Source organism: Lithobates pipiens, unplaced genomic scaffold (assembly GCF_037356315.1).
Source record: "Lithobates pipiens isolate NorthernLeopardFrog02 unplaced genomic scaffold, aLitPip1_a1.2 Scaffold_6, whole genome shotgun sequence".
Classification (NCBI taxonomy): Eukaryota; Metazoa; Chordata; class Amphibia; order Anura; family Ranidae; genus Lithobates; species Lithobates pipiens.
Window position 1 is genome coordinate 3,976,645 of NW_027507881.1, and position 144,179 is coordinate 4,120,823.

The 144,179-nt window shown below is 43.0% G+C and overlaps 2 protein-coding genes, 1 non-coding gene and 1 pseudogene across 3 annotated transcripts; all 4 read left to right on the plus strand.

Annotated features, from left to right (window-relative positions):
- Window positions 1-23,132: 23,132 nt before the first annotated feature.
- On the plus strand, window positions 23,133-23,254 carry LOC143958267 (small nucleolar RNA SNORA71). The gene has a single exon (XR_013270112.1). It is a non-coding gene; the product is annotated as a small nucleolar RNA SNORA71 (small nucleolar RNA).
- A 7,032-nt stretch (window positions 23,255-30,286) lies between these two features.
- Window positions 30,287-72,965, plus strand: LOC143958194 (vomeronasal type-2 receptor 26-like). The gene is made up of 2 exons (XM_077467662.1): window positions 30,287-30,399; window positions 71,853-72,965. Exon 2 carries the CDS (start codon window positions 71,867-71,869, stop codon window positions 72,743-72,745), a length of 879 nt encoding a protein of 292 aa, XP_077323788.1. The 5' UTR covers window positions 30,287-30,399; window positions 71,853-71,866; the 3' UTR covers window positions 72,746-72,965.
- A 33,394-nt stretch (window positions 72,966-106,359) lies between these two features.
- LOC143958248 (vomeronasal type-2 receptor 26-like) lies at window positions 106,360-107,238 on the plus strand. The gene has a single exon (XM_077467767.1). It carries the CDS (start codon window positions 106,360-106,362, stop codon window positions 107,236-107,238), a length of 879 nt encoding a protein of 292 aa, XP_077323893.1.
- Window positions 107,239-111,675: 4,437 nt separating this feature from the next.
- On the plus strand, window positions 111,676-112,941 carry LOC143958196 (DNA-directed RNA polymerase III subunit RPC6 pseudogene; annotated as a pseudogene).
- Window positions 112,942-144,179: the final 31,238 nt, after the last annotated feature.

A 144,179-nucleotide genomic window follows, 5' to 3' on the forward strand; every position in this document is an offset into this window, starting at 1 on the left:
CCCGCCCGCATACCCCCATGACCACCTGGCAAGGGTTGTGGGGATGAGGCCCTTGTCCCCATCAATATGGGGACAAGGTTCTTTGGGGTCAGACCTCAAAACACCCTCCCCATGTTGAGGGCATGTGGCTGGGTACGGTTCAGGAGGGGGGGGGGCGCTCTCTTGTCCTTTTTCCAGGGCCTGCCAGGTTGCGTGCTTGGATAAGGGTCTGGTATAGATTTTAGGGGACCCCTACAACTTTTTTTTTAATTTTGGTGCAGGGTTCCCCTTAAAATCCATACCAGACCTGAAGGGCCTGGTAATGGACTGGGGGGGGGGGGACCCATGCTCTTTTTTTCAATGAGTTTTATCTATATTGCCGAGACCCGACAATTCATTACAGCGGCAATCAGTTTAAATTACAATTTTAAATGTAATTTTGCTGTGGTAATGCTCTAAACACAGGAAAAATTGCATACAGGTACGTTCCTTTTAAGAAGCGGTGTCATGGGCGCACACCTACCATGGTCTTAGTGATCGTGACTGTGGGTCCCGCGGACTCAATGTCCACCGGGTGCCCACAATCGTGGCACGGAGAGGAACGGGGAGATGCTTTTGTGAACAAAGCATTTCCCCGTTCTGCCTAGTGACAGGACAGAGATCACTGCTCTCTCTCATCAAGAGTTGTGATCACTGTCCTGTGTGTTTAAGCCAAGCCCCCCCACAGTTAGAATCACTCCCTAGGACACACTTAACCCCTTCACCGCCCCTAGTGGTTAACCCCTTCACTGCCAGTGTCATTTTTTGTAGATGCTATAAATTTTGCGCAAACCAATCTATATACGCTTATTATGATTTTATTACCAAAAATATGTAGAAGAATACATATCGGCCTAAACCAGTGATGGTCAGCCTTGGCACCCCAGATGTTTTTGAACTACATTTCCCATTATGCTCCACTACACTGCAGAGTGCATGTACATCATGGGAAATGTAGTTCCAAAACATCTGGACTGCCAAGGTTTGCCATCACTTGCCTAAACTGAGGAAAAAAATATTTTTTCTATTTTTTACTTTCCATCTTACTTTTTCACTTTTACTATGATTTTCTCCTCCTTTCTTCTTTCCCTTCTTTTTCTTCTCCTTTTTTTTTTTTTTCCCACCACAATCGTCCACCTCTCTGGCTTCCCCACTAGCGCTGTTCGCATGGACGCCCGGGGGCATAGGCGCCTTGTGTGCCGCTGCCCCTTTTCAGCGCTGCGACGCTCCCCTTCCGGTCGGTCGGAAGGACTGGCCACGTCTTTGGTCATTCCTCTCCGACCTACTCTTTCCATCGTTCGGTCGGAAGGACTGACCATGTTTTGGCCATTCCTTTCCGACCTGCTTCTTCCATCGCTTCTGCCTCTCTATGTCCGATTGGGCGGCTGGATTAGTGGTTACGTTCGTGTATGCCGTCGCCCCTCACGAAGGGTTGCGATTAAGGCATCGTTCGTTCCCTTCTTTCCCCCACCTACCGGCCCGAGGCATTATGGGAATTGTAGGCCTACTCAGCCTCGTCCCACTGGTGAGCATGCGCAATAGCGCTCTCTCTGTCCGCATCACGCCGACTACGTAAGACGCCGGCTTGATGGCGGGGCTTATAGAAAGCCAGCGTGACACTGTCATTCCTTGCTAGCTGCAGCGAAGGGTGACGCTTGATCTCTCAGACTCTGTATTTTTCAGTAAGTTGATTGTTATATTGCTCTACACGTACTTTAGCCGATTTTTTTCATTTTCTGAATTTGCTCCCTCCTTTTATTTTGATTTTCAATCCTTTATACTTGGGCCATTGCCATGTTTTTTATTATTTCCGCACTGATTCTTGAGCCTAGAACTCTATGTCTTGGGATGTTATTTATTTTCTAACTCCCAGTGCGTGTCCATATGCCTGACTGTATGTGTGTTTATAACACCTAGATGTTTATGCATGTACCCCCATGTAGTTATATCCGTACTTTATTTATTCATTTATTCTAATTTCCATTTTTGCTCTTTTTTTGATCGGCCGCCCAGCTGGTACTCTCGTGTAGGTGTGTCTCCTTGAGTGCTCAATTTTCAATACGTGCGCCCTTATTTTTTACAACTATCTAATTCATGTAAGTAATACATTTGAAATTAATATTTTTTTACCATTTTCTCAATTTTTGTACCTTTGAGGGTATTTACCCCTTCCGGTTGATTTATTTTGTCAACCTCCATGCTGAGTTATCTATCAGGGAGTTTTCAATTACCCCAAAGTCCAAACAAAATTCTTTTTTTTTTTTTTTTTCAAAAACATTTTATTGAAGATGCAAATCACAATACAGAAAGTACAAACAGTGTAAAATCAATGGCATTTGTTACAACTTATAGGCGAACATAGGCGCCTTGAATGAAAGACAAGATATAATAGTAGACAACAGTATGCTATGCGTGACTATAAAGGGGTGCACTAGCAAATGAAAATATATCGTGTGACATTTATAAGGTATCTAACTTGCTACCTGTGGATCATAGGTGTTTAATCGAGTCTCTGAGGATGTTTTGTGTGATTTGGGCATCCCTGCCAAGGCACATTAATCATTAAAAGTATAGACAGAGGAATAAAGCGATTTATGTGAATAACTATTGGAAAGTGTGTGTATAATCTATCAACATGAGTATGTAGCAAGATATATAAGGGGTTTTGTAGACTTCTGAATCCTGGGAGTCTAAGAGGTTATATGCTGTGATACAATAAATGATTTCATTTCAAGGGGTTAAATTCCTATGAAAGAGGTCCATGCCTCATTCCTGGCTCTCAGGTCTGCATAAGACTTTTGTACTTATCAGAGGTCTGAAAGTGAATCCAACAGGCCCATGTAGTTGTGAACTTTGCAGGGGTATCATTGGCCTGGTGTATTAGGTCCTCCATAGTCATTACATTGTTAATGCATTGAAGCCAATCCCTGAGTAGGGGGGTGTCATGGGAGCGCCACTTCCGTGGAATGCAAGCTCTGGCAGCATTGACCATGTGCATGGCTAGAGACTTAAGGTAGGAACTATGTGAGTGGTCTGAGTGATGTAGTAAGAATTGGGCCGGAGTGTACTCTAAATGGTAAGTCGTGACTTCTTCTATTGTTTTATGTATTTCCGACCAATATGTTTGTATGGCCGGGCATGACCACCAAATATGCAAAAAAGTTCCAGTATCCGTGTTGCATCTCCAACACTTCTGGGAGATGGAGGAGTTAATTATGTGAAGTTTGTGTGGCGTAAGGTACCACCTGGAAACTATTTTAAAGGCAGTCTCTTGCGTGTTGGCATTAACCGAACCCTTATGGACACATCTATATATACGATCCCAATCACTTTCAGAAACTTCCATTTGAAGGTCAGTAGACCATTTTTGCTGTATATGGAGGTTGTGCTTAGCGCTGTCCTGAAACAGCAGTGAATATGTGTGCGAGATTAAGTGGCGTTGGGGTTCTTCCTTATTGCATAATTCTTCAAAAGTAGTCAAAGCTCTGGACCATTGTGGTCTGATTGTGTGATTAAGTAGAAAATGGTGGATCTGTAGGTATGCCCATAATGGAAAGGTTTCTTGCTCTACGAGAGATGCCAAATCCTCCCTTGAGAGGATAACATTATCGCGGAAGAAATGTGTTGCTCTGACCGTCTTATATGGCCACCTTAGTGTAGGGAAGGATGGGAGGTTACCAGGTGGGAAATCTGGATTGCCGCGAAGGGGGGTCATTGGACCTTTTGTGGAAGAGATGTGGTGGTGAGTGTTCGCCCAATGGAAAGAGTGTAGTGTTGGAGCTATCAGAGGGTGGGACTTATATGTTCGCTTTTGATAGGTATGATCTAGCCACGGGAGAGAAGTTAATGGGTTAGGGGACATAGCCTGTTCAAGACGAACCCAATCCTTGAACGGGGCATGTATATGCCAATCGATAATCCTGGTAAGGTGGCAAGCCACCTGGTATTTGTAAATATCTGGGAGGCCTGTACCCCCCTTCAATTTAGGTAAAGTAAGTTTGGAGAAATTTAGGCGTGAACGACGTTTGTTCCAGACAAATTGTGTACATATTTTGCGATATGTGGAGAAGAATGTAGGAGGAAGTTTTATAGGGATAGTCTGCAGTAGGTATAAAATTCGTGGGAGAATGTTCATTTTGATTATTGCTATTCTACCGAACCAAGAAAATTTTTCCGGGGACCACTTCTGAAGATCGGCCCCAATCTTTTGTATCAACGGGGCATAATTTAAGGAGTATAAGTTTGATAGAGAGGCTGGGAGTTGGATTCCCAAGTAAGTAATTGCAGTTTCTTTCCATTTGAACGAAAAGTTAGTACGGCATACCGAACACAACGAGTCAGGCAATGATATATTCAAGGCGCTAGATTTGTCAAAGTTGATCTGTAAGTTAGAAAGCATCTTAAAGTCCGAGAAGTCTTGTAACAAGTTGGGGATGGACGTCAGTGGGGCGGAGAGGAAGAGGAGAATATCGTCCGCAAACGCTGCGACCTTGTATGTGTGATTTTTAATGTCGATTCCTCTAATGTCTGGGTTAGCTCTGAGCCGTCTTAATAGGGGTTCTAGCGTTAAAACAAACATCAAGGGGGATAGAGGGCATCCCTGACGTGTACCATTCGATATGGAGAAGGCGTCCGACAGATGGCCATTTACCCTAACCTTTGCTGTGGGGACAGAGTAAAGAGCTAGAATTGAATTCAACAAGCGAGGCGGGATATGTATAGCTTTCAGTACCTCAGACATATAGTCCCAGGCCACTCTGTCGAACGCCTTCTCCGCATCCAGTGATAGCATGAACCCAGGTGTCTTTGAAATTGATAACCAGTGGCCTACATTTATGGCTTTAAGGGTGTTATCCCTAGCTTCTCTTCCCGGAATAAATCCGACTTGATCTGGACTAATGAGTTGGGGTAGAAGTGGTAAAAGTCTATTAGCTAAGGCTTTGGCGTACCATTTAAGGTCTACATTCAGTAGAGAGATTGGTCTATAGTTCGTTACTGTCAGGGGATCCTTTCCCGGTTTCGGTATAACCGCTATATGTGCTTGTAAAAATTCAGCAGGGGGATGGGTAGGCTCAGCAAGTGAGCGGAAAGCCTTCAGAAAATGTGGTAAAAGGATGTCTGTAAACGTTTTATAATAGGCTACTGTCAGCCCGTCAGGGCCTGGGCTCTTCCCTGGTTTAAGCTGCTTGAGAGCTACAATGATTTCTTCTGACGTTAAGGGAGAGTCTAAATCTCTAGCTGTGTCATCTGAGACGGGATCGGGACTGTAGCGAAGCAAAAATTCTTTAATTTTTTCTTGTCGTATTGCCGATTGATCTACCGTCTGTGTCGAGGGGGTTAGATTATAAAGTTTTGTATAGTACTTAACGAACTGATTAGCTATATCTTCAGATTTGTGTATTTTTCTGCCAGTGACATCGGTCAGAGAGTGAATGGTAGTGGCGGCTCTTCTAATTTGAAGTGCTCTGGCCAATAACTTGCTAGTTTTGTTACCATATTCGTAAAAAGATTTCTTGTAAAGAATATATTTGCGTTTGGTTTGTGTATCTAATAATTCTAGGAGTTTTGCTCGAGCTTCCGTAAGTTCCGTAAGTGTAGCTACTGCTTGGGAATGTTTGTGGGCCGCTTCTAGTCTCTTAATTTGAGTGGTAAGATCTAAATATAGCTTCTTTCTTTCGCGGTTGCGTTTGGCCGTAAGAGCAATCATTATTCCCCTAATTACACTCTTATGTGCCGCCCAATTATTTAAAGGGGAAGTGTCTTCAGCTTTATTTTCAGTAAAGAAATGTTTCAAATGGGTATTGAGTTCTGCCTGAATGGAAGTGTCGGTGAGTAGGGATGAGTCAAGTCTCCAAATTGGAGTCAGCGATTTGGCTATCGGGAATTGTAGGGTGATCGAAATTGGGTGGTGGTCAGATATGACCATTGGGTCTATGGAAGCTTTTCGTAGTAGCGGTAAGTCTTTTTGTGTTAGGAATAGAAAGTCAATACGTGAGTATCTGTCGTGGGGGGCTGAATAATAGGTATAGTCTCTACAGTCGGGGTTTAAAGTACGCCAAGTATCATGGAGCAACATCGTAGTTAGGGATGAGTTAATAGCCTTCAAGGCTCTATATGGAAGAGAGGACGTGCCGGTGGATGTGTCAAGGATGGGTACGAGGGGGGCGTTAAAGTCTCCTCCCAGGATCACAATTCCTTCCTGGAAGGAGATTAGTAAGTTCGTTATCTTTTTGAAAAAAGCCACCTGTTGAGTGTTTGGGGCATATATGTTGACTAGGGTAACTGTTGTGCCAGCATATTGACCTTTAAGGAAGATAAACCTGCCGTTTTCATCTATCAATTGATCAGTGAGTTGAAAGGGGCTATTTTTGTGAAACAATATTGAGACTCCTTTCGACTTTGTGAGAGGGGAAGTAGCGTGAAAGGCTGTAGGGTATCTATCATCCCGAAGTTTTGGGGTTGCGTTCGTCTTGAAATGTGTTTCTTGCAGAAAAATGATGTCTGCTTTATCCCTGTGCATAGTGAGGAGGAGTTTGGACCTTTTCTCCGGGATGTTCAGACCTTTAACATTAAGTGAAATTATTTTAGCTGTGAGGGGGTCTGTTGGATTCAGGGTAGAAGACATTTTGAGATATTCCTCTGTCTATGTCGAGAGAGAGGATGCAGTGAGATCCGAGTCGACTCGAGGTGAGGGAAGAAGTTGAGTAACCGGAGTCTACCCAACTATTGTATAACTGGCGTGGTAAAGTCCCTGGAAATCCTCAAAGGGACACCCGGACTGTGTATGTATAGTCGCCAGATAGGGTCAGTGGTGTTGTAGGGTAAGTTTTATTGTATACCTGAAAGGTACCACTGTAGTGGGGTTGACTCGACCCAGGACGAAGATGGAGTGCCTATAGAGTTGAAATTCTATCAAAGTTGGTATTGTGACAAAAGGTCAACTTTCTCCGTTGTCCTGTACCAAAGAACTGAGATTTATACCTAAATCGGTACGGTATCCAAATCAATTGTAATCCGTCTAGCCTGCGGCCGGGATCACAACTGGTAAAAGAAATTACCATCAACAAGTGTGGGGGATGTCATGCAAACCTCTGCTAGCCTTGCTATTTATGCCTAAGGTCGTTATAGGATATAATCCTAGACTTGAAACAGTAATGGGCTATCAGTGAAATAGATTACTCCCGCTCAGTTTGTTTGATTCTTGTGCATGTCGCTATGAGCGATTTTAGTGACATAGATTATCTAGGCCATAGATCACAGCAATGTGTGAAAGACCTGGCCCGTGGACTTGTTATCAGTTACCTAGTGAAGCAAAAGCTTGAAAATTGGGGTGTAAAACAGAAACCAGAACCAATGTCTAACTAAAATATTAACAAACAATACCAAAATCCCAAAAGGACTGTTTCACTCTCGTGCGTTAATATTATCGTATAATCCTCCTCGCCTTTGAAGTAATAACTCGGTTTAAAGAAAGACATAAATATGAAAACACGGAAGATCAGACGTCAAGTATCACAGTGAAAAGGATAGCTCTATCATTATGAAAAATATTGTCGCCTCAGGGAAGGCCCTCTTGTAGCGGCATGGAGGAGCCCGGAGATGTCATTGGGTGGCAATGAGCCTTTCACCCTTGTTGCTCCTGTGCAACTACTAAGCTCAGGCTTACGTGAGGTCTGTTGTGTCCAGCCCCCTGGGATAGAATAAAAATATCATTACCTCGTACCTCTCTAGCGTGGCTAATAGAGGATGGACACAGCAGAGCCCGCAAGCAGCACTACATATGCTGGCCGAGTTATTAGTCTCAATAAAGCAGGATGAAGCCCCATTTAAAAAGCGTTACCGTAATTCTGGAAATGAGCCCTTCAGTGCGAGGACATGAGTATAGTCTTATCCCTTGCGGTATATCTTCTAGCTTAGATGCAGTTTACGTTGCCGGATATGGATCCTGCTGTTTCCACGGATACTGAAGTCGGTCGCGCTGAAAGGGTGCGGACGTCCATGTAAGGTATGGAGAGCAAAAGTTCGGATTAACGTTCAGGTCGTAACGACATCCTTCGATCGGAGGTGTAAAGTTCCGTGCATACATCCGTACGTGAGTACGTTCGCAGGTTAAGGTTCTAAAAGTGTACCCTTCCGATCAAGTCGGTGGAAAGCTGTCCGAATGCAGCACCGACGGTGTATGACTTTCGTAGCGTCCGATCGAGTTTTCAAAATAAGAGGGACGTGTTCGAGCTTGATCCGAGGGAACTCAGTCTACAGTTGAGAAAAGAGGTTCAAGGAGACGTGCTTGCGTCTTTCAGTGGGAGTAGCGTGGCGGAATAAACTGGTTAGTAACAATGAGATAGGATCAAAGACAGCCATGTACATAGAAATTAGCGTATAACTGAGGGTATATACGAGAGTTTTAAATTGGAACTTTCGTGGTTTAATGACAGTCCGTAACTGGGGAATCAACAATGTTAGACATGGGTTGCTCCAGAGTATGACATGTAGACCAACTTAACGATCTCTTCGTGCCCTTCTCGGCAGCGGTGCTGTGGAGGGGCTCGTTGGTGGGTGTCTGAAGCTGGAACCTCCTCCTGCCCTGCTTAGAGAAGGGGATCTGCGCCTCCGTGGATTCGGGGTTTGAAAGTCCATGCGGTCATGGTCTGGGTAGCTACGTACCGGGATTTGGAAATCCGCATACCAATTCGGGAGGTCTATGTATGGGATGTCCAGCACACGGCAGAACGAATCCAGCTCCTCCGGGACCCTCAGGGTGGCGGTGCGGCCAAGGTATGTGGCTTGTAGAGCGAACGGGAACCGCCAACGGTACCGTATGTCCCTGTTCTTCAAGACATCTAACAACGGGCGTAAATCTCGTCTGTGCCTCAATGTAATCTCCGATAAGTCTTGAAAGATATGAATAGGGTTGTCCTCATATGTTAATCCTGGTCGGTCTCGGGCCTTTTTGAGGATCTCTTCTTTGATTGCAAACTCATCGATGTGACAGATTACATCCCTTGGTGGGTCTGCTTCTTTGCCTTTGGGCCTCAGTGCCCTGTGTATACGCTCCATAGCGATAGCAGTCTGTTGCGGCCTGTCCAAGAGTTGATTAAAGACAGAAGTCACAGCCGGAATCAACTGCTCTTGGTCGATGGATTCAGGTAGGCCGCGCACCCTGAGGTTATGCCTGCGGCCTCTATTATCAATGTCCTCGACGTGGCGCTGAAGGTCACGGAGCTGCATGGTATGGGTATCAACGCGACGGTCGGTTCTGTGTATGGCCTGTTGGTGTTGTGAGGCCTGAGTTTCCACCGCGTGTACGCGGCCTGATATATCATGGAGTTCTCGGCGGAGGTCGGAAATCGCTGCTGTAAGTGTGTCTTTTATATCCGCCGCTACCGCTCTCAGATCTTGTAGGCTGGGGTGTTGATGGAGCGGAGGGTGAGCGGGTCCTGGCGCTGGCGGTGCGTCCATTGGAGTAAGTGTGATGCCGACATGGCCACTGGCGGGAGAGTTCAGCGCCATGTTTGCTCCTTGGGTCCGGAAAAGTTCCGGGATAGTAGGAGCTGAGCGAGTGCTAAGGTCTCTCGGAGAGCGGGAGCGGGATGTCGAACGGCTCCGGGAAGAGGTGCCCATGTTTTGAGCGGAGTGCGCTGGTTCAATCCCCCGTTAGTCAGATTACAGGCCACAGGCTAGACGGAGCTAAGGAGTCAAGCAGCCATCTTCATCCCAAGGCAAGCCACGCCCACAAAATTCTATTTTATTTTTTTGTTATTAGTTATCCTGGGCTGGCTTTTTAGCCCCCTGCGATTCAGCGCTGCTGCGGTTAACCCTAGAGGTGGACAACTCCCCTACTTTACCACCTACATAGTGGTTGAAGGTAGGTGTGATGTGTGTGTGTGTGTGTTTTTTTTTTTTTTTTTTTTTTCTCTCGTGTCTGCACTTATGGATTTTTGTGATATACTGTATTACTATATTATTTTGTATTTTTGGTTTAGATTTTGTTCAAATATTCACACATCCCCTGAAGAAGCAATCTAATGCGAAACATGTCGGGACTACGTGTGCTTAACAAGAACAACCACTGTATTGTATTATCTTGTACCTTTTAAGCATAATTTGCTACTGATTTTAGCTTTAAACTTAATAAATATTTGTATTACTAACTTTGTACTTCAATTAATTATATTTGTTAATTGCACCGCTAAAATCCCTAATTTCCCTTCCTGTTTTTTGATTTATGCTAAAAAAATAATACGTTTTTTCCAAAATGTATTCTTTTTTTATTTATAGCGCAAAAAATAAAAACCACAGAGGTGATCAAATACCCCCAAAAGAAAGCTCTATTTGTGGGAAAAAAGGACGTCAGATTTGTTTGGGTACAACGTTGCACGACCGCGCAATTGTCAGTTAAAGTGATGCAGTGCGAATCGCAAAAAGTGCTCTGGTCAGTAAGGGTGTAAAATCCTCTGGGGCTGAAGTGGTTAAAAACAAATTTGCATTGATACATGTCCCCTGGGGCAGGACCCGGCTCCCCAAACACTTTTTTTGATGATAACTTGCATATAAGCTTTTAAAATTAGCACTTTAGATTTTTCATCTTCGTGTCCCATAGACGGTGTTCACGTGTTCTGCCAAATTTTTTGCCTGTTCACAAGTTCTGTGCGATTCGAACCGGGGGTTGTTCGGATCATCCCTATCCACCATATATACGGAGACGTGGCAGAAAAACAAGCTTCAGCACTGAGACCTGTTCTGAATCCTTTCTAGTTGCAAGCAGAGTTACCCAGTGTGCTGTGAACAAAATATATTGTCCCAAACAATGCTTGCTGGACAGCGTGTCAGTATTAAGGTGGACCTTGCTGCTAATTGCCTTGCCAACGATGCCAAAACATTGCCTTCCATGTAATGGCACAGAGCTGGAATGGCCTTACGTGTAAAGAAATAGCGTCTGGGAACCTGTCATTGTGGTACAGCACATTCTGTAAATTCACGGAAGGGGGCAGAATCCACCAGACAGAAAGGCAGGAGTTGTAAAGCCAGTAATTTGGACAAGCTGGAATTTAGATGCTGGGCATGTGGATGAGCACAGCAGAGGTACAGCCCCAGGAGGAAGTCAGCACATCACAGGGATGGTGGGAGCCCCTCATAATAAGCAGCCCCAGGAGGAAGTCAGAACAGCACAGGGATGGTGGGAGCTCCTCATAATAAGCAGCCCCAGGAGGAGCAGGCGAAAACTGGACCAGCGGTGCATGGCAGACAATCCGCTTCTCTCTTTCTCATCTAATGAAACTTCGTATTTCGGATAGGAAATTCTTCAACGGAATTTCGTATTTTGGATAAAAACCAAACTTCCATCAGCATCGACTGTCATATTGAGGTATATTTTCGCCTTTAAATTCATCGTAAAGAACGTTCGTACACATTAACGAACCTAACAACAATTCGTATTTCGTACGAAACAGAACGGAATTTCGGACACGAAATACGAAGTACGAATTAATATTAATATGAATCGAAATGGAACAGAACAAAACAAATTTATTGACGGCGCCCATGTCTAATGATGGGATGGGTGATGGCACTATGTGCAGACCCTAGAGCAAGGGTTAAAGTTAATGGCAGATAATAAGACTATTTTGAGATACAGAATGGGACTAGGCAGGGGGTGTCCACTGTCCCTTGTATTATTTGCTATGGTGCTAGAGCCCTTTCCTGAGTAAGATTAAGGGAAATATGAAGATTAGAGGGATTTGTATTGGATTAATGGAACATAAGATCTCAGCTTATGCAGGTGATCTATTGTTATATCTTTCCTCGCCGCAAGAATCTCTGACTGAATTGAAGTAAATTAAAGTAAATTTGGTCTTATATCTCATTTTAAAATAAACATTGAGAAGTCAGTGCTGATGCCGAGCCATGTTTCTCCAGAGATGATAGCCACACTCCACCAACCTAGCATTTTGATTCTACACCCTATTTGGGGACTCATATCTCATCAGATGTAAAACGCCTATATGAACTTAATTATGGACCCTTAATGGCTTCTATATCAAAAGGAGATTGAGAAGTCATACTGACATGGTTCGGGAGGGTAAACGCTCTTAAAATTAGTATAATTTCCAGAATCACTTACATTTTACATACAGTACCTATAGCAATCCCACAGATTTTCTTTAAACAGATACAAAGGTCATTGATGAAGTTTTTGTGGGTAGACAAACAACACTGACATATGAGATTTTGAGGAGACCTAAACAGGAGGGGGGAGTAGAGATTCTGTACATAGCAATGTACTAAAGAGCCATGGACTTGGTGCGTATTATGAACTGGCGCCATGACTCTGTCAGTAAACCTTGGGTGCCCTTGGAGAAGACACTAGCAGGTAGGAATTTGGATGGAGCCCCATGGATCTTCCCCCTCTTATAGGGGTTTATCAGAATGGGTATTACCTTTAACAAAAACAACACTATCCTTATGGGATAGAATGAATAATACTGGAGAGTTTGCCCCTCCAATATCCCCCATGAAATCATTAGAAGGAATTCTCTGATTTCCCCCAGGGTAAGAGAAGGGAATTTTAGATCAATAGGGGAAAGGATGGAAAGGTTAATTGCACTGGAGTGGCCCCACAGAGAAAATTGTTACCCTTAACGAAGTTAACTTAGATTGTAGGGGAAATACCAATGGCCACATGGAAATACCGTCAATTGGTGGATTTGTTTAACAATTGGAAGCATCAGATAAGGCCAGTGAACCCGCTTACTACTTTTGAATTATGGTGTGCTAATACATCAGAGCCGGGCCACATGTTGTCCCGAATGTATAAATTGGTTCTGAGTGCCCATTGTACAAGAACTGCCTATTTTATTAGAGAATGGGAAAGAGAGAGAGGTCATAATTTTACATCTGAACAAATTCAAAGGTTGATTAGGGCAACACACCATACTTCAATAAGCTCTCATATTCAGGAAAAGTTTTATACGTTTTTGACAAGATGGTACCGTACACCGGTTTGGTTGGCACAGATATACCCATCGGCAGATGTTAACTGCTGTAGGGGATGTAACCAAAGGGGCTCATTTCTTCATTTATGGTGGTTTTGCCCAAAGATTAAGGTATTTTGGGAGGCAATAGCACCATGGATTAAAAGAATGACACTCAGACCTATAGAACTTCCCCCATTACATTTTCTTTTTCATGGGATGCCGTTATCTGCTAAGTTCTATAAGAGAAGCATTACTCCACATTTGCTAAATGCAGATAAAACATTGAAACCTTGATTTTGGAAACAGTCCGGATGTCCCACTATAATGGACTGGAAAAGGGAGGTGGAAAAAATAATGGAAGCAGAGAGATGGGTGCATATGGTTTAGGATCAACATAATACATTTAAAGATATATGGGCAGGATGGTTGTATTACTCCTCAGAAATAGGGGCAGATTAAACAATCCTATGGGGAGCATTGTTGTTCTATGGATCGGATAGTCTGGGGGACGCATCTGGTTAAGCGAAATTGAGGTTTTTTTTTTTTTTTTGGGGGGGGGGGGATTGCAATGGAGAGATGGTTAATTTCATGAAAGGAAGAGGATAATTTATAGTAATGAATTAGGTACGGGATTGGTAACACTTTATTAATGCACATAAAGGATTGTGGAAGGAGATATTGATATGAAATGAAGAGAGGAATGAATAAATATTTAATGAAGTAGGAGGGCGAAGTAAGGTAAGGACCGCCTCACGTCGATATACGTCGGCAGATTGGCACAGCTGGGCACAATCACGTAGCAGTATGTGATTCTTTAAGTGCCCAGCTGTGGGTCGGGAGCGCACTGCAGGCGGTGCGCTCCTGACCCGGTCCTGTGCTCCGTGACCGTGGCTGCGGGACGAGCGGTCCCGATCAGCGCTGGTGTCCTGTGTTCGGGTCACGGAGTTGAAGAACGAGGAGAGGTCTGTGTAAACAAACCTCTCCCCTTGCTTCCTAGTGTGGCTGTCACCGATCGTCTCTTCCCTTTTATAGGGAAGGACGATCACTGAAGTCACATGCCAGGGCACGCCCCCCTACAATAAAAAAAAAACATATAACGTCATACATAACACCTACACTGCCCCCTAGTGGTTAACTCCTTCACTGCCAGTGTCCTTTACACAGGAATCAATGCATCTAAATAGCATTGATTTCTGTATAAATGACAATGGTCCCAAAAATGTCCGATGTGTCCACCATAATGTCGCAGTCACAATAAAAATCGCTCATCGCCGCCATTACTAGTAAAAAAAAAAAATATTAACAAAAATGCTATAAAACAATCCCCTATTTTGTAAACGCTATAGCTTTTGCGCAAACCAATCAATATTTGCTAATTGCGATTTTTTTTACCAAAAATATGTAGAAGAATACGTATCGGCCTAAACTGAGGAAAAAATATGTTTTTTTATATATTTTTTGGGGATATTTATTATAGCAAAAAGTAAAAAATATTGCATTTTTTTCAAAATTGTTGCTCTATTTTTGTTTATAGCGCAAACAATAAAAAACGCAGGGGTGATCAAATACCACCAAAAGAAAGCTCTATTTGTGGGAAAAAAAGGATGGCAATTTTGTTTGGGAGCCACGTCGCACGACCGTGCAATTGTCAGTTAAAGCGACGCAGTGCCGAATCGCAAAAAGGGGCCTGGTCCTTTGGCTGCAAATTGGTCCGGGGCTTAAGTGGTTAATATTACTGAGGATGATGAGAATATTTTTTTTTTCCTTTTTTTGGCATTGGGTTTGACACATTTAATAGGTTGTTGTAAAGCCTCCTTCTTAATTATATATGGAATGATATGTTACACAAATGTAGTGTTGGTTATGTTTTTATGTTGCATGCATTGCTATGAATTTTTTTATTTCTCTTTGATTTTTGTTTTCTCTCCTGATTATGATATGATCACAGACCTTATGTATTTTCCATGGGTGGGGGGGGGGGGGGTTCTCTCTTTTTTTGTAAATTAGAAGAGTAGGTGGAAAGATTTATATAAATATTTTGTCGTGTCTATTTTTATGTTGTACAATGAAATTTGTCTTAATAAAGAAAAAAGTGATTATAAAGAAAAAACTGTCTGCCTAGCTAGTGTTTTTTTTTTTTTTTCTGATGTGGGGGAAGTGCACATACAGCCATCACTGATTATAAACAGAGGCATGTGTCTCTATATGTCTCAGTGTACCAGTGCGCAAAAACATTTGTCAATGTGTCAGTGTCCTACGAACATTTGTGACGTTGTCCCAGTGGTGGTGCTATCAGATGGTTTTGGGGCAGAAGAGACATCTGGGGTCTAATAGAGCCCAGATCTCTCCATAAAGAGTACTTGTCACAATATAACTGCTGTCACAAGTGATGTTTACAATCCTTGAGACAACATTGAAAGTAATAAAAAGAGACAGTGTAAAAATGAAAAAAAGAGAAAGAAAGAAAAAACATAAAGCGTCCCTGTCCCCTCATGCTCGCATGCAAAGACGAACGCATGCATTGGTCTCATACACATACGTAAAAGGCAATCTCACCACACATGTGAGGTATTGCCGCAAATGAATAGGGAACAAGTGCAGCACTCACAACGGGGAACAGATCCATAAATTGCACATGAAATCCAAAAACGGGTTTTGTGACTTGTTATAGTGTCCTCAAAGGCTACTCGCCGAAACATGTAAGCATTTTATCTGCTCCTGTGCAAGAAATATCGATATTTGTAGAGATGTTGGCGTTGACGGTTACTACTTTTTCTTTATAGACATGTGCATTCATTTTCGTCCGAATTCATCTGAATTTCAGGTATTTTCGCTTTGACAAATGATAACGAAAGCGCAGAATCCGAATAACGAAAGATCCAACATAAATAAATGCTTTATTTTCATTTTTCGTTGTTACAACAGTTGGATATAGAATAGGAGATTCAACGTGACTCTGACAATAACAATCTGTGTGTATAGAACCTGTGGTCGATTGTGCCTAACCTTACCTCTATTAGTCCAAGATTATATAAGAGAAAAGATTTGACAGAGAAAAAATATTCGACATAGAGAGAAAAGATTCGACAGAGAGAAAAGATTCGACATAGAGAGAAAAGATTAGACAGAGAGAAAAGATGACACCTGACACTGTGAGACTTAGACCATTCATTCAACATGAACGACGGAGATTTGACAAAGCAACGAAAAACACACAACGTTTATAATAATATTCGACAGAGCATCGAAACTGTACAACGCTGCAATCCTACATTTCCGGAGTTAAATGCTCCGCCTATAGGCCATATAGAGTTTAGCAGCTCAGTCAAATCTTCTTTATACTGTACATTCGACAGACACCATAAGCCTTCAAAGGCAGTTTCGACCATAATTCATGTGGATTTTCGGACGAATGCAATTTTTGAACGAAAAACAAAATAAATAAAAACTAATTTCGGGAGTAACTAAATAAATTTATTTTTCGGACGAAAACGAAATTCCGAAACAAAATACTGTATTTCACTCGGCACATGTCTATTTCTTTATATTGCCGTGAACAGCAGAACAAGAGCTTCTGTAACTCTAAACTGGTAACTTGTAATGGCTTATAAAGCAGCACCTATGGAGATTTTTAAATACCACAGTTTGACATCATTACATAAATGTGCACAATAATAAAGTGTGACGTGTTTGGTATCTATTTACCCGGCGCAACACCATATTACATATTTTTACCAATTGCAAATATTGAAATCGCTCCATTGCCACATTCGCAATATTTGAGAGTAAGAAAATCGAACAAAGCGTTGAGGGTTTGGACTTTAAAGGCAATTTGGACCACATGAAAGGTATAAAAAAAAAAAATCTATTTTATTTGTACAATACAATATAAAAAGATTTGCCAAAGCAAACCATGGGACTTAGAAACATATATTTACATATGTGTAGAACAGTGTTTCTCAACTCCAGTCCTCAAGGCACCTCAACAGGTCATGTTTTCATGCTTACCATTACTTTGCACAGGTGATTTGATCAGTTTCACTGCCTTGGTAATTACCACAGCCAATTTTTCTGAGGGAAAGCCTTAAAACATGACCTGTTAGGGCGCCTTGAGGACTGGAGTTGAGAAACACTGGTGTAGAATATAGGTCACATAGGCCGACCAGTGTAGGAGCAAATTGTTACACTATATCAGATGAGTGAGATCTGTGCATCAAATGTACAGGGGATCCCCCGTTAGCTGTCAAAATGAAGGGTCAGGGGAAGCGGGGGCTGGTGCATCTGTAATATGTTAAACTTAAAAAAAAAAAAAAAAAGGTTAACGTATCCTTTAAATTGGTGTTATGGTGATATGGTAAATGTTTGTATTTCTGTCTTCCATGAAAAGCTGCACACATATATGAGAAAAGTTCATTACACGGAACCATCCGGTGACAAGATCTACTTCAATGAGAGAAGAGAAGTTCCAACCGATCTTATTTTAGAAAGCTGGGTTTATGTTAACAGTTCATATTATAACTATACTTTTATTACCATTATAAGACCAGACTTTGTGCCTGAAATGTTTACCAACCTGAGTAATCCCAACTTCTGGAAAAGAGGCAAAGTAAGACATCACTTGATTGTTTTCGGTTTGTATTCTTTGCTAAGGAGATTTACAATTAGAATTTATAGGGATTGTTTAGTTTCATATTATGATATACTTGCAAATATACCTGTAAGTGAAAGGGGTAACTCATGGAGTCATTTTATATTCATGAAGTCATTTTCTGTAATGTTGCAGTCAGTGCTGTGTATATATATATAGTATAGGAGATCCACCCGAGAAAGTCTTATCTATGTTGTCAACATCCCCATAGATCAATGGAAGTACTTAATGGGACTTTAAGGGCAATTCACAAAAAGCAACTTCTGAATGTATATAAAACATATAATTTTATTACAGCCATGTAAAAAAGGTATAAAACCATTGATATAGGTGATAAAAACAAAATCATGGACTTGGGGATAGGTCTATACCAGGTTTTTTTTTTTATCATACACATCGACTTTATTTGTAACGATCACAATGTTTCCCACTTTATCAGAAGGTTTAATAGTCAATGAGTGACAATTAATCAGTTAAGGGCTTGGTTTTCTTGGGTCGTGAGATTCGCTGACGGGATGTTGGTTTTCAGCTTCTTAATCTCATTAGAGGTCAGGCATAAAAAGGCACTTAAGTTGGGATTGATGTTTGGGGAGGGAAATGTATCCGATTTTTTTTCTTTAATGTAGATGTGATAGGTGCACTATCTACCTTGCTGTCCAAATGTTCTTGTAGGAGTCATTCAATATCGTACTGATCAATCAGTTCGGCAGGATGTCGTTCCTCCAAGAATGCTAATAGATTATCTAAAGCCTCATCACGGTGTGTCCTAGTTTGGTCTTGTTGTGTGGTTTTAGTATACATACTTTTAAGTATGAGTTTCCTTGCAACTAGGTGTAGGTCTTGTATGGATTCAAATTTGTCCATCTTAAACCTTTTAAAAGTACTTGGACTTCCTCTGTGGAGAGTTGGTAGTCAGAGAGATTGATAATGTTAAGTTCATTCATCATCTCAGGAATGGTGCCCATTATTTCTCGATTTTCTATGATTCGTGTTGAGTATTGTGAGCAGGATCTAAAAATCTGTCTCCGGAGGTGTTGTAGTGAGGGAAGACTCTTCAAGGGGAAGTGAGGCAGTGTCTACTAAAGTAGACTGACCATCCTCCGAATGCCCAGATGGGTGACAGCTAATATCACCATGTGGTTTACCTTGGTACCCAAGGAGGGAGGAGTGATAGTGCCCAAAGGAAAAGTGGGTTTCATTGAGTTTTTTTGTGGTTAGCTGATCCATCACCTGGTGAAAGACATTTTGGTTTTTGTGGATTCCTGCATTTTTGTGGATTCTGTGAAGAGGAAGACATAAAAGAATTAAGAGAAGAGTTAGACCCTATATCAGTTTTAGCTCCCATTTACCCTTTAGGTCTGTGTTTAGACATTTTCTATGGTGCCATCTATAGACATTTCTCTCCTGAAATGCTATTTTATCCCTCCAGAACGTACGCTCCTTCATGACAAAGGTGTCGCTCATCATGGAGTTTAATCCCCTCCTCATATTCTTTAAATTGTGGGGAGCATTTGAAATGTTCTAGCTTAGCATAAAGTTGATAAATATCCTTATCTAGTGCATAAAGCATTTACGGAGTTTCATCACAAATTTTGTACATTGCTGTATATTATTCTCCTATCTCTTTTTGAAGATATGGTCAACCTCTTCTAATAGGGGAAACATTTGTAAACTTAGCCCAAAGGGGTTTATCTCTTCCCTAATATATTGTTCAAAGCTTTCTGCATGCAAAAAAATACAGCTTTCTTCAACTGCTCTTCTCATTTGAAAAAAAAATAGGGAGAAGAGTTCAGATTCCTGGGACTCCATTTTACCATATCCTTCCATTAATGCCTCCCATTCCTTCCCTTGAAACATGGTTGAAAAGCCAAGTGTATACGTATCAACAGTAGAACAGTACAGTGTGTTTTCCAAAACAATATTTGCTTACCTATTGTAGACATAAAGGTTGAATGTTATGGATTTCTCTGTGGTGGAATTATTGCGGGGATTGGGTATTTGCTACCCTATATATAGTATAGAAGATCCACCAGAGAAAGCCATGTCTATGTTGCCAACATCCCCATAGGTACATGGAAAAGAGGTTAGTATCCCCTAAGTACTTAATAGGACTTTAACGGTAACTCACCAAAAATAGCTTCTGAATTTATATAAAACCTATCATTTTATTACATCAATGTAAAAAGGTATAAAACCATCAATATAGGTGATAAAAACAAATAAATTAAAAGGTAAACGACTGACAAAACATAACAATCACAATAGAGAAATTACATAATAAAAGCAGAGTTCACTTTTGCCACAAATGTTGCAGAGCTTCCCCAGACCCAGGTCCCCAAGTGGTCCACACTGGGATCAAAGCCCCCCCGCCCCCCCCGACCCCCCAATTCACACTGCAGGGTTTCAGTCAAATTATGAATGAAAACAGATCTACTGTAAATATAAAAAAAAAGTGAATAAATTAAAAATAAATAAATAGGTGGGTTAAATCACTCAGATCACAGAGCAATGCAAGCAAACCCAAAGCTGGTCCTGGGTAGCCATCGAGAGATCACATTGCAAAAACTATGAACAGAAAATGAAAACAGTCCATTGTGTGTATAAAAAAATGCCTGGCTTGGATATAAAAAGTGTGGCTGGGAGTCCCAGCTTCAGCTTATCTCAAGTTAGGGCCCTGCGGGCACCAAATGGTGGGTCTAAGCATCCAACACTGGCTTATGAGTCTAAAAACAAGGCTTCTTTCTTTCGCTTGACATGGAGAAGGTGTTCAGAAGGTTGGCCTAGGACTATCTAGCGGCAGTCCTTCAGATGATTGGCCTAGCGTATTGCCCAATTCACTTCATTATGTTCCTCTATGCCAACCCTACTGTGAAAGTTTGGGTCAACAGCCATCTGTATATGAATATATATATGAATACCTTCTCCATCTGCAATGGTAAATGACAAGGTGTAACTCTCTGTCCCCATTTCTTTTTATACTTACTCTGGAACCTTTCTTGCGCTGCATTTGTGCGAATGACAGTTTCGCGGCAAGACAATAGTAGGATGGCATTACAAACTGGAGGCCTTTGCCAATGACATTCTGCTTCTTCTCTTGGAGCAGCACATCACATCCCCCTATCGTCTGAATTTTTTTTTTCAGGTATATCGCAAACCTCAAAATCAATTTTAGTAAATTTCATGCTTTCAACATTCCTTTACAAGTGCCCCAGGTCAGGCAATATCAGAACAACTTCCTGTTCACATGCTACTTTGATATCCAACTGCTTGCATACCTATCTGAACTAAACGAGAGGAACTACTTGCCCATCTTATGCATGAATATGGATGACCTTCAAAAATGGAATAAACGCCTCTTCTCCTGGTATGGAGGAGCGGTCATTCTCAAAATTGTCATGGTTATGCAATAGAGTTTGTCTGCTTACCTGTCTCCATGTGTTCATCTCTAGAGACCAGCCGACTCTCATCTGACTGCTTTTATAATCCCTAGCTCCTATCAGAGAACTCTATATTAACCTGTGCACTGCAGGCCAACCCTGCTGATCAACCTTTGTGTGTTTGGCTTCCTGTTACCTGCCGTGTGCTCTTCATTTGTTCTGTTACCGACTTTGGCGTGTCCCTGACTATTAGTGCCGGTTCACACAGGAGCGACTTGTCAGGTGACTTAGCCGCCTGACAAGTCGCGCTCCGTTCTGTACTATGGAACCGTTCTAATAGGAGCGACTCAAGTCGCTCTGACTTAGAAAAAAAGATGTCTATAGTATGCCTGTAAAGTGGCGCATGTTTCCCATATTTAGAACTGTCTGAAAGCAAAATTACATTTCTAAAGGAAAAAAAGTAATTTAAAAATACTTGTAGCTATAATGAATTGTCGGTCTGACAATACACATAAAAGTTCATTGATAAAAATGGCATGGAATTTCCCCACAGGAGAACTCCGAACCAAAATTTAAAAAAAATGCGTTGGGTTTCCCCCTAAATTCCATACCAGGTCCTTCAGGTCTGGTATGGATATTACGGGGAACTCCGTGCCAAACGAAAAAAAAAATGGCGTGGGGTCCCCCCAAAAATCCATATCAGACCCTTATCTGAGCATGCAACCTGCAGGCCCCAGGAAAAGAGGAAGGACAAGAGAGCACCCCCCTCCTGAACCGTACCAGGCCACAGGCCCTCAACATTGGGAGGGTGCTTTGGGGTAGCAGCCCACCCCAAAGCATCTTGTCCCCATGTTAATGGAGAGAAGGGCCTCATCCCCACAACCCTTGCCTGGTGGTTGTGGGGGTCTGTGGGCTGGGGGCTTATCGGAACTTACTCAGACGGTGCATAACCTAGCCTGGAGATACCGAACTGACAGAAGAACATCTCACTTTTATGCACTTCAGGAAAAGCTCGCTTTTCACAAACGACCTCCCTTTCTTCAATGGGAAATTAATATTGGGCACACTTTCAATGAGTCCCGATGGCTGGCAGCATTTAGAGCCACTATAAAGGCTACTCGTTCTACTAACCTATGGGAGCTGATGCATAAAATTAATCTCAGGTGATACATTCACCCAACTACTTTGTACAAAATTAAACCTTATGCTTTGCCCAAATGTTGAAGGGAATGCAGGGTGGTGGGTAATTTATTTCATTTTATGGGAATGCACCAAGGTATCTGCCTTCTGGACTAACATTTTCCAACTAATATTTGAGATCACAAAATAACTTCCGAACTAGCCCTTCTGAATGTTGATATAGATGATCTCCCACGACAGCTCCAAAAACTGATCACCCCAATTTTACTAGTAGCCAGGCTGGCCATAGTTTGCTACTGGCAATCCCAAGCTTCCCCCACTAGAGATGAAGTAGTCACCTTGGTGCACGCTCACATTACTTCTGAACGAATGAATGATAGCATCCGTTGAGGGAAAGTTGCAAACTGCAGAAAAAGGTTGGTTTATCTAGTATGGACATATGCGTAAACTTAAAGTGTAACTGTTCCTTTTAGACATGTTTTCTTCTCTTTTTTTTTTTTTCTTTTCCCGCAAATTGTGTATGACATTGGTAAACTTACTTTTGCCAAGTCCATCTTGCCTTTTTGTTATAAGCACAGCATGGCATCTATGTAAGTCAAATCATTTTACAAACTTGTTAACTTTGTTTAGACCAAATAAAACATTGGAGGGCCTCTGACTATGAGATCATTTTGGAAAAGCTGGAAGAACAATCAGTAATCAAAGACGATATCTCTGAAATTGAATTTGGCATAAAATTAAGATCTCCATCCTATCCCTAAGGCTCGGTTCACACAGGGGCGGCACGACTTGCAGCGCGACTCACAGACGCGACCTGCACACGACTTCAGCGGCGACTTGCAAAACAGCTGTTGTACCGAAGCCAGAGAGGCAGGTTGGTTAGCATTGAAATGACATAATCAGCGAATACATTTATTTTGTGCTCCCTAGAGCCTCTACAGAAACCTGAGATGTCTTTATAATATCTAATGCTCAACCTGCATCGAAAGTGATTGTGGTACTGTTTGTGTCCCAGTCATTGATACTGCAGGAATAGTAGCACGTGAAAGCATGTTTGGGGTTTATTTGTAGCTTTCAAACCCTGAGGCTTTCACACACTGATAAGCGCGCATTGTGCAGTATGTATCTGTTCAGTAAAACTGCGCCTTGGTGCAATCATGGAAAGTAAGAAAGTAGTAGTAAGTAGTAAAAAAGGTCAGTTAGTCTTGTTTTAGCACAAAGTTTTCAGATCGATACTGTAACATCATATTTATCACTTTAAAAAAAAAAATTATGCGAAAAATTTAAATAAAAAATAATATCTAATGCTCACCGCCAAGTAGGCTTGTGCAATTCGTTTCGTAACGAATCGAGATTCGGCTGAACTTTGCATCTTTCGGACATTCAGATGCATCCGAATAAAAAAATAATGAATAACAACGAATACGAAAGAAATATAACAAATGAATTCGAATGAATTCGACATGATTCGGTAATTCTTTAAAGATCTAATGAAACAAAAGGTCAGCTCAAAGTAAATCTTATAGTCCAATCAGCTAATTAATTTTGTGCCGGAGGATGGATTACTGGTAAAGTGCATTCCTGAGAACTGAGTTAGAAGGGTGTTGTATTGTATTTGAGCCGAGGAGAAGAGACGTTGTCATTGTGTGTGTTAAAAGATTCAATAAACAAATGACTTTCCAAACTACGAATCATTATCACGAATGTCTACACATACATAAATAGCGAATTTCAACAAATACGAACGAATGAATTAGACACTCTACGAATAATAACGAATTATCCAAAAACGTATTAACGTAACATAACGAATATAACAGAACAAAATGATGTATTTTACGAATGACAACGAACCAAAACTAAACAAAATTTTCCGTTGTGCACAAGTCTACCGCCAAGGGTTCCACGACTAATAAGAGGTGTAAGGGACCCCTACCGGACACCTGGATAGTGTCGACATGAGGCCTCGGTAACACAGATTGACTCTCGCCGGTGGATCTCAAAATATGTTCAATTCTCTTCTGGGCAAATACCCGATTTATAAGGAATAAAAATGGGATGGCTTACAAATCATTCAAAACTTGATTACAGAAGCAATAGAATAACAATTTCTATCAAAAAAGTGTTTTTCCATATAATGTGCAATTTCATCATATTTTGTGTGAGACGGGCAAACATTGAAATGTCATATCAAAATGTTCCAATATGTTCCAAAACAATATAGCAATTACAGACATTCTAATATTTTAATCTAAACATAACATGGGCAATGAAAGAAAACACCCACTGGGTGTGCATCTGGTCTCCTGTAAATACTGTGGAAACGTTCTGTGACTCCTTTTAACCACTTTCAGACTGGACCATTTTGCTGGCTTAAGACCGGACCACTTTTTGCAATTCGAGACTGTGTTGCTTTAAGTGACAATTGTGCGGTTGTGCGACGTGGCTCCCAAACAAAATTGACGTCCTTTTTTCCCCACAAATAGAGCTTTCTTTTGGTGGTATTTTATCACCTCTGCAGTTTTAATTTTTTTATGCTATAAACAAAAATAGAGCGACAATTTAGAAAAAAAAAAAAACACATTATTTTTTACTTTTTACTATAATAAACATCCCTCAAAAATATATAAAAACAATTTTTTTCCCTCAGTTTAGGCCGATACGTATTCTTCTGCATATTTTAGTTAAAAAATAACCAAAAAATGCAATGAGTGTTTATTGATTGGTTTGCGCAAAATGTATAGCGTTTACAAAATAGGGGATAGTTTTATGGCATTTTTATTAATTTTTTTTTTTATTACTAGTAATGGCAGCAATCAATTTTTATTGTGACTGCGACATTATAGCGGACACATCTGCCATTTTTGACACATTTTTGGGACCATTGGCATTTATACAGCGGTCAGTGCTATACAAATGCACTGATTCCTGTGTAAATGAAACTGGCAGTGAAGGGGTTAACCAGGGGTTGGCAGTGTAGGGGTTAAGTGTGTCCTAGGGGCGTGTTACTAACTGTGGGGCGCTGGGCTGTGTGTTAGGGAACACTGATCTCTGCTCCAAGCACAGTAGAGATCAGTGTCACTTGTTGCTAGGCAGAACGGGGAGATGCTGTTTACATCGGCATCTCCCCGTTCAGCCTCCCCGTGAGACGATCGTGGGTATCCACGCGGCGATCGAGTCCGCAGAACCCACGAACAGACTCACAGGGGTCCCGACCGCCATGTGCGCATGCCACCGGCGGTGTGCACGCGATGGCAGGGTAGCAATTACAAATGGACGTTCCTGTATGTCAATTTGCCTGCCCTTGCCATTCTAAACTATAAGTGTTGTTTGAACCCACAGCTATATCAGATCCATCATACTTTGGTTCCCACCATGCGACAGTATAAGTGATTACATCTGGCAGTGATTACATTGCACATATTAATTCTATAATCTTTAGGGATGAATACCTTATAATGTCCCATACAATAACAACTAGAATACTATAAATATCGTTGTGAGACACACTGTTGCTGATTTACTAAGATAAATGCGCTGCGCCGGTTCATACCTCCATTTGTGCGCCAGATAAATTACCAAGTGAGCGTATGAACGGCGCACCTATAAGTGCAACACATAATATGCCAGTGAAATTGATAATAGGGCATGCCGTATCATTAACAGTTTTTTCACACAGGGGCAACACGACTTCCAGCGTGACTTTGGGAGGCAACTTGGACACGACTTGAGTGTGAATCACAGCGTGACTTGGGGTGACTTACAACATGACTTTAAGTCACCCCCAGGACAGGCGACTTCAATTAAAAAAAAAAAAAAACGGCATGGGTTCCCCTCCAAGAGCATACCAGGCCCTTCAGGTCTGGTATGGATATTATGGGGAACCCCGCAAAAAAAAAAGGTGTGGGGCCCCCCTCAAAATCCATACCAGACCCTTATCTGAGCACGCAAGCTGGCAGGCTGCAGGAAAAGAGGGGGGACAAGAGAGCAGCCCACCCCTCCTGAACCGTACCAGGCCACATGCCCTCAACATTGGGAGGATGCTTTGGGGTCCCCCCTAAACACCTTGTCCCCATGTTGATGAGTACAAGGGCCTCATCCCCACAACCCCGGCCGGTGGTTGTGGGGGTCTGCGGGCGGGGGGCTTATCAGAATATGGAAGCCCCCTTTAACAAGAGGACCCCCAGATCTTGGCCTCCCCCCCTGTGTGAAATGGTAAGGGGGTACAAAAGTACCCCTACTGCTGCGTACACACGATCAGATTGTCCGGCGTACTTAGTCCGCCGAAACACATTTCAGCGGACAACTCGATCGTGTGTGGGCTTCAGCGGACTTTTCCAGCGTGAAGTCTGGCGGACTAAGAAAGTATTTTTGCACTCCAATCTTCCCGTCAGACTTGGGGACTACGGCGGACTAAGAATGACGCATGCTCAGAAGCAAGTACGAAAAAGGAAGCTATTGGCTACTGGCTATTGAACTTCCTTTTTCTAGTCCCGTCGTACGTGCTGTACGTCATCACACTAGCAAACGACGGACTTTCTGTGTGTCCATGTGTGGCCAAGTCCGTTCGATAGAAAGTCTGCCGGATTATCTGTCGGATTGTATGTCGGACTAGATACGCCAGACAATTCCATCGTGTGTACGCGGCATACCATTTCACCAAAAAAGTTACAAAAGTGTTAAAAATGATAAGAGACAGTTTTTGACAATTCCTTTATTAAAGTCTTCTTTCATCTTCTTTCTTCTGGTCTTCTTTCTTTCTTCCTCTGTCTTTTTCTTCCTCCATCTTCTTCTTCCCCCGATCCTCTTCTTCTTGCTCCGGTGTTCACGTCCGGCATCTTCCTCCATGGCGTCTCTCTTAGTTCTCGGACTGCTCCATGCAATGGGAGGTTCCCACTGTGTGACGCTTCTCTTCTTCTGACAGGCCTTATATAATGGAGGGCGGGGCCACCCGGTGACCCCACCCCCTCTGATGCATGAATACGAAGCAAGACCGCAAAGAGCCGAGCTTGAGGGTTACTGAAACCGCTACCTCTCCTCAATAGACCATGGAAAATGATTGCAATGGACTTTATCATAGAACCCCACCATCAGAGAAATGCATGTCAATCTTTGTGGTAGTAGATAGACTATCAAAGATGGCTTACTTCCTACCATTGTAGAATACCCATCTGCCATAAAGATGGCCAGAGTCTTTATTAAGGAGATTGTATGGGGTTCCGGTGAACATTATATCTGACCATGGGGTGCAGTTCACCTCACGGTTTTTGGAGAGAATTATGTGAGGTCCTGAAGATTGAGCTATCCTTATCTTCTGCATACAACCCCCAAAATAACGGGCAGACAGAGAACAAATCAGACCCCGGAGCAGTACATACGGTGTTTTAGGGCATTTGTACAAGACGATTGGGAGCCATTTTTGCCCCTGGCTGACAGGGCAGTCCCCATTTTTTGTGAACTATGGTTTCCATGTATATTTTCTACCTGATTTTGTTTCTGAGTCCTCAGTTCCAGCAGTACAGAATACAATGGAGTTCCTCAGCTACAACAACAAGATCCTACAGGAAGCAGTGACAAAAGCACAGTGGGCAAAAAAAAAAGAGGAGAGGTACAGCAGAAACAGCAGATCGAGTATGGCTATCCACAGCTAACCTCAGGCTGATATGCCCATCAAAAAGCTGGCACCAAGTTCATAAGTCCTTTTCCAGTAAAATGAAGATTGAACGAGGTATCATAAGAACTGTCCTTCCCAGAATCACTTATAATCCACCCAGTATTCCACGTATAATTGTTGAAACCTGAGATACAGGACCCCTTCCCTGACAGAGGGTCAGGTCCGCTCGAACCAATGTTAATCAATGGTGATGAAGAATATGAGTTGGAGGCCATTCTGAACTGCAGGAGAAGGAGACACCAGTTGCAATATCTCATAAAATGGATTGGTTATGGTTCAGGGGACAACTTCTGGGAACTTGAGGAGAATATCCATGCAAAAGAATTGATACAGGATTTTCTCCATAGGCAACCGCAGAGGGAGGACCAAGTGGGCATCCAGAGGCTGCCCATAAGGGGGGGGGGGGGACAATGTCAGGGACTCACTGGTCATAGCAGAGCAGATGTGCAGAGACAGAGGCCTTTGCGCATGCATGGGCACAATTCCAAGGATATCCCTCCTGACAGGCAGATCTGCGTGCTCAGGCGAGTGCCTATGTGCATGCGCACACGTATGCACATCCCCATTAGCTTTGGCACCCATTTGTAATATATAAGGATGCTAGATGTACTAGAGCCTTTGCTGTCTGATCTGCAGTTTCCCCCTGTATCCTGTTTCCTGTGCCTATCCTTGATCTGATCATTTCTTGGTTTCCTGACTACTCTGATTCTCTTCATTACAACCTCAGCTTGCTTGACTTTCTTCAGTCTCACCTCTGGATTTCTCTGTTGCCAAACCTCTGCCTGAACTTCATCCAGGACTGATTGATTTTGACAAATGTCAGGTGGTCAACGGAGTCTTTGAACAGACATGCTCTTTTATAAATCTTTATACTCACACTATACTAGCATTGCATTCCCGCTGTAGCTGTTAAAAGGATCGCTGTACAGCTACGGCGATTCATGGAAACGAGCCAACCTGCCACCGTATAATGACGGCGGCTGGTCGGCAAGTGGTTAAGATGCTACAGAGCATAGAACAAGATAGTTTTATTAGGAATAGGTCTAATCGGTGTATTATTCACTTTTATTTTAACCTCCCTAGTGGTACAATTATTTTGGATTTTAGGTGCTAAAAGCGGTACAATTATTTTTCATGGAAATTTGGTGTTTTATATTGTAGTCCTGTAATTCTTAGCAATAATTCACTTAAATCTGTCCAAACCAGAGTCTAGCAGACATCCCGGTTATGATAACGTTTGAAAAATAAAATCATAAATTATAATATAATAAATAATTAAAAATAATTGTACCAAATAATAATATAACAATAATAAAAATGATTCAATAATGTAATCAAATCAAAAACACTGAAATTTTCTCAGTTGCAGAATTGTCACTGTCATTACTTTTCAGTATTTGATGACGGATCTCCCCACAAATCACTATCCCTCAATTCTGCGAGTGATTCTAATTTATTATCGCTGTTTTCTAGCTGGTCTAAAATAATTTTTGATGTAAAGGGCCAGTTTTGGCTGCTATGGACAATCTCCAGTTTCCAGGCATAAAGAACAATTTTTATAATATAAAACTGCATGCAGGACACTGGACAGACCACTAGGGACAAAGGGGATGTGAAATATTTACATACAGCAGTGTAATCTGTAAGATTACATTATACTGTATGTAATGTGTGTGTTTTACTTTTTGAATTTGGCGCCGATCTCCGTCCCCGTGCGTCGCAACGCTCGCAAGGCACGGAGATCGGCGATGTGATGAATCGTGCGGCTCGTACAGCGCGGGGACATCGCTGGATCAAAGGTAGAAGTAAGCGTCCTCCTTGATCCAGTGATGCGGTCCCGAGTCTGGCTTGGGGGTTACCGTTTTTGGCATAAAAATTCCACCCCGAGCCAAACTCGGGAATACCGTCAGGTGGGGGGTTAACTAGGGGGATGGGGCTGTTGTAAATGTGAGGCATATACTGTGAGGTGGTTTAGGTGCCTACTATTCTTATATTTAGTATATCTTTCTTTAAATGTAAATCTTTCTTTTTTTTATCTCTCTTTAAAAAAAATTTTAAGTCCAATCAACATAATCTAAAAATACCAAAAAATAGCAAAAGAAATTCTAAAAATCCCAAAACGCTCCGACCCTAAAATCAAAACCCTCAATTTTTAAAGCATAGCCTTGAAATAAAAGAGCGATTTAACCTAAAACAGAGGCCACCATACAATTGAGATGAATAAACACCCAAGGTGAAAGAAAACCCCCAAAATATTGCACCTTGAATGGGTGTCAAACCTGCAGAATTCACCTTGAGCCCATGGTAGAGGCAACCCAGAACCTCATTCATATTTGTAACATTTAGGTTGTATAGCCTCATGGGATATGATGGATCGTTACATAATAATAATAATAATAATAATAATAATAATAATAAATAATAATAATATGATTTGATTTCAGATTCCGGTATCTCGATGTTCAGATCCCTGTGTACCTGGAAGCAGAAAAAAGTTTGGATCTACAATTCATAAATGTTGCTATGAGTGTGTCCCATGTCCAGAAGGAGAGATCTCCAACATTTCCGGTATGTTTTGTATTTGCTAGTAAATTATTAACTGGACAGAAGTTACTACTGTAGATAAAGTGTATGTCAGGGGGAAAACAAGAAGATTATCTCTGCAATGTGTGTACATTTACTCATGTTTTATCCTTCTAAAGACCTTGCAAATACAGAATGATACCGGTTGATCCTGCCAGAAATTCACTCAGCTAAGTTCTGCTGTGGGCTGACACCATACAGGAGATCAAAAGAAATGGCTTCAGCCCCCGCCTCGTTGTATGCTGCTACTTTTACTACAAGACATGTGCACTGCCAAAAAAATATTTTTTTTTTCGTTTTTGTTTCATTCTTCATTTTTTTGGGATCATTCATTATGATCAATATTCATTATTTTGAATAAATTCAGAAATTCAGAAACTTTCAAATTCATTACATTCCATTCGTATAGACGTGGTATTCATTATTTTGATCATTCATAACTTCTGATCAATTTGAATTTGCTATTCAATTCAATTTGCAGTATTCATTATTTCGAAAATCCATAAATTGGAAAGAACAAAAATTCGGAATTCAAATATCCCAAAAAAATTTACAGAACGGAAATTCAAAAATCTGAAAACAATAACAAAAATCCAAAAAATGGAAAGAACAAAAATCTAAAAAAAAAATGCGAACGAAAATCCGAAAATCCAAAAGAACAAAAAATATTTGAATTGGAAAGAACAAAAATCCGGAATTCAAATATCCCAAAAATTTAGAGAACGGAAATTCAAAATCTGAAAACAATGGGGGGCGCATGCGCGCAGCTCGACGGGATGGACGCCTTTCGTTAGAGCTCTGCATTCCCCGCAGCAGTTCCGGGCTTTCACCACCCCATTGACGGCGACAGTAACACCTAACCTGCAGGTACGGTCCGGAGAGATCACTGCGCTCCCCCCGGGATGGTCCTAACGGGACACCAAGGCAAAGCTAAGCCGAAACCGATCAAAGAGGCACTCACGCGGGCCTCTTCCAAGATGGCGGCGAAAGCACAAGCACAGGCTGCATCGCAGCACTCCAGCTCTCCAGCGGAAACGGCTGACCAACACAGCGATGATATGGACGAGGAGTGCGGACCCAGCTCAGAGGACTTCCCTGCACTGCCAACCCCAGGTATGCCACAAGCAGATCTCCTCTCTCATATAGAAAAAATGATCCATAAGGCACTCAAAGCGACTTCAGAACAAATTACCACCAAACTAGCACGCAAAATACGCGAGTTAGGACAGCGCACTGCTGATCTTGAAACCAGGGCTGATGATATAGAAATGACCCTTAAAGAACATGCCCAAGAGCAACTAGTGCTTCGTGAGGAAAATGCAGCACTGCTCTCTCGGCTCGAAGACGCCGAGAATCGCTCCAGAAGGGCCAACTTACGCCTTTGTGGCATCCCAGAATCGGTATTGGATCTACAATCTTTCACCACTGCCCTATTTCAAGAGTTCTCTCCAGAGATCCCAATCGAACGCTTGGAGTTCGACAGGATACATAGAGCCCTAGCACGCCGTCAGCCTGAGGGCCCTCCGAGAGACATTATTGTTAAGCTCCACTTCTTTAGATCGAAAGAGCAACTTCTCGCAGCTGCCCGCAATAAGGAGGATGCTCTCACCTTTCAAGGCCACACATACCAATTGTTCACTGACCTGGCTCCTCTTACAATCGCGAAGCGACGAGCCATGAAACCGCAGCTACAGGTACTTATTCAGCATCAAATTAAATATGTGTGGCGATTCCCTTTTGCTCTTCACTTTACCCACAACGGTCAGCAGTACACCTGCACCTCCTCAGAAGCTTTACAACGCCTTCTGGAATCCCTGCAGCTGACTACTCCAGAACAACAGTCTGAGACTGCACTTCCACGCACCCCTGCACGCCTGACCCTTTACCCTCATGCAGCTACCCCCAAGCGTGACCCCAGATATCTGCGTTCACCACGATCCATCCGAAAGGGTACACCGGCGAAGGCTTCCACTGCAAATCTCTATAGTCCTAGAGTCTTTGTGCCCCGCTGAATGGTACTTATCGCCTCACCAATGGCTCATCTACCTTGCCCCAGTTTATGGGTGTTTTAAACCCGGACCTACCGGCTTGATTAGCCTGCTATGTTTAATGATCCTCTGTGTAGAGAAACTTTGTTTTTGTTTTTATTTTTTGACTTTTGATTTTTGCTTTTTTTATGTCTACTCTTTTTATGCCTCTCCCCCACTACTGTGGCACCTTATAATCTTTACAAACACCTACTACTTATCTTTTATTAGAGACCCCGGTTCATAAGCAATAACCAACTTCAGAATATTGAATACTCACATCCAACAGCTTTCCTCTAGGTCACCCTTAATGGCGACCCACCTTTCCCTCACCCTTTTTTATCCCCTTTACCTTCCCCTCCCTTCCCTCTTCTTCGCATAGGGTCAAGTGACAATGTTGTTAACTTTACTATGTTTTTCCCCCTTTTTTTTTTATGCTCTTTAGAGTTTATTGTAAGTTTATTCTCTATACACTTACTAGAGTTGTTTTAGGCTACTATACTTTATGCTTGTGCTGAAAATGATATATTCTTTCCCGGTATGCTGCGGGGAATAGTCATTGCTCCCCCCAACCTAGTGCGTTCTCTCTATGGCGGGATTTCTGGCCGTAGAGACCATGCACATTAAAGTCGGGCGATTCGGATTTTCCCACTTCATACCAACTCACTTATGGTTCGCCTTACGTAGTTACTCAGATACTTCTTTGTCTTTCTCTTACTACTCTTCTTTTTCTCCCTGCTTACCCCCTTTTCCTGTCTTTCCTGCTCATTGTGGTCGGTTGGCCCGGGGGGATCCCGGACCCCTATTTATCTCCTACCCATACCTTGATTTATGGCCCCCCTGAACATATTATCATTAAATGTAAAAGGTCTTAATTCCCCCAATAAACGGGTCAAAGCTTTCCGCACCTTTACATCTTTACAGGCAGGTATAGTAGCATTACAAGAGACACATTTTTCCGCACATAATACCCCTAAATTCTTTCATAACAATTATCCCCTAGTATACACAGCCTCTGCAGCTACGAAGCACCGAGGAGTCCTCTTGGCTCTCCATCGTTCCCTCCCATTTACTTTTACTTCTGCTATCAAAGATCCTGAGGGACGCTATATTATTTTGATAGTCTCCCTCCAAGAATCAGATGTAACCTTAGTCTCATATTATGCCCCCAATTCTAGCCCTATTCCCTTCTTTTCCCATCTTTCAAGTAATCAAAACCCATCTTAAAGGTACCCTGATTATGTGTGGAGACTCTAATTTAGTTATTCATCCATCTATTGATAAATCCCCTTACACACCAGATCACCAATCATTATCGACTCAATTTTGGTCCCTACTTCAGCAGTACTCCATACTAGATACTTGGAGGGAATGTAACCCTGCTAAGAAAAATTACTCATTTTATTCTAACCCCCATAATTCATTTTATAGAATAGATCATATATTTATCCCTAGAGCATCCTCCCCAATATTACTTCAATCTATTATTCACCCAATTACTTGGTCTGATCATTGTGCAGTGATTACCACCATCTCCTCACTTATACCAAGACCTAAAGAAAGATTTTGGCGTATGAATGATAAGCATTTAACGAATCAATCTTTTCTACTTGATATAGAAGTAGCGCTACGTGACTATCTTATGCACAACGCCACCTCAGATATTGAATATAAAGGGGCGGGTCCTGCGCAAATCGTGCCACTCAAATAAAATACACAAATTCAAAATAATATAAATATGTGCATACATACAATGCCGTGAAAAAAAAAATTTCGTCCAAAAAACAGCACGCATAAAAATATATAAAAAATATATAAAAAATGGGAAAAAGGTTTAATGATAGAACAATAATAAAATGTCCGCTACTCAAGGCTCCCAGAACTCTCACCTTTAAACGAAGTGAATAAGCAAATCAAACAAACTCCAGGATTCTCTTATTTCATTCATAGATAATGAATAATAGCCATCAGGAAATCCAAAGGAGGGATGTAATGATACAATTCCGCCACTAGAGGGCCAGTCCCAGCTTACAAAATAGGTGATGTGGATCTTCACTTCTATTCCACAGTGTATGGCTCAAAATAAGAGAGAGGAGGGGGAGAGAGAGAAACAGGAGACTTCCATAGTGTAGTAGTTTAAAAAACGGCAGGTAAATTTATTAAAAAGCAGTAAAGACTCTCACATTTTAATTGCAAAAACAAGCACAGTCAGGAAGAGGGTATAATGACAACTTCCTCCCGTCTTACTCTACTTCCGGTTCGTCCTCTGGCCAATCCCTACGCGTTACGTCATGTGACTTCTTCATGGGGATCATGAGCCACCCCAGATATCTCTCCTATTCTTTTATGGGAGGCTCATAAACCAGTAATTAGGGGCAAGTGTATTTCTACTGCTTTTTTTCTTAAAAAAGACAGGCTCAAACGCCTACAGCACCTAGAATCTGAATACCAACGCCAATTTTTACTGTTTCAGACCACTCCTTCGGAGGCGAATAAGTCCGACCTAGATAAAACTCGGTTGGAGTTGGACTTACTTTTCTCAGAAGCAGCTGATAAAACTCTGCGTAGGGCCCACCACACCATTTACACTAAATCCAATAAGCCCGACACTTTCTTGGCTCTCCGTCTTAGGCAACCTGAGCGAATTCATAAACCAATTAGGCTTAAAGTACATAAAGGAACCCATACTAGTAATCCGATTAGAATAGTTGATGAATTCTCCAAACGCCTCACTAAACTATATGAATCTCCCTCCCCCTTCCCTCGTGATAAGGCTGAGACATTGTTCCGAGACCTACCGATCCCTTCCCTCCCCATTCTGAACCGGAATGCTATTGATACAGAAATCTCACCCTCTGAAGTACTCCAGGCTATCAAATTAATTAAATCCAATAAGCAACCTGGCCCAGACGGGTTTACATGATTATATTATAAGAAATTTGCAGACGTCCTGGCCCCTCTCCTGGCGAATACTTTCAACACCCTCTTAAAAGGGGGCGCCTTTGGTAGTGATACACTTACAGCTTCCGTCTCAATGATACCTAAGCCCAATACTGATCACTCTGTATGGTCCAACTATAGACCCATATCACTCTTAAATCTTGATATAAAGCTTCTAGCAAAAGTTGTATCATTACGATTGTCTCCACACATTGGAGGGTTGATCCATAAAGACCAGGTAGGGTTCATACCTAAACGCCAAGCAAGCGATAACATACGCCGAGTTATTTTATTGCAACATTTGGCTAGATCCCGATATATCCCTATGCACCTGTTATCCCTTGATATCCGTAAAGCTTTTGATACTGTCTCTTGGCCCTACCTTAAACATATTTTGCTTAAATGGGGCTTTGGCCCTCATTTTCTCTGTTGGATTGATGCCCTATATGCCCATCCTCAGGCTTTTGTCCGCTACTCTGGCTTCACTTCTTGTAGATTTCCGATCCAGCGAGGCACTAGGCAGGGGTGCCCTTTGTCGCCCCTGCTTTTTGCTCTCGCCATAGAGCCACTAGCGGCTCTGATCAGATCCAACCCTGATATCCAGGGTTTGGAAGTAGCTTCCACAACGCATAAGTTATGTCTCTTTGCGGTTGATGCCCTCCTATTTATCACTTCTCCTCATGCCACCCTGCCCAACCTTTTTAAACTCCTCGATGTGTTTGCGCAAGTCTCAGGTCTTGAGGTAAACCAAACTAAGTCTAGAGCCCTTGCAGTATCCCTCCCTACAGAGACCCTTCAAAGTTTACGTGCTAATTACTCATTTCAATGGTCCACGTCCCATATTCCCTATTTAGGTATTAAATTAACTAGTAACCCTGCTCACCTCTATCAAACTAACTATCTCCCCATGTTGCGTAATTTGTCACTACTCCTCAACTCTTGGCAGCCTCTATGTGTCTCCTGGCTCGGACGCATTGCGGCTGTAAAAATGTCCCTACTGCCCAAATTACTATATTTATATAGAGTTCTCCCGGTCACGGTCCCTTTATATTTTCATAATGCTATTCAAAGCCGAACTTTCAAATATATTTGGGGTAACACAAGACCTAGAATTTCTAAGTCTGTTCTTTTTCGACATAAGCTTCAGGGGGGCCTAGGGATACCATATTTTAAACACTATTATTATGCTGCTCAGCTATCTCAAATGGCCCTCTATCATGCTGTGTCTGAAATCCCATTATGGGTCAGCCTAGAAGCATTGGAAGCCCACCCTATTTCCGTCTCCAAGTTACTTTGGCTCCCCCCTCAGACACGTAGATCACTTACTAACCCCATTACAAGCCACTCTCTCAAAATTTGGCATAAGGTAAGCACCCCTTTTAAATTAATATCTCCTCATCTCCCCTTACTCTCATTCCTGGGTCACCCAGACTTTCTTCCGGCCTACACGGAGCCAGGCGCCTTTTCGGCTTGGTTCCGTGCACGCCTCACTCGAGTATGTGACCTGTCTTCGGGAGCCTCTTTCACTACATTTCCTGACCTCCAGACGCAAGCCCAATTACCCCCTAGGGAATGCTTCCACTACCTACAGATAGCCCATTTCTTTCAAACGCACATTAAAACCGGCCCCAATCTCAAATCTATGTCCCAATTTGAAACTATATGCTCCTCTGATCCACATGCCCTGGCATTATTTCATGCCTCTACTCTTGCCTTTCCACCGCATCTGAAGACCTTCCAAGTTATGCTACTGCGTGGGCCACGGACTTATCACTTAGTCTTGATACAGAATCATGGACTGTTATATGGACCAATACCAAAAATTCCTCACAAAATGTAGTGGCTTCTGAAGCGAACTACAAGGTCTTGATGCGGTGGTATTTGGTCCCCTCCAGAATCTCCAAATATGTACCTAACTATTCACCCGATTGTTTTAGAGGTTGCAAAGACCGGGGTACCCATCTCCACATTTGGTGGACTTGTCCCATCGTGGTAAATTTCTGGTCCTCAGTCTTCCACATACTAACTAAATTGCTACAACACCCCGTGACTCCTTACTCAGCAATGGCCTTGTTGAATTGGTTACCACAAGATTTTACTAAAGCCCAAAATCGACTTTCCCTCCAAGTAATAACTGCGGCCAAACAAACGATTGCGAGAGCCTGGAGGACACCTACCTTGCATATAGCTGAAACCAAACACAGAATTACACAGGCAATGATCCACGCTAAGATAGAAGCAATAACCCTAGATAAGATCCCACTGTTTGATAAAATATGGCAACCCTGGGTAGACCATTTCCTACCGAAAGATTTCGATACTCGTCTTATGGCCCCTTAACTCAGAATGGACGACGGTTTGTGGTCCGTGGTTCCCGTGGGCCTTCCGACCATATTCTTCCCCTCTTCCCTCCTTTTCTTTGCCCTCTGATATCCCCTCCCTTTCTTCTTGTGTCCCTATCTCTTTTTTCTCCTCCTTCCCTTTTCTCTTTTCTACATCCTTTCTTCCTTACTCTCTTTTCTATATATGCAAAAATTCACCAAGCGGAACTTCTTTTCTCCGCCATTACCCTAAGTAATGGTTGTTAGTGTAAAAATGTTTGTTTACTGACTTTTCTTCTTTGGAATCCGTTGGCCTGCTTCCATCCGGCCCCTTCTTTAACTATTGTAACTTCATCGTACCTCACACATGCAGGATCCATGGGCCTACCTTAAGATTGTTCGGATATATTCACTCCTATAAAACTTAGGTAGCAGCTTACCTGATTATTTTCCGGTACTATAACCATTGTAAATTGTTCTGCTTACTTCACTGTGACCTGTTTGACTTTTCAATAAAAATATTTGAAAGCAAAATCTGAAAACAATAACAAAAATCAGAAAAACAAAAAAGAACAAAAATCTGAAAATAAGAACGAAAATCCAAAAATCCAAAAGAACAAAAAATATTTGAATTGCAAAGAACAAAAATCTGGAATTCAAATATCCAAAAAATTTACAGAATGGAAATTCAAAAATCTGAAAACAGTAACAAAAATCAGAAAAACAAAAAAAGAACAAAAATCTGAAAATAAGAACGAAAATCCGAAAATCCAAAAGAACCAAAAAAATATTTGAATAATATCTATTGTAATTAAAGTATTATGTTTATTAACCATTATTATAGTTTTTATTATTATTAATTAATAATAATAATAATAATAAAAACTATAATTTCCTTTCAAATTTGGCTGTTAGTGAATGTAACAAATACAAATTTATCCAAAGTTATCCGTCATTCGTTATTTCAGATAATTCTTAAATTCATATAAATTTGTATTTATTATGTTTACTAACAGCCACATTTGAAAGGAAATTCCAATACCTATAGTTGAACAGTTTAAAACTATTATTATAGTTATTATTATTATAGTTATTATTTGTATTTAGTATTTATACATAATAATAAAAAAATGATAATAATAGTAATACATTTAATATGTGAATTATAGTAGAAATTATTTGAATGTATTTTGTTCTTTCAGATTTTCAATTTTTTGGATTTTTGTTCTTTCTATTTTCAGATTTTCAGTCTAATTTTTGGATTTTCACTCTTTATATTCTTCTGATTTTCAAATTTTGACATTTGAATTCTTTTGAATTTCAGATCTGAATTTTTTAATTTTCGTTCTTTTAGAAATTTGATTTAGAAAAAAAAAAAAAAAAAACAGTCTTTAGCTTCCGAATGAATGAATATGCCAAATTTTGACAAAGAACAAATTTGGAACAAAACGAATTGCACGTGTCTATTTACTACTATTAACAATAATACTACTGCTACTAAACTACTGAATAGGGATGAGCTTCGTGTTCGAGTCGAACATACGTTCGACTCGAACATCGGCTGTTCACACGTTCGGCGAATTCCGAACATTATGGGCCGTTAGCTCCAAATTCGTGTGGCGCTCACGGCCCACAATGCACTGCGTTATCGCAGTGCATTGCTGGCTCACGATTGGCCAAGCATGCACTGTGACCCTGCGTGCTTGGCCAATAACAGCGCCAGCAGCGAGGAGAGCCATGATTGGCCACAGGCAGGATGCTGTGGCCAATCATAGCTCAGGCTGTGTAGTACACGCCCCACACTATATAAGACCGCCAGCGCCGCGGCCTTGTGTAGTTTTTTTTTTGTCGTCTGAAGCAGTTAGTGGGTGTTCTGTGTACCTTCAACACAGTATACACTGATCGTTATCGGCCGATTTTCGATCTTGCTCTTCTATAGTGGTTGTTGTCTGCGTGCCCTGACCGCAGTATACACCGATATATTCACATCACCTATATAGCTAGTGATCTATCTTTTATAATAGAGCTTGCAGTCAGTAGTGTTAGGAGCTTGTGAGTGCTGTCTGCGTGCTCTGTACCCAGTACACACCGCTATATCCACCTACATAGCTCTTCTCTATTTGAGCCATTTGCAGGAGTTATTGGAAGTTGTGTGTGCCTCCAGCACAGCACAGTATACATCTGTATATACCCCTTTATCTCTGGTGTTCTATAATAAAGGCATCTGCAGGAGTTAGTGGGTGTTGTGTTCCTCCAGCACAATATACACCTGTATCTACCCTTTATTGCTGTTCTCTAATAGAGCCATCTGCAGGAGTTAGTGGGTGTTGTGTGCCTCCAGCACAATATACACCTGTATCTACCCTTCATTGCTGTTCTCTAATAGAGCCATCGGCAGGGCTTAGTGGGTGTTGTGTGCCTCCAGTACAGTATACCCCTTTATCTCTGGTGTTCTATAATAAAGGCATCTGCAGGAGTTAGTGGGTGTTGTGTGCCTCCAGCACAATATACACCTGTATCTACCCTTTATTGCTTTTCTCTAATAGAGCCATCTGCAGGGCTTAGTGGGTGTTGTGTGCCTCCAGTACAGTATACCCCTTTATCTCTGGTGTTCTATAATAAAGGCATCTGCAGGAGTGTCATGGTTATGCATTAGAGTTGTTCTCCTTACCTGTCTGCATGTGTTCATTTCTAGAGACCAGCCGAGCTTCACCTGACTGCTTTTATTTCCTTCCTCTGGAATGGCTCCACCCTAGCCCCTATCAGACTACACTATATTAACCTTTGCACTGCTAGCCTATCCTGCTGATCAACCTTTGTGTATTAGCTTCCTGTTTCCTGTCGTGTGCTCTGCTTCTGATTTCCGTTACCGACCTTGGCGTGTTCTGACCTTCCCTGCTTGCCTGTGACCCTGACCTATTGGCGTGTACCCGACTATTCTGTTCTGCTTGTGGCCCCGACCTTGGCTTTGTCCCTCACCATCCCTATCCTCCTGTTACCTACTGTGGGTGTGAGCTGGGGGACCCTGGGGGTCGCGACCTGGAGCCAGTTGCAGCCAAGACCATCTTCACCACTCGAAGCTCTGGTGAACACCAGCTGGCTCTTAGACTCCGCGCCCCGGGGAATCTTACGCTCTTACCCCAGTGGGATCTGTCCCCCGTCTGCAGCCGTCAGCCGTAGGGTCCACAGCCTTGCGGTGCATCCCCAACCCTACGGTGTGCACCTGTCACCTGGGCTCTAGGTGACCTGACAAGGAGTTAGTGGGTGTTGTGTGCCTCCAGCACAATATTCACCTGTATCTACCCTTTATTGCTGTTCTCTAATAGAGCCATCTGCAGGGCTTAGTGGGTGTTGTGTGCCTCCAGTACAGTATACCCCTTTATCTCTGGTGTTCTATAATAAAGGCATCTGCAGGAGTTAGTGGGTGTTGTGTGCCTCCAGCACAATATACACTATCCAACTGCGGTTTTACCCAACTCCCTTCAGGCCATTACCATGTCTGGAAGGCCAGCAAGAAGAGGCAGACAAGCGCGAGCCGATAAAAGAGGGCAAGCAGGCTCTGTGTCTAGAGACAACAGTGCTGGTCATGGACGCAGTGCATTGTCATCAGCACGTGGCCATGGGACACGCTTGTCCTTCTTTTCGGCAACTGGACATGTTGAACCGCAACATGCCAACGACTTGGTAGAGTGGATGACCAAGCCCTCTTCATCCTCCTCATCCTCTCTCACCCAGTCTCAGGGTACTAGCAAAGCAGCTGCCAACGCATCGTCTTCCCTCGTCTCAATGTCATCATCAGTGACTCCTTCCCTAGACCCACCACGTCCTCCTGAGGAGTCTCCTGAACTCTTTGAGCACATTGTTGGGTACATGCTCCAGGAGGATGCCCAGTGTTTTGTAGGCTCTGATGATGATACTCAGCTAGAGGAAGGCAGTAGCGTGAATGCAGAGAGAGGGGATGCTCAAGAAGGACAGCAATCTGGCAGTCATGTTCCACAAGCTGCAGCATATTGCCAGGTTTGCTACAGCGATGAAGAGGGAGGGGATGATGAGGGCACTGACTCCACGTGGGTGCCTGGTAGGAGAGAGGAGGAGGAGGAGGAGGAGGAGGCACATGTCCAACGAGGCAGGATGCCCTCCGGGGGCCAGCTTAGGGGCAGCACACCGACTGAATCACACCACAGAGCTCCGCCTGTGCAGGGCGCTGCCTCTGCGCGTTATTCTAAAAGTTCTTTGGTGTGGGCCTTTTTTGAGACGAGTGCATCAGATCGCACCGCTGCTATTTGCAACATATGTCTCAAGCATATCTCGCGTGGCCAAAACATCAGCCGCTTGGGCACCACATGCTTGACCAGACATATGTTGACCTGCCATGCAGCTCGTTGGCAAGCGTACCTCAAAGACCCACACCAAAGAACAAAGCGGACCTCTCCTTGCTCCTCATCAGCTGGCATCTCCAACCCCACTAGACCTTCAGTCCTCTCTGAAACCTGCTCTGAGAGGAATGAAGGTGTAGAATTAGGTGTGTCACAGCCAAGTGCTTCCGGGCACTCTGCTAGCAGTACACCCACGTCCGATTATAGCAGGCAAATGTCCCTGCCCCAGCTGCTGGACCGGCGAAAGAAGTTCACTCCCAGCCATCCACATGCCCAGCGGTTGAATGCTAGCTTGGCTAAATTGCTAGCACTTCAACTGCTGCCTTTTCAGTTGGTAGACTCGGCCCCCTTCCGTGAGTTTGTACAATGTGCGGTTCCTCAGTGGCAGGTCCCCAAACGCCACTTTTTCTCACGGAAGGCGATTCCGGCTCTCTACCGGCATGTGGAAGGCAAAGTCCTTGCCTCGCTGGACAGGGTGGTCAGCGGTAAGGTGCATATTAACGCTGACTCATGGTCCAGCAAGCATAGACAGGGATGTTACCTGTCTTTCATGGCCCATTGGGTCACTCTTCTGGCAGCTGGGAAGGATGCAGGACAAGGTGCAGTAGTGTTGGTTGGAGGTTGTTCCGCCACCACGCCTCCAAAATCCTACTATTGGTTGTAACACACCTCTCTCCTCCACCCCCTCCTCTTCTTCTTCCTCCATGGCCTCTTCCAGTGCACTGTCCTCAGAACCAGTGGTGCTCCGTAGGCGTTCCAGGGGCTACGCAATACGCAGGCAAAACGATGCCATGGCGTGCTTGCGCTGGTTTGTTTGGGGGACAGGAGCCACACTGGGGCGGATGTTTTGTCAGCTCTGCAGGGGCAGGCCGAGAGGTGGTTGACGCCACGCCAGCTTAAGCCAGGAATGGTGGTTTGCGACAATGGCACCAACCTCCTCTCCGCCCTCCGAAAGGGACTACTGATCCATGTGCCCTGTGTAGCTCACGTCCTTAACCTGGTGGTGCAGCGGTTCTTGGGCAGGTACCCGGGCTTACAGGATGTCTTGAAGCAGGCCAGGAAAGTCTGTGTGCATTTCCGCCGATCATTTAATGCCTGTGCTCGGCTGGCTGAGCTCCAAAAGGAGTTGAACCTGCCCAAGAACCACCTTATATGTAACATGCCCACCAGGTGGAACTCAACGTTGACCATGCTGCAGCGGCTGCACACGCAGCAGAGGGCCATAAATGAGTACATGTGCGACTACGGCACCAGGACAGGGTCAGGGGAGCTCGTTTTTTTCTCACCATGCCAGTGGGGCATGATCAGGGATGCATGCACTGTCCTGTCACTGTTTGAGGAGGCCACAAGGATGGTGAGCAGTGACAGTGCATGCATCAGTGACACTGTACCTCTTGTCCACCTCTTGGAGCATACGCTGCGTGGAATAATGGACAGGGAACTTGAGGCAGAACAGAGGCAGGAAGAGGAGGACTTCCTTGCCTCTCAAGGCCCCCTTTATCCAGACAGTGTTCCTGCTGTGCCACCCATCACACAGGAAGAGGATGAGGAGGAGGAAGAGGAGGAGGAGGATGATTGTGTCAGCATGGAGGTGGAGGCTGGTACTCAGCATCAGCAGCAGCAGCAGTCTTGTAGGGATGATTTACAGTCCCAAGAAACACGTGGACTTGTACGTGACTGGGAGGACGTAGCTGCGGATCATGTTGTCCTTAGTGACCCAGAGGATTCCGGACCGAATGCCTCAGCTAACCTATGCTGCATGGCCTCCCTGATCCTGCAAAGCCTGCGGAAGGATCCTCGTATTCTTCGGATCAAGGAGAGGGACCATTACTGGCTGGCCACTCTCCTTGATCCACGGTACAAGGGTAAGGTTGCCGACCTTATCTTGCCATCACAGAGGGAGCAGAGGATGAGACATCTCCGGGAGGCCTTGCAGAAAGGTCTGTGCAATGCGTTCCTAGAGACTGGGAGGTTACAAACTCCTGGTCCTGGACAACGTGTTGCTGAGGCATCAGTCAGAAGGAGCGGTGGAGAAGGTGGCTGTCTGACTGATGCTTTCAGACAATTTTTTAGTCCGCAGCCCCAAGGTATGATCGGTTCCAGCAACCATCGCCAGCGTCTCATTTACATGGTGCAGGAATACCTAGGGGCAAGGTCAGACTTGGACACCTTTCCCACCGAAAATCCTCTAGCTTACTGGGTCTTGAGGATGGATCACTGGCCAGAGCTTGCACAGTATGCAATTGAGCTACTGGCCTGTCCTGCATCCAGTGTTCTTTCGGAACGCACCTTCAGTGCTGCTGGTGGCTTTGTTACCGATCACAGGGTGCGCCTGTCCACCGAATCAGTTGATCGACTGACCTTCATCAAGATTAATCAGTCTTGGATCACCCACAGCTACCAAGCACCTGAAGCTGATGTAACCGAATATTTTTTTTTAAAAATATCACATCCCTTCAAGACTGCCTATGCTGATGCTGAGTGACTGTCCTGTTATGTTGATTGTCTATCCTCTTTCTCCTCCGCTGATATGTTGGAAGAACATTTCTGGTTCTGGGCGATGCCATCATCAGCCCAATTTTTCAGGTTGCAGTGTGGTGGCACCAGCACCAGTGCCTAAGGCCCAATTTTTCTGCCCCTGTTTAACAGGGGCTTTTAATTACAATTTTTGATGCAATGCTTTGCAGCAGGGCTCATTCCTGCAATAAAACTAGAGTATATGGGAGAGGTTGCAGTGTCGTGGCACCAGCACCAGTGCCTAAGGCCCAATTTTTCAGCCCCTGTTTAACAGGGACATGTAATTACAATTCTTGATATAATATTTCACAGGAGGGCCCGTTCCTGTGCCCACCCAGAGTAACTGTGAGGACTTATAGTGTTGTGGCACCAGCACCACAACCACCAAAGGTCAATTTTTCTACCACTGTTCAACAATGGCATGTGATTACAATTCTTGATATAATCGTTCACAGCAGGGCGCTCCAGCGCCCACCAAGAGTCACTTTGAGGGCTTACAATGTTGTGGCAAAACCAACACCTTGTTCCGCCATTTCTGCAGAGCATATAGGGCAGGACCCTACTTTCAAACATCCAACTTACAAACATCTCCTACTTGCAAACGGAAGGAGACAACAGCAAGTGAGATGAAAAAAGATGGACGACAAAACAAATTATACAGGGGTGATAACCCTTCCCTATGTTTTCCAAAATGCTTTTAAAGCACTTTAAAAATGTATCAGTTGAAAATTACAAACAGATTCAACTTAACACAACAAACCTACACAGTCCCTGTCTTGTTTGCACCGCCTGTATACTGCTGTTCTGAGTATATAGGGCCTGGGGGCCACACATATTTCCTTATTTTAATATGGGTACTGGGTTCCCCTTAATATGCGTACAAGACCCAAAGGGGCTGGTAATGGGAAGGGAGGGCTACCCATGGCATTTTTCTCAATGATTTTCAACCATATTGCAGGAACCAGATATAACATTAAAACCGCAAGCAGTTTTAAATGATGTTATTTCCGTTTAATGTCATTTTGTGCAGGGACTGTTCTAAACACGGGAAACACGTGGCACTTCACAGGCATACTACAGACACCCCCCAGGCACAATATTTAAAGGAATATTTCACTTTTTTTTCACTTTAATCATCATTAAAATCAGTGCTCCCGCCAAAACGGCCATTTTTAAAAACATTTTAGACATTGACCCATGTCCCCTGGGGCAGGAGCCAGGTCCCCAAACCCTTTTTAGGACAGTATCTTGCATATTAGCCATTAAAATTAGCACTTTTAATTTCGAACGTTCGAGTCCCATAGACTTCAATGGGGTTCTAAAGTTCGTATGAATTTCGGGTCCGTTCGAAAGTTCTGGTGCGAACCGAACCGGGGGGTGTTCGGCTCATCCCTACTACTGAATCGCTCCCCTCTCCTCACTTTTTCAGACAGCATCAAAACATATTTTTATACATAATTCCCGATATGTCGCAATGCACAGAAACAGCAACAATTTCTCTAAAGTTCCACATTTATGATTAAAAAGTTATTCTTAAGCCTCAGTGAGTGACTTTTCCTGGGCTAAGGTGATGCCATCAGTCTGCTACAGGCAGGAGGAAGCATTTCCTCAGTCTCCTTTCCCCAGTGATCACACGCCAACATTGTAACTTTGTAGCAAGGCAGAGTCTGCAGCAGGGGCTGATCTGCGTCGGGCATCCAAAAACACAGTTTAACCACTTCAGCCCCAAAAGTATTTACCCCCTTAATGACCAGGCCATTTTTTGTGATACGGCACTGTGTTAACTTACAATTGTGCGGTCAAGCAGCACTGTACCCAAGCAAGATTGATGTCCTTTTTCTCCCACAAATAGAGTTGTTTTTTTTTGTGGTATTTGATCACCTCAGTGTTTTTTGCGCTATAAACAAAAAAAGGATGGATGGATGAGTATGCCGAGTATGGATAGGTGAGCGAGTATGGGTGGGTATGCTGAGCATGGATGACTGGGGATGGATGGATGACTGCAATGGGCACATATTAGTGCTGTGGGCTCTACACATCCAGCCTAGAGCGCTGCAGCAGCATCTGTACAGAGAGGGGCAAGAGGAACCGGATGTGACGCCAGTTTTTTTACTAGTGATCGTTTCGGCATTTGACAGAGTGATCTCATGTAAAAGGCTGCTATTCGGCAGCCGTTTACCATGATCCTTGATGCCCCGGGTCATGGATGTTTTCGGGGGTTTTCAGGGGGCGCGCGAGAGTGGGATTCTGGGAGGACGTCATAGTACGCCCTCCCAGAGTTATCCAACCGCACTGCAGCCCATTCCATGTAGTAAATCCCCCCATTACATGTAATAAATCCAGCCCATTACATGTAGTAAATCCCCCCCCCCCATTGCATGAGGTAAATCCACCACATTACATGTAGTAAATTCAGCCCGTTACATGTAGTAAATCCCCCCCCCCCCCCCCCATTACATGTAGTAAATCCAGCCCATTCCATGTAGTAAATCCAGCCCATTCCATGTAGTAAATCCCCCCCATTACATGTAATAAACCCAGCCCATTACATGTAGTAACCCCCCCCCCCCATTACATGAAGTAAATCCACCACATTACATGTAGTAAATCCAGCCCATTACATATAGTAAACCTTTACAAGTAGTAAATCCCCCTATTATATGTAGTAAATTAACCCACATTACATGTAGTAAATCCCCCATTACATATATTACCCCCCTCTTTACAAGTAGTAAATCCCCCTATTATATGTAGTAAATTAACCCCCATGACATGTAGTAAATCCCCCATTACATCTAATAAATTATACTTATTTTCTTCTGTCATCAACAGGTTTTCAGAGACTTTTATTTGTGTATTGTGTAATGTCTGTGCATATCACAATGGTCTCATCCCTTGGTAGAACCTTATGTAGTGTGAAAACTTTACTTTTTCACAATTATTCTAGAGATACAGTATCTTCCTCTGACAAGTTCCACTACACTATTCCACAATTAGTTCCACTCACTATTTATTTATTTTTTAATAAAGGATTTGTCTCGTGTAGCTATTAATTTTGTACACTTTTTTGGTAAATGGTTAGGGGTGCTATGTACCTGTTACCCATTCACATAGGGTGCGGCTGGGATATGAGTGCCCCCTTGTTAAAGGGGGCTTACCGATTCTGATAAGGCCCCTGCCCACAGACCCTGACAACCACAGCCCAGGGTTGTCGGGAAGAGGCCTTTGTCCCCATCCAAAGCACCCACCCCCCCAATGTTGAGGGCATGTGGCCTGGTATGGTTCAGATGGGGGGCCCCTCGCTCATCCCCCCTTTTCTGACCTGCCAAGCTGCATGCCCGGATAAGGGTCAGGTCTTGATTTTGGGGGTAACCCCACACCATTTTTTTATTTTATTCTAAACAAATGAATGGGGTTGGCAACTACATGGCAAATGAGTTTCAATGTAGAAAAGTGTAAAATAATGCATTTGGGTGGCAAAAATCTGAATGAAATCTATACACGGGGGGGGGGAGATCTCTGGGGGAATCTAGGATGGAAAAATGACCTGGAGGTCCTAGTAGATGATAGGCTCAGCAATGGCATGCAATGCCAAGCTTCCGCTAACAAAGCAAACAGAATATTGGTGTAGCACTGACATCCTTGCCTATTGATGTGGTTATGTATATTTTAATGTAAGATCTAGGGACATTAATGCGGTTTCTTACCAGGGCCATCTAGTGACCAAATATAGGTAATGCACCTGTATATTTTTACCGAAGACTTGTACAGGAAGTGACTGTCTTGTTTGGATTCTGAAGGTTGACCTTGTTACCCAGGAGTCGGTGTGGCCTACCCATGAACACTCTCTTAAGCAGTGCATGCTGGGTAGGGGATAAAAGGGACCCGATCGGCCATTTTAGGTCTCTTAGTATTGCGTTGCCTGCCTGTGTGGACCTGTGAGGTGGCTTCCTGAGACAGAGGCCTGCAGCCATCATGGAACGTCAGCCTGTTTATTTGCAGAGTGACCTGATGGAGCCTGAAAGACAGCAACCGGATTGAGAAGGTCCAGAGACACTCAGCGGAGAATTGGAGAACTGGATTGATTCGGCGAAGCGATACAGAGCATCTGGCCCAGCTGATGGAGAGGCAAGCTACAGTCGCCGGATCAAAGTGGTCACTCTGATCCAGTTGGTGATCGGGTTATGGCCCACTGTTTATTAACTTTGTGCGCAGTTAGACTCACGTACAGGCCTCAATGGAACTTGTAGTTCCACGGAGGCATCGCAGAGAAACTGATACTGAGCAGGCTTGAGGGCTATCTACCTTGGTGCCTCAAGAGTTGTAAATAAGTTATTGGAGTTACACCGTGAGCATTTCAGCTTAACCCTCCATGGACTTTGGATTACAAATAAGAAAGGAGTGACTTTAGCTAGCAAAGAAAGAAGACCTCGGATAAAGTACTTTAAATGAGGCCTCACATATAGTCTTTAAAGCAGAGGGAGCTCCCAGGTTTATATATATATATAAATATACATTTTATATTTTGTTATATTGAATTATATTGTGCTGTCATCCTATGTTGGGATGACAGCACAATTTATGTAATCATCTGTTTAAATATTTTGCAGTAAAGATATTTCTGGTTAAGTATCCAGTGTGTGGTGTACTGTTTTCTCCCCACCAGGTGGAGCCAGTGGATCCTGAGGGTATAATACAGGTACTTTGCGTTGTCTTATATTGTACTGTATTACATTGCACCACAGCTGTGCCAAGGGGATTGAGTCAAGTTAGTGGGGTTTCTCAGTAGAGTGCAGGCCCAATCCAAACCAGCAGCTCCTTCGGGGGTTAGCGTTACATTGGCATTAAAAAGAGGATCAAGTCCAGAGATAAAACGATAATTCTCCCGCTCTACAAGACTCTGGTCTGGCCGCACCTAGAGTATGCTGTCCAGTTCTAGGCACTAGTCCTTGGGAAGGATGTACTGGAAATGGAGCGAGTACAAAGAAGGGCAACAAAGCTAATAAAGCATCTGGAGGATATTAGTTATGAGGAAAGGTTGCGAGCTCTGAACTTATTCTCTTGGGAGAAGAGACGCTTGAGAGGGGATATAATTTCAATATACAAATACCATACTGGTGACTAGGGATGAGCTTCGAGTTCGAGTCAAACTCATGTTCGACTCGAACATTGCCTGGTCGCCTGTTCAGCAAACAGTGAACAATTTGGGCTGTTCGCGGCAAATTCGAATTCGAAAAGCCGGAACACCCTATCCAAGTCTATGGGAGAAATCCAAAGTGCTAATTTTAAAGGGTAATATGTAGGTTACTGTCCTAAAAAGTGTTTGAGGACCTGAGTCCTGCCCCAGGGGACATGGATCAATGCAAAGAAAGTTTTAAAAACTGCATTTTTTTCAGGAGCAGTGATTTTAATAATGATTAAAGTGAAACAATAAAAGTGTAATATTCCTTTACATGTGGTACCTGGGGGGTGTCTATAGTATGCCTGTGAAGGGGCGCATGTTTCCCGTTAGAACTGTCTTTTAAAATCACTTGCGGCTATGTTGTCGGCTCCCGTAAAACAGAGAACACTCAATGAGTGTTCTCTGTATTAGCCGACAATTCATTCATTCATTGGTAGATGATCATATCCAGCGACGGGGGATCTCTCAGTCCAGCGCTGTCCATACATCCGTCTTCTGTCTCCATGTAACGGAAACCTGCGTTACACCAGAGGGGGCGGGGTCACCCATACGTCACTGGGGAACCCCTGGTTTCCCGAACCAGCGTCAGAGGGGGCGGGGTCAGATGACGGGTGGCCCCACCCTCCTAATATAAGAAACGTCAGCGCTGGGATCCCCGCAGTGTCTCCGCACTGGAGACAGAAGACGGATGTATGGACAGCGCTGGACTGAGAGATCCCCCGTCACTGGATATGATCATCCATCACTGGATAGCAAGAGCCGATTACCACCCCTGGAATCTTTTTTTATTTTTTTTTATTTTTTTTAATAAAGGAATTTTTCAAAAGTTTGTTTGTCTTATTTAACAATTTTTACCCTTTCTTTGTGAAATGGTAGGGGTACTTTTGTACCCCCTTACCATTTCAAACGGAGGGGGCGGGATCTGGGGGTCCCCTTGTTAAAGGGGGCTTCCAGATTCTGATAAACCCCCCCGCCCGCAGACCCCCACAACCACCGCTCAGGGTTGTGGGGATGAGGCCCTTGTCCCCATCAACATGGGGACATGGTGCTTTGAGGGGTCACAGACCCCCAAAGCATCCTCCCAATGTTGAGGGTATGTGGCCTGGTACGGTTCAGGAGGGAGGGGGGCCGCTCTCTCGTCCCCCCTCTTTTCCTGCGGCCTGCCAGGTTGCGTGCTCGCATAAAGGGTCTGGTATGGATTTTTAGGGGGACCCCCACGTCAAATTTTTTTTTCAATTTGATGCGGGGTTCCCCTTAATATCCATACCAGACCTGAAGGGTCTGGTATGGATATTTAGGAGGACCCTAACGTCATTTTGTTTTCAATTTGACACGGGGTTCCCCTTAATATCCATATCAGACCTGAAGGACCTGGTAAGTGAATTTAGGGGAACCTCCACGCTTTTTTATTTTTTTTATTTTTTATCAATGAATGAATGAATTGTCGGCTAATACAGAGAACACTCATTGAATGTTCTCTGTATTACAGGAGCCGACAATATAGCTGCAAGTGATTTTAAAAGACTTTTTTTCCTGCACAAATGACACTTTGTGCAGGGACAGTTCTAAGCACGGGAAACATGCGCCCCTTCACAGGCATACTATAGACACCCCCCAGGTACCACATTTAAAGGAATATTACACTTTTATTGTTTCACTTTAATCATTATTAAAATCACTGCTCCTGAAAAAACGACCGTTTTTAATTTTTTTTTTGCTTTGATACATGTCCCCTGGGGCAGGACCCGGGTCCCCAAACACTTTTTAGGACAGTAACTTGCATATTAGCCTTTAAAATGAGAACTTTAGATTGTGAACGTTCGAGTCCCATAGACTTTAATAGGGTTCTAAAGTTCACATGAAGTTTAGGTCTGTTCGCAGGTTCTGGTGCGAACCGAACAGGGGGGTGTTCGGCTCATCCCTACTGGTGACCCCACAATAGGGATAAAACTTTTTTTGCAGAAGGGAGTTTAACAAGACTTGAGTCCAGTCATTAAAATTAGAAGAAAAGAGGTTTATCCTTAAACTACGTAGAGGGTTCTTTACTGTAAGAGCGGCAAGGATGTGGAATTCCCTTCCACAGGTGGTGGTCTCAGCGAGGAGCATTGATAGTTTCTAGAAACTATTAGATAAGCACCTGAATGACGACAACATACAGGGATATACAATGTAATACTGACATATAATCACACATATAGGATGGACTTGTGTCTTTTTTCAACCTCACCTACTATGTAACTATATGTAACTATGTAAGGTCCAGGCCAATTATTTTTAGTCTGGAACTGCTGATTGATTCTGATAAATTACAGAACAGCATGTGTCTGTGTTTACAAAATACAGGTGCAGGAAACGAGGAGCTCTTCTCTCTTGGAGCTCTTTTTGGTTCCACAGAGAGAAGAAACAACAACTACGGTGAGTAAAAGCAGCACAATGGCACCAGTTTATGTAGTTAGGTACATTTAACCCCCTGATCGCCCCGTTAACCCTTTCACTCCCCTGTCACAGTATCATTAGTACAGTGTACAGTTTTTTTTTTTTGATCACTGTATTGGTGTCACTGGTAACATTGGTTAGCATCAATCCCAGACAGCATCTGATTGCCCGCCACGTATTCATTATCACATGTAACCCTTTATTGACAGTAACACACACACTATACACCTCCATTACTAGTACAGTCTGAACGGATCAATAGCTTTAGCCAGATCAGAACTATACTAGCGTCCCGATAGTATATTGTCCCCAAAAATGTAACGTTAGCAGGATCAGCCCCGACACCTGTCAGCACTCGCATTTAGCCCCCCTCCCCCCCAACAAGTGCAGTGTCACTTTTGATAAACACAAAACCAGGCCTGATCTCTGCTACATTTTACAGGTACATTTTATTTGCAGCGGTTTAAACAGTCCCTAAAAGCCAGATACTCCTTTACCTGTGAGTCGCACTAGTACCTGTAAATTTAGTGGCCAAAATGTCCAACAAAAGCTACACTAGTGAAAAGGCCCACAGGATTCTGAGCATGACAGATGAGAGCGATGGAAAGTGCTCACTTTCAGAATCAGGCTCAGTATACGAACCTGTAGAGAGCAGCGGCACCCTGACAGATAGCTCAGACGATGGCGTAGTGGTCCCTGCTAAGGTCTGGTGTACAAAGACCCCATTCCCAGGCTGCTGAGGTGGTACCATCATATGATAACTCTTGTATGCAGTCAGTACTAGTGCTTTTTTTTACCTTTTCGGGAACTGGTAAGCACCAGTGGCCTAGTACATCCTGGTCTTTTACACACCAGCACTGCAGTAACACCTGGCAATGTGGCGAGTCCCATAAGTGCAGTTCAAGCTTGTGCGGTGGCTAGCACCAAGAATTTGAATGCAGGCCCAATGAGCCCATTGTGATGAGCTTGTAAATCGTGATTGGAAGTCCACAGATTCTGCAGTGCCCATACTTCCCCCATTCACTGGCCCACCCAGAATTCAGATGGAAAGAGCAAATTTAAACTCACTTTGGGGTTTTTTTGGGCTGTTTTTGACAGAAGATCTGTACCGGTCGATTTTGGACCAAAGCAATTTATGTGCCGAGCAATATATTACAGCAAACCCATATTCAAACCTTGCCAGACAATTCAAATGGAAATGTTTCGTGGTTTCTGAATTTAAGACTTTTGTGCACCTAACCCTCAACATGGACATTACTAAAAATAATGAGTTGCAGTGATATTGGTCCACAGACCCGATTTATTATATGCCCATGTTCTCTACTGCCATAGTTAGGGGTAGATATGAGAATATAATGTGATTAATGCACTTCTACAACAATGAACTGTATTGTCTTTGGGGTGACACTGAATATGTTCTGCTCCACAAAATTCAGCCCCTTGTAAATCATTTTAAGCAAAAATTTGTTGATTTGTATATGCACCAGCAAGTTGTTTGTGTATATGAATCTCTCATTCATTTTTCTGGCCCGTCTTGCTTTCAGAGTTTCTCCCCATCAAGAATGCCAGATATGGGGGTCAAAATATATAAACTCTGTGTGAGGGCACCAGGCTATACATGGGATTTTCGGATTTATGAGGGAAACGTGGAGCCCTGCGACTACCCAGACAACATAGGGAGCAGTGGCAAGATTGTTTGTGACTTGTCACTCTTATTCCAAAAGGGATACCACTTGTACGTGGACAATTTTTTACATACAAGAGTGCCACATTTTGGACACCTTTTTTAAATTAGAAATTTGCTGATGTGGCACTGTGTGACCCAGGCATGAACTGGCCATTGGGACTACAGGGAGTTTCCCGGTGGGCCGATGGCTCAGTGGGCCGGTTTCAGTGACAAAGTAATGGCTGCGCGGCTTGCCCTCAATTTCACGCAGTGATGTGAGAAAGGTGAGAAAAATACAGAGGAGAATAAGTGAAATAATTAGAGGTTAGTGAGGACTCATTATGTTATGTTACTTATGTTTTTTTGTACAATTGCGTATCGTTTTATTTACTGTTTTTGTGCTTTTTTGAAAAATTAAAGTGGGCTGGTCTGAATGAAGTCCAGGGCCAAATTTTTGTCCCAGTCCAGCCCTGGTGTGACCTAATCACCCAGGCTTCCCCCCAACGGGTTGTAAATACCCGACTTACATGGGGGAGAGAGCCTGCTTGAGAAGCAATTAATTACTTGCAGTGAAGTGGAAGGACAAACAGGATATTTTTATCATGTCTTCTATTCACGCAGATACGACAGTCCAAATTGCAACAACGACTGGTGTTATTGAGAAATTCTTCTGTGTTCATGACTACAAACTTAGCATGGGAGGGGTGGACTTCAGTGACCAGATGATGGCACTGTAATTAATTTCCCATAAGGTCACACGCTGGTATAAGAAAGTGTCTGTATATTTATTCTAATTGGCCATGCTGACTGCTTTTGTACTATGCAAAGCGTCAGGAAGAAGTGGATCCTTCTTAAAATTCCAGGAAGATATAATTACAGCCCTTTTTCTATCCAGAATGTGCTATGGCCCAATTTCCTAATCCAGATGCAATGAGAGGCATTTTTTGGATGAGCTCCCTGGTACCCTGACCCAAAGAGCACCCCAAAAAAGATGCTGTGACTGTAGTAGACACAGCAGTAGGCTTGACACCTGTTATTTTTCTCCCTCCTGTCCTGGCCAACCTGGTCTCTACCTAAAGGACTGTTTCCATCACTACCACACACTAGTGGAGTATTAATATAGGGTACAGCATGGCACAGTCTAAGGCACACATTCACACAGGGTCTTGGAAGATAGTAAGTAAACTGGCCATCACATTTTGAGAGACCCTCACCTGGAAAGTTTACAGTTTGTACAGTTACAGGAAAGTTAAAAAAAAGTAAAAAAAAAAAAAAAAAACATAAAAAACGTAAAAGTAAATAAATATATAAATAAATAAAACTTACTGTTCAGTTGTTACTGTGTTTTATTCTTAACCATTGTTTGCTTTGCAGGAACTGTTATTCAGCTGCAGCACTGATTTGTTTATTCTGACAGCAGCAGGATGTGCTTTCAGAATACATACATCAGTGATTGCAGCACTGTAGGAGGATATTTCTCCACCACAGTTAAAAAAAGAATATATATGCTGAATGGGGCCTGGGGAGGTCAGTGGGTAGATCACCCCTATGCTTTGGCATATTTTTTTTCACTTTTCTTAGCAGAGATTTCTTCAGCCACCTCAATCAATGTGAATAGAGAAATCTGCTATTTATTTATTTTTTTTCATCCAGACCATGGGCTGAATGAAAAAAAAGAACATTGCATATATGCCCATCATTAGAAGTGAGTAGATTCAGGGTCAGATATTCTAATGACGGGCATACTACACACTTTTTCTGGCACAGATTTCTTCATCTACATTGATTGATGTTGTTCTGGATATTTTATAGATAGGCAACTCCTATCCTCATATTGATTAGTGGTTTCAAATTAATAATAACTACTGCAGTATGGAACAGACACAAAAGATACTCTGCATCTTTGCAAATAACTGTTCTGTTTATTTTGATGCAAGTGAAGGTTTTTATACACATGATTACATAGGTATCACATTAATATTACAATTTCACTTATATGGTAACAAGGGTCATAACATAGACAGGCTAATTCTAATCAGGACTCAAAAGAACGTAAACATGTAATGAAAATATAATTAGTGCCATGTGCACGATGAGTGCAGTGTGCAATGCATAGGAAAACCATACAAAATAGAATACAGATTATTGGTATTTCAATTTTATACAAAATTTACAATTACCTTAACAATGTAAATGGAGGAATCTGTTAGGTTCTTGGTGCTTGGTGTACAGTTTTTGGGGGGATCTGTGACAGCTCTCTGTATAAAATCATCTTCACACAGAGAGCTCTCATAGAGCTGCAGATCCCCCCTCCCCCTGCACTGAACTCTCACTAAGCTTGGCGGGGAGAACTGTTACAGAGACACACGTCTCTGTTTACATTGTGATGGCTGTGATTGGACACCATGATCACATGATCGGGAGGGCCAATCACAGCACCCATATCCTGTTCCCTGCTCGGCTGGATCCTGTGATCATAATGATCAAGCATATGTTCTGAGGATGTTCCTAAACATCCACTCAGAACAAGGAAAGGACCACTCGACCATTTATGTGCAGTGGACAGGTGGGAGGTGGTTAAGAGGACAAATAGAGAGGTGTTCTAACCCATCTCCACTCTGTACTAAACAAATAAGAGGTTTTGGCTTTAGTTATACTTTAAAAACATTTTTCTCCTTAGTTTTTACAAAGTATATACCCTTGTGGCTAACAGGAGCCAAAAAAAGACTCTAAAAACGTAATTTAAATAAATCACCAGGACCGGATGGCTTACACCCAAGAGTGCTCAAAGAACTTAACCATGTTATAGCCAGACCATTATTCCTAATTTTTAAGTACAGCATATTATGATTGGAATAGAACCGGCTGATTGCTGAACAGTTAATGTAGTACCAATATCCCAAAATAAGGAAATATACATGGAAGCTACAGGCTGGTCAGTCTAACATCAATAGTATGTACTATTGAAGGGGTGATAAGGAATTTGCTGACAAAAATAATGCTATCAGTAGTAACCAGCATGGATTGAATGAAAGATCATTCTTGCCAGACCATCCTATTAACATTTTAGAAGGAGGTGAGCTATAATTTGGATAGAGGAAGGCTTATGGATGTGGTGCATCTGGATTTCACCAGAGCATTTGACACTGTACCCCATAAATGCTTAATTTACAAATTGAGGTCTTTTGGCATCCACAGTAATGTATCCACATGGATAGAAAACTGGTAACAGGAACACTTCCGGAGAGTGGTGATAAACAACGTACCTTCTGAATGATCTGGAGCTGTAAGTGGGGAACCCCAAGGCTCTGTTCTGGGACCAATTCTGTAACCTTATCTGTAGATATTGCCCAAATCGTCCCCTCCGCTCCTCCCAGGACCTCCTGCTTTCTATTTTAAATGTATGTTTATTGAAAAAATGTTGTGCAAAACAAAAGAACTACGAATACGTTACAGTAGTCATTGATATTGACAAAACATAGCGTTGAAGTCATCTATCAAGTTACAAAAAAGTAAAAGAAAAACATATACAAGTACCATACGGGAAAAGAAGGAGGGTACACCATGTAACTGTACACAATGATTGCCTAATGAAAAAGGAAAAACCTGTTATGTGGGTAAGAGGGGAAGGCACTGATGTGATACCCCAGTAGGTCGCCCTAGGGGGGATTGGCAGTGGGGCCAACAGTGGATTCTGGATTGAATAGGGAGTTATCCCAGGGATCTCATATTTTAGAAAATTAAGGCAGAGAATCTTGAACTACTGCCGTCATATGTTCCATCCTACGCATCTGTGCAATGGTTGAGACTACCTGAGCTTGTGTTGGAGGTATAGGAGATAGCCAATGGGCAGGTATTACGCTTTTGGCAGCTAGAAGTATAAAGGCCATCAGTTTTTTAGCATATTTAGGGATACCTGGGACCGGAAGGCCCAGCAAGTAGTGTGTTGGATTCAGCAGGATTATCTCTCTCCAATACTGATTGGAACAGGGATTGAATAATAGACCAGAAAGGTGTGATCAGTGGGCAATCCCAAAAGATATGGTAATGCGTGCCCACATCTTGTAGGCATTTCCAGCATAGTCGGGATAGTGTGGGATCATATTTATGTAAAACTTGAGGAGTTTTGTACCAGAACATCAACACCTTGTAGGCTGTCTCTCTCTGCTCCACGCATCTCGAGGCTTTGGAAATGGAAGTCCAGATCCCCCACCATTGAGGGAGAGATATAGGAGTGGCATTTTTTCCTAATGGATAAAGTAAATAGCATTGGTTCTAGGCTTACGTGTTTAAGTTGTGTCATAGAAGAAGATAAATCAGACCATAGCATAGAACAAGGATGAACGGGGCTGATAACGCTCATCTCCAACTCTGCCCATCTACTTGTTGCAAAGTATGATGACCAGGAGACAGTCACTGATAAGTGGACAGCGTAATAATACTTTACAATATCGGGAGCTCCTAGGCCTCCATGGGAGCGTGGGGCAAAGACAACTGTGTGGGCAATTCTATGTGATCTGTTTCCCCATATAAATTTAGTGAAGGCCCGTTGAATATTTCGAAGCTGAGACATAGGGAGAGCAATGGGCAAGGTTTCAAAAAGATACAGAAACGTTGGGAGTATAGCCATTTTGAGAACGTTTATCCTACCTAGGAGAGACAAAGGACAGTCCATCCATTTACGAAGTAGACCGTATGTTTCTGAGATTAAGGAGAGGAAGTTAGCTTGGTGCAATGTGCGGTAGGACGCCGTTAAGTGTATGCCTAGATATTTGAGTGACCCAGAGCACCAATAATAAGGGAAGTTGTTTTGTAACGAAGCAAGAAGTGTAGAGGGGATATGAATGGGGAGGGCTTCAGTCTTAGCTGTATTAACTTTATAACCCGAGAGTTTGCCGAACATATCTAATATGGCATGTAGGTTAGGGAGTGAAATGTGTGGTTTCGTTAGAGTGAGAAGTATGTCGTTTGCGAATAAAGACAGCTTATATTCCCTCCGTCGCAAAGAGACCCCGCTTAGATCTGGGCTCTCCCGGATGACTGCAGCTAAGGGTTCAAGGCACAGAATGAGACCTCCTGCTTTCTAGCTCCCTTGTTACCTCCTCTCATGCTCGCCTTCAAGACTTCTCCAGAGCCTCTCCCATCCTCTGGAACTCCCTGCCCCAGTCTGTCCGATCAGCCCCTACCCTGTCCACCTTTAGGAGCTCCCTGAAAACTCATTTATTCAGGGAAGCCTATCCCACACCCACCTAACTGTCCCCGAGCCACTCCCATCAAATCATTCTCTGCAGCTATTACCTTTTGTACCACCACCCCCTCCCTTTAGAATGTAAGCTCTACGAGCCAGGCCCTCCTGTAGAGATGGCCTTGCGGTTCATCCGGCGGTCAGTTTGCAGCAAATTTTGCTTGTTCGCGATTCACCAAACCGGCGGACTTCTGGCGATGTTTGCGATGGTCATATTTGTTTACATTGTGAAGAACTTTGACCCATGGCACATCCATCATGGGGTACAGGACAGCCAAGTGAGACATTTCAGCACATGGACATACCCCCTACCTTATAAATAGACCTAATCTGGCGGCCATTTTACAGTCTGTCTTTTGTAAGTGTAGGGAAAGGACGCTGTGTGGAGCAGGGACAGTCAGTTTAATCACTAGCTATTACTATTAGGTCCACAAAAGTCCTTTTAAGGACTGGTATAGGTGTATAGGGTTGTAATACACATATAATATACTTTCTTTCAAATATAGAAAATATATTATGGTGCACTGCTGTGTTGCTGAGTGCTGCTGACCGATTCTGCAGCTGTCTTTTATCAGTGTAGGGAGGGTCAGTTTGGTGTTTGGAGCAGGGACAGTCTGCAAATCACTAGCTACTAGGTCCACAAAGGTCCTTTTATAGGTGTACAGTATATAGGGTTGTACACGTATAATATACTTTCTTTCAAATATAGGAAGCATGCTGCTGACCAATTCTGCAGCTTTCGATTCTCAGTGTAGGGAGGGACAGTTTAGTTTTTGGAGCAGGGACAGTCTACAATTCACTAGCTACTAGCTAGCTACTATTAGGTCCACAAAGGTCCTTTTAAGGACTGATATATGTGTACTATTTGGTGTGCAGTATATAGGGGTGTAATACACGTATAAAATACTTGCACATATAGAAAGCATAGTATAGTGCATTTCCACTGTGTAGCATTGTGACTGCTGAGCGGTTCTGCAGCGATGCTACAAAGAGTGACAAACGCAATTAGAAAAAAGTATTATAACTGGTATGATAGACCAGTGGCCCCCCAAAATGACAGATTTAAGCAGGGTGTTATATACCTTCTTCCACATACATACTGCACTTCTCTAGATACTTTTGTCACAGGGTCATTTAAAAAATGACAGACAGAGGAAGAGGCAGGCCCTTTCCGCAGGGGTGGTAGGGGTAGGGCAGGAGCAACAGACTTGAGCCAAAGTGGCAAATAGCAGAAGGTGCATTCGATGACGTCAAAGGATGCACCAGACTTGGTTGAGTGTCTCACTCAGCCTTACTCTTCTGCACCTTCCTCATCCTCTCGATCGGCACCCTCTTCTTCACTCTCTGCTGTGTGCACCCCCAAAGACACTACCACCAACACCACCACCAACACCATATACCCTCCTCTTGAGTCACAGGATTTATTTTCCGATCCATCACAAGACATTGCCGATGCGCAGCCGCTCTTGGCATTGGATCAGGAAGAGGAGGTAGCAACAACCGCCACTCAGCAGTATGAAGACAGTGCCCAGATCAGCCCAAGGAGGAGGTTGGTCCCTGGTGTTGCTGCCTACTCCGAGATCTCTAATTATAGCGGTGAGGAAGGTGACGTCGATGATGACGTGTCTAGTGATGTCACATGGGTGCCCACAAGAGAGGAAGAGGAGGGGAGTTCAGAGGGAGATATGAATCAGCAGATAGGGAGGAGAAGCAGGCGGAACTTAGATTGTACAGGAGGGACAAACCAGACTGCTAATGTATCAGGAGCGAGGCATCAACCATGTACGGTCACATCTGGCGCTCCCAGGACGCCGGCACATGGCTCTGCAGTGTGGGCTTTTTTTAACGTGTCCGCTGCTGACAATAATGTTGCCATCTGTAACCTTTACAGTCAACGCATAAGTCACGGTAAGCCCAACACTCACCTAGGGACCACAGCCTTAAGAAGGCACATGAGCTGCCATCACTGAGCCCAGTGGGAGCAACGGAACCCACAAAGCCAAACTCCAGCCTCATCTTCTACTTCTCCTCTCTCCTCACAATTGTCCTCCACTCCACCTTCCATCATGCCGTCCTCACGTTTTTTTGGAAAAAGGCAGGATTCTAGCGTCTCTTCCACTGCGCCGCCCAAGATCCCCAGAACCTATTCAACCTGCCAGGTGAGACATTGCCATGCTGTGCTGTGTCTGTTGTGCCTGGAAGTCAAGAGCCACACTGGCCCTGCACTCCTTTCAGCTTTGCGTTCACAGGCAGATCAGTGGCTAACACTGCTCAATTTGACAGTTGGTAAAGTGGTGTGTGTGACAATGGTGCCAATCTGCTTAGTGCATTGAAACAGGGCAAAATTACACACGTGCCATGCATGGCACACATCTTAAACTTGGTCGTGCAGTGATTCGTTGTCAAATACCCTGGGGTCCAGGACATCTTGCGGCATACAAGGAAAATCTCGGCCCATTTCACAGATCTTACACGGCTATGGCTCGCCCTGCTGACATTCAGCCATGACACAATCTGCCGGTCAGACGTCTTACTTGCGATTGCCAGACACGATGGAACTCAACCTTCTATATGCTTGATAGGCTGCTCCAGCAGAAACGTGCAGTTAACGACTACCTGTACGAACTCTGCAGCAGAACAGGTTCTGGGGAGCTTGGTTTTTTCACCGTGCCAGTGGCTGCTCATGCGCAACACATGCAGACTTCTGCGGCCATTTGATGAGATCACCAAACTTGTCAGTTGCAGCCATGGCACCATCAGTGACATGGTACCTTATGCCTTCTTTATGGAGCGTGCATTGCATTGTGTCATTGATCAAGCCATGGAGGAGCAGGAAGATGAGGAAGTCGCAATGCTGGATGAATTCCCAGGGGGGGGGCTACTCTTTCTGAGACAAGTCAACAACAGGAGTCTGAAGAGGAGTCAGAGGAGGATGGTGCCGGGGCGGATGAGGAGGAGCAATAAGAGCGTGCTTTAAACCTTTCTGGGATCCCTGTTGTTGTCCGTCGATGGGGAGAGGAGAACAAGGAGGACGACATTATCCTGGATGATGAGCAAGAGCCATGCCACCACACCGCTTCCAGTTTAGTGCAAATGGGGGCCTTCATGCTCCAGTGTTTTTTTTTTAAATAAGATTTTATTGAAAAAAAATATTGCTGACAGAGTAAAATTTACAACAATAACAGTATTTTTTGTTTGTAAGACGTAGATTACAGAAAATTAAACAAATGCAATGTTAAAACACAGAGTGGTATATAAAACAATGTAGGGCACAGGGATTGATAAACATAGTACACCCCTTCAGAGAAAAAGGAGAAGGAGAGAATTCATTTGGATGGATCTGAATTAGCAGGCCCCTATGCTAACCTTCGAGAATCCGAAATTGAGATGAAGCATACATTTAGATAGAAAGGGGAGGATGGGAGGGAGAGGGTGCTGGGGGCGGGGGGGGGGGAGATGCGTCCTGAGGACCGATGTTACTAGAGACAAGGGGGGGTATCCGATAGAAGTTAGATCAATCTGGGGGAGACAAATTCAAATAGGAGTCCGGAGTCCGCTGTCCTACGGACTGTAGCGATCAAGTTGTAGAAAATGTAGAAGAGGGTCCATGGTGGAGGAAGGAATGTTCTTCGAGTTGTGCTCGTTCGTTCCCGAGGGGTGAATTTTGAGGCCAGAAAAAGTTCCCATCTATTGCAGAAGCATTGATTGGCTTTATCATGGGACAGATTTGTGTTGAGTTTATCTCAGAATTTGAGCTGCAGGAGGTCTCTACTGACTTGGGATACAGATGGCTTTGAGGTGGAGATCCAGTTGGATAGAATGGCTCTCCTGGCGAGCAGGAGGCATATCAGAGCCCAATCCTTGCCCTGAGGTGTGGGAGTGATTAACCAGGGGAGTAGTATGGGGTCCCAGTGCCCGAAGATAAGTAGAAGAGGATCTTTGGGGAGCTTCAGCAGTGTATTCTCGAAGATGTAGGCCAAAATTGGGTCCCAGAAGGTGGATATGAAAGAGCAGGTCCAATAGCGGTGTGTGAGAGAAGGCTTGGGTAGTTGGCACAAGGGGCACCTTGGAGTTGAGTGTGACTGGGGTGTGGAGAGGAACGGGATGTGAGCCCGATGGGCAATTTTCAACTGAGTTTCCCTCCATGTTTCATTGGGAACCAGCTTGTACACCGTATTTAGGCCTTGAAGATTTTTTTCCACCAGGTCAACATCTGGAAAGTCTTTTGCCCAGTTGGCTACTGACGAGGATTTCAGAGGAGGAGTGGTTTTCAAGAGTAGAGGCGTGTAAATGTCAGAGATCTTGTAAGAGTCTTTTTGAAGGTGTGCCTCTTAATATGAAGATTTAAATCTCATGGCTTCATCTCTGCAGGTCTTTTGTAAGAAGCTGACACATTGACCATAGTGGAAAGCAGATGAGTTTGGAAGGGAAAACTTGGCGGCCAGTGAATGGAAGGCCAGTACAAGTCCAAATTCCAGATCACAGAGGGAAAAGAAAGTAGAGAGACCTCTTTGCTGCCATGACTCATAGGGTTGGTGGTCCAGGCCCGGAGTAAAGTTTGGGTGACCCTGTATTGGTAGGAATCTGGAGATAAATGGAGAAAGCTTGAGACTTTTCCTAGCCTCCCTCCAAGCAATACAAAGAATTACCGCTCTAAGGTAATGACTTCTCCCAAAACAGCTGTCTCCACAATCCCACAGGGTGCTGGCTCTGTTTGCAACAGGAACTGAAGTAGAAAAGATGTAGCTGGATAGCCGCACTCCAAATTATTCAACTTTATTTCAAAAATGTAATTAAAATCATAGCATCTAGGCTGGCAAACAGACTAACTGCACAGCCGCTCCCTCCAAGCAATAGCAGTGTCCCGTAGCAGGTTGTGTTGAAGCAAGGGTGGCAGGGATTTCCACTTACAATGGAGGAGTGCTACTATTGAGTACGGGTGGGTTATTGCAGCTTCCAGATGGTAGTTAGAGTAGCGAGATTTTTGGGTTATCCAGTCCATGCCCACCCTCAAAAGACAAGCTAGGTTAGAGGTTCTAATATTAGGAAGACTGATACCCCCTTTGGTCCTGGGAAGATGGAGCTTAGAGAATGCTATGCGCTGTCTTTTGTTTTGTCAAATAAATTTAGATAAAGCAGAGTTAGGCTCGGTTCACACAGGGGGCAATGCGAGGCGACACGACTTGCCGCGCCGCGACCTGCCGCGACCTCAGCGGCGACTTGCAAATGACTTCTGTATAGAAGTCAATGCAAGTCGCCCGAGGTCGCCCAAAAGTAGTACAGGAACCTTTTTTCTAAGTCGGAGCGACTCGAGTCGCTCCTCTTAGAACGGTTCCGTAGTACAGAATGGGGGCGACTTGTCAGGTCGCGGCACGGCAAGTCGTGTCGCCTCGTGTCGCCCCCTGTGTGAACCGAGCCTTAAGGAGTTTGATATCCCCATGCCGTAGGAGCAAGGGAATCGTCTGGAGAGGGTACAGCAAGCGTGCAAAACTGACCATTTTCACCAGATGGCACCTTCCCAGGAGCGAAAGAGGCAGATCCATCCAGTTGTCTAGTTCTTGAGTGATTTTGGTAAATAGGGGGGTTAGTTAAGGTGGTAAAGAGATGAAGGAAGTTTCCCTATTTTTACGCCTAGGTAGGTAATGTGAGATTTTGCGACAGTAAATATGGATTCATGCATCCACGCTGGTGGGGAAAGGGATCCTATGGGGAGAATTTAGGTCTTAGAATAGTTAATGCGTAGACCCGAGCATTTTTTGAATTGGTCAAAGATGGATTTGATCATGGGCATGTCTTCAGAGGGGTTAGCTGTGAAAATGAGGACAACATGCGCAAAGAGTGATGTCTTCAATTCGTGCTCTCCTATTTTGATGCCATTTAGAGGGGCCGAACTAGACAGGTATCTGGATAGAGGTTCCAGAGCTATATTGAAAAGGAGCGGGGATAAGGGGTAGCCTTGACTTGTGCCCTACTGGAGGCAAAACTCGTCTGGGAGGAGGCCTGCGACTACCAATCTGGCTGTCGGGGCGGTATATATAGAGCTAACTAGGTGGACGAAAAGGGCCAGAGAAACCCATTTTGTTCAATACCACGGAAAGCCATTCGAAACTAACATTGCCTTTTTGGCGTCAAGAGTAATAATGGCATGGTCACTGGTTGGGTTGCATCTCACGTGTTCTAGAGCCATCATCACCTTTCTGATATTAACTGTCGCTGTCCTGCCCTGGACAAAACCCGATTGGGCAGGGTGTATCAGAAAAGGAATGATGGGGGCTAGTCTTGTAGCAATGATTATTGAAAGAATCTTAACATCAAGGTTCAAAAGCGAAATGGGCCTATAGGAGCAGGGTTCTTGTGGGTCTTTCCCTTTTTTTCCAATAGTTTGACAATAGCTTGATTGCCCGAGGGCAGATAGGGGCCGCCCGGCCACATGTATTGGTAAACGTCTTTGAGTGTAGGTTCTAGGAGCGTACCTATTGTTTTGTAAAATTCGCCTGTCAGGCCATCTGAGCCGGGGGCTTTGGAGGAGGCTAGCTTACGTATCGTGGATGATATTTCAGTGAGAGAGATGGGTGCGTTTAGGGCCTCTAGTTGGGAGGGAGGAATTTGGGTCAGCTTGACTTTCTCGAGGAAGTCGAGTGCCGTGGTTTTATCTATAGGGTCTGCCGCAAAGAGTAAAAGTGCAACATAGCGGCATTAATGCCTTTTTGTGTGGACGTGATGTTGCCGTCTGGTTCACGTATGGAGGAAATAACAGTTGGACGGTAGTGTCCCTTACAAAGTCTGGCAAGAACCTTGCCCGCCTTATTGCCGAATTTCTGAAGGGTGGCGTCCATGTACGTTTTCTTGATCAATTCCAGGGTGTCAACCCAGGTGTCAAAGGATTGTTTGGCTACTTGCCAAGCGGTCCGGTTTTCAGGAGAGTCATGGGCGTATAGGGCACGTTGTGCATGGTGGAGTCTAGAACTGGATGTTTTATAATTGTGATGTGCATTCTTTTTGTAGGAGGAGGCATAGGAGATAATGCGACCTCTAAGGAACGCTTTTCCGGCATCCCAAAACAGATTTGGGTTATCGGCATGAGCCGCATTAGTCAGTGTGTAGTCTATCCACTCTTTTTCAATATAAGCGCGGAAATCTGCGTTATTCTGGAGGTAAGATGGGAAGCGTCATATTTTGGGATTAGGGTGAAGGTCAGGCGTTTCCAGGGTCGCTGAGATGGGTGCATGGTCAGATATTGCTATGTCATGTATGTCCGCTTCCGGAATCAGTGGAATTAGGTTGTCAGAGCAGAATATATAGTCAATTCTAGTGAACACATTATGCGGGTGGGAAAAAAAGGAAAATTCTCGATCGGTCGGGTGGCGAAGTGTCGCGTAGGTGGAGAGATTCCATCGTGGACGCTAGAAGTGTCGGGGAGGTGAGGGCTGGAGATGGTTTTGGGCGTACGGGCATAGACCTATCATCAAACGGGTAAATTGTGGAGTTGAAGTCACCGCCAATTACATGTGGAAGGTGAGTGTGGCGGAGTAACCAACCGGTCAATGTGCTGAAGCATTGTTTTGGGGGGCTGTTGGGGGCATAAACATTGGAGATCATGAGCTCTTTTGTCCCTAGGTGTACGTGAATGGAAAGTAGTCGGCCCTGGGGATCTGTGTCAGTAGAGAGGACTTTACAGGGAAGATTTTTGTGTATAAGGATAAGTACTCCTGCTTTACGGCCAATAGAGGCGGAGCCTACCACCGTGCCCACCCAAAGTTTCCTCATCTGATGAAAGTCGGATGAAGAAAGATGGGTTTCCTGCAGAAGGGCAATGTCAGCTTTAAGCCTTTTGAGGTGGCGAAGCACTTTCATTCTTTTGTTTGGGGAACGGAGCCCTTTCACGTTCCAGGAGATGATTTTCATATTTGTGGGATCGTGATAGGGATGTGTGCTGGTTTTACAGGTGACGATTGATCGCGGGAACATGAATGAGGCATATTTAGACATGCTAATCTATAGAGGGCCAGGGGAGCCAGCTGTGATGGGACAGCGCATGCTGGTGCATCAAAAGTAGACGACGTGGGGAGGAGGGGATGGTGAGGTGTGGGAAGGAGGGGGGTAAAGTATAGAAACCATAGAAAAACATCAACGAACGTAGTTTTTTTACGCATGGAAATCACCGTGAAGACCAGCTCCCAGTACCAGGCCCTGTGACCGAAACATTTACGACCGCCCTACAGGAGGGATAGAGTATGCCATCGGTCTAGGCAATTGAAAGGCCTTTCGTTTTTTGGAGACGTCCACCGAATAGTCAGCAAACACCAGGATTTTCACCCCAATCTGAAGGGATCTGGATTGTCGGTATTCCTGTAGTATGGAGGCTTTGTCCGAGTAATTCAGGTATTTAGCGATTATCGGGCGTGGCGATTTGCGCTCTGAGTTGAAAGCTCCCACGCAGTGGGCATGTTCCACTGTACAAGGGCCCGTGAGGCCTAGTGCTTCAGGAATGCGACGGCACATAGCTCTGATAGGGCCGACTGGTGGAGCGATTCAGGGACTCCTACGAATCGCAAGTTGCTCCTCCTGGACCTGTTTTCGAGGTCATCAAGCTTTTCCAGCACATATTTGTTCATTCTGTCTTGGGCTTGTTCTAGAGATTGTGTCTAGTAGAGTTCTTCTTCAAGGTTGGAGATGCGGTGTTCAGCCTCATTCAGTCTGGAGGTATGCTCCCCTAATTGGGCTTGGATCTTTTGCATGCCTGAGCTGACCGCTTTCTCCATTGATGCAGCAATAATTGGGGAGAGGAGAGCAGCAAGTGCCTGGGCCAGGAGTTCTGTGTGGTGGTCCTGCGCTAGCGGAGGCATCATGGCCTGCTGCATAAATAATGTTGGAGAGGGACCAGATATCTGTTGTGGGGCAGAGGACTGCTGCTGGGATGTGTCCTGGTGAGCTGTATGAGAGGATGAGCTGTCCCCTACCTCCATCTCTGGTGCTGTCTCCGCTGCAGGGGCCGCGCAGGCCGGAGCTGTGTAGGCCGAAGCCGGGGCCTCAATTTGCGGATGAGCCGACCGCGCAGTAGCGGCCGTGTACGATCGCAGCCCGTTTTTTTCCACGAACCGGTCCATGGTGCTGCCGGTGTCGTGGGGAAGGGCTGCCAGTGCTTTCGGGCAGAAATGCTGTTTTTTTAAGCCGCTGTTAGGGCCGGTCTGCGGGAGATGTGCGGAGGGACAGCTACTCCATGCGGCGCCGGAACCGGAAGTGCTCCGGTGTTTTAACAGGGACCCCCGTATAAAAAGCATAAGGGTCAAGGACCAGTACTGGGTGGCAACGTACTTAGACCCCTGGTACAAAGACAAAATGGCGGAAATGTTACCACCGTCACAGAGGGCTGTCAGAATGGAGCACTTCCAGGCCTTTCTTCGAGAAATGCTGCATTCTGCTTTTGCGTGCGCTGGCAGAGGAGGAATTCCCACTCCCAGAGAAAGAGTTGCGGGTACCAATCCAACAGCGCCTGCAAGAAGAGGGCAGTTTGAAGATGTGTTGGTGACTTCTGATATAAGATCATTCTTTCAGCCGACCCATCATCAGGTCTCATCCGGATCCAGAATCAGGGAACGCCTAGACCGACAGGTGTCCGACTACATCGGGTTAAAGCCGATATGGATGCTCTGAGAAGTGATGAACTCCTGGACTACTGGGTGGGCAGGCTTGACCTCTGGCAGGAGCTTGCCCAATTTACAATGGAACTGTTGGCTTGCCCCTCATCCAGTGCCCTGTCTGAAAGGACATTCAGTGCAGCAGGGGGGATTGTGACCAATAAGCGCACTCGCCTAGCTCATGACAGTGTTGAATATCTCACATTTATAAAAATGAATGAGGCATGGATTTTGGAGGAATTTAACACATGTGACCAGTAGACCATGTATATGCATAACTCTATAAATTATTTATTTAATCGAGCACACAGACCTTTTTTCTACCTTTGGCTCACTTCCTTGTACAAAAAAAGCACACCGTACTATATGCCCGTACCCTCCTGTTTGAAGAGGTTGAGTGGTGTCATATTTTTGGGTCCCGCAGCGAGTTGCTGGTATCAGTGCTGGTGTCAGTGCTCTCTATCTCAGTGCTGGTGTGGTGTCAGTGCTCTCTCTATCACGGTGCTGGTGTGGTGTCAGTGCTCTCTATCATGGTGCTGGTGTCAGTGCTCTCTCTCTATCTCGGTGCTGGTGTCAGTGCTCTCTATCACGATGCCAGTGTCAGTGCTCTCTATCTCAGTGCTGGTGTCAGTGCTCTCTATCTCAGTGCTGGTGTCAGTGCTCTCTATCTCAGTGCTGGTGTCAGTGCTCTCTATCTCAGTGCTGGTGTCAGTGCTCTCTATCTCAGTGCTGGTGTCAGTTCTCTCTATCTTGGTGCTGGTGTCAGTGCTCTCTATCATGGTGCTGGTGTCAGTGCTCTCTATCATGGTGCTGGTGTCAGGGCTCTCTATCTCGATGCTAGTGCCAGTGCTCTCTATCACGGTGTGCTGGTGTCAGTGCTCTCTATCATTGTGCTGTTGTCAGTGCTCTCTATCACGGTGCTGGTGTCAGTGCTCTCTCTCTATCTCGGTGCTGGTGTCAGTGCTCTCTCTCTATCTCGGTGCTGGTGTGATGTCATGCTCTCTCTCTATCTCGGTGCTGGTGTGGTGTCAGTGCTCTCTATCTCAATGCTGGTGTGGTCTCAGTGCTCTCTATCACGGCGCTGGTGCCAGTGCTCTCTATCTCGGTGCTGGTGTCAGTGCTCTCTATCTCGGTGCTTGTGTCAGGGCTCAGTCTCTATCACAGTGCTGGTGTCAGTGCTCAGTCTCTATCGTGGTGCTGGTTTCAGACAGTGAGGGAGATAGCAGTGGAGAAGCCAATCAGCAGGCAGTGCCAGCACCATGGCTGAGGACTGGCACCTCCGCACCACCGCAGTGGAGCCCTGCATAGGTGGGGGTAAGGGGTGAGGGAGGGGCTCAAGCACAGGTTGGCACACTGGGACACTGGCACAGGACTGTGCTGCCCCGACTGTGGCACTGATCATCTCCTGCACCCCATTCATAGCCTGCCCTGACCTTGCCTCTCCTCCATGGCCTTCATGCGCTCCTGAATTGTCAAAATTTCACAGATAAAAAAAAGAATGCTTGTCGTTGTCGACCCCAGATTCACTTAATGCTTTTGTTATGTCAGTGTCCATGTTGTGGGACTATGTGTGCACAGCTAGTAAGTATTTTGTGTCTGAAAATATGACCTGGGGGTTTTTAAGGTTCGCCTGCCATTAAAGTCAATGGGGTCCACCTTTTGGCCACGTTCGTGGTTTGCGAAATGTCCCGTCGGAAGTTCATCCATCACTACAAGCCACACACAAGGGACAAAAGTATTCTCCTCCTCACTCCTCACCTTTCGTGTTTAACCCTACAATATCTCAGGACTTCTCAGCAGCCTCAACTTAAAGGGATGATGCTATAGCTACTTGAGTGAGCTCCTTGTGAACAAACAGCTCTTGCTAATTGTAAACCAAACAAATATTAGAGATAAATATATTCTATACAATAAAGTGACAAAGTGAAAATGATTAAATCCTGTGCATTTCATGTGTTATAAAAAACAGTCCAAGCAAATGCAGACAATGTCCACAATCAGGGGATATAATTCAGTAGGGAATTTTTGTCCAGGTATATGAGTTTCTCCGAACCATATGGCCCCGCCAGCTGGTATCAGCGTAGACCACAATAAAAGATCCACGGGATATAGGTAAAATTCCTACTCACTGGACGTTGTTGACCCTCTCTGCTATACAGCAGGAGGAGTCAAATTAGCTTAATGGTCTCCGTGACCGGGAAAGGGGAGAAAAAACAGCAGGCCCATCCTCATGCTCTCTCCTCGTGATCATGACCAGTTCCGGTGGTAAAAACTCCTTTAAAATGTGAACAGGAAAAAACGAGGGCCAAAGATCCTCATAGTGTAAAAAGTCTCCAAATAGGATTTTATTAAAAAAAACTGACAGCAAATATGGAAAAAGGACATTTGCATCACAAGCCCGTTCTAGGGGCATAAATTACACATTTCATTTCCTGACTAACAATCAGTTTTGAAGACCCTGGAGCACCAGGACAATGGAAACACCCACAAAATGACCCTATTTCGAAAAACAAATACCCCAACGTATACTCTATGAGTATAATGAGCCTTTTGAATATGTCTATAAACAGGCCACAGTCAGTACAGGCAGCAGGCTGAGATGCAGGAAGCAGGCAGGAAAATGGTCCATAAACAATGCAGGGTTATTGCAGGCATCAGACTGGCATCCAGGCAACAGGTAGGAACATGATCCATAAAAAAAGGTACGGTCAATACAGGTAGCAGGCAGAGACATGGTCAACACAGTAAAGTATTGGTTCAGGCAGCAGGCAGGAACATGATCCATAAACAGGCCAGGGTCAGGTGCATCAGGCAGAGGCGTGGTCAGTTTTGGTGGCAGGCAGAGGTATGGTTAATTAACAGGCCAATCAGAAGGACCAATCATAGAGCCCATCTGATTATAATTTATATTTTTATTATATTTATATGTGTATTATATTTACAGTATATTATATTTATTATATTCTCTTTTCCTTCCCCACAATGCACTGATGGAATTCCCATTGATAGCTGTGAGACAACACAAGACAATTCCTTTTCTCAGAAGCTCTGACCCCGGTTTTCATTGTGTTTGTATTGTTCTTCCTGCAGAGAGTGAAAACTGCATGAAATGTCCTGATGATGAATGGCCAAATGAGAAGAAGGATCAGTGTTTTCCAAAATTGATGGAATTTCTCTCCTACACCGATGATCCCATTGTTGCAGTATTTTCAGCTGTGTCCATCCTCTGTTGTCTTCTGACTGGTTTAATATTGGGGATATTTATACATTACCGGGACACCCCCATTGTTAAAGCTAATAACCGGGACCTGAGCTATCTTCTCCTGGTCTCCATGATGCTGAGCTTCCTCTGTGTCTTCTTGTTCCTCGGCCATCCAGTAGATGTGACCTGCATGCTGCGTGTGACCTCTTTTGGTGTCATCTTCTCAGTTGCCGTCTCTTCTCTACTTGCCAAAAGTATCATGGTGTGTATTGCTTTTAAAGCCACCAAACCTGGGAGTCCCTGGAGGAAATGGATGGGAGCCAAACTGCCCAATTTTATCATTTGTGTCTTCTCAATGGTTCAAGTCATAATCTGTGTCTCTTGGTTGTCTATTTCTCCTCCCTTCCAGGATCGGGACACTCACTCTTATCAGGGGAAGGTCATCATTCAGTGTAATGAGGGTTCAGTTATCGGCTTCTACTCTGTCCTGGGATATATGGGACTTCTGGCCGCTGTGAGTTTTATTATTGCTTTTTTAGCCAGGACATTACCGGACAGTTTTAATGAGGCCAAGTACATCACCTTCAGCATGCTGGTGTTCTGCAGTGTCTGGATTGCCATGATCCCGGCCTATCTGAGCACCAGAGGGAAATACATGGTGGCTGTGGAGGTTTTTGCTATAATAGCATCAAGTTCTGGACTTCTTGTCTGTATATTTTTCCCAAAAAGTTACATAATTCTGTTAAGACCTGATCTGAATACAAAAACAATTATCCGCTAATATGTATGGAGCACCAGTAGTTATAGCATTATCTCCATCATTGGTAATTTTTGTATTTTTCTAGTGTATTGAGTAGGAATGTTAAATATAAACACTTAATATTTACCTCATCAATGGATGGTAAATCCGCTGGTATCATCCACATTTGGTTTGTTGGAAACCATGTCTCATGCTGGGAGCAGTGGTTCCCCCCACCAGTTGTTACTTCTAGATACATGTACTGACCAAAGATTTGATTTTTTTTTTCCTTTTCCTTTCATTCGTTTGTTTTTTTTATAAATTCTGAAAAAATGTGAAGATTTGGAAATTTGGAAATTCAAAAATTCGGAAATTTGGAAATCCAAAAATTTGGATTTTCACATTTCTGAATTTGCGAATTTTTGGATTTGCGAATTTTTGAATTTCTGAATGATTGGAATTTCCTTTCAAATAACAAATGCCACATCTAAACAAATGGAATGAAACAAATGAATAAATAATAATAATAATAATAATAAAAAGGTTGTATTATTATTATTGTTATTTATTATTATTAGATTGTTATGTTCCATTCGTTTAGATACGGCATTCTTTATTTCAGATAATTCATAACTTCGGATAAATTCGTACTTGTTACTTTCACTAACAGCCAAATTTGAAAGGAAAGTCCAATACCTATATTTTAATATTTATGATTAGTTAGTGATTATTTCAGATTTTCAGGTTTTTAAATTTTCAGATTTTCATTCTTTTGAATTTTCAGATTTTCGTTCTTATAAATATACCAATCTCCGAAATTTCTGTAATTCAGAATTTATGAAAATTTGATAATTCAGACATTCAAAAATTCCAAAATGTCTAATTTTAGAAAATTCGGAAATTCAAAATTTCTGAAATTTCATATTTCTGAAATTCAGAATTTTCCAATTTGTAAAATTTCACATTTTCCAATTTGTAAAATTTCACATTTTCCAATTTCTGAATTCCTGAAATTCTGAATTTCTGAAATTCTGACATTTCGAATTCCCAAAATTACTACATTTCAAATGATCAGAAATTCAGAAATTTGAAAAATCTGAAACTCGGAAATTCCTAAATTCTGAGCTTCAGAAATTTGGCAATTCAAAATTGAGAAATTTAGAATTTTTAAAAAAATTAAGGAACTTCGGAATTAATTAATTTGTCAAAATTAGTTAAAAAACTAATTCGGAATTAAACAAATTACACATGCCTAGTTACTTCACTGCAGAACAATGTAGTCACTTAGTGAGGAGGATCCACAGTGATCAGAGGAGAAATTATCCAAATCATCCTAAAGTGTCCGATACCAGAGATGCCCATCACTCTTCATGAGAGGGAAGATTTCACTCACCATCTTCCCAGAAAATAAATATTAAACATGTTGTTTTATAAGCTGCTTGTAATGTATTTTTAGTATCAGGATAACTTTAAATATATTGTATGTAGAAGTATCCGCTATATTAATAAATACATTTTGCTGTTGTAATAAAATAAATTCATATTAGTTAAAGTTGATGAGAGCATCTTTTCAAAAAGATCACATTTTAAATGATAAGTTGAGTTCATTTTAAAGAATTTGTTCTTTATAGGACCTAATGAAAAAAAAAAAATCTTTCTCCTTGTATAAATGTCTTTGTAAGCTGTTGCCAAAAGGTAGTATTCGGCTTCCCCATACAATTCTGCAGAGACAACACTCCTACCCCACACCTCGCCAGATCCTGATATGAAAGCTTTTAAAGCCAAAATCAGGTTCCAGGTGCCCATTGATCAATCATAAGATGAATTCTGAAATACTCGCAAGAAAACACATTTAGAATATATTCCAGATGGTATAAAACCCCCTCTAAGGCTAAGTAAAATCTACCCTTCACTCTCCCCACAATGTTGGAGATGTGATGAGGAGATGGGACCATTACTACATATCTGGTGGACATGCCCCAAATTACAACCCTTCTGGAAAGAAGAAGTACACCGAATTCCGAACCAGGTCATTACCTCCAATCTCCATTTTTTTTCCCCCAGAGCCATTCCTACTACATCACTCTTCGATCCCAAAAAACACATACCTCCGCTCACTTGCCATGCAAATGGTAAATGCTGTGTCAGATGTGTGTCCCAGCTAAACGGGATTCCCCAGAACCGCCATCTATCACAGACTGGTTCTAATGACTACAAGAAACTGCCGAAATGGAGGACTTGATACACCAAAGACACCCCCTCTAAAATTCAGCAAACGCTGGTCTTGCTGTCTACATTTTGTCACAACAGACGAATACAAAAATGCTACAACCTGATATGGCCTCGGGAGTCGTGGCTCGAATAAGGATAAGACAACCCCCTAGAATACCCGCCTCCTTACCTGATATACTCCCACTTACATACCTCCATCCCCCACACACCTGATTTCCACTTCGGAGCCCTAACACCAAATCCGCTATACAGCAAAGGGGGTCATTTACAAACTTGAACTGCAAGTGCACTTGGAAGTGCAGTCGATCTAAATCTAAAGGGGTAGATCTGAAATGAGGGGAAGCTCTGCTGATTTTATCATCCAATCATGTGCAAGCTAAAATGCTGTGTTTTTATTTCCCTTGCATGTCCCCCTCGGATCTACAGCGACTTTACTTCCAAGTGCACTTGCAGTGCAAAGTGGATTTTCCTTTAGTAAATAACACCCAATGAATACTTCTCCAACTGCCCTAGATGTATGAAAATAAAATAAAGAATTGCTATGGTTCCTGAACTGATTGTCTACCTAGTGACAAGTGATAATCAGTCATTACCTTGCACTATATGTTTTGTATCTTTACCACTTCAATACCGGGGGGCACTTAGACACCTTCCTGCCCAGGCCAATTTTCAGCTTTCATCGCTGTCGCAATTTGAATGACAATTGCACGGTCATACAACACTGCACCCAAAACATTTTTTGATCATTTTGTTCCCACAAATAGAGCTTTCTTTTGGTGGTATTTGATCACCTCTGCAATTTTTATTTTTTGCGCAACAAATAAAAAAAGACCAAAAATTTGGAAAAAAAACAAGTTTTTTTTTGTTTCTGTTAAAATGTTTTCTAAAAAAGTACATTTTCTTCTTCAATGATGGGCACTGATATGGCTGCACTGATGGGCACTGATAAGGCGGCACTAATGGGCACCGATAAGGTGGTACTGATGAGGTGTCACTAATGGGCACTGATGATGGGCACTGATAGGCGACACTGATGGGCACCGATAGGTGGCACTGATGGGCACTCATAGGCGGCACTGATGGGCACTTATTGGTGCCACTGATAGGTGGCACAGATGGGCACTTTTGAGTAATGATAGGTGGGCACTGCTGGACACTGATGGGTGGCACTGATGACACTGATGGGTGGCATTGCTGGGCATCACTAGTTTTATTTTGGTGCATAATGGTGCCAATCAGTGCCCATTTTTCCGTCAGAATTTCCGACACACAACGTTTGAGAGCTGGATCTAAAATTTTCCGACAACAAAATCCGATTGTTTTAAATTCGGATAGTTGTGTAGACAAATCCGACGCACAAAGTGCCACACATGCTCAGAATAAATTACGAGACGAAAGCTATTGGCTACTGGCCCGTTTATAGTCCCGATGTACACGTTGTCTTTAGAGGCCTCTTTCCAATGGGAGAATCTCTTGGCAGGATGGTTGAGACCCTTGGCGTCAAGAGACAAACATTTCAGCGGCATAGTGAGAATGAAGCGAGAAGCTGTTGACTAGGGATGAGCCCGAAGTTCGAGACAATTTGGGGTGTTTGCGGCAAATTCGAAAGCCATGGAACACCCTTTAAAAGTTTATGGGAGAAATCAAAAGTGATAATTTTAAAGGTTAATATGCATGGTATTGTCATAAAAAGTGTTTGGGGACCCTGGTCCTCCCTCAGGGGACATGTATCAATGACATTTTTTTTAAAAAATGGCCATTTTTTCGGGAGAAGTCCCTTCAGGTCTGGTATGGATATTAAGGGGAACCCCATGCCAATTTTTTTTTTTAAATTGCGTGGGGTCCCCCAAAAATCCATACCTGACCCCTATCAGAGCACATAACCTGGCAGACCGCAGGAGGGGACAAGAGAGCGCCCCCTCCTGAACTGTATTAGGCCACCTGCCCTCAACATGGGGAGGGTGCTTTGGGGTACAGCGATCTGTCATCTCCCCAGCACAGTCCCATCCCCCTTAAGTTAGAACACAAAATACGGAACATATTAACCCCTTGATTGCCCCCTAGTGGTTAACCTCTTCACTGCCAGTGACATTTTTATAATAATTAATTCATTTTCATAGCACTGATCCCAGTAAAATTGCCAATGATTACAAAAATGTGTCCACCATAATGTCGCAGTCCTGCTAAAAATCGCAGATCGCCGCCCTTAACTAATAAATAAAAAATGCCATAAAACTATGCCCTATTTTGTAGACGCTATAACTTTTGCGCAAACCAATCAATATATGCTTATTGTATTTATTTACCAAAAATATGTAGAAGAATATGTATCAGTCTAAACTGAGGAAATTTATATATATATATATATATATATATATATATATATATATATATATATATATATATATATATATATGGGGTATATTTATTATAGCAAAAAGTAAAAAATATTGCGTTTTTTTGCGCAGAGGTGATCAAATACCACAAAAGAAAGCTCTATTTGTGGGGAAAAAAAGGACATCAATTTTGTTTGAGTGCAACGTCGCACAACCGCTTAATTTTCAGTTAAAGCGACGCAGTGCTGAATACGCAAAATGTGTGCTCTGGTCAGGAAGTGGGTAAAATCTGCTGGGGATGAAGTGGTTAAAATCCAAAAATCAACATTAAAAAGACATTTTGAATAAAAATAAATAAATAAAACCCCTCTAAAAAAAGTGGTGCCTAAGTGTTCAGTAATAAATAATATTCTCCAGACCCCCCCCCCCCCAATATAAACAGGTCCCCCAGAATTCCTTTTATAACCTACAAATTAACATTAAAGTGCCATTTATTTGCAAAAAAAATATAATAATTCCCCACACGATTATTCTCCATATGTGCTCAGTATTGGGGTGTCATTTATTCATAGGATACACCCCATTGTACCTTCATGTGTGCTCTGTATTGGGGTGTCATTTATTCATAGGATACACCCCATGGTACCTTCATGTGTGCTCAGTATTGGGGTGTCATTTATTCATAGGATACACCTCATTGTACCTACAGGTGTGCTCAGTATTGTGGTGTCATTTATTCATAGGATACACCCCATTGTACCTACATTTTTGCTCAGTATTGGGGTGTCATTTATTCATAGAATACATCTCATTGTACCTACATGTGTGCTCTGTATTGGGGTGTCATTTATTCATAGGATACACCCCATTGTACCTACATGTGTATTCAGTATTGGGGTGTCATTTATCCATAGGATACACCCCATTGTACCTACATGTGTGTTCAGTATTGGGGTGTCATTTATTCATAGGATACACCCCATTGTACCTTCACGTGTGCTCAGTATTGGGGTGTCATTTATTCATAGGATACACCTCATTGTACCTACAGGTGTGCTCAGTATTGGGGTGTCATTTATTCATAGGATACACCCCATTGTACCTACATGTGTGCTCAGTATTAGGGTGTCATTTATTCATAGGATATACACCCCATTGTACCTTCATGTGTGCTTAGTATTGGGGTGTCATTTATTCATAGGATACACCCCATTGTACCTACATGTGTGCTTAGTATTGGGGTGTCATTTATTCATAGGATACACCCCATTGTACCTACATGTGTGCTCAGTATTGGGGTGTCATTTATTCATAGGATACACCCCATTGTACCTACATGTGTACTCAGTATTGGGGTGTCATTTATTCATAGGATACACCCCATTGTACCTACATGTGTGCTTAGTATTGGGGTGTCATTTATTCATAGGATACACCCCATTGTACCTACATGTGTGCTCAGTATTGGGGTGTCATTTATTCATAGGATACACCCCATTGTACCTACATGTGTACTCAGTATTGGGGTGTCATTTATTCATAGGATACACCCCATTGTACCTACATGTGTGCTTAGTATTGGGGTGTCATTTATTCATAGGATACACCCCATTGTACCTACATGTGTGCTCAGTATTGGGGTGTCATTTATTCATAGGATACACCCCATTGTACCTACATGTGTGCTGAGTATTGAGGGGTAATTTATTCATGGGATACACCCCATTGTACCTACAGGTGTATAATTATATTATTTGTACCAGGCTCCGGTTTGAACAGGACCCCCAACATTGGGGGGGAGAGATTTACTGAAACTGGAGAGTGCAAAAGTGTGAATAGAAATAATACTGTGAAAAATATAAAAAAAAAGTAAAATAGAAATAAAAATGAATATAATAGCTGCCACACAAGAATGTGACAAAAATTCAAATCAGAGAAGTGAAAAAAATGTAGCGCTAACAAAATATATACACCAATGAAAAATGTATGGAAAGTCCAAAGCAAATATGATAGAATGAACAAATTTGTGTAATGAAGAATCTTTATACCAGGGGTCTCAAACTGGTGGCCCCTCAGCTGTTGCAAAACTACAAGTCCCATGAGGCATTGCAGGGCTCACAGTTACAAGCATGACTCCCACAGACAGAGGCATGCTGGGACTTGGAGTTCCCGCAACAGCTGGAGGGCCGTCAGTTTGAGACCCAATAAAAGAAACTAGGTTGAGATCCACAATGAAGTGGTAATCTTCAAATGGGTGCTGGGTGCAATGTGAAACATACACGGTAGATGAATCTGAAAAGTGAATAAGGTGAAACACCCTTACCAGAGCAGTTGGACCCGGATGTCAGCGACACTGAATCGTAAGAGCTTGGACACACAGATAAATGGTTCTCTTTCAGCTGGATAAAGGAACCCGGAAACTCCAGAGATGTCTTTCCGACGACCTCTTAGATCTCGAACGACTTGGAACAGTGACTTTTCCAAAAAGAACACCACGGCCACGCTCATCAAAATGCAATGTATGTAAATAAAAAAATAGGGTGGGGGGCTTAGATGTTTTGGTTCACTGCAATGCACCACAGTGCAGCATCAATGTGTCCTGTGCATTGCACGGGACACGTCATGAGTGCAAAATCTGGTGCAGCTGTGCATGGCGGCCAATCAGCTTCTAACTTCAGCTTGTTCAATTAAGCTGTGACAAAAAAAATCTGGAATCTGATTGGTTTCTATGCAGAGAGGCCCCAGATTTTACACTCTCTAGTTTTATTAACCACTTCGGACCCGGAAGGATTTGCCCCCTTCCTGACCAGGACATTTTTTTTGCAATACGGCACGGCAGCGCTTTAATTGACAATTGCGCGGTTGCACGACGTTGTACCCAAACAAAATGTATGTCCTCTTTTCCCCACAAATAGAGCTTTTTTGTGGGGGAATTTGATCACCCCTGCGGCTTTTATTTTTTGCTCTATAAACCAAAAAATGAGCGACAATTTTGCAAAAAACACAATATTTTGTAGTTTTTGCTATAATAAATATCTTTAACCACTTGCAGACCGGACCAATTTGCTGGTCAAAGACCAGACCCCTTTTTGCGATTCGGCACTGCGTCGCTTTAACTGACAATTGCGCGGTCGTGCGACGTGGCTCCCAAACAAAATTGATGTCCTTTTTTTCCCATAGATCTTTCTTTTGGTGGTATTTGATCACCCCTGCGGTTTTTATTTTTTGCGCTATAACCAAAAATAGAGCGACAATTTTGAAAAAAACGCATTATTTTTTACTTTTTGTTATAATAAATATCCCCCAAAAATATATAAAAAAAATTTTTTCCCTCAGTTTAGGCCGATGCGTATTCTTCTATATATTTTTGGTAAAAAAATCGCAATAAGCAATTTTTGATTGGTTTGCGCAAAAGTTATAGCGTTTACAAAATAGGGATAGTTTTATAGTATTTTTATTAATAATTTTTTATTATTATTTTTTTTACTAGTAATGGCGGCGATCAGCGATTTTTATTGTGACTGCGACATTGTGGGGGACCCATCGGACATTTTTGACACATTTTTGGGACCATTGTCATTTATACAGTAATCACTGCTATATAAATGCAGTGATTCCTGTGTAAATGACACTGGCAGTGAAAGGGTTAAGCAGTGGGTGGCAGTGTAGGGGTTAAGTGTTCCTAGGGGTGTGTTACTAACTGTGGGGGGGTTGAGCTTTCATTTAGTGAACACTGATCTCTGCTCCAATCACATGGAGCAGAGATCAGCGTTCACTAGTTGCTAGGCAGAATGGAGAAATGTTTACACAGCATTTCCTCCATTCGGCCGCTCCGTGAGACGATCGCGGGGATGCCCGCGGCGATCGAGTCCGCAGGTCCCGCGACAGGACTCACTGGGGTCCCGACCAGCGCGGGAGCGCGCCGCCGGCGGCGCGCTCCCGATGGCAGGGCGGCATTGAATTTTGGACGTACCTGTACGCCAATATGCCTGCCCGTGCCATTCTGTCGACGTACATCGTCGTGCGCTGGTCGGGAAGTGGTTAAAAAACAAAAACAAATGTTTTCCTCAGTTTAGGCCGATAGGTATTCTTCTACATATTTTTGGTAAAAAAAAAAAAAAAAAAAAAAATAAGTGTTTATTGATTGGTTTGCTCAAAAGTTATAGCATTTACAAAATAGAGGATAGAATTATAGCATTTTTATTTTTATTTTTTTACTAGTAATGGTGGCGATCTGTGATTGTTATCAGGCTGCGACATTGTGGAGAACAGAAGGAACACTTTTGACGCTATTTTGGGACCATTGGCTACAAGCTAAAAATAGCCAGTGATTATATATAAATGTCACTGGCAGGGAAGGGGTTAACACTAAGGGGCGATCAAGGGGTTAACTGTGTTCCCTAATGTGTGTTCTAAATGTAGGGGGGAAGGGACTGACTAGTAGACATGGGCACCATAAAAAAATTTGTTTAGTTTTGTTCTGTACGAAAAAAAAAATTGTATTTCATAATTTGTGTATGAAATTTAATTCGGATTCGTACGAAATACGAATTTTCATTAGATTCGTAAACTGTTCGTTATGATGACTTTATCATTACGAGGGGCTCTCACCATCCCTGTGCTGTGCTGACTTCCTCTGATTGGTGAACAAAACACCAGTCATGTTTCTGTTAATTTGGATCCAAAATTCCCACAGGGTTCCCACCATCCCTGTGCTGAGTTCCCGGGTCTGTACACCTGCTGTGTGCCCATTATGAGGGGTTCCCACCATCCCTGTGCTGATTTGCCAGGTCTGCACACCTGCTGTGCCCATTATGAGGGGTTCCCACCATCCCAGTGCTGAGTTTCCGGGTCTGAGTGTACACCCACTGTGTCCATTATGAGGGGCTCCCACCATCCCAGTGCTGAGTTTCCGGGTCTGAGTGTACACCCACTGTGTCCATTATGAGGGGCTCCCACCATCCCTGTGCTGTGCTGACTTCCTCTGATTGGTGAACAAAACACCAGTCATGTTTCTGTTAATTTGGATCCGAAATTCCGAAATTCGTTAATGAAATTTCGTATTTCGTATGAAATTTGTAAGAATAGAAATTCCCATAGGGTTCCCACCATCCCTGTGCTGATTTCCTGGGGTTTCAACTTTTAGGTTCATTAACTTTTCTTAACAATTACGAATTTTCATTATGATGAATTTATCATTATGAGGGGTTCCCACCATCCCTGTACTGTGCTGACTTCCTGGGTTTTTAACTTTTATGTTTGTTAACTTTTCATTAATTAGGAATTTTTGTTATGAATTTATATCCGAAATTCCTAAATGAAATTTCGTATTTCGTACAGAATTCGTATGCATAAAAATTTGTATTTCGGATTCATACGAATGTACGAATTTCCGGAAATTCGTATGAATTTTTGTTTCGTACAAAACGAATCGCACATGTCTACTGACTAGGGGAAGAGAGAGATCGGTGTTCGTACTTAGTAGGAACACACAATCTGTCTCCTCTCCTCTGAGAGAAGCTGGATTTGTGTGTTTACACAAACAGATCCCAGTTCTCGCTCCATCACGCCGGGCACGCGCATCGAGTCTGGGGACACATGGTGGGCACCTGCTGTGAGGTGTTAAAGGAGCGACGTACAGCTGCGGCAATTTGTCCAGCCGAGCCAACCTTCCTCAGTATAACTGCGGCAGCTGTCAGCTAGTGGCTAAGTCAACTTTCACAGCACAAAGGTGTATGAGGTGCACTGCCCCCGCCCCACCAAGGTCGCTCTGTAAATTGAAGTCCTAAATAATATCTGAGAGTCTCCATATTGGAGTATATATAGCCATGAATGAAGAGAAATTTCAAACTGACCATCTCTCCTATCTCGGGGTTCTTCTACCCGGACAGGTACAGAACTTCTATAGACTGACCTACACACTCATCACTAACATCCTTCCACAATGTCCATCATGGAAAGATCTTCCTCTCTTCTCCCTGGGAAGATGTCCTCTCATGAAGATGTTCAGTTTTTCTTGGCACTTGTACTCTATGCAAACTATTCCACTCTTCATCTTACACAAAGACATATAAAGATTAATACCTACCTAATGTTTGGCTGTACAGCTTACCTAGTGTATCCCGCCATGTACAGGATTGGGTGAACATTTCCTACTTTATAAACACTTCTCAAAAATATGTCAAGCCGTGGTCACTGTTTGGAGTATTACATAATACCCCTGGAGACACCTACCTACCTACCAACTATCTACCCATACTGAACATAGCACTCTCCTATGAGACACACTCATTACATGATGGGAAATGGGTAAGATTCTACAGTTCCCAGGCCCTAGCTATACAATAATGCCCCTCACATCTTCCTCAGCTTCCCCCCCCCCCTCGGGATCGGAGTCTCCGGTACTTAGGCAGTGGTCACCAAAGGGAATATAAAGTATCCAGCAAATTACAAACACCCCAGGCCACCTCATCACCTTCTCATCTATACAACATAAATATATGGCGCCCCCTACACAATCCCTACAATGTGCCCAGATCATCAAATGTTTTCTTTCCAGTAAGATTTTACATCAACAGAGTCTCACTCTCCTCCAAAGACTTTACCAGATCTTAAAGGCTCATACACGTGATCGGACTTTGTACAAACTTTCTCGTGGATTTTTGTACAAAGGGCATCGGCCGTCAACCTGTATACACACGGCAGGACTTTTTCAGCCAACTTTCACCAAATCACATGTTTTTTCTGCTCTTTACCACCACCTTTGGTCAACTTCTGTATTGTTGCCTGATCTATTGCATTGGTTCTAGGGATGTAGGGATGAGCCGAACACCCCCCGGTTCAGTTCGCATCAGAACTTTCGAACGGACCGCAAATTCATACGAACGTTAGAACCCCATTGAAGTCTATGGGACTCGAATGTTCGAAAAAAAAAGTTCGAATTTTAATGGCTAATATGCAAGATACTGTCCTAAAAAGCGTTTGGGGACCTGGCTCCTGCCCCAGGGGACATGGGTCAATGCCTAAAATGTTTTTAAAAATGGCCGTTTTGGCGGGAGCACTGATTTTAATGACGATTAAAGTGAAAAAAAAAGTGAAATATTCATTTAAATATCGTGCCTGGGGGGTGTCTATAGTATGCCTGTGAAGTGCCACGTGTTTCCCGTGTTTAGAACAGTCCCTGCACAAAATGACATTTAACGGAAAAAAAGTAATTTCAAACTGCTTGCGTTTTTAATGTAATATCTGGTTCCGGCAATATGGATGAAAATCATTGAAAAAATGGCATGGGTAGCTCCCCTGCCCATTACCAGCCCCTTTGGGTCTTGTACGGATATTAAGGGGAACCCCGTACCCATATTAAAAAAAGGAAAGACGTGGGGCCCCCAGGCCCTATATACTCAGAACAGCAGTATACAGGCGGTGCAAACAAGACAGGGACTGTGTAGATTTGTTGTGTTAAGTAGAATCTGTTTGTAATTTTGAACTGGTACATTTTTAAAATGTAGCTCCAGTCAAAAAATCTATTTTTTAAGCTTTTTGGAAAACATAGGGAACGGTTATCACCCCTGTATAATTTGTTTTGCCGTCTGTCTTTTTTCATCTCACTTCCTGTTGTCTCCCTCCGTTTGCAAGTAGGAGACGTTTGTAAGTTGGATGTTTGAAAGTAGGGGCCTGCCCTATAAGCTCTGCAGAAATGGAAGAACAAGGTGTTGGTGTTGCCACAACATTGTAAGCCCTCAAAGTGACTCTTGGTGGACGCTGGAGCTCCCTGCTGTGAACGATTATATCAAGAATTGTAATTACATGCCATTGTTGAACAGTGGTATAAAAATGGGGCCTTTGGTGGTTGTGGTGCTGGTGCTGGTGCCACAACACTATAAGTCCTCACAGTTACTCTAGGTGGGCACAGGAACGGGCCCTGCTGTGAAATATTATATCAAGAATTGTAATTAAACGCCCCTGTTAAACAGGGGTGAAAAATTGGGCCTTAGGCACTGGTGCAACCTCTCCCATATACTCTAGTTGTAGTGCAGGAATGAGCCCTGCTGCAAAGCATTGCATCAAAAATTGTAATTAACTCCCCTGTTAAACAGGGGCACAAAAATTGGGCCTTAGGCACTGGTGCTGGTGCCACAACACTGCAACATCTCCCATGTACTCTAGTTGCAGTGCAGGAATGAGCCCTGCTGCAAAGCATTGCATCAAAAATTGTAATTAAATGCCCCTGTTAAACAGGGGCTGAAAAATTGGGGCAGTGGCATCACCCAGATCCAAAAGTGTTCTTCCAACATATCAGCGGAGGAGGAAGAGGATAGACAATCAACATAACAGGACAGTCACTCAGCATCAGCATAGGCAGTCTTGAAGGGATGTGATATTTAAAAAAAAAATATTCAGTTACATCAGCTTCAGGTGCTTGGTAGCTGTGGGTGATCTAAGACTGATTCCTCTTTATGAAGGTCAGTCGATCAACCGAGTCGGTGGAGAGGCGCACCCTGTGATCGTAACAAAGCCACCAGCAGCACTGAAGGTGCGTTCCGAAAGAACGCTGGATGCAGGACAGGCCAGTAGCTCAATTGCATACTGTGCAAGCTCTGGCCAGTGATCCATCCTCAAGACCCAGTAAGCCAGAGGATTTTGGGTGGGAAAGGTGTCCATGTCTGACCTTGCCCCTAGGTATTCCTGCACCATGTAAATCAGACGCTGGCGATGGTTGCTGGAACCGATCATACCTTGGGGCTGCGGACTAAAAAATTGTCTGAACGCATCCGTCAGACGGCCACTTTCTCCACCGCTCTTTCTGACCGAGGCCTCAGCAACACGTTGTCCAGGACCAGGAGTTTGTAACCTCCCAGTCTCTGGAAACGCATTGCACAGACCTTTCTGCAAGGCCTCCCGGAGATGTCTCATCCTCTGCTCCCTCTGCGATGGCAAGATAAGGCCGGCAACCTTACCTTTGTACCGTGGATCAAGGAGAGTGGCCAGCCAGTAATGGTCCCTCTCCTTGATCCGAAGAATACGAGGATCCTTCCGCAGGCTTTGCAGGATCAGGGAGGCCATGCAGCGTAGGTTAGCTGAGGCATTGGGTCCGGAGTCCTTTGGGTCACTAAGGAGAGCATGATCTACAGCTACCTCCTCCCAGCCACGTACAAGTCCACGGGTCTCTTGGGACTGTAAATCATCCCTACAAGACTGCTGATGCTGAGTGCCAGGCTCCACCTCCATGCTGACACAATCATTCTCCTCCTCCTCCTCCTCCTTTATCCAGCAGGAACACTGTCTGGATAAAGGGGGCCTTGAGAGGCAAGGAAATCCTCCTCTACCTGCCTCTGTTCTGCCTCAAGTGCCCTGTCCATTATTCCACGCAGCGTATGCTCCAACAGGTGGACAAGAGGTACAGTGTCACTGATACATGCACTGTCACTGCTCACCATCCTTGTGGCCTCCTCAAATGGTGACAGGACAGTGCATGCATCCCTGATCATGCCCCACTGGTGTGGTGAGAAAAAAACGAGCTCCCCTGACCCTGTCCTGGTGCCGTAGTAGCACAGGTACTCATTGATGGTCCTCTGCTGCGTGTGCAGCCGCTGCAGCGTGGCCACCATTGAGTTCCAGCTGGTGGGCATGTCACATATAAGGCAGTTCTTGGGCAGGTTCAACTCCTTTTGGAGGTCAGCCAGCCGAGCACAGGCATTAAATGATCGCCGGAAATGCACACAGACTGGCCTGCTTCAGGGCATACTGTAAGCTGCCCAAGAACCGCCAGATTAAGGACGTGAGACACACAGGGCACATGGGTCAGTTGTCCCTGTCGGAGGGCGGAGAGGAGGTTGGTGCCATTGTCGCAAACCACCATTCCTGGCTTAAGCTGGCGTGGTGTCAACCACCTCTCGGCCTGCCCCTGCAGAGCTGACAAAATATCTGCCCCAGTGTGGCTCCTGTCCACCAAACAAACCAGCGCAAGCATGGCATGGCATCGTTTTGCCTGCGTACTTGCGTAGCCCCTTGTACGCCTACGGAGCACCGCTGGTTCTGAGGACAGAGCACTGGAAGAGGCCATGTAGGAAGAAGAAGAGGAGGGGTGGAGGAGAGAGGTGTGTCACAACCAGTAGTAGCATTTTGGAGGCATGGTGGCGGAACAACCTCCAACACTACTGCACCTTGTCCTGCATCCTTCCCAGCTGCCAGAAGAGTGACCCAATGGGCCGTGAAAGACAGGTAACGTCCCTGTCCATGCCTGCTGGACTATGAGTCAGTGGTAATATGCACCTTACCGCTGACCGCACTGTCCAGCGAGGGAAGGACATTGCCTTCCACATGCCGGTAGAGAGCCGGAATCCCCTTCCGTGAGAAAAAGTGGCGTTTGGGGACCTGCCACTGAGGAACCGCACATTGTACAAACTCACGGAAGGGGGCCGAGTCTACCAACTGAAAAGGCAGCAGTTGAAGTGCTAGCAATTTAGCCAAGCTAGCATTCAACCGCTGGGCATGTGGATGGCTGGGAGTGAAGTTCTTTTGACGGTCCAGCAGCTGGGGCAGGGAAATTTGCCTGCTATAATCGGACATGGGTGTACTGCTAGCAGAGTGCCCAGAAGCACTTAGCTGTGACACACCTAATTCTACACCTTCACTCCTCTCAGAGAAGGTTTCAGAGAGGACTGAAGGTCTAGTGGGGTTGGAGATCCCAGCTGATGAGGAGCAAGGAGAGGTCCGCTTTGTTCTTTGGTGTGGGTCTTTGAGGTACGCTTGCCAACGAGCTGCATGGCAGGTCAACATATGTCTGGTCAAGCATGTGGTGCCCAAGCGGCTGATGTTTTGGCCATGCAAGATACGCTTGAGACATATGTTGCAAATAGCAGCGGTGCGATCTGATGCACTCATCTCAAAAAAGGCCCACACCAAAGAACTTTTAGAATAACGCGCAGAGGCAGCGCCCTGCACAGGCGGAGCTCTGCGGTGTGATTCAGTCGGTGTGCTGCCCCTAAGCTGACCCCTGGAGGGCATTCTGCCTCGTTGGACATGTGCCTCCTCCTCCTCTCTCCTACCAGCACCCACGTGGAGTCAGTGCCATCATCATCCCCTCCCTCTTCATTGCTGGAGCAAACCTGGCAGTATGCTGCAGCTTGTGGAACATGACTGTCAGATTGCTGTCCTTCTTGAGCATCCCCTCTCTCTACGCTCACGCTACTGCCTTCCTCTAGCTGAGTATCATCATCAGAGCCTACAAAACACTGGGCATCCTCCTGGAGCATGTACCCAACACTGTGCTCAAAGAGTTCAGGGTACTCCTCAGGAGGACGTGGTGGGTCTAGGGAAGGAGTCACTGATGATGACATTGAGACGATGGAAGAGGATGTGTTGGCAGCTGCTTTGCTAGTACCCTGAGCCTGGGTGAGAGAGGATGAGGAGGATGAAGAGGGCTTGGTCATCCACTCTACCAAGTCTTCGGCACGATGCGGCTCAACACGTCCAGCTGCCGAAAATAAGGACAAGTGTGTCCCATGGCCACGTGCTGATGATGACGATGCACCGCATCCACGACCATCACTGTTGTCTCTAGATACAGAGCCTGTTTGCCCTGTTTTATCGGCTCGTGCCTGTCTGCCTCTCCTTGTTGGCCTTCCAGACATGGTAATGGCCTGAAGGGAGATGGGAAAACCAGCAATTGGGTAGTGTATATTGTGCTGGAGGCACACAACACCCACTAACTCCTGCAGATGCCTTTATTATAGAACAGGAATTAAAGGGTAGATACTGGTGTATACTGTGCTGTGCTGGAGGCACACAACACCAACTAACTCCCTCAGATGGCAAATGGCTCAATTAGAGAAGAGCTATATAGGTGAATAATGGTGTATACTGCGGTCAGGGCACACAGACAACACCCACAATCTCCTACAGCTGACTAAAAGCTCAATTACAGAAGAGCAATATTGCTAGCTATATAGGTGGATATAATGGAATATACTGAGGTCAGGGCACGCAGACAACACCCACAATCTCCTACAACTGACTGAAAGCTCTATTACAGAAGAGCAATATAGCTAGCTATATAGGTGGATATAATGGTGTATACTGCGGTCAGGGCACACAGGCAACACCCACAAACTCCTGCAGATTGCTAAAAGCTCAATTACATAAGAGCAAGAACGCTAAATCGGCCGATAATGAACGGTGTATACTGTGTTGAAGGTACACAGAGAACACCCACTAACTCCTACAGACGCCAACACACTACACAAGGCCGCCACACTGGCGGCCTTATATAGTGTCAGGCGTGTACTACACAGCCTGATCTATGATTGGCCACAGGCATCCTGCCTGTGGCCAATCATGGCTCTCCTCGCTGCCGGTACTGTGATTGGCCAAGCATGCAGGGTCACAGTGCATGCTTGGCCAATCATGAGCCAGCAATGCACTGCGATATCGCAGTGCATTGTGGGCCATGAGCGCCACACGAATTTGGCGTGAACGGCCCATAACGTTCGTTATACGCCGAACGTGCGAACAGCCGATGTTCAAGTCGAACGTATGTTCGACTCGAGCACAAAGCTCATCCCTAGTTCTGAGCATGGGTGTTTGTACTTTGTACAAAAGTCCAATGGTTTTCTGTACACACAATCGGACTTTGCTCCATCAGACTTTTGTTTCCCGTAAAGTTTGTCCATTCGCACAGCCAACAAAGGGCAGATAAAAAACAAAAAGTTTGTCTGATGGAGCGGTCGGATGTTATCTTAAAACAGATAATTTGCATGTTTGTTGTCAAAAAGGCCGGTCACATGTACGGGCCTTTGGTGGAAAGGACCCTACAGGTTGGAATTTGAAAGGACCCTACAGAACCCTTCAGGTTTGGGTTTTGAGGGGATCTGTTTTTGATCAAGCCAAGCCAAAATACCCCACAAAAAATAAATGTTTCTACCCCTGATGATCATGAAAATACCACACATGTGTAGATTATTGGTTGTTTGTATATATATATATATATATATATATATATATATATATATATATATATATATATATATATATATATATATATACAGTTTTTTATATCTTTTCATCATGCTGAAAATGTAATCCTGTCTATTACTAGAGAAGAATGTAAAAAATGTAATTTCTTAAAAAAAAGCCCCAATAAACCATATGTGGAGTGTATTGCATGGCTCCTGCATGTATACTAGACAATGTACAATAAACACTCATGTATTTGTTTTTGTTTTTTTTTATGTTTTGTTTTTGTTTTTTTCTATGACATCATAGCGTACAGAATTTGTTTCTGACATGTCATTTAGCTTAGTGTAAAATTTACTACACAGAAAGCCCCTCACATTGTTTTATTTATTTATTTATAATTTTTTTAAGAATTCATTTTAAGTAAAATGTTGACCTGCATTATGTACTGAATCTTATAGAGGCAAAATGTCAAAAATCATCAATAATTGGAATTTTAATGTTAATAGAAAACCAGAGCTACAGTGTACATACTAAACAGCACTGCACAATTCATTAATCATTTTAATAATAATAATTTAATAATACTTAAAAATGATTTGCATACTGCTGGTTATTAAAAAAAAAAAAAACACTAAAAAATAATAATACTATTGTTGCTAACATTTTATTGTTTTAATTGATATTAGTTGAATTATATGTTAATTTATTTAATTTAATTATGCTTTACGTTCTTTAAATTATTATTTTATTTATTTATTTTTGCATTTTATTACTATTCACCTAAACTACTGTATATAGGTCAATGAATAGTTAAGGTAAAGGAGACATACTAAGACATAGTAAGTAAACCTTTTTTTTTGTTTTATATATTTTTTCATCATGCTGATAATTAAAAACCTTTTGACAGACAAATTTCTCTAAAGGAACCCTGTCTATTACTAGAGGAGATTGTAAAAAAGAGTGTATTGAACCGCTCATGCATTAATATTTGTGCTTTATCCCGAATAATGCACAATAAACATTCATACGTTTTAGTTTTTCATTTTGGTTTATTTTTTTTGTATAAAAGCATAGTGTACAGGATTTTTCTCTGACATGTCATTTAGCTTAGTGCATGCACAATTTACTACAGAGGAAGCCACTCACCATTGTTATATGTATTTATTTATTGATAAATTCATCTTAAAATAAAAATATTGACCTGCATTATGTACTGCATTGTATAGGGGCATCATGTCCAAAAGCATCAATAATTGGAATTTCAAAATAATAATAATAAACTAGAGCTGCAATGTACACACTAAACAGCACTGTACAATTTATCAATTATTTGTACAGTGCTAGTTATTTAAAAAATAATAATAATAATAATAATGTTGTTGTAACTCAAATTTTATTTTCAATTTAATTTGTATTAATTTAATTATACTTTAATTTATTTATTTTAGTTATAATTTAATTCATTTATCTTATTATTATTTACATTTTTTTATTTGCATTTTATTACTATTCACCTGAACTAGGTGGGTGAATGAATAGTTAAAGTGAAGAGACATAGTAAGACTTGTATGATGACAGTCTGTATTGGAAAGCATCTGTTTCCTGGGGGAATCCGGCAGAAACTTTCATCCAATAAAATCTCAGGTTTGTTGTTCTTTGGTGACTTTTGTTGTATTGTGAATGGAGCGGTCCCACCACTGTAATCATGTGCCGGTCTTGTGGTGTCTCTAGGGGGGGGGGGGGGGTCAGCTCAGGTGTCAGTAGTCCCGGGAGAACGGCACACAGAAGGTTTACAATCGCTCTAATAATGAAGAATGATGTCACCAGCTTTACTATTCTCTACAATCTGCTGCCATGTGTGAGATATTGTCACACCATTCTAAATGTGACTCCAAACTTTCATCCAATAGAACAAACTCCGGCTGTTCCCTGAAGAAGATGTCTAATAATACTTTACTAAAGAACTGCTTTCCAGCATCAGCAATGCCGAGAAATAAATGTCATAAAGTTTAATAGTTTCTTTTGCTGGATATTCAGGATATATTACATTTAAAATATAGATGCAAGATTATAAAATAATTCAATTTGTATTAGCATGTAAAATATTAAGAAAAATGTATATTTGAATTAAAGATTAAATGTACTGTTCAATAAAATATCAATAATAATAATAATAATAGACAGGATTTTTATAACAGCTTACCTGTAAAATCCTTTGCTTTGAAGTACATCATGGGACACAGAGCCGTAGTAGTTACTATGTGGGTTATATAGGCACCTTCAGTTGATGGACACTGGCACTCCCTAAGACAAAAAGTGCACTCCCTATAAAACCCCTGCCCCTACTGGGAGTACCTCAGTTTTGTAGCAAAGCAATACATGTGTATACCAAAGAAGGGAGGGACCTCTGTGTCCCGTGATGTACTTCAAAGAAAAGGATTTTACAGGTAAGCTGTTATAAAAATCCTGTTTTCTTATCGTACATCACGGGACATAGAGCCATAGTCGTTACTGTGTGGGATGTCCCATAGCAATGGCAACTGGAGGGAGACACAACAAAAGTAAGGCACTAAGAGACTAGAGGACTCATACTGCAGGCTGCAGTACACTGCGCCCAAAGGCGATATCCTCATGACCTTTTACATCAATTTGGTGGAATCTGGTAAATGTATGGACTGAAGACCAAGTTGCAGCTTTGCAGATCTGAGCCATGCACTGGTGATGCACTGCCCAAGAAGCACTAACAGCCCCAGTGGAGTGCACTTTAACATGAAAAGGAAGAATTTTCCTCTTTCAACCATAAGCCTGAACAATCACAATTAGGACCGTCTGGCAATACAAACAAAACATCTGTTATTCGAATCTGAGAGGTCCCCTTTAAATAGACCTTGACAAGCTCTCACTACATCAAGAGAATGTAGTGACCTCTCTTCCACAGACCGAGGTTCTGGAAAAAAAGTTTGACCCTGTAATGTCAAATTTAGTAAGCACTGACTGTAGAAATTTCCAGTGTACCCTATCAAACGCCTTCTCTGCATCAAGGGACAGCAGCAGAGAAGGCATTTGAGTATGGGTAGCATGGTGAATGAGGTTAAGTACCTCTGCCCGGGACAAACCTGACTTGATCGGGATGTACTAGAGATCGGATGTACTCCGTCAATCTATTGGCAATTACTTTGGCTAGTAGTTTGATGTCAGTGTCCAGGAGGGAGATTGGTCTGTAATTTGAGGTTGAGGTGGGGTCTTTTTCATATTTAGGAATAGTAGATATTACAGAGTGTATCATATCGGTTGGTAAGGAGCCTGAGGACCCTGCAGTATTGAAGAGGCCTGTCAATTTAGGAGTCAAAATGGCGGCAATGTTTTGTAGAATGCATTTGAGAACCCATCCTTCTCTGGGGTCTTGTGTAGAGGTAATGCTTTAATCCCACTGAGTCCATCTGTTGTGAATGGTTGGGAGAGGGATTCTGATTTAGCTATGGAAATTGAGGGTTGGTTAATAGAGGCTAAGAAGTGATGAATAATGACCTCAGTGGGCTAAGGTGTGAGCTGGATATTTTTGAGGTTGTACAAAGATGCATAGTGGTCGCTAAACATATCTTGTGGATTGGTTAAGAGTGGTTTCCAGGTGGGTGTAGCAATGAATTAATTTTGGATAGCTAAAAGCGTTCCTGCCTTGTTGCGCAGGGCATACAAGTTTGTTTTTGAGTGAGCAAGCTTACATTCATATTTATAGAGGAAGAGGGAGCAGAGTTTTTGCCTCAGCTCTAATAATTTAGTGGCCAATGTATGAGAGGGGGCAGTTTTGTTTTGATTTTCTAGGTGAGTAATTTGGAGAAAGACTTCATCAATCTGCTTGGTCCTTTGGCATCTAATTCTCGTGCTCAACTTAATAAAGACCCCCCACATATATGCTTTGTAGGTTGACCAAAGAGTAAACCTATCAGTTTGAAGAAAGATTGGTGTTCAGACTCCATAACTTGTTGAACCATGGTATCAGACAGCAGAGAAATGTAAAGACGCCAGAGCCTCGGCGGTTCCAGTCACTGGTGTCCCAGGATTATGGAAACAGGGGCATGGTCAGACCATGTAATAAGGCCTATGTCTGAGGGAACAATGTTCTGGAGGGTCCATTTATCGACTAGGAAAAAATCTATGTGAGAGTAGGATAGATGAAGAGAGAAACAGTAGGTGTAGTCTTGTTCCAACCTATGCTGGCATCTCTATACATCAAATAGATCAGAGGATTGGAGAAAAGGGTTCAGGGAAGGTCGGCTGTTGGAGTGTTTCGAAGAGGCATCCATATCTGGATCTCCAATGGTATTGAATTTGCCACCTATTATGATGTTACCCTGCTTTAAGCTTTCAATTTTATTATTCAGGCATTTTTTTTAAAGTGAAGTTGCCTGGTGTTGGGGTCATACACATTCATCAGTGTGTAGGTGGTTTAATGATGGTGCATACTGGTACATACTAGTAGTAGGTATCAGCCTTGTGGGTCAGCATAAGTGAGGTGGTGCTGAAACTGGAGTGTGTCTCCAATCGCTGTTAGGACACCATTCTTTTCTTAGGGCCAGATGCAAGGAAAACTTGGTTTTAGCCTTTGAGTCTAAGTGTTGGGGTTTTGGATAAGGCGAAGTGCATTTCCTTTACAAAGATAATATCAGCTTGTTGCTTGATTGCTTCTTTTTGGAGAGTAGACCTCTTTTGGGGGCTATTTAGCTCTTTGGCATCCAAAGATTGTAGCTTGAAAGGCATGGTGCTGTAGTCAATGTAGGCTTTTAGTGACAAACTGCTGGTACAGGGTTGCAAGTGGTGAGTGCTCTAGGGTTAACCACTAACTGTGTACTGTCGATAAGAACTGTGATGTGCCAGTTGTAAAAGCAGGGAAGGAGGAACAAAAACAGAGATTTGGTGCTGGTGTAGAACCAATGGGAGAGTGCATAAAAAAGGGAAACCCTGAACAAAACAGGTTCAATGTGCAGAATAACTGCTAACAAATCCTCCAATGGCATCTGGTAGTCTTGGTGGAGCAAGGAGACAATTTTTAGCAGAAAAGGGAGTCCGATTTAACCCAGTATAATGACAGGGCAAGGGCTGCAGGTCGTACAGGGTTTATCAGTCATCCTCCATTTAGGAGGAAGGAGAGGTAGCTGGTGCTGAAGCATCCTCTGGGATGAGATGCCAGGTTCGCAGCAGTTGGAGGCTACTGGAAAATGTCCTGACCACATGTGTTTTACCTTGGTGCATGATCAGCAACTTGGTGGGGAATTCCCATTTGTAGGTTATGTGATAATTTTAAAGTGCCTTTGTGATGGTAGTCAGTTGTTGTCCATTGTAGCTTTAGAGAGCCTCCCACAGGATGACTGCAGTGAAGGGGTCCGACAGGTTTGCAGTGATTTTAAATACAATCATCACCTTCTCCTTTATGTTGTAGAAGTGACTGCGAGCCAGCAAGTCTCTCAACTTTTCTTCAGGGAGATAAGGCTGTCTTTGCAGTCTATAAACACTGTCAATTTCCAGGTCTCTGTCTGTCAAGTCTAGTACCAGGAAGTGCATCAAAAACTGCAGATAGCACACCAGTTAGGGTTGCTGTACTGATTTAGGGACATTACAGAACTTTATATTGTTCTGGCGAGACCCGTCTTCTATGTCCGCAAATTTGACTTTGATTTATTGCATGTCATCTTCATGTTCTGTGCACATGTCTATCAGTTAAATATGCACAGTAAAAAGTTCAGACATCTTAGACTCCACATGTTGAAGATGCTGATTATGTTGCTGCACTACCTTAGCTAGGCAAGACACTGTGGCTGAAAGATCTGTGTATAGTGTTTGTCTTAAGGAGATTAGCATATTCTTCATGGTCTGCTATGAAATAGGATGGTCAGAGGCAGGAAAGGAATCCATGGCTGATGGATGCTGTGGATTAGGAGGCAGTTGGGCTATTGGGAAGATATGTGCCTGCACTGGGGCTCCCTCATCTCTCCTGGGTTCTGATTTCACTGGGCTGATTGAGGAGGGTGAGCAGGGGGAGAGTACTCATTGCTAGTTGCTGCAAAGGGAGAGGTTGCTGGGCTGTGCTGTGTTCAGCGTTAGGTGAAAGAAGCTGTCCAGCATGTCTGGGTAGGCTGCCAGTGCCATTTTGGCTGTATCATGGTCCCGCAGTGGGGAAGAAGTTTGCCAGCTTCTGGGGAAATTTGAGCTGCTTGCTCCATTTAGAAATCATGCCCTGAGGTAGTCCTATGCTTTAGGGATTAGGCTGAGAATTTTTTATTCCTGTTTGAGGTGGTGTAATGTCGCTGTGTGTCACGCCCCTAAAGCCTTCTATTTTTAAAGAGAAGCCTTGCACCAAAAAGAACAGTTTAACGTGAAATAGAGGCCCTATCAGTATACAATAAAAATATTTAACCACTTTCAGACCGGACCATTTTGCTGATAAATGACCAGAGGTCTTTTTACACTTTGGCACTGCTCTGCTTTAACTGGTAATTGCGCGGTCATGCAATGTTGTACCCAAACGAAATTTGCGTCCTTTTCTTCCCACAAATAGAGCTTTCTTTTAAAGGTATTTGACTGACTCTGCGATTTTTATTTTTTGCGATATAAACGTAAAAAGACTGCAAATTTTGAAAAAAAATGATATTTTCTACGTTTTGTTATTAGAAAAATCCAATAAACTCAATTTTAGTCATACATTTAGGCCAAAATGTATTCAGCCACATGTCTTTGGTAAAAAAAAAGTCAATAACTGTATATTTATTGGTTTGCGCAAAAGTTGTCACATCTACAAACTAAGGTACGTTTTCTGGAATTTACGCAGCTTTTAGTTTACGACTGCCTATCTCATTTCTTGAGGTGCTAAAATTGCAGGGCAGTACAAAACCCCCCCAAATGACCCCATTTTGGAAAGTAGACCCCCTAAGGAAATTGATAAGTGGCATGTTGAGCCCATTGAATATTTTATTTTTTTGCCTCAAGCGATTGAATAATGACAAAAAAATTTTTTTTTTTTTTTTTTACACAAAGTTGTCACTAAATGATATATTGCTCACACATGCTATGGGCATATGTGAAATGACACCCCAAAATAAATTCTGCTGCTTCTCCTGAGTACGGGGATACCACATGTGTGGGATTTTTTGGGAGCCTAGCCGCGTACGGTGCCCCGAAAGCCAAGAACCGCCTTCAGGTTTTCTAAGGGCGTAAATATTTGACTTCACTCCTCACTACCTATTACAGTTTTGAAGGCCATAAAATGCCAAGATGGCACAAAACCCCCACAAATGACCCCATTTTAGAAAGTAGACACCCCAAGCTATTTGCTGAGAGGCATGTTGAGTCCATGGAATATTTTATATTTTGCCACAAGTTGCGGGAAAATTACAAACTTATTATTTTTTTTTTTTTTTCACAAAGTTGTCACTAAATGATATATTGCTCACGCATGCCATGGGCATATGTGAAATGACACCCCAAAATAAATTCTGCTGCTTCTCCTGAGTATGGGGATACCACATGTGTGGGATTTTTTGGGAGCCTAGCCGCGTACGGGGCCCCGAAAGCCAAGAACCGCCTTCAGGTTTTCTAAGGGCGTAAATATTTGACTTCACTCCTCACTACCTATTACAGTTTTGAAGGCCATAAAATGCCAAGATGGCACAAAACCCCCACAAATGACCCCATTTTAGAAAGTAGACACCCCAAGCTATTTGCTGAGAGGCATGTTGAGTCCATGGAATATTTTATATTTTGCCACAAGTTGCGGGAAAATTACAAACTTTTTTTTTTTTTTCACAAAGTTGTCACTAAATGATATATTGCTCACGCATGCCATGGGCATATGTGAAATGACACCCCAAAATAAACTCTGCTGCTTCTCCTGAGTACGGGGATACCACATGTGTGGGACTTTTTGGGAGCCTAGCCGCGTACGGGGCCCCGAAAACCAAGCACCGCCTTCAGGCTTTCTAAGGGCGTTACAGTTTTGAAGGCCATAAAATGCTAAGATGGCACAAACCCCCCCCCCCCAAATGACCCCATTTTGGAAAGTAGACACCCCTAAATTTAGGGGTACACTAGTGAGACTAGGTAATAAATGGCGGGTGCCCTGAAACTATAAAAAAATAACTAACCAACCAGCGTCACCTGTAACAGTTATATGGTGATCACTGGTGAAAGGGTTAACTAGGGGGCAATCAGGGGGCTTTATGCGGTAGTATATGGGGGTCCCTGGCGCTATAAAAAGCTGCGGCGAACCTAAATACCTACCTGCCTAACTAGCGTCACCTGTGACACTAATACAGCGATCAGAAAAACGATCGCTTATTAGGCTGGGTTCACACTGGAGCGATGCGGGAACGCCACGAATCTGCGGCGGGTTCCCGCATCGCATGCCTCCCGGCGGCAGTTCACACTGCCCTATGCGAACTGCTGGGAGTGTCAGTGAAATGTTAATGACACCCCCAGATCAGTTCGCATATCGCAGTGCGATCTGCAAACTCGGATCGCATGGTGTGAACACCCATGCGATCCGATTCTGCTGCGGACCAAAAAAAAGGTCCCGTGCGAATTTGCGGCGGGTGCGGCGAATGGCTGAACTCGAATTGCAGAGATCGGATGTGATTTGCACTGCAGTGCGGTGCGAATCACATCCGTTCTCATAAACCGCTGCAATGTGAACCCAGCCTTAGTGACACTGGCGACGGGGGGTGATCACGGGGTTAAACCTTTATTGGGGGGGTAGGGGGGTACATTAGAACTAAAGGGGGCTAACCCTAACTGCCCTAACAGTTATTACAGTCACAAATGACACCAATGCAAAAAAAAAAAAAATGCATTGGTGTCACTGTGACTGGGGGGGGCAGGGGTAATTGGGGGGTTGATCGGGGGGTAAAGGGGGGGTGTGAGTGTGCCTGGCATGTTCTACTGTGAAGTGTCGTGTTGGTGCAACTCACCGATCCTCTCTCCTCGGTGCCGGAACGAAAAATACCGACACGGAGGAGAGATTACATCACTTCCTCTCCTGTGTTTACATTACAGGAGAGGAAGTGATGTCACAAAGGATTTCCATTCGTCTGGAGCGATCGCGAGGGGGTGGCCATGAATGAATGGCCGCCCCCTCATCCCGGATCGCTCCCGAACGAATACCGACCGCCGCAGTCACCGGGGGGGCCCCCCACCCGTGGGAAGGCAGGGACGTACAGGTACGCCCATATGCCTGCCCGTGCCATTCTGTCGACGTACATCGTCGTGCGGCGGTCGGCAAGTGGTTAAACCCACCAAATGAATGAAAATTTCTAAATATTGCCCCTTGAATGAATCTCAAACCTACAGAATGCACCCTAAACCCATGGTAGAGGCAAAGCAGAACCTTCTTCCTATTCATAACATTTAGTTTGTATAGCCTTGTGAAAAATGATGGAACTTCATATAATAATAATAATAATAATATCTGATTTTAGATTACGGTTCCTCGATGCTCAGATCCCTGTTTACCTGGCAGCAGAAAGAAGTTTGGATCTTCAATTCATAAATGTTGCTATGAGTTCATCTCGTGTCCTGAAGGAGAAATATCAAACATTTCCGGTAGAGTTTGTATTTGTTAGTAAGTTATTGTTGGACTGGGCAGAAGTTACTTCTGTTTTTAAAATGTATGTCAGGGAAAAACACATATGCAGTATAAAATACATAGAGAGAAATCGTGGATTTTATAGGCACCAATATATTAAAAAATATTTTTATTATAACACATTTACCCCCTTCCTGACCAGAGATTATTTGATCACCTCTGTGGTTTTTATTTTTTGCACTATAAACAAAATAAAATAGCGACAATTTTGAAAAAAAAAAAACACATTATTTTTTACTTTTTGCTATAATAAATATCCCCAAAAAATATATAAAAAAGCATTTTTTTTTCAGTTTAGGCTGATGCGTATTCTTCTACATATTTTTGGTAAAAAAAAATCACAATAAGCGTTTATTGATTGGTTTGCGCAAAAGTTATAGCGTCTACAAAATAAGGGATAGTTTTATGCCATTTTTATTGATAATTTTTTTTTACTAGTAATGTCGGTGATCTGCGATTTTTATCGTGACTGCGACATTATGGCAGACTCATCGGACAATTTTTACAAATTTTTGGGACCATTGGCATTAATACAGTGATCAATGCTAAAAAATTGCATTGATTACTGTAAAAATGTCACTGGCAGTGAAGGGGTTGACCACTAGGTAGCGTTGTAGGGCTTAAGTGTGTCCTAAAAAGGTGATTCTAACTGTGGGGGGGCTGTGTGTGACAGTAGGGATGGGCTTTATGTTCGGGTCGAACATGAGTTAGACTGGAACATTGCCTGTTCGCACATTTTGCCAAATAGCGAACAATTTGGGGTGTTCGTGGCAAATTCGAAAGCCACGGGAACATCCTTTAAAAGTCTATGGGAGAAATCAAAATTGCTAATTTTAAAGACTTATATCCATGGCATTGTCATGTGACATGTATCAATGCAAATTTTAGTTTTTTTTAAAACTGACCTTTTTCGGGAGCAGTGATTTTAATAATGCTTACATTTAAACAATAAAAATGTAATATTCTTTTAAATTTCGTACCTAGGGGGTGTCTATAGAATGCCTGTAAAGGGGAGCATGTTTCCCATGTTTAGAACAGTTTGACAGCAAAATTACATTTCTAAAGCAAAAAAAGTAATTTAAAACTACTCGCGGCTATAATGAATTGTCGGTCCCGGCAATACACATAAAAGTTCATTGATAAACATGCCATGGAATTTACCCACAGGGGAACCCCGAACTAAAATTAAATAAATAAATAAATGCACGGAGGTCCCCCTAAATTCCATACCAGTCCCTTCAGGTCTGGTGTATATATATACATTTATTCAGTGTGAAATATTGATAAACTCCTGAAGAAGTGTTGCATCTCGAAACATGTAGCGCTTACATCTCCGAAACACTATTCTGCTTCCAATCTACTAAGGGATATTCCCAGTGGTTGTTACATCTACCATCTACATCGACCCTGGCCCAGCGGTTAGAGTTGGTTGTGTTGATTAATGTTTGTAAAAGTCTGTATTCACTTTTTTATATGCTTTTAAGATATTTTGTAAATGTGTTATAATTAAAAAAAAAAGATTTTTTAATATACTGGTGCCTAAAAAAAAAAAAGATTTCTCTCTATGTATCCAATCTCAGTTAATAGGATCAGTTAATGTTCAATTAATCCTGCTAAAACAACATACAAGAGTTTGTGGAATGAAATCACATCATGTATTTTGTTATTTCTACTACAGTAAAACCTTGGTTTGAAAGTAACTTGGTTTGAGAGCCTTATGCAAGACAAGAAAAATGTTTAAATAAATTTTGACTTGATATACAAGTGATGTCTTGATATAAAAGTAGCGTCATTTCTCAACTGAGTATAAAAGAGAAGAGAGGAGCCTCTAATGCCCCGTACACACGGTCGGATTTTCCGACGGAAAATGTTCGATGGGAGCTAGTTGTCGGAAAGTTCTACCGTGTGTAGGCTCCATCGGACATTTTCCATCGGAATTTCCGTCACACAAAATTTGAGATCTGGTTCTCAAATTTTCCGTCAACAAAATCCATTGTCGGAAATTGCGAGCGTGTGTATATAATTCCGACGCACAAAGTTCCACGCATGCTCGGAATCAAGCAGAAGAGCCTCACTGGCTATTGAACTTAATTTTTCTCGGCTCGTCATACGTGTTGTACGTCTACGCGTTCTTGACGTTCGGAATTTCCGACCAACTTTGTGTGACCATGTTTAGACAAGAGAAGTTTGAGCCAACATCCGTCGAAAAAAAAAAAAACATGGGATTTTGTTGTCGGAATGTCCGATCGTGTGTACGGGGCATTAGTGTAGCAATATGGTTACATCTCTTCTCTTTTATACTCTGTAGCCCCTGCTGGATTTTGTTTCTAATCCCCTTGTGGAAGCTGCCGTTTGTGGATGGACATTTTATGGTTATACAACCTCTAATCTTTTTATTAGACATGTGCATTCGTTTTCGTCCGAATGCATTTTCATCCGAATTTCGAGTATTTTCATTATTGTTTTAACAAATGATAACGAACGTGTAGAATCCAAAAACCGAAAGATCTGACATAAACAAATGCTTTATTTTCATTTCCTTTATTCGATATAGATAGGAGATTCTACATGACGCTGACAATAGCGATCTGTGTCCATGGAACCTGTGGTCGAATGTGCCTAACCTTAGCTCTATTAGTCCAAGATTATTCTACATAGAGAGAAAAGATTCAACATTATAGAGACAATAGCAAAAAAGGTTGAATGTGCCTAACCTAACTCTATTAGTCCAAGATTATTCGGCATAGAAAGAAAAGATTCGACATGAAGATTTGACGAAGCAGTCGCAGCAAGCGGACATTTATGGTCCAATGCTCCGCCCATAGGCTATAGAAGAATTCTAATGTTGGTTGACTAGTAATAATATTAATAAATATAATTATTACTAGTGTCATCCAACATTAGAATTCTACTATAGCTTGTAGGCGGAACATTTGACCGGAAATGTATGATTGCGGCATCATACAGTTTAGCTGCTCCGTCTTCTTCGAACATTCGACAGACACCTTAAGCCTTCAATGATAGATTCGACCTTAATTATTTCAGACAAATGCATTTTTTTAACGAAACAAAATAAATAAAAACGAATTTTGGGAGTAACTAAATAAATTTATTTTTCTGACGAAAACGAAATTCCGAAACAAAATATTTAAGTGTACGCATGTCTACTTTTTATATGGACTATAACCTGAAGAACCTATGAATAAATGGTTGCGGAATGAATCATCTGAGTTTCCATGATTTCTTATGGGGAATTTGATATACAAGTGCTTTGGATTACAAGCATGTTTCCGGAAGAAATTACGCTCACAATCCAAGGTTTTACTGTACTACTATTACCAATACCACTTCTGACAGCAACAAAAAGTCATTTTTTGCATGGTATAAATAAAGTTGGCCTGTCATAGTCTTACAAGTCTGAATGAATATGCCTACCTGATATGTCACAATGCACAGTATTGCTGACCCCAGCTATTACATCTAAAAATACATGACTCTCTCCCACTTCCTTGAACCTTCCCACCTACCCCTCCTAACCAGGGCCATCTTTAAGGCAGGGCAAAAGGGGCAGCTGCCCTGAGCCCTGTGATTATTGTGGGGCCCAAAGCAGCTGCCGCATACTTGCCAACTATCCCAGTTTAAATTCCCTTGATCCTTGAAGTTTTAGCCCTGGGCTGTGTCCCAATATCTCAGTGTGAAGTGCTGCTACTAATGCTGCCCTCCTCTGCCCTATTTTTGTGTACAGATGACTCACCTGCAGACCCTGTGTTTACATGTAAATAACCGGCATGCATATGTAAATAGCGGTGGCATTGCTAAGTAAATAGTTGTGGTCGGCAACATTCATATGTAAATAAAGGCGGCATTCATATGTATATCATGCTACCCTGCAGTGAGGAGATGATGTGCTGTAACCTCTAGCAACTAATCAGTGAGCCGTAATGTGTGCTGTAACCTCTAGCAACCAGTCAGTAAGCAATAATGATATGCTGTAACCACTGGCAACCAATTGTAATTGCTGCATGATCTGATACAGTAACTGATTTTTAGTCTAGCTTCGATTTATTGTACGTCTCAGAGCAGGTGGAGACTGAAATTGCATGGGGGGGGGCCCAAGAAAATTTTTGCCCAGGGTCCAAAGGACATTAAAGACGGCCCTGCTCCTAACCACCACATCTAGACTACCTTCTCTACTTGTCTTACCCACTTTTGTTCCCATCACCCTCATAAATACAGACTTCTCCTCTTCCTCCACCTCCATCCAATACTTCATCGTCTCTGACCTCTTCTAGCCCCATCTCACCCCACCCCTTACCTACAAATCTCTGTAATTACATAAACCCCATTCTGAATACAACACCCCAATATCTCTGAACCCCCCATCCCTGGCAACTCCAATGGATAGTGGAGGACTAGAAGATGAAGGAAACCTTTCCACCATTTACTCCTCCCCATGATCAGACCAATCCAGAGGGAGTGTTGTATCCTCCAATGGTCTGTACTCTGTATGGATTCTATATATGAACGAAGATTGATTTTCTTATGTTTGTCATATACTTGTACTTCATCTCCAATAAATAAAACTAGAATAAAACAAAAAAAAACAACCGTACATTCCCTTTAAGCATCTTATGTATTTATCACATCCATCTGATGTCCGGTCTCTTTCTGTCCCTTTAAAGCATCCACCTACCTTACCAGCATTGTCCGTTTTGTACAGATGTGTGATCTACGAGGTGAGATTACTAAGCCCTTGTACACACGGTTTGAGATTCTGACGGAATGCGTCCTATCGGACCGGTTTGTCGGATAATCCGACTGTGTGTGGTATGCATCGGAATGTTTCCGTCGGAATATCTGTCGGACCCAATTTTCCAACTTGTTGGAAATATTTTCCGACCAACTGGTTCGATCGGACATACTCCGATCATGTGTAGAGAATTCCGATCGGACAAAGTTCCACGCATGCTCGGATCAAATTCCTACATCAAAGCTATTGGCTACTAGCCTGGACGTAGTCCCGTCGTAACGAAATTACGTCATCACGTTCTGAAAGATCGGATTTTTCGACAACTTAGTCCGACCGTGTGTATGCAACAGTTTCGGACAAAATCCGACGGAGAAAATCCGACTGAGAAAATCCGACGGATTTGGTTGTCGAAATCTCCGACCGTGTGTACAAGGGCTAACAGGGAGAAAGTATTCACACAACTTTGTCTGTTCCACTCAGCAGGAGATCCATGAGAAGACCTCTACTGAATCAGAACTGAGCAGGACTGATGACCACTTTTGTGACATACATAGCAGTTCAAACCATCCCCCCACCCATCGTTTTTTCTACAACATAAAGTCTAATCACTCTGTAGCCTCAAGACAAGAACTAGGAGGGCTAATTAGACAGTGCAGAGATAACATAGGAAGTGTGCACAGGACATCTCTGAATTTCTGACATGATCAACAGGTGTTTTTATTTTTTTAGTGCACTTATTGAACAGATATATCACAATATGTTCCTAATGGTGTATTTAACCTCCCTGGCAGTACGATTATTTTGGATTTTAGGTGCTGAAAGCAGTACAATTATTTTGCATGAAAATTTGCCGTTTTATATTGTAGTCCTGTAATCCTTAGAAATAACTCACTTAAATCTGTCCAAACCATAAAGTTTGAAAAATGAAATAATAAATTATAATATAATAAATAACTATAAATAATTATACCAAATAATAATATAACAATAATAAAAAAATATTCAATAATGTAATCAAATCAAATACACAGAAATTTGCTCAGTTGCAGAATTGTCGCTGTCATTACTTTTCAGTATTTGATGACGGATCTCCCCACAAATCGCTATCCCTCAATTCTGCGAGTGATTCTAATTTATTATCGCTGTTTTCTAGCTGGTCTAAAATCTCTTTTGATGTAAAGGGACAGTTTTGGTTGCTATGGACAATCTCCAGTTTCCAGGCAGAAAGAACAGTTTTTATAATATAAAACTGCATGGAGGACACTGGGCAGACCACTAGGGACAAAGGGGATGTGAAATAATTACATACAGCAGTGTAATCTGTAAGATTACATTATACTGTATGTAATGTGTGTGTTTTACTTTTTGAATTTGGCGCCGTTCTCCATCCCTGTGCGTTGCAACGCTCGCAGGGAACGGAGCTCGGTGATGTGATAGATCGAGCGGAGGACGGTCGCTCGCACAGTGGGGGAACTTCGCTGGATCCAGGGGATAAGGTCAGTAATCTCTTCCTGGAACCAGCGATGCAGTCCCGAGTCTGGCTCAGGGTTACCGCTAATGGTACAAAAATTTTCACCCCGAGCCAGACTCGGGAATACCACCAGGGGGTTTAACAGCAAATAAAAGAGGATCGTTATCAGGATTTTCAGACAATTTACATTGAAACTCCCCATTATAATTTTTCTGCCTATAACACGTTTCTTATGCTCATTGTGTTTGTATTGTCCTTCTTTCAGACAGCGAAAACTGCATGAAATGTCGCAATGAAGAATGGCCAAATCAGAAGAAGGATTGTTGTGTTCCTAGAGTGGTGGAATTTCTCTCCTACACTGATGATCCCATTGTTGCCGTGTTTTCAGCTGTCTCCATCCTCTGTTGTCTTCTGACTGGTTTAATATTGGGGATATTTATACATTATCAGGACACCCCCATTGTTAAAGCTAATAACCGGGACCTGAGCTATCTTCTCCTGGTCTCCATCATGTTGAGCTTCCTCTGTGTCTTCTTGTTCCTCGGCCATCCAGTAGATGTGACCTGCATGCTGCGTGTGACCTCTTTTGGTGTCATCTTCTCAGTTGCCGTCTCTTCTCTACTTGCCAAAAGTATCATGGTGTGTATTGCTTTTAAAGCCACCAAACCTGGGAGTCCCTGGAGGAAATGGATGGGAGCCAAACTGCCCAATTCTATCATTTGTGTCTTCTCACTGGTTCAAGTCATAATCTGTGTCTCTTGGTTGTCTATTTCTCCTCCCTTCCAAGATCGGGACACTCACTCTTATCAGGGGAAGGTCATCATTCAGTGTAATGAGGGTTCAGTTATCGGCTTCTACTCTGTCCTGGGATATATGGGGCTTCTGGCAGCTGTGAGCTTCATTATAGCTTTTTTAGCCAGAACATTACCGGACAGTTTTAATGAGGCCAAGTACATCACCTTCAGCATGCTGGTGTTCTGCAGTGTCTGGATTGCCATGATCCCGGCCTATCTGAGCACCAGAGGGAAATACATGGTGGCTGTGGAGGTTTTTGCTGTAATGGCATCAAGTGCTGGACTTCTTGTCTGTATATTTTTCCCAAAAAGTTACATAATTCTGTTCAGACCCGACCTGAATATAAAAATATTTATCCACTAATATGTATGGAGCAACACTGGATTACCAGTAGTTATAACATTATCTCTATTATTGTTAATTTTGGTATTTAACTAGTATATTGAAAATGAACACTGTTATATATAAACACTCATTCCGCTTCCTGTTCCAGACTCCATTGTATCAGTGGATTTGCGTTGACTGACCAGAGTCTGCAAATCTTTCTATCCCCGCTGTAGAGCTCATTAAGGATAAACAAGTTCAGAATGTCATTATTCCAGTTGTTACCTCAAAGACCACACATAGATTGCAATAAGCCCCAATAACCATGAGGTACACATCTACAAGCAAGAAAGGAAACAGCGGGGGCAGGATCATGAACGGAAGGAGCACAATGGACACATTTCAGGCATAGACTTGGCTCCTAAAAGTGATCATATAGTGACCTGTGGAACTGATCGCAAAGCTTATGTGTGGAGCCAAAAAGATGTGGTAGGGAAACCTACATTGGTTATCTTGGATATAAATCTTGGATATAAATTGAGCAGCAACCTTTGTCAAGTGGTCACCTTTGGAAAAAAAGTTTGCAGTGGGGAGCGGAGCAAGACCTATATCTGTGTGTTACTTTGAGTCAAAAAATGGCTAGTGGGTGAGCAAACACATCAAGAAACCAACCCTGAACTGGCACCCAAATAATGTACTTTTGTCTGCAAGATCTTGTGATTTCATAATGGCTTATAAATGTGCTCATCAGCCTAAATCTAGCCTATATATCCCTCTACAGGATACATTCAAGACGATATGTAAGGAGAAGGACACATCTTCACAGAGTCACTAACATAAAATATATAAGAAATATAAAACAGTATCATTGAAAACAACAACATCCTAACCAAGAGGATAGCACCCCTAAACCTGACCCTAATGCTGAATTCCCCACAGTGGCCCCGTCAAGATATTATCATGAAGGAAATGCTCCTATCACTACGCTCATCTCTCCAAGCAGACATGCTAGCCTGCTTCCAAAAGCTGCAGTACCATCACTATTCTCAGCAGATCTCACAATAGATTGCATCCACAGGATCCCCAAACCTTCATTCCTACCTAAACAAGTACCAAGAGATGTCCTTCTACGGATGCTCTATTTTAAAGCGAAAGAAACCGTCCCCAAAACTTTCTGCGAAAAAGATCACCTTCCTGAGGAAGCTGTGGCCATTCAATTGCTTCCTGAACTCTCTGTCCATACCCTACAAAGACGTAAGAATCTAATATCCATCACCAAAGCTTTGAGGAACCATGACATAGGATATCAATGTAAATATCCTGCTACACTCAAGATTATTTGTGACAGCTCCACTTCAACTATAATCCCACTCAGTGAGGGGTTACACCTACTGATAGTATGGATAGATATCCCGGTAGATCCACCTGAAGCACACTCCTCTCACTTCTCCCCAAATCCCACCAGAGAAGGAAATCGGTGCTTGAGCAAGCGCAGAAATAAAACCCCTTTCACACTGGGGCATTTTTCAGGCGTTTTTCATGCGTTTTAGCGTTAAAAAAAGTGCCTGAAAGAAGCTGCAACTGCAATCCCAATGTAAAAGCCCGAGTGCTTTCACACTGAGATCCCTTTCACACTGGGGCGTTTTTCAGGCGCTTTAGCGTTAAAAAAAGCGCCTGAAAGAAGCTGCAAGTGCAATCCCAATGTAAAAGCCTGAGTGCTTTCACACTAAGGCGCTGCGCTGGCAGGGCGTCAAAAAAAGTCCTGCAAGCAGCTTCTTTGCAGCGCTTTTGGAGCGGTGAATACAACGCTCCTAAAGCACCCCTTCCAATTGAAATCAATGGGAAGCGCCTGTAAAACACATGAAAAGCTCCTGAAAAATGCTATTGGCAGAAGCATTTTGTGGGCGCTTTTAACCCTTTATTTGGCCACTAGCAGGGGTTAAAAGCACCCCAAAAATGCTCAAAAAACGCTGGTAAAGCGCTGCTAGTTTAAGCGGCGCTTTACGAGCGTTTTTCGGGCGCTGACATTGTGAAAGGGCTCTTAAAGCACTTGGGCTTTCACATTGGGACTGCAGATGAGGCTTCTTTCAAGAGCTTTACAGGCGCTTTTTTTAACGCTAAAGCGCTTGAAAAACGCCTGAAAAACGCCCCAGTGTGAAAGGGGTCTAAGAAGCATTAAGCGCTGGGGACACCAGCTAAAGCTCACTGTCACTGTTCAGGCCATATCCCCCAGGAGAAGCGAGTCTCCTTGTCTACTCACTAGCAAGTTTTCCACACATACAGCAGTTGATCTGCACTGGAACTTAATTTTTTCGAACTTCTTATGTTAGTATTACTTTTATTTTTTTCTTCTGTGTTCATACATGGTCTTACACTATTCTCATGGCTACCGTTCCACGGCAACTGCATTTATAACTTACTCTCATTTTACTTCCACCAAGGCACTGCGAGGCTATTAGCTTCTACCATCACTGCTCTAATGTTAGCACGTTAAACCACCCCAAGGCATTTTTGTTACAGACTCTTACTGGTTTCCACATATCCAGTCCACACTGTTCAAGATCTGGAAGAATAATGTTGATACCAACCATCTATACCACCCCAATGTCCCTTAAACTACCATCCATCATTAGCCACGGACTAAACCACCCTGCCAAGCATTTTTCCCTATGGGATGAAGCCACAAACTCCAAAGCCGACATAATCATCATCCAAGAGACAAATTTCAAAAGATCTGCAGCTCCAAAGTACCAAAACAGAGAATTTCCCATTTGCGTTTTCTGCTGAATTCTCCACCAAAAAAGAGTTCTTATTGCTAAGGAATTCTGTAAACTTAAAACTTCACTCCTCTATTATAGACAAAATTGGTAGATATCTCATTCTAGTGTGTACAATAAACGATAAGCACTACACGATTGTGGGAATCTATGCTCCCAACTCAAATTAAGGTAACTTATTTTTCGCAAACTTTTTAAATGCATTGCTAAACACAAACAGGGTAATTTGATTGTATGTGGTGATATGAACTCAGTGTTTGAACTTGATCCTCTTTTAGACTTCACATCCAAAAGAAAGCATTGCTCATCTCCCCTATCACTCCCCCAGGTTCAATTCCTATTCATGTATTGATCTATGTCTAGTGGACAAATGGCTTTTACAATGGATATCTTCTTCCGAAATTGCTGATATCACATGGTCTGACCATGCGCCTATATTGATCATGTCTGCTGATCAGCGCTGTTCACCCCCTTTGATTATATGCCTATATTGATCACAATCTCAGAATCAGATTCCCAACGTCCTACCTTGTTGTGGTAATGGAATAATAAAATAATCAAAGAAAAAGAGACAAACGCTGTGCTCACTCCACATCTCCATAATTAATTCCTTGTTAACAACACTCCTGACACTAATATTTTCTCCCTAGGGAATGTACACAAAGAATATGCCCGTGGAATATTAATCCAATTAGGTGCCCGATCTAAAAGAGCCTACTCCATAAAACTACAAAATGTATTCGATAATATACAAAACCTATAACACCTAAACAAATCTAACCCGATACTCAGTAATGCAACTACCCTGGCCAAACTCCGTTTAGAGCCTCGCTCCCTCTTACAAGAGAAGCTTAACCACTTAAGGACCAGGCCTCTTTTTCAGACTTGGTGTTTTCATGTTTAAAACAGTTTTTTTTGCTAGAAAATTACTTAGAACCCCCAAACATTTTATATTGTTTTTTTTCTAACACCCTAGAGAATAAAATGGCGGTCATTGAAATACTTTTTCTTACACCGTATTTGCGCAGCGGTCTTACAAGCGCACTTTTTTTTGGAAAAAATTCACTTTTTTTGAATAAAAAAATAAGACAACAGTAAAATTAGCCCAATTTTTTTTTATATTGTGAAAGATAATGGTACGCCAAGTAAATTGATACCCAACATGTCATGCTTCAAAATTGCGCCCGCTCGTGGAATGGCGTCAAACTTTTAGCCTCAAAAATCTCCATAAGCGACATTTAAAAAATTCTACAGGTTGCATTTTTTGTGTTACAGAGGAGGTCTAGGGCTAGAATTATTGCTCTCGCTCTACCGATCGTGGAGATACCTCACATGTGTGGTTTGACCACTGTTTTCATATGCGGGCGCTACTCACGTATGCGCCCGCTTCTGTGCGCAAGCTCGTCGTGACGGGGTGTTTTTAAAAATTTTATTATTTTTTCTTATTTATTTTAATTGATTTTATTTATTTTTACACTGTTTTAAAAAAAAAAAATGGATCACTTTTATTCCTATTACAAGGAATGTAAATATCCCTTGTAATAGAAAAAAAGCATGACAGGTCCTCTTAAATATGAGATCTGGGGTCAAAAAGTCCTCAGATCTCATATTTTGGCTAAAATGCAACAAAAAAAAAAAAAAGAAAATCTGACATTTAAAAAAAATATACCTTTAAGAGGTGGCAGTTGATCCTGCACAGTGGAGTGTATGGAGTGTGTGTAGAGGAGTGATCGGCGTGTACCAGGCAGAGTGGGAGAGAAGAGTTGGGAGATGGCGGATGGGAAGGTGAAGCAGGAGAGCGGAGACGCTACTGACACAGAGAACAGGATTATAGAGCTGTGCCAGCAGTTTCCTCATGGAATTACAGATCAAGTTATCCAGAATGAGATGCCACACATTGAAGCAAAGCAGAGAGCAATGGCTATCAACCGCTTACTATCAGTTGGTCAGCTGGATCTCCTTAGAAGTGGAACCGGCCTTTTGTACAGGCTGAATGATACACAGACCACTGGTAAAATGAAGGGTTCCGACAATCAGGAAAAGTTAGTGTATCAGATTATTGAGGATGCTGAAAATAAAGGTATATGGAGCAGAGACATTCGATACAAAAGTAATCTCCCTCTCACTGAAATCAATAAAATCCTAAAGAACATGTAAAGCAAGAAGCTAATTAAAGCGGTCAAGTCAGTAGCGGCTTCAAAAAAGAAAGTGTACATGCTGTATAATGTACAGCCTGACCGCTCGGTGACAGGAGGAGCATGGTACAGTGATCAGGACTTTGAGTCTGAATTTGTCGAAGTATTAAACCAACAGTGTTTTAAGTTCTTGCAAACTAAGGCAGAAGCAGCCAGGGACAGTAAGCAAAACCCAATGATCCAAAGAAACAGTTCTTTTGCATCCTCCCATGAAGTCTGGAAATATATCTGTGAGCTTGGCATTAGCAAGGTTGAATTATCAATGGAAGACATAGAAACTATTCTAAACACACTGATTTATGACGGAAAGGTAGAAATGACCATAATTGCAGCTAAAGAAGGGACAGTGGGCAGTGTGGATGGACAATTGAAACTTTACAGAGGAGTGAACCCAATCATACAGCCAGCAGGATTAGTGCGTACACCTTGTGGCCTGTGCCCGGTTTTTGATGACTGCCAAGAAGGTGGCGATATTTCTCCATCTAATTGTATATATATGTCTGAGTGGCTGGAGTTCTGATGGAGGCCTATTGCAAAGTAACACAGGGCAAGATCTCTACCTATACACGTGACACACTTTGGTGTATCCAACTGTACAAACTGTACTAAATTATTTATTTTAGATGTTTACAATTTTTATTGTTATTCAGATTCCACTTTTGATATTACTTCAGTTAAAATCGTGGCCAAACCAGAGAGTGATGTAGTTTTATTTAACGCAATATTCCGCTATCAAGTTGTAAATGTGGTAATAAACATCTCGGAAAGAACCACGAATACTATGAAAAAGCACTTATTTTTAGTGAGATGCTAAATAAATACCTTTAAGAGGTATGGGCGGAAGTGACGTTTTGACGTCCCTTCCGCCCTCCTATGGTATAGAGACGAGTGGGGGCCATCTTAGCCTCACTTGTCTCTATGCCCAGCTAGGAAGAGGACCCGATCACCTCCGCCGCTACCGACGGCTCCGGTAAGCGGTGGAAGGTGAGGGAGGGCGGCAGGAGGGGGGGTGGCACCTCTCCCGCCGCCGATAGCGGTGATCTTGCGGCGAATCCGCCGCGGAGACCACCGTTATCGTACAGCCGACCGCCGCCTGAAGAGATGGATATCTCGGTTGTGGCAGCAGCTGCTGCCATTACCGAGATATCCCTCTTCAAAAATAGGACGTACATCGGCTTGCGGCGGTCTGCCAGTGGTTAAGCACATGCTCTGCCAACGTAAACTACAATTTTACTCTGTTCATTATAAAGCAGGGACATTTTTGGTCTCCTGTCTGAAACCCCAAAGAACTAAAGCTAAGCTCCCCTACCTCTTTCACCCAAACACTAAATGAAAATTGTCCAACCCCCAATTCATAGCAGATGCATTCGCTGATTACTATGGGTCTCTCTACAACCTAAAAGAAGACCCTTCAGTTGCCCAAACTTCAACTCACCTTCTTAGATGAGCTTAATCGTCCTTTCTCGGCTTTAGAGATTCAAAAAGTAATTCAATCAATGCCCTGCGGGAAATCTCTTGGCCCAGATGGGTTCATTAATATATATTGCCATACCTTCTCCTCCCTCCTAAGCCCTTACTTAGCTTAGTTATTCAACTAACAAAATTCCCACTCGAGATGTTAAGAGCCCACATTGTCACCATTCCCAAGCCAGGGAAGAACTCTGACTGTCCAGCAAATTTCCGACCACTCTCCCTTCTAAACGCAGATGTTAAACTGTATGCAAAAATGTTAGTGCCAAGGCTGCAAAAAGTTTTACCTTCATTAATACAGCCTGACCAGATGGGATTTGTTCCTGACAGACAAACATCTGATGCCACTAGACGTGTTCTTAATGTTGTACATTTTGCTGAGCGCAGCCAAATGCCTTCCCTATTTCCCTCTATTGACATTGAGAAGGAATTTGACCGGGTCCACTGGGCTATATGTCAAAGGTTCTTCACAAATTTGGTTTCCAGGTTATGTTCCTATCTGCCATCCTATCATTATACTCCACACCTTCAGCCCAAGTATGCACAGAGAGTTTACCATATCCAATGGCACTAGACAGGAATGTCCAATCTCACCGTCAATCTTCAACCTGATGCTCGACCTTAAGCAGAAAAGATCAGACCCCGCCCCTCAATTACTGGGTTCCTCTTTAGAGAAAATCTCTATATTATCAATTTATTTGCTGATGACATTATCCTCATGCTGACAAACCCTCAAACCTCACTTCCCCAAGCCTACAAAATTCTGAAAGAATTTAGTGAGCTATCATACTACAAGGTTAGTCACTCAAAATCTCTAATACTAAACCTAAATATCCTCAAAACTATCATAACCAAATTAAAAAAGGATTTAATGTAGACATAGACAGAGTCAAGCCTATTATACCAAGGCATAACAGTTACATCATCTTATGCATTCCCTAGGAGAAGCTAACGATAAGCCCTTAATATCCAAAGTTTAAGCAGAACTAAAAAAATGGGCACAATTAGAGATGTCATGGGTCTACCTAGGCTAACCCATGGGGTTTTGTGCATGACCATTTCCCAATCTACTCCCACTTCCACCCACTCATATCACCCCCATATAGTATATTGTCGTGTTTTAGTGTTATCCCTCTCCCTCCAACTTCCTCCCAACAAAACCATAAGAATAAAAAAAAAGGTAGGTAGGCCTGGACAAGGGGGGTGGGAGGGGGGGTTGAGAGTGGGGTGGGGGGGAGGACTGGAGGCAGATAGGGGGACGGGAGGGCAGAGAAGGGATATATATTGTTAAGATAGATGTATTGGAAAATGATAATGATCTAGGCATAGAGCTTTGCTGTGCTCTCTCTTTCTCTGTTTCCCACCCACGCCCCTACCATTCCAGGAATATGAAATAAACCCCTGCGATGCAACCTAGCACTCTTAATGTAGCTTCCTGGAATGTTAGGGGGCTTGGGAACCTGGTTAAAAGGACTATATGTTTGTTGGGGAAGATAGAGGACAACAGTGTGTCAGTAAATAGTAAAACTGCAGCAATTAAAGGCCTATTCCAAGCACGAAAGATAATAGCCCAAAATTGGCAATCAGTGAGACCTCCGACTTTAGAAGAATGGAATAAAGTGATGGACGCTACAGTATGGAGGGAAAAGGTGACAGACCCATCTGATCACGCCCACCCACAGCAACTAGCCAACTGTGACGTGCGTGACTGGGGTATATGAAGAACTAAGAAAATAAGGGGGGACTTATACTGAGCCTGTAAGACTGGCTGTGGTACTTTCACAGCCTACACTACCTTTGGCCACCACTAGAAGGAGACTCCACTCCAATCCAGCTGGTTGACCACACACAGGCAGATACAAATCTTACATACGATCTGGTGCACTCTAAGGGTTGGGGAGCAGTCTAACAATTACTACACACTTGTAGGGTTCCTCCAGCTATCCTGCAAGCTTAAACCCCGGTGTTAATCACTCTTCCCACTGTCCCCACACGCACCTTAGCTCACCCCATCAATCTCCCCACGTATCACTGATCTACTAACAGACGTATCAGCCTGGATGTCAAACAACTTCCTCAAACTTAATCTATCTAAAACCGAGATCTTAATATTCCCTCCCCCACGTGCCCCTTCCCCTGACTTCTCTGTCAAGATCAAAATGGCACATCTATCAGTCCGTCCCCGCATGCCAGGGTGCTAAGGGTAACCTTAGACTCTGAACTGTCCTTTCAGGCCCACATCCAATCCCTGTCCAAATAATGCCGCCTTAGCCTCCACAACATTTCCAGAATACTCCCCTTTTTAACCACTTACAGACCGGACCATTTTGCTGGTCAAAGATCAGACCACTTTTTGTGATTCGGCACTGCGTCGCTTTAACTAACAATTGCGTGTCGTGCGACGTGGCTCCCAAACAAAATTGACTCCTTTTTTTCCCACAAATAGAGCTTTCTTTTGGTGGTATTTGATCACCTCTGCGGTTTTTATTTTTTGCGCTATAAACAAAAATAGAGCGACAATTTTGAAAAAAAAACACATTATTTTTTACTTTTTGTTATAATAAATATCCCCCAAAATATATATAAAAAAACATTTTTTTCCCTCAGTTTAGGCCGATACGTATTCTTCTACATATTTTTGGTAAAAAAAAATCGCAATAAGCGATTATTGATTGGTTTACGCAAAAGTTATAGCGTTTACAAAATAGGGATATTTTTATGGTATTTTTATTAATAATTTTTTAGTATTTTTTTTTTACTAGTAATGGCGGCGATCAGCGATTTTTATTGTGACTGCGACATTGCGGCGGACACATCGGACATTTCAGTGAATACTGATCTCTGCTCCAATCACATGAAGCAGAGATCAGCGTCACTAGTTGCTAGGCAGAATGGGGAAATGCTGTTTACACAGCATTTGCTCCATTCAGCCGCCCCGTGAGACGATCGCGAGTATGCCCGCAACGATCAAGTCCATGGGACCCACGACCAGACTCACGGTGGTCCCGACCGGCACGCGAGTGCGCCGCCAACGGCGCACTCGCGATGGCAGGGCAGCATTGAAGATTGGACGTACCTGTACGCCAATATGCCTGCCCGTGCCATTCTGCCGACGTACATCGGCGTGCGCCGGTCGGGAACCGGTTAACGAATGACACCACCAAGCTTCTAATTCACTCCCTGGTCATCTCTCGCCTCGACTACTGCAACTCCCTCCTCGTTGGATTACCTTTACATAGACTATCCCCCCTTCAGTCCATAATGAATGCCGCTGCCAGACTCATCCACCTTACCAGCCATTCAGTGTCCTCCACCCCTCTCTGCCAATCCCTGCACTGGCTTCCACTCACCCAATGAATAAAATTCAAAGTACTAACAATATTTTACAAAGTCCTCCACAACTCTGCCCCTAGTTACATCACTAACCTAGTCCCAAAATACCAACCAAGCCGCTCTCTTCGGTCATCCCAAGACCTCCTGCTCTCTAGTAGTGATGGGCGAACGGTTCGCCCGGCGGTCGTTTCGCGGTGAATTTCGGCTGTTCGCGGTCCGCCCGTTCGGCGGACTATTGGCGCAGTTCGCCCGGCGGAGTTCCGTGTTTACTGTGTAAAAGAACTTTGACCTATGATGACACATCCATCATGGGGTACAGGACAGCCAATTGAGACATTACAGCACATGGACACTTGGACATTTCCCCTAACTTATAAATACACCCGATCCGGCGGCCATTTTACATTCTTTCTTCTGTCACTACAGGGAGAGGTTGCTGTGTGGAGCAGGGAGAGATTACAGTGACCCAAATCGCTAGCTATTTGGTACACAAAAGTTCTTTTCAGGACTGGTATGGGTGTTAGGTGTAGTTCAGGATAGGCAGTGCTGTGCTAGTGATTGTTGCAGCAGCCTGAGTGTCTTTTGTCAGTTTAGAGAAAGGAACAGAGCGCTGTGTGCTGTAGGGACAGTCAGTTTAATCATTAGCTGTTACTATTAGGTCCACAAAAGTGCTATTTCAATTATTGTTCCAGTAGCCTCTGTTTTGTCAGTTTATATAGGGACAGGCAGGAAGCAGTGTGTGAGGCAGTGAGGGTCAGTTTAATCAGTAGCTGTTACTATTAGTTCCACAAAGGTTCTTTTCAAGACTGGTATCAGTGGTATGGTAATAGGCTTGTACACGTATAATATTCTTTCTTCCAAATATAGAAAGAATATTATACTTGACTGCTGCCCTTCTGCTGCAGTCTGCTAATCATTCACAACCCACTTGTTCCACAAAGGTCCTTATAAGGACTGGTAACTTGGTCTGTCTAAGGTGCTACAGTACATAGGGTTGAGTGAGGTACAGTCTGCCATTCTATAAGGACTGGTATAGGTCCACAGTACATAGGGTTGAGGTGCACTACTGCTGACCGCTGCCCTATACTGCAGCAGTCCTTCATCGGTATAGGGACTGACGTACAGTCTGCTAATCACTCACACACAACCTACTTGGTCCACAAAAGTCCTTATAAGGACTGGTAAGGTATAGGGTGCTACAGTACATAGGGTTGAGTGAGGTACAGTCTGCTACTCTATAAGGACTGGTATAGGTCCACAATACATAGGATTGAGGTGCACTACTGCTGACCGCTGCCCTATACTGCAGCAGTCCTTCATCGGTATAGGGACTGACGTACAGTCTGCTAATCACTTACACACAACCTACTTGGTCCACAAAAGTCCTTATAAGGACTGGTAAGGTATAGAGTACTACAGTACATAGGGTTGAGTGAGGTACAGTCTGCCATTCTATAAGGACTGGTATCGGTCCACAATACATAGGGTTGAGGTGCACTACTGCTGACCGCTGCCCTATACTGCAGCAGTCCTTCATCGGTATAGGGACTGACGTACAGTCTGCTAATCACTTACACACAACCTACTTGGTCCACAAAGGTCCTTATAAGGACTGGTAAGGTATAGGGTACTACAGTACATAGGGTTGAGTGAGGTACAGTCTGCCATTCTATAAGGACTGGTATCGGTCCACAATACATAGGGTTGAGGTGCACTACTGCTGACCGCTGCCGTATACTGCAGCAGTCCTTCATTGGTATAGGGACTGAGAGTTTTGTCACAGGGTCATTTAAAAAATGACAGGCAGAGGAAGAGACAGGCCCTTCTGCAGGGGTGGTAGGGGTAGGGCAGGAGTAACAGGCTTGAGCCAAAGTGGGAAGTTGCAGAAGGTGCGTTCAATTACTTTAAAGAACGCACCAGACTTGGTTGAGTGGCTCGCTCAGCCTTACTCTTCTGCACCCTCCTCATCCTCTTGATCTGCACCCTCTTCTTCACTCTCTGCTATGTGCACCCCCAAAGGCACTACCACCAACAACACCACCACCACCACTACCACATACCTTCCGCTTGAGTCACAGGAATTATTTTCTGATCCATATCAAGAGGACATTTCTGATGCGCAGCCACTCTTGGTATTGGATCAGGAAGAGGAGGCAGCAACAACCACAACTTAGCAGTCTCCTCCTTGGGCCAGATCAGCCCAAGGAGGAGGTTGGTCCCCGGTGTTGCTGCCTACTCCGAGATCTCTACTTATAGCGGTGGGGAAGGTGACGTTGATGATGACGTGTCTAGTGATGTCACGTGGGTGCCCACAAGAGAGGAAGAGGAGGGGAGTTCAGAGGGGGATATGGACCAGCAGATAGGGAGGAGAAGCAGGAATAACTTACATTGCACAGGAGGGACAAAGCAGACTGCAAATGTATCAGGAGCGAGTCATCGACCATGTACGGTCACATCTGGCGCTCCCAGGACATGGCACATGGCTCCGCAGTGTGGGCTTTTTTTATCGTGTTCGCTGCTGACAATAGCGTTGCCATCTGCAATCTTTGCAGTCAACACATTAGTCGCGGTAAGCCCAACACTCGCCTAGGGACGACCGCCTTAAGAAGGCACATGAGCAGCCATCACCAAGCTGAGTGGGAACAACGGAACACAAAAAGCCACACTGCAGGCTCTCACCGTCCAGCCTCGTCTTCTACTTCTCCTTCTCCTCTCTCCTCGCAATTGTTCTCCACTCCACCTTCCATCACGCCAAGCTCACGTTTTCTGCAAAAAGGCAGGCTTCCGTGGGCCTAATGTTCGAGCGTAAAAAAATGATGACGCCGGATAACCCTCTTGCCCAACGGTTGACGGCTGGCTTGTCAGAACTGTTAGCCCGCCAACTACTGCCATATAAACTGGTGGACTCTGAGGCCTTTCGCAAATTTGTGGCCATTGGAACACCACAATGGAAGGTCCCAGGAAGGAAGTATTTCTCAGAGAAGGGCATCCCAGAGCTATACGGCCATGTTCAGCGGCAAGTGAATGTATCTCTGGCACACAGTGTCGGTGCCAAGATACATCTGACCACAGACACATGGTCTAGCAAACACGGGCAGGGAAGGTATATCACTTTTACTGCCCACTGGGTGAACCTTCTGACGGCCGTCAAGCATGTAACCCATGGCACCCGTGTAGATTTGATTTTACCGCCACGGATTGCATGCAGGCCTGACTCTTCTTCTCCTCCTCCTCCTACTCCATCCTCCTCCCTCTCCTCCTCAGCTGACTCCTCCTTTTCCGCTGCTAGCGTCTCTTCCGCTGCGCCGCCCAAGCTCCCCAGAACCTATTCGACATGCCAGGTGAGACATTGCCATGCCGTGCTGCGTCTGTTGTGCCTGGAAGCCAAGAGCCACACTGGCCCGGCACTCCTTTCAGCTTTGCGTTCACAGGCAGATCAGTGGCTAACACCGCTCAATTTGACAGTTGGTAAAGTGGTGTGTGACAACGGTGCCAATCTGCTTAGTGTATTGAAACAGGGCAAAATCACGCACGTGCCATGCATGGCACACGTCTTAAACTTGGTCGTGCAGAGATTCCTTGTCAAATACCCTGGGGTCCAGGACATCTTGCGGCAGACATGGAAAATCTCAGCCCATTTCAGAAGATCTTACACGCCCATGGCTTGCCTTGCTGACATTCAGCGGCGACACAATCTGCCGGTCAGACGTCTTATTTGCGATTGCCCGACGAGATGGAACTCAACCTTCTATATGCTTGATAGGCTGCTCCAGCAGAAACGTGCAGTTAACGTCTACCTGTATGAACTCTGCGGCAGAACCGGTTCTGGGGAACTGGGTTTTTTTTCACCATGCCAGTGGCTGCTCATGCGTGACGCATGCAGACTTCTGCGCCCATTTGAGGAGATCACCAAACTGGTCAGTCGCAGCCATGGTGCCATCAGTGACATGGTACCTTATGCCTTCTTTATGGAGCGTGCATTGCATTGTGTCATTGATCAAGCTGTGGAGGAGCAGGAGCGGGAAGATGAGGAAGTCGCAATGCTGGATGAATTCCCAGGGGGGGCTACTCTATCTGAGACAAGTGAACAACAGGAGTCTGAAGAGGAGTCAGAGGAGGATGGTGCCGGGGCGGATGAAGAGGAGCAAGAAGAGCATGCTTTAAACCTTTCTGGGATCCCTGTTGCGCGTGAATGGGGAGAGGAGAATGCAGAGGACGACATTATCCTGGATGATGAGCAGGAGCCAGGCCACCACACCGCTTCCACTTTAGTGCAAATGGGGGCCTTAATGCTCCAATGTTTTAATAGGGACCCCCGTATAAAAAGCATAAGGGTCAAGGACCAGTACTGGGTGGCAACATACTTAGACCCCCGGTACAAACACAAAATGGTGGAAATGTTACCGCCGTCACAGAGGGCTGTCAGAATGCAGCACTTCCAGGACTTGCTTCGAGAAATGCTGCATTCTGCTTTTGCGTGCATTGGCAGAGGAGCAATTCCCACTCCCAGAGAAGGAGTTGCGGGTACCAATCCAACAGCGCCTGCAAGAAGAGGCCGGTTTGAAGATGTGTTGGTGACTTCGGATATGAGGTCATTCTTTCAGCCGACCCATCGACAGGTGTCATCTGGATCCAGCATCAGGGAATGCCTAGACCGTCAGGTGTCCGACTACATCGGCTTAACGGCCGATGTGGACGCTCTGAGGAGTGATGAACCCCTGGACTACTGGGTGGGCAGGCTTGACCTGTGGCCAGAGCTTGCCCAATTTGCAATCGAACTGTTGGCTTGCCCCTCATCCAGTGTCCTGTCCGAAAGTACGTTCAGTGCAGCAGGGGGGATCGTGACCGATAAGCGTACTCGCCTAGCTCACGACAGTGTTAACTACCTCACATTTCTAAAAATGAATGAGGCATGGATCTCGGAGGAATTCAACACATGTGACCAGTAGACCATGTATATGTCTATAAACAATTTTTTTAATCGAGCACAGAGACCTTCTTTCTTCATTTGGCTCACTTCTTTGTCCAAAAAAAGCACACCGTACTATATGCCTGTACCCTCCTCTTTGAAGAGGTTGAGCGGTGTCATATTTCTACTGGGGCTGCTTATTATGAGGGGCTCCCACCATCCCTGTGCTGTGCTGACATCCTCCTGGGGCTGTACCTCTGCTGTGCATATTATGAGGTGCTCCCACCATCCCTGTGCTATGCTCATTATGAGGGGCTCCCACCATCCCTGTGCTGTGCTGACATCCTCCTGGGGCTGCTTATTATGAGAGGCTCCCACCATCCCTGTGCTATGCTGACATCCTCCTGGGGCTGCTTATTATGAGGGGCTCCCACCATCCCTGTGCTATGCTCATTATGAGGGGCTCCCACCATCCCTGTGCTATGCTGACTTCCTCCTGGGGCTACTTACGGTGCAGGTGTCAGTGCTGTATATCACGGTGCTGATGTCAGTACTCTTTATCACGGTGCTGCTGTCAGTGCTGTATATCACTGTGCTGGTGTTAGTGCTTTATGTCATGCTGCTGATGTCAGTGCTCTCTATCACGGTGCTGTTGTCAGATGACTCTATCACGGTGCAGGTGTTATTGCTGTATGTCACGCTGCTGATGTCAGTGCTCTCTATCACGGTGCTGCTGTCAGTGCTGTATATCACGGTGCTGGTGTTATTGCTTTATGTCACACTGCTGATGTCAGTGCTCTCTATCACGGTGCTGCTGTCAGTGCTGTATATCATGGTGCTGGTGTTAGTGCTTTATGTCACGCTGCTGATGTCAGTGCTCTCTATCACGGTGCTGCTGTCAGTGCTGTATATCACGGTGCTGGTGTTAGTGCTTTATGTTGCGCTGCTGATGTCAGTGCTCTCTATCACGGTGCTGCTGTCAGATGACTCTATCACGGTGCAGGTGTCATTGCTGTATGTCACGCTGCTGGTGATCATCTCCTGCACCCTCTTCTTTGCCTATCCTGGTCCCTGACTTTCCCTCTCCTCCATTACCTTCATGCGCTCCACAGTCCTGAATTGTCACAACAATTTCCCATATAAAAAAGAATGCTTGTAGTTGTCGATCCCAGATTCACCTCATACAGGTGTATGTCATTGGCCATGTGGTGGGACTATGTTTGCACAGCTATTAATTATTTTGTGGCTGCAAATTTGACCTGTAGGTTTGCGAAGTTCGCCTCCCATTGAAGTCAATGGGGCCCGCCGTGAACGTTCCTGTTCGCGAACTAGCGGCCGTGTTCGCGGTCCGCGTTAGCAAAACGTCCCGTCGGAAGTTCGTTCATCATTAGTTATGACTACCAAACCCCACTTACCATCTATAACACTGATAACTTGATAACTTAATAGATGGCTTCATAGGGGTTTGGTAGTCATTACCAAGTTTTTAAGTTTGAAAAGTTTGTGATTCACAATATAAAAGTAAATTCCCCATCTTAGATAATTTTTTATAGAAAGATATCAAATATATTATATGGGCCTTAAGCAGAAGCATAACTAGAACCATCAGGGCCCTGGTGCAAGAAACCATGAAGGGCCCCTGGAACTCTGTTTTGGACCATTCCCTCCAAGGCCTTCCCACTGATCCCATGACCCTTTACGGTCTCGCAGTGGATCCCTTTTATATGTTATGCAGTTCTGCAGTCTTGGGCCCCGCCATGATGGCAGAAGGCCAGGGCCCAGTCACAAGTGTGATCTTTGTAAACCTGGTAGTTCCGCCAGTGGTGGAACTATGAATATTTTCAGTCAGTAGGTTAGTAGACATGGTCAGTAGGGTAGTGGACATGGTCAGTAGAGCAGTGGACATGGTTAGTAGGACAGTGGACTTGGTCAGTAAGAGAGTGGACATGGTCAGTAGTGCAGTGGACGTGGTCAGTAGCGCAGTGGATGTAGTCAGTAGAGTGGTGGATGGGGTCAGTAGGGCAGTGGATGGGGTCAGTAGGACAGTGGATGGGGTCAGTAGTTTTTAATTTTTGTTACTTTATTTTTTATTATTATATTATATTATAGTTTGTTTACAATATTTGATGTGGAGGGCAGTATTGATGGACAGCATGATGGGAGGGGGGGGTGGAGGGCAGTATGGGGGGACAGCATGATGGAAAGCGGTAGTGAAGGGCAGTATGGGGGGACAGCATGATGGAAGGGTGGTAGTGGAGGGCAGTATGGGGGGACAGCATGATGGAAGGGTGGTAGTGGAGGGCAGTATGGGGGGACAGCATGATGGAAGGGTGGCAATGGAGGGCACTATGGGGGGACAGCATGATGGGGGCAGTGGAGGGCAGTAAGGGGGACAGCATGACCAGAGGGGGCAGTATAGGATGGAGCTGAATGACTGTCAGCAGCACACCTACACTCTGCTTTGACAGAGTCTGGGGCTTACCAGGATCGGCCTCGGGGCAGGGAACATTTCTTCTACGTTCTAGCATCAGGAACAGCCTTGAGGCAGGAAGCTGGGGCCAGAGTCAGGCGGCAGAGCTGGGAGGTGGAGCTGGTGGTCCTAGGTGCGAATGACTGCTTGCCTCATGACTCTACACTGTGGATGCATCTAGCACCAGGCTGAATAGAAGGGACAGCAGAGCGGCATATAGGAGAACTGAACCTGCTCCTGCAGCTGCTTAAAACCCAGCAGGAGCCAGGAGGAGAATAGAGGAGATCGGTTCTCCTATATGCCACTCCGCCGGCCCTCCTATCCAGCTAGCTGCATCCACAAGGTAGAGTGGCAAGCAGTCATCTGTACCTAGGATCACCAGCTCCGTCCCCTGTCTCCAGCTCTGGCTCACACAAGTGTAGACAAACCTGGCAGGGGAGCCGCACGGGCCCCCTGCAGCCTGGGACCAGGTCGCGATTGCGACTCTTGCGCCCCTATAGTTATGCCCTGACCTTGAGGATTTTATTTATTATAAGGTTATTATCACATCTATTATTTAATACATAGTATATAATAAATACGTATTTAATAACCTTTAATAACAATACGTTATTTTGTTTGTAAGAAAGGCCTAGGGTCACCTCTAAATCCATACCAGGTCTTTATGCTTGATTGGACTCTGGTTTGGGTTTGGAGGGGGGCCTCAGGCAAAAAAAAAATGAATGGGTGCCCTCCCAAAATCCATGCTAGACCTTTGTCCTAGATAGAGGTTTGGTATGAATTTTTAGGGAGAACCCACAAACAAGAGATTTGAGGTCCCCCCAAAAAGAAAATCCACACCAAGCCCTTATCCTTGAGAATCTGGTATGGTGTGTAGTCAGGCAACAGGCAAGACAGCATGCCCCAATGTTGATAAGGGTCTCATGTCCACATCCTTGGTCTAGTTAATGTGGGTGTCTGCTTTGGGGACTTATTGGAATATGGAAGTCCCCTTTAAGATAAGGGAACCCCCAGATATCCACCTTTCCCACCAACCTCAATGAGCACATAGTACCTCTTGTTACTCATTCACAAAATCAAAAAGTAAATAAACACACAAAATAAAAAATAAATAAAATAAACACACAAAATAAAAATAAAATAAAATAAACACACAAAATAAAAATAAAATAAAATAAACACACAAAATAAAAATTAAATAAAATAAACAATGTCCCACAATGTAAATACAATGTTAATCACGTTATGCAATAATGTAGGGTCTGCCCTGGTGGTCGTGGGAGTGCGTTTTGGCATATGGACCATCATTTTTTTTTAACATCTTGCTTGTCACCCTTGGGTGATGATTTAGGAAGGGCGGGGGGGGGGGGGGGGGTGCACCTCTTTGGCATGTGACTACATAACTCTGATACTGTTTATGTTCAAGGCCACCCACCAAGAGGCTCCTTTTATGCCACCACAAACATTGTTGCTTTCCGCTCTTGGGTGGTTCTGGGGATTCCCTTATTGGGATGCCAGTTGAAGTCACGGGAAGTGATGTAACGCGTAGGATGCCGGAAGTGACGTCTACACTCGAGCGGTACGCTCGTAGTCTTGTTTGCTGTGCGACCTTTCTGCCCTAGCCTTGTGAGTAGTTTTAACCACTTTCAGACCGGACCAATTTGCTGGTCAAAGACCAGACCACTTTTTGCGATTCGGCACTGCGTCGCTTTAACTGACAATTGCGCGGCCGTGCGACGTGGCTCCCAAACAAAATTGACGTCCTTTTTTTCCCACAAATAGAGCTTTCTTTTGGTGGTATTTGATCACCCCTGCGGTTTTTATTTTTTGCGCTATAAACAAAAATAGAGCGACAATTTTGAAAAAAACGCATTATTTTTTACTTTTTGTTATAATAAATATCCCCCAAAAATATATAAAAACACATTTTTTTCCCTCAATTTAGGCCGATACCTATTCTACTACATATTTTTGGTAAAAAAAAATCGCAATAAGCGATTATTGATTGGTTTGCGCAAAAGTTATAGCGTTTACAAAATAGGGATAGTTTTATAGCATTTTTATTAATAATTTTTTATTATTTTTTTTTTACTAGTAATGGCGGCGATCTGCGATTTTTATTGTGACTGCGACATTGTCGGGGACCCATCGGACATTTTTGACACATTTTTGGGACCATTGTCATTTATACAGTAATCACTGCTATATAAATGCAGTGATTCCTGTGTAAATGACACTGGCAGTGAAAGGGTTAACCAGTGGGTGGCAGTGTAGGGGTTAAGTGTTCCTAGGGGTGTGTTACTAACTGTGGGGGGGTTGGGCTTTCATTTAGTGTACACTGATCTCTGCTCCAATCACATGGAGCAGAGATCAGCGTCACTAGTTGCTAGGCAGAATGGAAAAATGTTGTTTACACAGCATTTCCTCTATTCGACCGCTCCGTGAGACGATCGCGGGAAAGCCCGCGGCGATCGAGTCCGCGGGTCCCGCGACTGGACTCACGGGGGTCCCGACCAGCGTGGGAGCGCGCCGCCGGCGGCGCACTCCCGATGGCAGGGCGGCATCGAATATTGGACGTACCTGTACGCCAATATGCCTGCCCATGCCATTCTGTCGACGTATATCGTCGTGCGCTGGTCGGGAAGTGGTTAATATTATTTAATAAAATTGTCATTATTTAATCTACTACACTATGGTGGGCTCTATCTATTCCTTGAGTGTATATGCTGGCATTACCCACGAAGGAATCTGATGGATGGTGGTGACACTAGAGAAGTGTTAAGCCCTTTTCCTTAATTCCAAGTGTCCCTTGCTAGAGGCTTTTTTGCTGTATACCTTTACAGCAGTAAGGTAATTACCTGGTGTGCCTATTCAAACACGTGGAGATCACCTAAATGGAGAGAGTTGGCTTGGCACTGTGAACACACAACTGCACTGTTTAATCTCATTATTTGTTGTGACATTTCACTGCATTATCCACGTTTGGACTATTTATTGGTCACCCTGAATAATCTAATCGTTCTCTGAAGTGGATCTGTTATATGCACATTAGCACTTTATTCCTGTGGATCACTGTTCTATCACAGGACGATTGTTTACTTTGTTGTTGACACATTAATTACTCCTTTGTTTTATTTATTTATCTATTTATTTATGTTTGATCTTAACCTTAGATAGGTATGCTATGCACGTGTGCACTTTGACCTATTTTTTGTTTTTAGCTTTTTATTTACACTATTATATTAATGATATCCGTTTGTGGGATATGTTTCGTATTTAGTAGTTTTTTTGCTTCCCTGTAATTTTGGGAGCGCAACACCAATTCTTCACTTATTTTGCATTTATATGAGAGCTAACTCATAAAGTGTTTGCAGCACCCAGTTGGATAGAACTTTCCTTTTTTTATTTTTCATACACAGCGCAGGAGCCCTTATACACATATTAGGAGTACTGCCAGGCAAAGTCTCCAGGACGAACTACAGGTTGCACCCAGGAGGGCTGGTGAGTGACCCACAGTCAGGAGGACTGAGAGGCATGGCTGAGAGAACTGGGAGATTGCAGTCTGGGATGGATGCAGAGCCAGTGGAGTGGACTGTGGTGTTGCATGAGCAGTGAGGAAAGGCAGCTGCAGCCATAAGGGCTGGCAGGGCCTGAAGATGTGGTACTGGGCTCAGTAGCCACATGGACAGCTAGAACTGGGACTACCTACCTTTTGCTACAGCATAGGGGCCTGCAGTCGCTGACTGTAAAGGGTATCTGCCTTGGCCTATCTATCAGCGCTAGCTGGTCCTGAAGAGTGAGATCCAGAATTGTGCTGGAAGTATAGAGGTTGTATTTACCAGAGATGTATATCGTTTGGTCCCATATACCCTTTTCTGCAATCAGTTGGGCATCTCATGAATATCCCACCCCCATCCAAGTTAAATTCCCTCAACAAAAATACAAAACAAAGTTGAAGGACTGGTTTTCTGCCGGAGGGTGAATGAGAACTGCGTGCCTGGTTGGCCAGAGTGACGGACGGACCATAATTACCAGCTGCTCCTACGGAAGGTTACCTCTACACATAGTAGCAAGAAAAACTATGGCGGGTTGAAACGTATGAGTGGGTGGATGTATAGGGCAGTTGATATGTACCAGCATGTGATGTTAGTTGGGAGGGTCAAGTGATACAAAAGGATAATAGCTGTGGGGGATGAGCTAATGGAGAAAATTGTAGGCAGGATAGGCTTCTCTGAAGAGGAAAATTTTCAGGGATAGCCTAAAAGTGGATAAATTTGGAGACAGTCTGACAGATTGGTTTATTACCATGGAGTAAAAATATCTGGGTCATGAGGTTGCACATAAAAATACAAATATATCATGGACAACAGAGACACATAATCATATCAACTTGGAAACTCATGACAATATGGCGAATACATATATGTAACATGGTTCACCTAGGATACAAAATGAACTGTTGCCGTGTACACACGATCATACTTTCTGGCACACTAGGTCCGAAGGGATTAGTCTGTCTGACAATTCGATTGTGCGTGGGCTAATCCGATCTTTTTTTGGGAAAAAAATCAGATGGATCTAGAAATAGAATATGTTTAAAATCTATCCGAACGGACTAAATTCCAACTGACTCAAATCGGGAAAAATTTTCGTTTGTGTGCTAGTCCAACAGACCAAATACGATGCAGGGAATGTATGGGCTACTGGCTATTGAACTTCCTTTTTTAGTCCCATTTAAGTCATCACGTTCAAAACCAATGGACTTTCAAACGGACTTAGTCCATTCGTGTGTGAGCAAGTCTGTTTGTTCGAAAAGTCTGTCGGAACTCCACTGAAAGACCGTCGGACCTAGTCTGTCGGAAAGTCCGGTCATGTGTACGCAGCATTAGAAGCACATGACAGTATTGGAAATTAATGGACAATTCTCATGAATTCACATGTATTCGTCATATATACACACACACGCACACACACACACATACAGTCCTAGGAGCGGCACAGTGTAATGAAGTAGCATGGTATGAATGGATAAAAACACAATTGCTTTATAGACATTAGACTTGATTGGTTACTGATAAGAGTATGTGTTAGCATCCTGAATTTCCAGACGCGTTTTGTGTTTACACACTCATCAAGGGCAGATGGTCCAAAATATCTAAAAAGATAGGAATGTAATTAGTCTAATGCTTCTCAACTCCAGTCCTCAAGGTGCCCCAACAGGTCATGTTTTCAGGATTTCCCTAAGATGAAACAGCTGTGGAAATTACTGAGGCAGTGAAACTGATCAAATCACCTGTACAAAATAACGGAGAGCCTGAAAACATGACCTGTTGGGGTGCCTTGAGGACTGGAGTTGAGAATCAGTGGTCTAATGTACCACTAAGCATAGCAGGAAGAGGCAGTTAAGCCAGTTCTGAATACTTACATACACAGTGGTCTAGTGGTTAGCACTCTCACCTAGCAGCAATGTGGTCACTTATTCAAATCCTGGCCACGACACAACATGCCTGGAGTTTGCATGTTCTCCCTGTGCCTGCATGGGTTTACTCCAGTTTCCTCCCACACTCCAAAGACATGCTGGTAGGTTAATCAGATCCTGTCTATAAAATTGGTCCTAGTATGTGGTTGTAAGTGCGTTGGGACCCTTTGGGGTAAGGCTGCGCTATATTAAGACTCAACTCAACGTGGCTGATGGGGGTGTGTTGGATGTGGGACTAGGGCCAGAAGGCAACACATGTTTATTAACACGGATAATAAATGAGTAAAAATATCTGGGTCATGAGGTTGCACATAAAAATACAAATATATCATGGACAACAGAGACACATAATCATATTAACTTGGAAACTCATGACAATATGGTGTAAGGGGTACACAATGTGACATTATGATAGGAAATATGACAAACCCACTTTGTTTAGAAATGGTAGATTTTCATTTATTGAACAGATGTGTTGTTATCCTCATAGGAATTGTAATGGAAATTTGTAGGTTCTGTATATAATTGTATTCTATTTTATATGTATTGCACAATGCCCTCACTGTGCACACTGCACTAATAATGTTTTCAGTACATGTTTTGCATTCTTTCGAGTTCTGATTAGAATTAGCCTGCCTATGTAACGCCCCTTGTTACCATAAATGTACAATTGTAATATTAATGTGATACCTACGTAATCATGTGTATAAAAGCCTTCAAATGCGTATAATAAAGGAGTGTCTGTTCCCTACTGCAGTAGTTATTAATTTGGAACCACTAATCAATATGAGGATAGGAGTTGCCTATCATCAAAATATCCATTTCAGGTGGCGAAGCCAGAGCCAGGAGGGGTTATCAGGTGACCCTGAGTATCCGAAATGAGGAGCTTGAGAATTTCTGATAATCAGCCGGCTGAGGTAAGCCTTTTGCTTACATTTGAGTTATCAGACTTCCTTGATCGGTAAGGCATTTTCGGGACAAAGGGTACCTATTTTACTCCCCTTAATCGAACTGTATTGATTGGTGGTTATATGTTATGTTGTCACTGTCTACTGTCCATCGGAGTGTTATAGAGAAAGGGAAGAATAGTGCTGTTCACAGGTATATGTAGTACATCTGCTAGATAAAGTAGCTTAGAGGCAAAAGGGTATAGGCACACATAGAGAAGACTGGCCAGTCATTATGGGCATTAAATTAAGTAAGGGAATGACGGGTAAGAGACCCTCAAAAATACCCAGCGCAAGAGGAGCGCTATATATGAACCGAAGGTGCGGTTCCGCCTATACTGAGCCCCTAGATTAATGGTTAAAGTGGACAGGGATCCACAAAGGGTAACTGGGTTACCACCAAAGTCCACAGGGACAAAGAATCATGCAGAGTATACAGCTAGAGAAACGGCTATTTATGTGAGCAGGATGGATCAAGGGTGACATTAACACTAGACAGAAAGAGACTTTTTGATGTTAAGTTGTGGGATGAATTTGGGGTCAGGCACTACATCTAGTAAAGTCAAGAAACAGTAATGAGAGTTAAAACAGAATTATTTATATGTTGTCAGAGAGGGAAGATGGGATGAGCACTATGGCTGCCCGTCTGATCATAGAAGGTACAGTATGTGAAGTATGGAATTACAATACATTGGATGCAAAGGATATCAGAACAAAATAAAGAAAGCAGAAGTTTAAGCAAGGAAGTATTTAAAAAGCATTAAAATAAAGTGAGAGAATGATATGCATGTGTTGTGTACAAATGGGAATAATGTAAGCGATTTTAGAGTGATACTTGTGTATGTTTGTGAATGCTGGAACCTGTATTTCTATCGCTTGTGTCATGTACGCAAATGTGACCCCCCTCCTTTGTGCTCTCCTGAAAGAATGTGGCTGGGATGAGAGTTGGTGATAAGCTGGAGGACACCATGCCAATTTCAGTTTTTTAGACAAAACATTTATAACAAAATGTGCCGGGTTAACGAATCTAATGATAAACAATGTGATCACAATTATTTTTGAATCTGTTTTCCAAACATGGTAAATTAAAGGTTACAAATTAACCGTGTCTTACACTAATTAAATATCCTGTGATAGTGGAAACAGTGCATTAAAAAAAAAAAAGAGAAAGAAATTGAGTAAAATGAAGTAATATGTCCCCCTTTAAGGACATTTATCTGTGCATATATATTAGTGTGTGATATTGAAATTATCATATGAGTATTCATTTCTAATATGAGTTTAACAATTTTATTAATAAATATAGATATATTGAAACTGGTTTAGACAACCTTTGGTTGGAAATGAAATCCAGGTTAATGGGGAAATTGGTAAAAATGGAATTAGTTTAGATTAAGATAACAATTTTGTAATTTTACATTTATTGAGTGTAAAGGAAAAAAAAGATTAAGATGAGGTTGTTAATTTGAATACAGCTGCAATAATGTTTAACAAAGCCAAGATGAATGGGATACATAAGGAAGTTTTTCTATAGAAATGAAATCTTAAAGTCTGATGATAACTTAATGTGCGGTCCATGATGTGAGAGTAATAATAACATTTAAATATAACAGACCCATCACATCAAGTCCATACACCCTGTTAGGATAGATGCTGCCTTGCAGCCAGTTGGTTTATAGTTTTTGATGGCCAAGTGCTTTCTGGTCCGTCATACATATTGTTGGTCCTTTTGTTTTTATGTATTTTTATTTTTGAAATCCAAAGCAGAATGTGTGGATTGTGAAATGATGTGCCCCTTTTCCTTGTAAGTGCAGTGGGTATAAGTAGAAGAATATTTCGGATTTATGGACATCTCTGCAGCACTGCAGGGTATTCTTATCATTTATTATAATATTGCCAGGAAAAAGTTGTCTTTTTGAAACATGAAACTGGAGTTCTTACACAAACAGCATGATAGAAAACAAGCCATTGTTATATTTATGCAAGCTGGACCCAGTAATGAAGGGTTCACCCCGATGTATCAGAGCTGTAGCTTTATGCAAAGTTGCTATTAGACAAAGTTACAGATATTATTATGGTTGAATATTGAATTTTTAATAGTCCGACATTATGCACAGCAAATATATAGCTAAGTGTTTGTCTAATGAAAGGTTCAAAATATGAATTTGTTTTGTGTGTTTATGTACAAATCTAACAATGAAAAATGTGTACATTTGAATCCAGCCACCTTATTGCCTCTATTGGAGGAGGCTGGAGACAAAGTAAAAGCACATGTGTTAAATTGATGACATAGGAATCAGCTGCTGTGAGCCCCGTGCAGGACACACTCCCTGGAGACCCGAGTATTTACTTTTTTGTAGTGTTATTCCTGGTTTTATACCAAGGATGAAGTTTATCACCCAGAAGGATTCCCTGTATTCAGAGTCATTGGATCCTTTTTCCCCAGCTCAAGAAGCAGAGCTCCATGTTTTAGAAAAGCCTGTGAGCTATAAAAAGAGTATATATTTATATTGATACTCAAGAGATAGAGAGCTTTTGGTTCCATTTGAAGGGCCAGAAGTTTGATTTTACTTCGGCGGGTAAACCAATCAAGCATGCCAAGTTAATTTGATCGGCTGTTTTCAGCCTTCCAGGTTCTTGCTGAGGTAGCCATACTAACAGTAAAACTCACATATGGAAGCAGACCAGGCGACTCTAAGGATGCTGCATTTACAGCCCCGGACACTTGCTGGGTCTGTGCAACTCACAGATTCCACCCCAGTTCTGGCCCAGTATAGCTGGGATTAATAATTCAACTTTAAGGACCCCAGAACGAGAAGCACAAGTGGTCCACAGAGGGCAACTTCTTACGAAACAAGACTTTGGAAAAGGTGACCATTTATGTCTGCCAGACACTCTTTTCCCTCCAGCTTGACACATGGACCGTGTCATCAGTCACAAGTAGTTATGGCTGCCTTAGTAAATGAGCGTGGGATAGAGCCAGGGTTCACCGCAGTTGTTTTTATAACATATCACTTCTTGTTTTACCTGTTACCAAAGGTGTTACCAAAAGCTGAACATCCCTTCCAGAGATAACAAAAAGATATATCCAGATGCCCGAGTCAGGATCTTACGAGTATGTATTTTGTTTGTATGGACATGTTTTATGGATGTCCAGTGGCAAATGCTACTGCAAAGACCACAGTAAAAAAGTGTTATCAGAAGTAGTTTGTAAGTACAGAGTGCAGAATCTACAGAGAGTAACAGAGGAAATCATTTTTATAGGAGAGTCCTTACTAGAAGTTTTGAGATTTTATTTTTACACCCCCTGCTGTCTACAATGTAGTGGACAAAGTAGAGTAAGAAACTAGAAAACTTTTGCCTGAATGTTTTATTATATTTTATGAAGCCCGTAGGGGGATGTTGGACTCTCTCCCTATGGGATTTGGTTTGGGAGTGTGTTACTCACTTGCTTATATTTTGTCTCAGCAGCTGAAGTCCTCCATTCGGATCTCACAGAGAATGTTGCTGATCTTTTAAGGTTTTTGACAAACTCATTTATGTGTTTTCTCCCCAATTCCAGATCCTAAAAGTTTGGAAGGATCTAAAACTAAAGCCAGTTGACTTGTGGATTGTTAAGAGACATTTATATATAAGGAAATGTTTGGAGACTCAATACAGCATCTATTTCATGTACAGTTTTGCAAAACTTGAAGGAAAAGTCACCTGGATCCACACCAGACACTGTAATATGACTAAATGAAAGAAATCTCTGTGTTTGATTTGTTTCCTTCTTGCGATAACAGTCTAGGATACTTTTTGATTCAATTACTTTAATTGTAAAGGATACATATATTTGAAAAGTAGTTTAGCCATGTTGAAGTCATATTTGTCTTTTGTACCTCTTCCATTTTATGTAGAATTGTCTGTGTTTACATGTGCTGATAAGTCAGCATACCAGCAATTAAGCTAGAAGGCCATTCTGGCCACAGGAGTGTACAGCCAGTACTCTGTAAATATGTCTTATCAATCATTTGTTTTTCACAGTGAAAAGTCGTTTTGTAATGAAAAAATCTGCTCAGCTATTATTTTCTCCACAATGGAGTTTTTGCCTCTTTGGCCAGGACTACCTCCACCTAAGCGTGTGTAGGTTCCAGGTTAGAGGTGATAGCAGGTATGGTTAGTGATCAAAATATTGATCAAAAGAGAGGAGACTGTAATGGAAATTTGTAGGTTCTGTATATAATTGTATTCTATTTTATATGTATTGCACAATGCCCTCACTGTGCACACGGCACTAATAATGTTTTCAGTACATGTTATGCATTCTTTCGAGTTCTGATTAGAATAAGCCTGCCTATGTAACGCCCCTTGTTACCATAAATGTACAATTGTAATATTAATGTGATACCTACGTAATCATGTGTATAAAAGCCTTCAAATGCGTCATAATAAAGGAGAACGGTTATTTGGAAAGATGCTGAGCGTATCTTTTGTGTCTGTTCCCTACTGCAGTAGTTATTAATTTGGAACCACTAATCAATATGAGGATAGGAGTTGCCTATCATCAAAATATCCATTTCAGAATCATAGTTCTAGGATTGTTTGTTTATTTTTTTTATTTTTTTAGGTGTGCTAAATGTAAAATACAAAGGATTACTACAGTGACAGTTAGAACCGAAGAAGATGTCCCCAAGGAAGAGATAGAGCGTTATCAAATAGTCAGATTAGCAGATTCATATGATGCCAAGATGGGTGATACATATGAGTAAAAGATATGTGTCTACATGCATATACCCTAAGAAGAACTTTTCTCCACTTAGATGTGAAGTAGTACTTTGGACCCTCTGGTATCATACTAGGTATGGACGATTTGGTAGTGACCCCACCATAGGGGTCAAGAGAAGAGAAATGAGTAGAATTATAGGAGTCTGATAATGTTGAGATTTTATATATATATATATATGACTGTTATTTTAAGAATTTATATTGTGCTTGATTTGTTTCTTTCCTTTATTAGATGGCTTGTTTCAATTCCTGTGAATCAAAACTGTTGGATATGTGACGACAAAAACATTGATAAGAAGCCCAGAAAGCTGCTCAAAAAAGGCCTTCATATCATACCAAAACCAGTCTGAACTGACCAGATACTGTTAAAATCTCTTTCTTTGCCATTCACATAATGTGCCATTCACATGACACCCATTTAACTGCCCTTGCTGTTAATGCCGCGTACACACGATCGAATTTTGCGGCGTACTTAGTCCGGCAAACAATCCGGCGGATTTTCTACTGAACGGACTTGGCCACACACGGACACACAGAAAGTCCGGCGTTTGCTAGCGCGATGACGTACAGCACGTACGACGGGACTAGAAAAAGGAAGTTCAATAGCCAGTAGACAATAGCTTCCTTTTCGTACTTGCTTCTGAGCATGCGTCATTCTTAGTCCGCCGGACTAGCACACTGGTGAACGTATTGTCCGCTGAAACCCAAGTCCAGAAAGATTGGACTGCAAAAATATTTTCTAAGTCCGCCGGACTTTACGCTGGAAAAGTCCGCTGAAGCCCACACACGATCGAATTGTCCAGTGACATGCGTTTCGGCGAACTAAGTACGCCGGACAATTCGCTCGTGTGTACGCGGCATAAGAAGAACTTTGATCCACTTAGGTGTGAAGTAGTACTTTGGACCCTCTGGTATCATACTAGGTACGGAAGATTTGGTAGTGACCCCACCATAGGGGTCAAGAGGAGAGAAATGAGTAGAATTATAGGAGTCTGATAATGTTGAGATTATATATATATATATATATGTTACTGTTATTTTAAGAATTTATATTGTGCTTGATTTGTTTCTTTCCTTTATTAGATGGCTTATTTTAATTCCTGGGAATCAAAACTGTTGGATATGTGACGACACAAACACTGATAAGAAACCCAGAAAGCTGCTCAAAATAGGCCTTCATATCATACCAAAACCAGTCTGAACTGACCAGATACTGTTGAAATCTCTTTCTTTGCCATTCACATTTAACTTCCCTTGCTGTTAAGAAGATATGAATGCTGATCGGACTAAACTATACGATCACACCTATAACACGCCTAGTGCTTATGCATATTCATAAAGTATATATGTATACAGTATATATATATATAATTGTTAAACTTTATGTTTTTAAGTCAGAGACACTTCCTGCTTTCGTCCGCCTGGTAAAGATGGAAGTCGGTCTGTGCTGTGTCTCTCCACTGCAGTGTTTTTATACCACAAAGCACCTAATAATCTTCTCTCAAGATCTGGACTCACTATCTTATCATCTGTCTTGTTTTGAGACCCCTAAATCAGATTTAACAGTGTAGTCCATTCTATTCTTTTCTATTCAAATAAATTCAATTCAAATTTTGGAAGATAGTCATGTTCTTTATATTCTAATTTGTAGTTTTATTTTTCTATACTATTTTTGTTATTTTATTCTATTCTAATCTATTATTTACTATACAAATTCAAATAGATTGTATTTTTTTCATTTTGGGAAATAGATTGAAAAGGTATTGCCTCAATGAAATAATAGAGTAGGTAGGGGTGGATACCATCATCCTATAATTATATAGTAAAGAAGGAGGGGATTGGTCAAGGACTACTCCAAACATTGCCCTCAATTGCCAATGGTGGTTAGGACTATTTCGGTACCCAAATATACAATGGCAAAATTATAAAAATAACATTTATTACAGAATATACAAAAAATATATACACAAATTACAACAAAAACAATCGATAATTGTTCCACATGACAGTAGCATTTACAATTGATAATTGGGAAGCCCCCAGAGGAAAGTAGAGGCACAGTGATGTAGGTGTAGACGTAGTCCTCAACAGTTTTTTCGGCCAATGCCGCTTCTTCAGGAGGTGTCCACCAAAACATCTATAGAAGGATATAATTACATAATTACAATGTCATAGAAATCTGAAATGTGGCAATACTGCCATTAACACATTTGTGTTGGAGTATTAGAAGGAATCCAGCATGAACCACTAATGGAGGCCCATTTGGACAACAGACGGCATCATTTGATACACCCACTGTCGGGGGATCCCCCCCGGGGAGGACAAGGGGGGGGCTATTGTGACGGACTAAAAATATATAGAAAAGTACAATTAATTGATGGAACAGGGGTTTCGCCACAAAACCAATGCATTGTCAAAAAAAGGGTAATAAAGTAAGAAACTGCAATTGATATTGAGGCACTCTATTCGAGCATCCCCCCATGGGCAGGGTGTCCGGATTGGCTGGCATCCTAATGGAGCAAGACCGTAATACCTGGCCTTTAAACAATTTTATTTTTAGACTTCTGGAATTCATACTTACTAAAAATGACTTACATGGACTAGCTATTTTTACAGACTCAGAGAGTGGCCACGGGCACTTCCTGTGCCCCCTCCTATGCAAATCTTTACCTAGGAGGGTGAGAACGGTAGATTTTCAGAGATGAATCTTTACAACTGGTTTTGAACCATGTCCTTTGCTGGCACAGGTTCATAGACAACCTGTTTGTCAGTTGGATGTGCACTGCACAACTCGTAAAAGACTTTATTCAACTCTCAATACTAATCATTTGAATTTACATTTTACATTTACCTATGATGATTGTAGTATATCCTTCCTGTCCATCCAAACAAGGAAGTAGTGGAGAAGGGGAAAAGGAGGGAGGGGAAGAAAAGAGGAGGAAAAGGGGTAGGTTTAGGAGGGAAGGAAAGTGGGGGAGGAAAAGAGGGAAGGAAGGGAAAAAGGGAGAAAGGTGTGAGGGGAAACGGAGGAAGGGTGAAGGGGGGAAGGGGGAAAGGGCAAGAGGGGAAGTGGTAGTGTGTTGGATGAAATAAAACCAAACGCTAATGGGAAAAGTGAGGTGAAACACCTGCATGATAAAAAGGCGGGAGGGAGGAAAGGGAAGGGTGAGGGGGCAGAAATAAGGGGAACAAAAGGGTAAAGGGAACCCACTACCAAAGCAAAGGCAATCAGCAAGGGCAGAGTTAAGAAAAAAAAAAACACCCAATAGTATAATTAAGCTGATGTGACAACTGGGATTGTACTGAAAGGCTCAGGAACGGTCCAAAAGGGGGACTGCTATAAAAATAGAGTTAGCGCAGCTTAAAGGTGCCTGATGGTAAAGATGGTATGCGATGGTCTAAAATAAAAATCAAAGCAGATAATACAAGTTAGTCCATGGCAAATAGCTGCTATAGGATACTCCCATAGCCTGCTAAAAGGGTTAGGTAGAACAGCACTCTCCCGAAGAAGGGGGGCAGTGGCCACAGACCAATCAATATACAATGGGAGAGGGGGATAAAGAACTGAGTGCTGAAGCACACATGGTAAAGAGCTTACCTTCCTGAATTTGTAAAGCCCACCATCCCGGGTGTCTGTCATCACAAAGAAGGCGACCGAAAGGACCCCAACCCAGAAATACATAACAGCGTTTTGACAATGTCGAGTGCCGGCGCCATCAGGTCCATCTTTCCACAGTGCGCACCCGCAAATGATGATATGCATGTGTGCACGGCCCTCAAGTGAATAACACTGACAGCATTATCGGAGGGAGTAAAGGGAAGGACCAGACTCAAGGGAGAGTCTGTCGCGACCTGGAGAGACACAGGTCCGCCAAAGGGGGGAGAATAAACTCCTCAAGCTGCTTATACCATTGAGGAGGGATGCTAGTAAAAGTGGCAAGTAAACATAGTATACGAGCAAGGTTATAAAAACGGAAAATGTGCCAAAAAAGCAGGGGTGGCGACAGTGACGCCATGCCTCCAAAATGGGACATGACCATGTGATTGCTGAAAAAAAATTATACATAAATACAAAAATGTTCTTGCAATCACAAAGCATCTCACCGCCCAAAGGCAGAGTCAGGGAAAGCCGGGATCAGCAATGGGCATCAAGCAGATTCAGAGTGCAGAGGATCGGGACACACCTGAAAACCAGTCACCACCGTTTGTGAGTTAGAGCACCCTTTAAATAGGCCATCTAATGCTAACTGGGATTAGGGACATGCACCTGCACGTACACGCAGTCCATTGCTCATGCACATTATTGCTTCTGGAAGTTCGCTGTTGTCTGTGCACACGCGCATGTGTGTGCCAGGCGCAAACTGAGGCCGTGTACACACGGGCGGACTGTTCGCTCAACTTTGTCCGCTGAACAGTGTTTCAGCGGACAGTCCGCTCGTGTGTGGGCTTCAGTGGACAGTTTCAGCGGACAGTCTGACGAACAAAGTTTTTCGGAAATTCCGTAAAACTGTCCGCTGAAACTTGGTTTGAGCGGACAGTCCGCTCGTGTGTAGGCTTGTTCGTCAAACTAAGTTCCGCGCATGCTCAGAAAGAATTTATACGCCGAAGGTTGCATTGCAGTGTATAGGACGTCGTTTTCTAGTCCCGTCGTACGTGCCGTTCACGTCATCGCGCACGGTTTCAGCGGACTGTTCGTTCGTCGTGTGTAGTCAAGTCCGTCCATGCTAATTTTGAGCGGACTGTCCGCTGAAACTGTTTGACGAACAAAGTTGAGCGAACAGTCCCCGCGTGTGTACGCGGCCTGACAGTTATCTTATATGACCAGGGAAAAGGCTACCAAAGTAAACTTGAAATTGAGGTGGAAGAAAACAGAAAATTTAATGAAATATTAACAAAGAATATCACTAAGAGCATGATATTCTAAGAACTATTTATAAGAGTGTGCCTCATTGAGGACCGGGGTGTAAGAGTGTTAAGTCATTCAATCCAGATAAACTCACGTCTTAGGATTTCATGATCCCAATTGCCACCTCTGGGGTCTTCTGGAATGACTTCCAGGACAAAGAATTTGAAACATTCAGGTTTGAATCTATGATGGATGCCTATATGGCAGCCAACCGTAGTGAGCTTGCCATTGGTTGAATAATAAAGGTATTCACCCAGTCTTTGTCATAGTTCCCTGATGGTCTTGCCTACATAAAAGGCCTTGCAGGCACACACCATCAGGTATACGACCGCTCTAGTGCCACAATTGGCATGTTGTCAAGGGGAAAAGATTTCCCCGTTGGGGTAGGGTGAAAGTGTGTTCTTCCTGTATCCACGAACATTGTGGACAATGGCCACATTTAAAGGTACCTCATGGGTGGATGGGCCCTATAGTGACTACTTGTGAATTTGTCCCTAAGGGTAGTGGCTCTCCTGAAAACAAGTTCAGGAGTGGGCCTCACATATTTGCCCAATGCTTAGATAAAAAATTGTGAAATTGATTGTGATGGATCGAAAATATAGTGACAATCTTAACTGTTGGAGGTAAGTCTGTGTGGGGGAGCCATAAAGAAGGGTTTGTCAAGTTCGGGCAAATGCCTGTTAAAGGCCTTCCTTAGGTTGGTATGGCTATATCCCCGAATCAACAGACGTTCACGTAAAGCATCCTCCTGCATGCGGAAATCCCCATCCTCTGTGCAGTTACGTCTCAGTCATAAATACTGCAAACCAGAGGATGGGGATGAGGGCTAGAGACATGAAGGAGCGAGTTGCCCGCTGTGGGCTTGCGGAACAAATCTGTAATTAGTTTACCCAAAGGGTTTTTAGTAACTTTCAAGTCCAGGAAGGATATACTACAATCATCATAGGTAAATGTAAAATGTAAATTCAAATGATTAGTATTGAATAAAGTCTTTTAAGAGTTATACAGTGAACATCCAAATGACAAACAGGTTGTCTATGAACCTGTGCCAGCAAAGAACATGGTTCAAAACCAGTTGTAAAGATTCAGCTCTGAAAATCTAACTCTCCCACCCTCCTAGGTAAAGATTTGTGTAGGAGGGGGCGCAGGAAGTGCCCATGGCCACTCCCCGAGTCTGTAAAATTAGCTGGTCCATGTAAGTAAAATTTATTTATTTAATTTCATTTTTAGTAAGTATGAATTCCAGAAGTCTCAAAATGAAATTGTTTAAAGACCAGGTATTACGGTCTTGCTCCATTAGGAAGATGCCAGCCATCCGGACACCCTGCCCATGGGGAATGCTCGAGTAGAGTGCCTTGATATCAATTGCCGTTTCTTTCTTTAGTTCCCTTTTTTGACAATGCATTGGATTTGTGGCGAAACTCCGGTTCCATCAATTAATCATACTTTTTCTATATATTTTTAGTCTGTCCCAATAGCCTCCCGCATCTGCCCTGGGGGGATCACCCGACAGTAAGTGTCTCAAATTATGCCGTCTGTTGCCCAAATGGGCCTCCATTGGTGAGTCATGCTGGATTCCTTCTAATATTCCAATACAAATGTGTTAATGGCAGGCAGTATTGCCACATTTTAGATTTATATGACATTGTACTGTAACTATGCAATTATATCCTTCTATAGATGTTTTGGTTGATGTCTCCTGAAGAAGCGGCATTGGCTACAAAACTGTTGAGGTCTACGTCTACACCTACATCTATGTCTACACCATTGTGCCTCTACTTTCCTGTGGGGGCTTCCCAATTATCAATTTTAAATGCTACTGTCATGGAATTTTTGAAACAATTATATATTGTTTTTGTTGTAATTTATGTATTTTTTTGTATATTTTGTAATAAATGTTATTTTTATAATTTTTCTAATGTATATTTGGATACCGAAATAGTCCTAACCACCATTGGCGAATGAGGGCAATGTTTGGAATAGTCCTTGACCAATTTTGGGAAATGGTTATATTCTTTCTATTATATTGTTTTTTATAATTATATTCCTTTCTCTTCTATTATAGTATATTCTGATTATTTAATTATGTATTTGAATTTATTCTATTTAAACTTAGAATTTTAGAGAATGGTTATATTCAGTTTTATCCTATTTTTTTTGTTCTATTCAATTATATTCTATTCTTTTCTTTTCTATTTTGTCCTGTTTTACTATATTATATTCTTTTCTTTTCTTTTCTGTCATATTCTTTTCTATTGGACATTTGCATTTCAGAAGTTGGTTATATTCTATTTTATTCTATTCTTTTTTTTATTCTATTCCTCTCTATTCTATTATATTATAGTGTATTCTATTATTTTCTGTTTTACTATATTATATTCTTTTATTTTCTGTTATATTCTTTTTTATTCAATTTTTGTTTCTATTTTATTCTAGATTGTAAGCTCTAACGAGCAGGGCCCTCTGATCCCTCCTGTATTGATTTGTTATGTAAGTGTACTGTCTGCCCTCATATTGTAAAGCGCTGCTCAAACTGTTGGCGCTATATAAATCCTGAATAATAATAATAATAATAATAATCATTTGTTTATTTTTTATTCTATTTAATTCTCCGTGGTAAATTGGAAAACTATTTGAATACTATTTGAAATTGATTCAAAAACAGATACTAGAATCTATTTTTAGTTTATAGAGTTTATCATACCCCAAATAGGCTGCATATGTATGGGAGGAAATTAGATGATAAGTGTCCCAGGTGCCAGGATATAGGTGACCTCATACACATGATGTGGAAATGCCCGAAACGACATAGGTATTGGACCACAGTACTGGACACTATCAATGTAACCTTTGGGACTAGACTAGAACTGGAGGCCAAAATTTGCTTATTAGGATGTATGGAAGAGAGATGTGGGCGAACAAACATTACGGTAGCGGTATTGAGGTGCCAGTTTCAGGCTAGAAAATTAATTGCACAACATTGGCAATCACCGAAGACTCTGAAACTGGCAGAATGGGTTAATGTAATAAATATGACAGTATGGAAAGAAAGGGCAGTATTTATTAGTAGAGGGGATTTTAATCAATTTAAAATACTGTGGGAACCTTGGCTGAGAAGGATGGGATGCCCACCATAAGGGAGGTATAGAGGAGCGTAGTAAGTGACATTCGGTTCTATGGGATAATGTGTGGAAAATAGAAGGAGCAAAGAAATAACAATCCTCCCCAGCGAGTATAAGAGAATGGTATAAATGATATGTAAATTAAAATAAATTTAGTGGTTGGCTAAACTAGTGGAGGGGGGGGGGGGGAGGTGAAAGGGTAAAGAGGGTATTTTTTTAATAAAGTTATTATATGTTAAAGCATGTATAGATATTATTGCTTTATCAATGATTGTTTTGTAAAAATAAAGAGGAAAAAATAAATTGATTCAAAAACGATTTGAATTGATTCAAACTTGAATTTCATCAGAATTTTTCTTTTCCTTATTTTGGATTCATTTTAATTCAGTACTAATGTAATTTGGATACATCCGAAATTTCCGAAAAACAAAAATTTGTCCGAATTTCAATTCCGAATGAAGCAAACTGCACATGTCTAGTTCCTCTGCGTGTTCCAGTCTCTAGTATTAGCCAGAGATATCAGGGTAGACTTTATCAAACGTGTAGTGCTAGTAAAAAAACAAATATATATATTGTATATATCGGCGTATAACACATGCCGGCGT

Excerpts from the sequence above, each read along its gene's own strand:
- LOC143958194 (XM_077467662.1), top strand. The coding sequence starts at position 71,867 with ATGAAATGTCCTGATGATGAATGGCCAAATGAGAAGAAGGATCAGTGT.
- LOC143958248 (XM_077467767.1), top strand. The coding sequence starts at position 106,360 with ATGAAATGTCGCAATGAAGAATGGCCAAATCAGAAGAAGGATTGTTGT.